This window comes from Schistocerca nitens, chromosome 2, assembly GCF_023898315.1.
Source record: "Schistocerca nitens isolate TAMUIC-IGC-003100 chromosome 2, iqSchNite1.1, whole genome shotgun sequence".
Lineage (NCBI taxonomy): Eukaryota > Metazoa > Arthropoda > Insecta > Orthoptera > Acrididae > Schistocerca > Schistocerca nitens.
The window spans coordinates 734,247,500-734,349,386 of record NC_064615.1 but is presented as its reverse complement, the minus strand read 5'-3'; the positions used below and the strand labels follow the sequence as shown (position 1 = coordinate 734,349,386).

At 40.7% G+C, this 101,887-nt stretch overlaps 1 protein-coding gene across 1 annotated transcript; it reads right to left on the bottom strand.

Annotated features, from left to right (window-relative positions):
- Positions 1–10,140: 10,140 nt before the first annotated feature.
- LOC126236938 (esterase FE4-like) lies at positions 10,141–97,227 on the bottom strand. The gene is made up of 11 exons (XM_049946628.1): positions 97,128–97,227; positions 90,473–90,610; positions 79,320–79,451; positions 79,022–79,172; positions 78,621–78,806; positions 65,415–65,614; positions 62,122–62,287; positions 51,738–51,919; positions 34,806–34,938; positions 23,692–23,815; positions 10,141–10,802 (listed from the first exon to the last, which is right to left on the bottom strand). Exons 1-11 carry the CDS (start codon positions 97,194–97,196, stop codon positions 10,646–10,648), a joined length of 1,638 nt encoding a protein of 545 aa, XP_049802585.1. The 5' UTR covers positions 97,197–97,227; the 3' UTR covers positions 10,141–10,645.
- Between the last annotated feature and the right edge of the window lie 4,660 nt (positions 97,228–101,887).

Genomic DNA, 101,887 nt, shown 5'->3' with positions numbered 1-101,887 from the left:
TTCTGAAGCCATTTTCAAATGTTTGTGGTCTTAGTTTGGTCGAAGTGTTAGGATAAAAAAAATCACACAAATTATGAAGTAACTGTAAGAAACTGGCCACGTAATCAGACTTCGGAATCAGACGTACGAAAATTTTATCTAGACTGTAGTAATTCAGCGTGACGCTACGGAACGGGAGTACTATTAGACTACATAAAACTACACTCGAAGGCTGGAAGAAAAGAAGGTGCAATACATCAAATTCAATAAGGGAGTTCCTTATAAAGAAGAGGAGAAAACTTTGAGTTCACATTGTATGGAAAACAAATAGGAGGATTAAAGGGAAATGTGGTAGGTACCATGCTGAAGTTGTAATGGAGAACGGTAATCACCTGACCAACAAGAGAGGTATTGTCCGGTCTATGAAGGAGAACTGCGCTCAAATCGCCATCACCGGCAGACAGGACCTGGATTTGGGTCCCTACCGCGTTTCTGTTGAGAGGGATAGTTGAGTCTTCGGTTTCACCAATGATGAAGTTTAAATCTAACTGTTATTTATGTGAAAGCGGGATTCAGCATTGACAGTAGCGCATGACTTGGGGCTAAGTTACGACAAAACCGATTGCAGCATGTCGCAGTGCTTTGCTGAGAATGCTAGAGAAGTCGTTCTCGAAATTTAAAACTTAATTTGGGAAACTGTACACTTACAGTCCACCATAAGGGAAGCTGGATTGGCACAGGAGCTTTAGAAAGAGCCCTGTTCCCGGGGTGTACGCCTAGGTTGGCAAGGCACGTGTTCACGTCAGGAACTACTGAAGATGCGATAGACATAAAAATATATTCCATACCCGAGAAACCTGGACACCATGCTGCTGCTTGCCCATGCGTTGCTTCATAGATGAGAAATGTGTCCGTCTTCCAGTTACCTAACTCAATCTTATTTTCTGTGTAATTATATTCTTTAATAAACCACTTCATTAACGGCAGACGGAAGAAATAGTGCAAAAAGCCACCTTTAGATGCAGTAGATACTAGAACACCGGAATAAGGATCTCAGGGTATGAAATTTCATTGTCCATGATTCAAAAACAGTTTTTTTAAATGAATATTTATTCGTACATTCATCTAAATTTGCAACTCACATATTTCATACAAAGTACTATGTAAAAGAGAGATGATCTGTCTCAAGTACTGCTAGGTATTCTTTATCAGTCGAGCATGTGAGTTGATCATTAAAGTCAGAAGCAAGCAAGCAAGATCATCATCAGGACGTTTTGGTGTAACATAGGAATATTAACAATTGTAACTCTTCAGGCTTTCCCGGCGATCTAATGACATCTTGGGTTGTCGGGTGTTCTGCCGGATATCAGCGTCGTACTTGCACGATATTTCGGTCACGTAGCTCGTAACCTTCATCAGGTGCGACCTGAGACTGTCAGGTCGCACCTGATGAAGGTTACGAGCTACGTGACCGAAATATCGTGCAAGTACGACGCTGATATCCGGCAGAACACCCGACAACCCAAGATGTCATATTAACAATTGCTTTGCGTCTCCATTTCCTGACATCCACTGCTTACATCTTAATGTTACTGTAGGTGCTGCCATCCAACACACCATTCAGGGTCTGAAATCTCTTGCCTCCCTCGCATCCTCTTTCCTTTCATATACACTTCTAAGGCTGATCTTGTAAGCTCCTCCTTCTTTCTTAACGTATGCCCAGTCCAGTTTCCTTTCCTTGTTTCGAACTTATTCTTTCCATCATCCACCATGTCCACATTTCAAAAGTATCCATCCTTGTTCTCTCTTTCTTCCTCACTGTCCACGTTTGAGCACCATACAGGACACACTACACAAAATATTTTACTAGTGTATTCCTCATATCTTTCTCCATAATGCTGCTGAAAATTCTCTTTTCTTTTAAAATGCCTCTTTCGCCATCGCCAATCTGGTTTTAATGTCTGTGTAATCTCTTCGTGTATGTTGTGGTACTGCTCCACACAGAATTATCTTTACCTTCTTGCCCCCTCCTAGTGCAATTACTTTTGTTTTCTTTGCATTCACTTTTATTCCACATATCTTTCCTTAGCATCAGTGGTATATACCACATGCTGTAGTTCTTTTTCAGCTGTTGCTATGAGGTCCACGACGTCTGAAAACTTCAAACACCATATTATTCTTTCTCCAATTTTTATCCCCATTACCAATTAGTTGACTATGGACAATCATATTTTTAAATATACAGGCTTAGTCACTAAATATTACCACCAAGAATAACACCGAAATTATGATAGTAGCTGAACAAGGAACAGAATGTGGAGATTGGTTTGCTCACCAGCTCTGAAAGAGCAATTTCAATAATTACTTTCAGTTTATATTTTTAAAGGTGCCAGAAACAAATTTTACATTAATGACTTTTGTAGCAACAATTTTACTTGGAAACAAGATGGAGGAAGACTCTCATTCTTATACAGCATAACAGCTGGCAGCTTCATTTTGAATAATTGCATTAAGTTACTATTTTGGTAAAACAAATTTAAAAGTAGGAAATATCATAAAATTGAAATTTCCAGTGACATACCAAAGTCGCCACAATTTGTCTCTTCAAAATGAAAATAAATGATTATTCTTGAAGGTTACTTTTATATGACGCTGAAAGATTGTCATAATACCAAAATTAGTTAACTGTGACCAAAAGACTGGCAGTAGAAAACCTATGGTTAATTTCCTACCTTTATGATTTCAGTTTTTTAAAATGAGTTACATGTTCTAATACCAGTAGAATGTTACAGTCATTGCATTTATAACTTACATTCCTTTCTATATTTTATTTTCCATAAAATTATTAATGTTTTCACATAATACCCTCTTTTTCCGACGAACGTTTATTACAGAAATAACAATTTTATATCTTGACATAGTTATAGAGGTTTCCTGAAAACTAAATTTTAGTGTAATATCGATAATTTTAGTCAGTTCGTTAGCTTTCAATACCGTGTAAGTAAATAATTTTCTTTAAAATTTCAGTCTGAATTTAAGTTTATCGTCACAACCTCCATGATGACCCTTCAGTATGCCCACACTAGTTTCATGAATGGGAGAGATACAACAGTGCACCACATCATTGATGGTTCTTTTGTTCTGGCCAACAAGCAAGGACAATTTCACGTCTTTTCGCCAAGTAATTAGTGCTTTGCTCTCCACAGATGAGCAGGAAATTATCTTCATCCCCATAATATGTGTGTTAACCCTGTCTGCAAAGGTCCTGTGTGTTGTGTACAATCACTTATTCAGTGTTGAAAAAAGGGTGAAGCTGCTAATAGTAAGTTAGACATTTAATTATTTTATTTCCTTTCAGCAAGATCGTTACTGAATTTTGTAAAGCTAATATTTTATGCCTGTGTCATTTATATGTTAACACTATGTACTTTAATTGTTTGAATTGTTGTTTATATGTTTCAATTGTTGTAGAGGTGGGAATCATAACTTATTACATTTTTAAATCTTTTATTTTTAAATACTAGTGTTTGAATTCACTTGTGATTTTACCTTCTTAAACAAAAAAAAAATTATTTTATGGTTTATAATGTATAGTTATTGTGCAGTTGATTATATCCCCCATTTTTTAAATTTTTTTTCAAGTAGTAGTGTTTAATTTAAATGGTAGGTTTGCATGTGTACCCTATGTCAAATCTTGCTTGCTTTGTAAAATAACACTAAGAGGGTACCACCATGTTGACAGAGAGGAGTGAACATCTCGTGTCATCAATTTTACATTCTGTCCTGAATAAAGTGTGATTGTGGTTGTTTTTTTTTTTTTTTGTTTGAAAGAGCTGAAACGATTTTGTTTTTCTGATTGTTCGAATTTTTGTAGTTATAATTATTCGAAAATTGAATTATATGTTGCATACATAAGTGCCATCTGCACGTCAGACAGCAAGTAAGTTTGAATGAGAATTGTGCCCATTAGTATGAGTGTGACAGGGAATATTATACATTCATTTACAGGTTGGCAGCGAACCCATTCCCAATAGTTGCAATCAATTTTCTTCCCCATTACCCAACTGTTCGGGAAACTCAAATTTTCTTTCAGTCTATAACACACGCAAGTTTGCCATAGACCTCACCAAACCTGAAACGCAAATGGGACAGTTTTGTCGAATTTAACACTATCCCATTTAATATGCAAATTATGTACCAAGATTTGTAAATCAAATTAATTTGATTCCCAAATAATGATTATGGGTTGGCAATTCATCCCTTCCCAGTAGTACGAATCAATTTCCTTTCCAGTTAACCAATGGGTGGGGATACTCAAATTTTCTTTCACTGTGTAACACACAGAAGTCTGTCACAGATCTCATTAAAATGGAAATGCAAGCCGGATGGTTTTTTCGACTTTCATCTTATCCACATTTGATACGCAAATTACTGAAATATGTAAATCTTACGAAGTTGAGATATGTAAATCTTATGAAGTTGATTTGTAAGTAATATACTTCTTTATTTTATTATAGATTTCTCACATGTTCACTTCACTTAATTGTTTTAACAACAGTGATTGCCAACACCTTAAGTACTACTAGCAATTCTATTTCTTTGCAAATTGCGTTTGGCTGTGCTTACAATTTCACCAACAGACAGAGAGCGAAGCGGATAGAAAGGCACTGTTAACATGGTATAGGTAGAACAGTATTCGCCATCGGCTACTGTGTGCAGTGGAGAAGTTAAGCAGGCACCTGTCGAGAGCCGAGATAATGTGAATGGCAGTAGCACAGCCCTCAGCACGATCCGACAGGATATGGAGAAATTCTCGAAGGCCTCACCCTGGAACAGATCTCCAACGCTACTGTGGATGTGCTTATGCAAGGGCACTTAATGAGTCTAGAGCGGTAATGGTGGACATTATCATTACTACGATGCAGTTAAAAATGGTCAGACCTGCAATGAACTTCAGCACGTGTAGGTCACAAGATGGTCAGTGACCATTACAGAGGGATGGGGACGTGAGTTAAAAGCAGAAGAGAATCCCAAGTCCTCCGATCGATGTTCCCATGAATTTTTGATGCTACAGATACGTATGGAAAGGCAGACTGTGGAATGATAGGCACTGTGAGAAGCAGGACACGTAAGTTCTGCTGGACATAGCGGCACATGTCTCAGCAGCAACTTGGGATCTTGGTGATTGGAACTGATTGAACCAACCCCACTATTGGTTGCGTGGGGTCGGAGACAATGAGGTGAAGTTATTAGGACAGAGATATTAACTTCTCAGGTAGGGATAGAACCCCTTAAGCAGTTTGTGTAAGTAGTGTCTCGTGTAAGCAAATGTTACTGTATGATAGTGGGGTTAGACTTTCTGTAAGAACATCATGTCTTAATTTACCTTTGGTCAGTAGAGTGGAAATTAATGGGACGACATTCGAGCTAGTTCAAACTGTCGCCATTGAAGTAATGTCACAAGGCTTGTACACTTTAGGGATAAATCAACTGAATTGTGGACAAAAACAGTACGGCTTGATTTGCATGGTATTGTGCCACGGCCCCCGTAATGTTGCTTTGTGAGAGTGCAGAATCTGAGCTGCTTGTTGACGTATTGTGTGTTGTTTTGTCACATATGAAACAAAGATGAAAAAGGTATATTAATAGCAAATATCCTAGAACTGGATGACTGGGGATGTCAGACAAGAACCATAGTCAGTTGCAGGCCACCAATAAAAGAGCATGAGCAAATTGAAAAATTAGAGATGGAGAAGCTGCTATTGGAACGGCAAGATTTCTCCGTGGTATATACAGGATTAAATACTTTTGGTAATATTTGCGGAAAAAAAGTTGTGGCTTAGCATGTAGGTGTAAAACGCTAATTAGGGTTGAACTATCCTTCTTTCACGCTCACAAGGTATGAGTTGAGGTAAACAGAATTTGGTTATGGGGTTGTGTATAAGCCAGGCAAGAAGCATGGAAACGCAGATGGATTGAGGAGGAAGGTAGCATTGACACTTGTTCATGACCTTGCTGATTGGCAAGCAGTGCAACCCACCGACACAGAATGCAAGATTTACATGCTGCAGTGACAGTGGAGCATGTGCCAGAAATTGTTGTGTAAGCAGTTTGGGATTGCAGTTAATATGTCAGTTGAGCTCAAAGAAGAAGTGATAAGGGAAACACAAGACCATATTCAGTCTGGACATGGAGGGTGGAGGGCAACGAGCTGGAGAGTAGATGAATGGTATTGATGGAATGTGACGAAGGAATACGAGGACCAATATGCACAGAATTATGTACAGTGCGCAGTCAGCAGATATGAACCATAAACAAGGACTACTACACAGTTACAGAGGCAACTGAATCATTTTAAATTATAGGTCTACTCAGCTGGCTTAAAGTGGGAAACATTTCGTTTCAACGATTATTAATCACTTCTCACTGTCTGTGGAACTAGCATTAGTTCTGAATCAGCAAGCAACTACAGCGGCACAAACCATGGTCAACAGCTGATTGCTCAGGTTTGGTATACTCGAAACCGTAATCACACACTAAGGGATAAATTCATGTAGAACATGATGAAACACCTATTTATGTCATTTTCTATGGTTTTGGAAATTAAGAAATACTCCAGTGCACACACAATTTGAAGGTTGGATGGTGCGTGTGTGACATAGATGCTGAGTTACTATGTAAATTCTCAGCGCAATGATTGGAATATATACTTTTCATTTTCAATAGCAAATTTCAACTTCAAAGTTCACGCTAATAATGGATTATCCCTTATGATGTGGAGTGTCGGAGGAATATGCCTTCACCATTCGTTAGATATGATTAGACTCAAATGGGTATGGTCAGAGAGCTGGTTAGCAGTTTTGCCATCATACTACAGGAGATATAGAGGCACAAGCAGAGAGAAAATGCCAAAGCCTTGGAATGGCAGAAATTATTCGCAGGGAAATCATCACAGTATATTGTAGGGCACTGGGTAATGAAGTAAAGCCTTTACACACCAAACCTTAAAAAAAGTTTGTGACATGGTATCAGGGACAATACCAAGTGATGGTCACTAATCCAAGTCAGGCTTGAGTAGTTAGCTAGAAAAATGATAGTTATCGATGTTAGGTGAGCCGTGCGTGGCTCGTGTTCCTGCCATCACCTATTTTACACCCTGTTTTTGACGTACTTCCATCTCACTACGTTAATTTAAATTACTACTGTCACTGAGTTGCTGCTTTGCCTGACCGTGAGCGGCATTAGCAGCACATATCGATATATACCCTCTCGTAGTATCTTTGATCTACTGCTATTACTTCCCGCTTGTTGTCTGTCATAAGCCAGTTCGGAGAGCGTGTTCGCGTCTGCCATTCAGTTGGAACGCATCTGGAGTTCAGTCCTGACCTGCCAGTCGGGGAGTTGCAATGCGGCACTAGTGCAGTCAGGTTGGAGCAGAAGTGAAGTCTGCATCGATATGGTTCGCTCGACCATTGTCGTCACGCATCACTTGAGCCGGGCCACGGTCTTCGTGGATCGTCGGTCGGTCGTCCTACCGGACGACGTGTCTTGGCTCGCCGATTGTTCATGAGTCGGTTGTATTTGTCTTCGTGCGTGTTTAGTTACTGTTGGGTATCGTTCAGGTCTTCGTGCAAGTGGTTTTCAGGTTCTGTGTGTAGTTGCTGTTAGTTCCACTGACGATTATTTTAAATGTTGTCGGCGTACTGCCTCTGAGAGTTCGGTCGTCTTATCGGGCGACATGTAACTGGTTCTCCGAGTGCTTCTGGCCCCCTTCAATTACCATCTTGTGGAACTTGGGTCGGTCCTTTCCTTGTGCAGGGATGTCTTTTAGCCAGTGGGCGTGTTTCCTCTGCATGGTTGGGTCCGAACCGGTATTTCCGCCGTCATGTTCCTGGAAGTGAGTGGGAGATGCGCCCGCAGTGCAGTCGCGAGCCGGCCGGAGTGGCCGAGCGGTTCTAGGCGCTACAGTCTGGAGCCGCGCGACCGCTACGGTCGCAGGTTCGAATCCTGCCTCGGGCATGGATGTGTGTGATGTCCGTAGGTTGGTTAGGTTTAAGTAGTTCTAAGTTTTAGTCGCGACGGAGCAGCAGTCGCGGACGGACCACCAGTGGGCAATCGGTCGGTTGTTGCGGACGAGTGAAGTTATCTCCGCGCGGTGCAGTCGGCTGGGACCGCTGGCAGCCCCTGCGCAGTGTCAGAGCGTGTGTGGAGCTGTCCGATCGCTACGAGCTTCGTGGTTCACCGACCCAGGACGCCAAAGTTGAGTAGTGGTTTCAACTACCCAAGCCACGTCCATTCACGTTGTGGTGGTTCGTTTCGGTAGTTTGCTGTTGGGGAGGTTTTCCTGTGAGCTACACCGAGCGTTTCTACTGCTGAAATTTAGCCGCCATGCGGTGCAATTAACTATTTTGGTCGACTACAATTTGAGTGCACCAGTGGAATTTTTTGTCTTGTGGCCGTTAGTGTTCTGGATACCTACTGGGCACTGACGTAATTTCAGGCAGCATCCTTTCCTCACCTGTTGTCACTGTCCAACATGGTGTGTAATTTTGACAGCAAATACATACTCCATTGTGGATTATCACGTTTGTAACCTTTCCAGTTTGAGTTCTCATGTATTGATTGACGGGAAGCAAGTCTTTGTGTCTGTCGGTCCGTGGCTGTCCCCTGGTTGGGTTCCAATGGATCAAGTATAGTTGGGCTCACCACCTGTCTTGCCTAAGTGAACGAGGGAAGACCGATCTCCCTGGAGGCTTCTGAGTGCTACCGGTGTTTAATTATCTTTTGTCAGCTACTTTAAATTCAAGTCTTGTGGTTATTTTTTAATTTTCTTAAAATTTTTTTGCAAATTGATTTTTAAATTAATCTTTCAAGCTTAAACATAGCGGCCTTCTGCCTTTGAAAGATTATGGTACTACATTTTAAAATTTTGAAACTTAATTGTGGCCTTCAGCCGTTGGTATTGCACCTTGCATATGTATGTTCTATGTGCTTAGCCTTAAGGCTTTCCACGGAGCTGTGATACATTTCTCTATTTATTTCATTTGCCTCTTTAATTGCATTTTAATCTTGTTGATTTTTAAGATTTCTTGTTGTTAAGCTTTCCGGCCTTCTGCCTTTAGAAGTCTATGGTCATATATTCCAAATTTTGAAATTTAATGTGGTCCTCAGCCATTTGTATTGCACTTTGCATATGTTTGCTGTTTTCTTTAATTATTTTATTGCTATCTTAATTGGATTTATCTTGTAGATTTGTTAAGATTTCTTGTTTGGAGGCCTTCAGCCATGAAAGAGTTGTATTCAGTAAAGGTCCAGCTTTGGATATAAGGGTTATTAAATTACAATAATTGACAATTAGGAGAAACTGACCTCAACCTTTGGCCCTTTCCACAATCCTATTACCTGTTCTTCCCAGCGGGCTCACCGGGCGGTTTCACTAGGGTTACTCAATGTTTGCATAAACTATCAATTAGTGGCAGACTTCTTCGGACCATAGAGCTAACAGGAACTTTGCTGGGGCAGTGGTTTGTGGATGTCAGTATAAACGGCATTCTTATTATGGAGCTGAAAAGTTCTGGTTTGGTGAGGTTCCTAGTCCGTATCTCTTGGAACTCATATTGTATGGCTGAAAGTTTCAAGATAGTTACAATGAGATGCGTTAGGTGAACGGGAACATTTACTGCTGTATGTTCACAGTACATTGTTAAGTCGTGGTATTTCTCTTAGAGTAAACAGATTGCTGCAAGATCAGCGGTCAACGTTATCAGAAATGTAACTTGTCAAACTTATCTCAGTAGTAAACTTATGGCAAGGGCTCCTTATAAAAAAAAAAAAAAAAAAAAAAAACAACTTTTCACTAGTTTATTCCAGTCCATCAATTACTCGTCCCTTTACCAGCAGCGGTGCTGTAATGACACGAATGTGATCTTGTTTGTCACAAAGGCCTGAAGCATGAGGAGTGATCCACAGATCGAGATTTGGCACCCTAAGTAGAGAAAAGAAAGTCGATTTTACTAAACTGGTACTGTCTTTCTTCTTATCATTGCTACTATCTCATTGGACGAAGAAAATTTATTTTCTGAACCAATAGAATAATGGTAAAATGTGAGAACTGAATGGAAATTGTGTTGAGATGCACATTTTTTATTTTGTCAAAACGTTTTTAATCGTTTTACTATTCACTAATGCATGTAGGTTGTTACATGGAAAATGATTAGACATGTTATTGTATACATTATAGAAAAATACAGGAAACATAAAAATACTTCACACTGTAAAGTTGTGTATGTTGTCACATGTAGGTTCCTAGTACTCGCCATGTCCAGGGTATATTCTCAAAGTAAGGCAGATACTACGAACAGTAACAAAAACTACAAATACTCTTCACAAGAATTAGCAGGAAGCATTTCTGCTGTCTATTGTATCATCTACATGTACCAATAGTGGAAAGATGTAAGAAGAGAGAAACATCGTTTTCCATACATTACAAACCTGATATTGGAGAAGCAGGATATACGTTTTTCATAATCAAAAGTATACCATTAGGATACACATAGTTCGCTATACTACGTTTGTGCCAAGTTTAATAACTGAACATGGTAGAGTGGGATATAAAATACCATCACCACACGTCCAATCACCATGCTCTCATGCTGATGAACTGTATTTACGACGGCAGCAGGTTTTGCCAGAAGGTCATATCTGGCTCAAACAAGTTAGTTGCCAGTCGTAGAGGTCTCGTTATCTCCAAATAATATGGGGACGATTCGTCGTACTCCTTCCACGTTTCCGTCAGCAGGGAAGTCTGTTCTGGCGTGGGATTACTGAAATTATAACAATGAGTCATAAGTTCTTATTTCACACATCATTAAGATCCATTTATATTACTTTTAAAATCAATTTATGTTCTACATTGTAACATGACAATTATTTATGTACATGTCAGATTAATGGCAACAATTCATACTTGCACCATAGCATGCACTAGTTTACAACATTTCATTGCTGTTGTGTGATTTATTCACCTTGCATATAATATTATTTCAGAGTTGTTCAACTTATAAATAATTAACAAAAGCTGGTTGGTATTTTACCAGCATCAAATGGAATTAGAAACGCAACTAGTCTGACCATATCTGCAGCTTATTAGGTTTGGGTGGTTATCTATGAAAGTAAGTTAGAAAATTTTGGACTATCACAACAAGGTCTTATTATTTACAGATGTGTAAATCAATAACATTTCTGTTTTATTTGCATTGTGTTTACTTTAGAAATATTCGTCGTTAATATCTGAAAATAGTAACTGAGATACTTGTTAAACAGTTAGGGATTTTTAATTGCACTACGTCCATACATTTACTAAACTGTTATGCACTTCAAGAACTTCAACAATTATATTTTCAGAAACAGTAGCATTCAGGATCATGGAACAAGAGGCAAACTATACTTGAATTTATTGAGAAGAAACAAACGTTTTCTGTGGTAGACTACAGAGCACAATAAATTGTCTAAGCTGCTTAAAGAAACTGTTGATATCCAAGGTATAAGCCTCAAATAATATTTATACAAAGTCAAGGATTATTTGAATAACGCAGAATAGGGAACGCCATTTTGCAGTAAACAGTCAAAGTTTAATAAATCCCGTTGTAAAATGCTTTCCCCATAATTGCTGATGGATATTTATTATATTTTTCGAGCTCAAAATAGCGTTCATTGTGGTAAGGTGTTGATGCAGCTTTCTCAGGTAGCGAAAGGGACGCCACAAAAAGCTCAACAGAATAGTGGAGGTATCATCAGAATCCTGATGCCAGTTGAAAGTTTGCGTGTGTGTGTGTGTCTGTGTACGCTAGTTTACAATGCGTTGTTGTGTAGTAGTAGTAGTAGTAGTAGTAGTAATTGTTGTTGTTGTTGTTGTGTAGTGTGTGTATGTTGTTGTTGTTGTGGTCTTCAGTCCTGAGACTGGTTTGATGCAGCTCTCCATGCTACTCTATCCTGTGCAAGCTTCTTCATCTCCCAGTACCTACTGCAACCTACATCCTTCTGAATCTGCTTAGTGTATTGATCTCTTGGTCTCCCTCTACGATTTTTACCCTCCACGCTGCCCTCCAATGCTAAATTTGTGATCCCTTGATGCCTCAAAACATGTCCTACCAACCGATCCCTTCTTCTAGTCAAGTTGTGCCACAAACTTCTCTTCCCCCCAATCCTATTCAATACCTCCTCATTAGTTACGTGATCTACCCACCTTATCTTCAGCATTCTTCTGTAGCACCACATTTCGAAAGCTTCTATTCTCTTCTTGTCCAAACTGGTTATCGTCCATGTTTCACTTCCATACATGGCTACACTCCATACAAATACTTTCAGAAACAACTTCCTGACACTTAAATCTATACTCGATGTTAACAAATTTCTCTTCTTCAGAAACGATTTCCTTGCCATTGCCAGTCTACATTTTATATCCTCTCTACTTCGACCATCATCAGTTATTTTACTCCCTAAATAGCAAAACTCCTTTACTACTTTAAGTGTCTCATTTCCTAATCTAATCCCCTCAGCATCACCCGATTTAATTTGACCACATTCCATTGTCCTCGTTTTGCTTTTGTTGATGTTCATCTTATATCCTCCTTTCAAGACAATGTCCATTCCGTTCAACTGCTCTTCCGAGTCCTTTGCTGTCTCTGACAGAATTACAATGTCATCGGCGAACCTCAAAGTTTCTACTTCTTCTCCATGAATTTTAATACCTACTCCGAATTTTTCTTTTGTTTCCTTTACTGCTTGCTCAATATACAGATTGAATAACATTGGGGAGAGGCTACAACCCTGTCTCACTCCTTTCCCAACCACTGCTTCCCTTTCATGCCCCTCGACTCTTATAACTGCCATCTGGTTTCTGTACAAATTGTAAATAGCCTTTCGCTCCCTGTATTTTACCCCTGCCACCTTCAGAATTTGAAAGAGAGTATTCCAGTTAACGTTGTCAAAAGCTTTCTCTAAGTCTACAAATGCTAGAAACGTAGGTTTGCCTTTTCTTAATCTTTCTTCTAAGATAAGTCGTAAGGTTAGTATTGCCTCACGTGTTCCAACATTTCTACGGAATCCAAACTGATCTTCCCCGAGGTCCGCTTCTACCAGTTTTTCCATTCGTCTGTAAAGAATTCGCGTTAGTATTTTGCAGCTGTGACTTATTAAACTGATAGTTCGGTAATTTTCACATCTGTCAACACCTGCTTTCTTTGGTATTGGAATTATTATATTCTTCTTGAAGTCTGTGGGTATTTCGCCTGTCTCATACATCCTGCTCACCAGATGGTAGAGTTTTGTCATGACTGGCTCTCCCAAGGCCATCAGTAGTTCTAATGGAATGTTGTCTACTCCCGGGGCCTTGTTTCGACTCAGGTCTTTCAGTGCTCTGTCAGACTCTTCACGCAGTATCTTATCTCCCATTTCATCTTCATCCTCTTCCATTTCCATAATATTGTCCTCAAGTACATCGCCCTAGTATAAACCCTCTATATACTCCTTCCACCTTTCTGCCTTCCCTTCTTCGCTTAGAATTGGGTTGCCATCTGAGCTCTTGATAATCATACAAGTGGTTTTCTTCTCTCCAAATGTCTCTTTAATTTTCCTGTAGGCAGTATCTATCTTACCCCCAGTGAGACAAGCCTCTACATCCTTACATTTGTCCTCTAGCCATCCCTGCTTAGCCATTTTGCACTTTCTGTCGATCTCATTTTTGAGACGTTTGTATTCCCTTTTGCCCGCTTCATTTACTGCATTTTTATATTTTCTCCTTTCATCAATTAACTTCAATATTTCTTCTGTTACCCAAGGATTTCTATTAGCCCTCGTCTTTTTACCCACTTGATCCTCTGCTGCCTTCACTACTTCATCCCTCAGAGCTACCATTCTTCTTCTACTGTATTTCTTTCCCCCATTCCTGTCAATTGTTCCCTTATGCTCTCCCTGAAACTCTCTACAACCTCTGGTTCTTTCAGTTTATCCAGGTCCCATCTCCTTGTGTGTGTATAGCGTGGGCATTAACCAGTGCTGTGGTGCAGGTGAATAGTGTACAAGCATTTCTGTACATTAATTATTAACTTGTTTCCCAAAATGAAAAAAAATTTGCACACCACATATCAACACAACAATACAACATGTTATTCTAGACATACTCGAGAGAATATCACAGGTTGCATTAATCAGTTAACTTTTTAAAATCTGTTTACCTCAGTAAACATGACCTATCTGCTTTGTAAACAATGTGTGTATGAATAACCAGTAACTAATCGACCAAGATTCCATTTATTATTATATATTTAAAGACAGAAGAACGTTTAGAATAGCATCCTGTCCAGATGGAGATACTGTAATTAGATGCAAATTTTCATCTCAGATAGGCTCACATATAGAAAGGATAACCTTTGTATCCTGTTGATTGCTGGCATGATTCATAAGAACTACTTCAAGAAACATCCAACAGCAGTAACTTAAATTATATCTAGATACTTTTCTTACCAAACAGCAAGTAATCAGTCCTTTCAGAAACAGCATAACTTCATAAATGTATATTTTTCAGTAAACATAAGAAACTATTTTTTGAAAGAAAGGTCAATACACATCAAAAGTAGCTTTGTCCTTTTTACAGAGTTTAGTTAAGTGAATCACTTAACAGTCAGTATAATCTCAAGATCCTAGCAGATCCAGCCAAAATGGTGATCAATGTGATTATAGTTGTATTTTTTTCCTAAAATTAACTCAAATGCTTGTGAAACTTTATCACCTTAACATGCTCTTGTAATCAACTTAATGATAACTTTAAGTTCAAAAGCTATAAAATATGTAAATGCTGACTTATGTAGCAAACTTACACAAACATGTGACATCAGTAATATATTGCCTTTAACATTAACATTAATTTGAGGCATCATACTGGTTTTTTAAATCACACAACAAAAATAATCTTACAGTGTTATGACTTTTCAATGTTAATGTGTGACTGAAATCAGTTATTTCAAATTATCAATATTTGTGCAAAATTTTTTCCGTTGTATGCACTTGTTCGTTGTAAACACACATATCGCTTCCTGGTACCCCACAGCATGAATGTATGTAAATGTGCTGTGTTGATGAATGGCGATGTAGCTCCTGTCCCTGGATGCCAAAATCAGTACTTGAACTGTGTTAATGTTGACATCGTTCGTCTCTTGAACGATGTTCGTTTTCCAGTGAATTCTTCTTATATCAACTTTTCAACAATTCTCTTAGATGACGGAGTTTACTGTCACCCTTACTACCATGAAAGCTATAAATGTCTACTGACAAACCTCCTCCATTTCATCATTGAGAGTGATGAAGTGTCTGATGAAATGTGTCAACGTTAGCAAAACATGCTTTCTTACAGTTTCGTCACTCACCTGTTTTTCTTTCTGGGATTGTTTTTTCTGCATAGTTCATGTATTCAATTCCATGAACATTGCTCTTTTAATTACCTCACCCTTGTGCTCAGCTTCATTCCTCATACACCTGTTTTATTTTATGGACATTCCATTGTCAGAGAACTTTAAAATAAAACAACTATCAACCTGCACCTCTTAATCACATAAGATAACCAAGGAAGTAATGTTATGTTCTGTCTAAAAGACAACCAACTCTTCAACAATAACAAATTTTATCACACGAATGATCAGATCACACAGCACTTCCAACAGACTCAACGGTGGTGCCACACTGAGATTAGAAACACCAGAACTGCAGGACTCGTGTTGTTTCTAAAACTAACACAAACTTACCACACACAAAGAAACATACACAGATTAACGGAAAATACGTCATTTCTGTAGAGAAGGCTGTGGCTACCCTTAAAGAATGCCTGCATGTAGATTTCATTTTGTATAAAATTTGGAGTTACATTGTTTCTAAAATGACCGATTCAAGTTTTCCCAGTTAACGTTCGCTGATTTACAAGCGGATGACCTGCAGAGTGATTCTTATTAGAGATCAGAATAGAACTGCTTATCTGACTAACCAGGATTTACGATGAAATTATCTTTCACACCTTAATCACCGATGTTTGGTTGCGAATAGGTCCAGTTATTGTTAAAATATATTTATTCCCTCATGTCGTGAATAGCCCATAATCAGAATATTAGGCAAAAGAACTTAATACAGGATATTGTGTCATGTGACATGTATCGTACCACTGATGGTTCAAATGGTTCAAATGGCTCCGAGCACTATGCGACTTAACTTCTGAGGTCATCAGTCGCCTAGAACTTAGAACTAATTAAACCTAACTAACCTAAGGACATCACACACATCCATGCCCAAGGCAGGATTCGAACCTGCGATCGGAGCGGTTGCTCGGCTCCAGACTGTAGCGCCTAGAACCGCACGACCACTCCGTACCACTGATCAGAGACAGATATCACACATATATTGTGCTATTTACTCCAATACTCCATTGATGTGGTACCTCTGGACATGTTTGGAAAAACGTTTCAACCACAAGAAGGTTGTTGTTATCAACCAGAAAGCTGTTGTCAGACATGCTCAGTATTTATATAATACCGCAAGACCCTGCGTGACTTTGTGTAGCAAGTTCAACAGTAAAATTAGCAGTAGCCATGGAGTCAAGTTTGAAATCCAGTAATATGGGAAGTAAAGTTTTTGCTACAGGTACAGAATGATCAGTTCTGTTCCTTGCATGGCATAGCGGTATCCACCAAACTTAAGTTACAACATCGTCGTGCTTGAACACTGAATTAAATGTGATCCACTCAATTTCAAATTCCTCAACGTGCGAAATTCATGCATCACGAGAACGCCAAATGGTTTTCTCGTCTTCTTTCTGATGCACCATGAAACTTATTATATTTTCCTCAAGCAATATCAGCAATTGTATTTAACCTAACTTGAATTCCACACGAAAGTTGCTGCACTCTTTTTGGGCCCACATTCCCACAACCATATGGTATATTTCAACACATATTCCCCGTAAATTTTTTTGTTGGAAAAAAGTTTCAATGCCTCCTGAAGGATAATAAATAGATGTGGCCAGATTTTGAGCCGAATACTGCGACATGTTTTTGATGTTCAGTTCATCCCACACTCATGTTTTCCGATATTGGAGATGAGTGTTTGAAGAGCCCAATACAGCAGCTTTAAGTATAACTTCAGTGATCTGGTCCATGTTCTGTGATGTACAGTTTCACAGCTCCAAATTAATGCATCTCTATTAGTGGAGTGATATATCTTATAGTCATATACCATCATTAGTGCTCGTTAAAAGCAGGAAAAAGCCTTCCCAGGACGTCTCATCAGCTCCATCAAACTTCATAGTTGGGTATGGGAAGTGTCTGTTGTGATATGGTGAAAACATCAACAATCGTATTCAGTCGACGGTCACTTGGTGTCTTCATTGCCCTTGAGGAAAAAAAAGGTCCATAATATTGCACTAAGATGCGACTGGACACAGAGTCTGTCATTATGCAGGGACATTTCACATTTCAGAGTGATATGCAGAGACATTTTGCTGCAAAGTGTATTTTCTCAATACATGTCAAATAAGCACCAAATAAATGACTGAAACAAAGTAATCGTTTCTTTCAGTAGAAACCTTTTTTTTAACACTCTCTAGGCAACGGAATATAGTTACACACAGTAATTTATGTAAATGAGATTCTCTGTAGAGTTCATTAGAGTACACAGTGTATGCAATTGTTGACAGTATAATGTATTCAGTCTGCTAAAATTCCTCGAGGACTTACTTCAAGGTAGTCCAGTGCACATGAAATGGCGGCGTCACGGGAAATTGCCCTCCAAATTGATGTACACTGCAGTGAAGTCAATAAAAGATTGAACAGCTGTTATGAGAAAGAAATAATTGAAGGTACCGTTTGTCTCAATCACAGCTGACGAACACTTCCTAGAAATTAATGTTCTTAGATATTCTGAATACGATAGAGCAGAACACTGCACAGCTTCTCAGGTCTATGATACTGCAGACTGTATGCAGCTGTCTCTAGGCAAGGAGTCTGTCGGACCATCAGATGTGTAATTTTAAACAAGGACACCGCGGTCATACATATCGTTGTAGAAGGCAGCGCTCCACCATGGCGGTGGGAGTATGTATTGTAACACTCCGTTTTTATGTATTCCGCTCGATCGGGATCTGAATAGCAGCCCAAATAAATATTGATTAATGTGACCGTGTACCTAATGCGGCTGGCAATCGGAATGGACTGCTGCGGAGTTGTTACATTCCATTTTGTCCTTCTCAAATGCTGTAAAAATGAAATGTCTGGTGACAAGAAGAACGCCAACACAGCTTCACTAATCAAGACCTATATTCGTCTCAAAAACACAAGAAAAAGGAGACAGCCACTGCCTTCGTCATACATATTTAATTGCGGCTAATCTCAGCACAGGCTTCTTCGTCATTCATAATCGTCACACGCAATCACTGTAATCCAACATCGCAATCCAACACTGCAATCCAAATGATGCCGGCGCGGTAGACGCGAAACCAAATAAATATCGTCACAAAAATATCACTGAGCACTCTCGTAATTGTACTTTTTCACTTTCCCGTATTATTCTAACACAAAGGGGTTAAACCGCGGCGATGGCCACTCCCTTCGTCGGTAAGCCTTGCATTACAGCAACCGGCCTCCGCACGGCTCGGCTCGCAAACTGGAACTGACTTCAACTCTACACTCGTTCTCGCAACCCGACACTATCGATTGTTTGCCCTGTCGACCTGTGCCGAGTGCAAACTTATAGTAAGGGCCTACGGACCCCTTACAGTATGTATTACAGTTTGTAGCACAATTTTGGAATTCTTTTTAAAAATCAACGAAAACCACAAAAATCGAAAACTTTCACATGAAATTTATTAGAAATGATTCTGTCAAAAGTTAGACTTCAACAACAGCAAAAGACAAATCGATATGAACGTAAAGCAATAGTAGTTTTTCAAACATTTTAAATTTTTTTCGAAAATTTTGAAGCATTTTCATCATTTTTCAGGCATTCTTACTATTTTTCAGAAATTTCTAATGTATATTTCGTTTGTCCAAATATTTTCCAAACATGTTTCAAAGATTTCAAGGGAAAATCGTAAAATTTCAAGCAAAACATAAAAATTATTGTTAGATTTAAAATTTTCTAATCTCCTTGTTATCTCCACCATTCTTTTCTTGAAAATGTGAATAAGAAAATGGAAAAACTCATTCAAATAAGAAATATTTTTCCATTTCTTTTATTCATTTATGTCCTTAAAATTTATACAAAAATAATTTGGCAATACAAATAGGTCTTTAAAATTTTTGGAAGATTTAGAAACTTTACTATTCGCTATTTTGAAAGGAAACATCTAAAGTTTTATTTGATAAATCGACAAAACTGTTAATTATCATATACGCATTGTACATTGAGAACTATGATAAGAGAATTTTTTGGATTTCATTGATGTTATGAATTTAAATATGATGGTTGGGAATATGGCTTGCAAAGAAATACACAAATATATTTCTCATTCAATGTTCTTACTAACCTTTCTCTTTGTCCCAGGCACAATATTATTAAGTTGTGATGTTCATCATATAATTTTTTGGGGTATTCTGAATGTACGTCAAATATATATTACAATTGTAGCCTGTCATTACGGTGTACCTGAGGTTAGCTTATAAGAGTAGAAGTTCGTCAGAGCCGGGGGGAAGTAAATGAACGAGACAAACAGTCTTTACAAGGGACAGAGCGAGCTGGGGTCACTGTTCTGATGACTCCAGAGTGATAGGTTTACGACATGGCGCTGCCAACCGCCCACAGGGTGCTGCCTAACTAACAATTGTCTTCAGAGCTCGAAAAATACAAAAACGTGCCTCTATTTTCCGTTTGGCTGCCTCCGTTGTGTTAGAAAATGGTTCCCCTCTCTTCCCGCAGGGAAGATAACTCTGTCGGCAGATTGGAATCTCCAAAATACGGACATGGGACGCAAAAATACGAGCCACCAATCAATTGTAAATAGTTTTTCTTTCTTAACCCCAAATGGTAGTGTGGAAATATTGTAGCATTCAGACAGCGTTGTTCCTACTGGTGAAAATGTTGTGAAATGAGAGAGGCGCTGCGTTGGGCACTACCAGTACTGTAAGACTGAAAATAAGCGTTTAACTGGATAAAGCTCTTTTTCTTTTTGTTGTAAACAAACTGTTGCTATGCTAAGGCCTGTGATTGGTAAAGACAAGTGGAAAAGATAGGATTATAGTGAGGGTACGAGGTTTCATAAGTGCCACTAGGAGACATACGCGAGAAATCACTTCTTCACCCTCTATACTTTGACTCCAGATGGGCATGTCACATGGTTTTCAAATTCACCAGATCAAACAGTTGTCTGATTGATCCTATGTGATTGCAGGAAAGCCTCTGCATTGGCGTGTGGTCATGGATCTTTTATTTGGTACTATGCATTTGTAGAATGACCTCTTGCCGTAGTGTTCAGCTAAGTTGATAGCTTTATGTTTAGCCTCTTGCTTTGTGAGATTAAAATTTTTCATTAGACATGGTTCAGTTTTCTGAAGGTGTTGAGTACCTAGCATTTTTCGATCGAAGTAGGAGAGCTGCATTCTATGTGTGTTGCGAAGTCCCCTTAGAAAAATTAATGAATTACTGTGCTGATAAACCTCTTACATTATTTGATTTTCAAACAGCTGAGCAGAACTGAGCGTACTCAGACATTTCGCTCTTTACCTATTCTGATCAACACTAAACTGACAAACAATATTTTTTAGCGCAACGCAATCTGACTTTCAGTAATCCCTACAAAAGAATGGCCCTGACTAACATTAACCTATACCTTTCACAAATTACTTACCTCACAAAAATCTTCATTACTCGAACTACTGCAATACAGCGAGCGCCACTACTGCCAGCTAAATAAAAGGTTCTAACTACCGAAGGCACTAACTACTGATAGGCATAGTCAGCAAATGAAAGATTTTGGTAGAGAACAAACAATGTATTTACCTTAATAGTGTTCAAAAGTCATAATATATATAGCAGTTCATGACATCCAGTCTTACAAATTTACTGTCTCTGATGGACATACGTCCAGATCATCCACTCTCAAAACTCCGCCATCTCTCTCCCCACAGCCACCACTGCTGGCGGCTCACCTCCAACTGCGCAACGCTACGCGCTGTTAACAGCCAACTGCCCAACACTAAAATAGCAAATTCCAACAATCCCACCCAGCCACAGACTGCACACAGCACAGCCAGTGATTTTCATACAGAGCGCTACGTAGCGGTGGCGTTAGCAATATAAAAACCTAAACAGCCTACTTACAGTGTGTTCGATTTGAGCATCGCTCAGGATCACTTTATTCACGCCTATAGAATATTTCTTGGAATTTTGGCTTGATTATTAAAATGTTTAACATTGCACTGGTTTTGCACTGGTATGGATGCATACCATCGTCCTCATTAACGTAAATTTGAACAGGTATTCATTTCAGTGCAGGTAAGGATTAGTCGCATTTTCGCCAATAGACACGTCTGCTCAAACAGACCCGTCATGCAGCACATGGGCCGTGCCATCGCACCAGCCAACGCAGCCACAACGACGCAGCACACATGTTCAGTACAGTAAACTGTAGCTGAGCTCCGGTAGTTTAGGGTATCTCAAATTTTACTCAGCTATGGTCATGATTCAGCTGACCCTTAGACTTCCATTCCAATTTCAATCTTATAATAAATAAACATTGCTGATTCAGCAGGGCATACTTTTTCGTGAGTGAGCAGCAGGAAAATTGTTTGGTCACTTCATTCCTTTTCCCTATCTTTATAAACAGGTGTCAAACAATTAACGTGCTCAATGTGCCTCCTTTTTTTCAGAGTAAATTGAATTCTTTAAAAATAGTATCAACTCCTTCCAGAGGCTAGTACCAGAAATCACTTATATGTGTATATGATTCTTATGGATGGCAGTGCCATTGATTGAATTTCATGCAATTATTTTGGTCTATTGTGTAATTGTACAGTTAGTTTGTAGCGTTAACGGGGGTAATACTTATGTGGTCTTTCACAAACGTGCACTCAATTCTAATAAAATACCTTTCGAATAGTTTCTCTTTCACACTATTGCTAGCTTTAATTTGGTGCTTATTTCATTCTTCACGTAAGTATTTCTTCCATTTATACAACTCACGTTCAAATTTTACCAAACCAAGCTGGTTTTGCGTACTGATTGTATATAAGCGTTTTCTTCCTTCTGCGTTCAGCTATAAAACTTACAGCCTTTTCTTTCTCACTGAAAGCTGTTACAATATATGTTTTCTTAGGACCTGGAACGTATTCTGTTTTGGTTCTGGACTTGAATTAGCATGACAATCATTGTTCGAATCACAGTTCACAGAATAGTCCAAGTTATTTCTTATCAGCTCCAATTTTTCCAAAATTTGTAACGAAATGTCGACATCGTTCGAATGAATGTCCATCAAATTAACTAATAAATAACAGAAGAAGTAGATGATTTCGTTTTCGTACCACGTTCTTCATATTGCTTCTTTGCTTAGATGAAAACGTTAATTGGATTCCACATTAATGTGAATCTCTGAAACCTGCACGAAGCAAGATGTTATTAGCAAGCATATACGAAGAAACCACATAAAAAGATTAATCCAATTTCATCTCCATTGTTAACACGCAGCAATACTGCAAAGACAACTGCTAATTACTGAATTGCAAATTCGAGTGAATAGTAACTGTAAAAGCTGTATAAGAGAAAATTCTACGGAAACTGAAATTCGCTTTACAAATTACTATCGTGATGTGACGTGTTATGTATTTACCGATGTGCCACCAACCAAGAATGTGTGCCCGCCATGTTGCGCATGCACTGTCTGCTACACCTATGCCAGGGCCAGGGGCGTACTCCAGTTACCTGGCGAGCTACGGAATAGGCAAACATGACTTTTTTTTTTTTTTACAAATTACTTTCAAAGTAGCTTAGCAGCTAAAACTTTGACGATGGTATTCTTTCAGTGTATTTGTCCTGTATAATAAATACCAGGGTAGGTTGCAACATGTGGAACTGGACAGTTCCCTTGTAAGCTGCGTAGACGTTTTTGGATAAATCTTTAAATTTCGGTGTCTTTTTTTTAATGATCCGATTTTGATAAAAATAAAAGCTGTACGTTGCCCCAAGCTATTCTGAAGCTATATGTGAAAACCCCATTAAATTTCATTTCTTTGGTTTGGAGATAAGTGTGCTCAAACAGACAAACAGACAGATACTACAGCTTTAGACATAATTTTAGATTACGATATATTTTTTCCTTGATCAGATTTTGGTAAATTAAAACCTATACGTTGTCCCAACCTACGCTCAAGTTAACTGTAAAAACCCCTAAAGATTCGTGTTGTTATTTTGGGATTAATGCGCTGAAACAGACAGACAAGACGGGTTTCTACTTATATTGCTAATATAGATTTTGCGTCCTTAATTACTGAATACACTGCCAGTGTGAAAGGTAGCTCACTGAAAATTTCACCGTCTCAGAGAAAATTTATGCCTTTCTTATAAAAGTTGTTGGATTAGCGATCACTTTAATTTATGTGACATAGCGCCATACCACCTCAGTTTGCGATTTTACAAGTAAACTTCGTAGTCAGTTATAAATAGCAAATTGATAAGAAAACTACTTACTCATATTTGGCGAAATTGGCCCACATTTCTATCATCTGCGCTCTGATAATGCCTCCATCCGAATTAGGATCGAGATTAGTGGGCGACGTGAACATGTAATGTACATCGTCGGCGTGTGCCGCCCCTGAACATAACAGAAAGAGAACATATGTAATCAGCCTGTTATAGGCCTCGTTGGACTAAAACTCTAATTACTTATTTGTTTTAGAAAGGTTACAGTAGGAGAAAAATGTCGTTTCAGCTGTAGAAGATGTTTTAATAAGCCGAGCTCTAATTTATTAAAACTTAAAGTGTAATGGAACTTTTTTTCCAATACACATCAAATTTTGAACATTTTTCTGTCATTACACCGAAGCATGAACAGGTTCTGCAGAGATACCTGCAATTTTGAACGATTTTGCTATGAAGCAAAAAAGAAGCGCACAACTGGATAACACTGAGGACAGTAATAATACAGTTAGAAATGGAGTACAAAGGAAGAATGTGCGAACTCGTTTTCGCCTTAGCATTCTGAACGATAGCTGTCTTCTGTCGATAATCTAACGTTTTTGAAAGTTGTAAAATAAAGAAAAATTAACCATAATTATTAGAAGATACCAAATTATGTAGAATATGATTTTAGGACTTAGTTCCTAAGACTGCAAAGAGATAAAATGTTCATAGATACAGCTGCACCATTTCTGGCATGATTTAAAGGTTTCTTATGTCAAAGTCGCCAAGTAAGGGCCATTAAACTCGGCAACGTGGGAAAGAAAGACTCTTTTAGTTTTCTCAACGGTAAAAACTTCAATTCAAATGGCTCTAAGCACTATAGGAATTAACATCTGTGATCAAACTGAAGCGCCTAGAACCACTCGGCCACAGAGGTCGGCAAAAGCTTCAGTATCAGCGTGAGATATCGCAGGGCATAATTATCTGACTCCAGGATATGAGTTTGTCACTTGTGGTATTTTGGACCATTCAGGGCGTATAGGTACAACATATAATAGCATGTGGAATGAATGTTAGAAGACGGTCACAAACGGTGACTGTTGGATGCTGGACCACATAACGCAACACAGACCCAAATGGCGACCATCTGGCACACGTAGCCGTAAAACACCTTAGAGCTTCTTCCAGTCTTGTGACGATGTTGGAGCACTGAAACTCGCGTGGATTGTCTGAAGTGACCGTTCTTCTCTGTCTCCTGCGTTCTGACTGGTGGCAAGATTGCTGTTGCAAGCGATACCACCGAGAAAAATCGCAAACACCTCCGACTGGGCACGTGAACTTCTTCGCCAGCGTGGTGTCAAAATTTTTGAGTTTGTAAGAAACAGACGTCTATAAACGCCACGCACTTGTCACAAGATACAACCAATGATAATTATGGTAGTTATATGCACTGATAGGAATGCCATAGTCGTAATATTGCAACACTTCAGTGATATGGAGAAGGTGTTATTTACACAGCTAATACGTAACCTTCGGCAGCCACGAGCCTAGAGTTGCGGCGAGGTCCATCAAGGACCACTCACACGCTCAATGTTTATTGTGCAGTACTGAGTATTACGCAGTAATATTAACTATCTGGCAGCGGTATTGACGGTTTGCATCGTATATTGAAGGAGACCGCAAATTCTTTTAAAATACTGATACTCGCTCAGTATATTCCGCAATATGTTGTACTCTGTATGGGTGGTATTGCGCAATATATTGTAGTTCCTGCCCAGTTCAAAAGAAATTAGTTCGCTCCGAAAGAATTTCGCAAAGAACTGAAAAAAGTAAATAGCGAAAGATTAGGTAGTATGCTGAAGGATATGTATTAAAGTTTAGCATGGTACCTTGAGAAATGATATTCCCGATTGTAAAAGAAATGCTAGAGATCTTCTTGTCCGCAGCAGAAGAGGTAACTGAAGCAGAAAGGTACATTTTACTTGCCGCAGTTTTTAGTCTTGGCAAATAAGATGTCGTCAGCTGTCCAGTGAGCATACATGCTTTTCTAATATATGCCTGACATCGTTCAGGTGTGGGGTGGTCGAGACCAGGTTTCTTCAAATTGTGATCCGACGAACACTAGATACCCGCGAGAAGTGATTAAGAGCTTTTTCCGACAATTTCAGAACACTAATTGTTTTCGAAAAATTATTTTATGATTTCTGTGTCATTAGTTACGGCTTAAAATTGAATTAATCACTGAATAAAATAAGTTTTTCTCGTTTTTTTAAATAATCTTATTAACCTTCAAAATAAACAAGGCGTTCCATCAGAATTCCAGGATTCTCAGAACGTTTCATTATAGGAAAAGTTTGGGAACCTCAGATGTATAGTAATGTGAAATGCAGAATGAAAGCTTCAACAGCGAAGATTGATAATTCAAATTTTTCTGTTTTTGTTTTCTTTATGACCGCTTTCGGCAAATCAATCTTGCCTTCATGAGACAATTTGCAAATAAATCACAATACTTCTCCATCTGCCTTCTCTATCACCAGGACTTGGCCTTTGCATAAGAGACGATCAGGAACTTGATATCGGGCTTTGATCTTAACTACATTATTTTGTTCAACGTCTGAGTGAATATGAAAATTCGATTATTTCACCGTTACTGCACTCAGACTAAATTCGGACTTGTGTAAATACAGTGCCAATCATGAAGTTTCATAAAGTATTGTAATGACCTACTTATCTCCAGAGGAAGAGTACTTTGGTTTGTGTGCTTTTCAAGCACCTGGTCTCTATTCTCTTTGCCCCTCAATTGGCAGAAGAATTAGCAAACGCATTAGTAGGAGGGCTAACAATGTGGTCCACCGGTGAAAGGAAAAGTGTACCCACTCCCGAGAGGAGTGGGCTTCAAATCTCCGTCCAACTATCCAGATTAATGTTTACTGGGGTTTCCGTAAGTAGTGTAAAGAAAAAAACTAACAGGAGGAATCGATCGGTTTCCTTAGTGTTACTTGTCGAATCCGAGCGTGTTTCCATCTTCAATGATTTCGTCGTCGACGGGATGATAAATGTAAATTTCCTTTCGTACATATTTCATAAATGAATTGTAGTTATCCAACAATCTCCCAATAAACTTTAAACAGTAGTTCGTGGTGTCCTCAACTCAGCCAAATGATCCTTTAACACCATACTTTCAAGAACTGTTCCATGCAGTAACAAAATTTTCTGACACTAGCCCGTGACTGGGTTTTCTTAACCGGAGCACTAGGCGGCAGCAGGTGGTGAGCCTAGCGCACTGGTGGCCTTCTACCGCAGGTGCTCATCTGATACAAGGCTGAGTGGACCTGGGAACACGCTGGAAGGATTGGAACGAAAGAAAATCTCAGCCTCCATATTGAACTGAACTCGGAACCTACAAACTCAATTCTAGTGCCCTACCTGTTTGACCACAACGTCCACGTTGCGTGAAGTAGTTGATTCATTGATCTGGTACTCATTATCAAATGAGTGAATTGCGATCTATAGAGACACAGATAAACTATACGCGTATTGACTCTACTGTGTACAAGTGTACTGTTTTAGAAATATACTTTCACATTCGTTACTCTTTCATGTTTTGTCTGGGAAATTTTCACCTGGAATTAAATTAAAAACAGCTTCAAAAGCATCGATTCTGGCCAAGGTTTTTCGAGGTTTGGTTTGGCCGTAGGACAAACCGTGGAACTGGAAATTCATTTGAAAATTTTCCAGACTGGGATTCCCAAGGTGCCGATACCAGCACACTTGGTATTTGACTGAAGAGTCCTTGACTCTACATGGATCATTACTCGATCAACTTGCTGTACGTATTAGTGAATTACGCAAATGTACAGTTTTCAACAAGTTGTCATTTATGATGTGTTGGCATAAGAGCCAACACCGTGTTGCTAGAGGCCGAAATGCACGCGTTTAAGCTCACGCAGACTGACGTGAGGTCTGGAACAAGGTAAAGTAGTTGAGTCTAGTAAGAAAAGAACGTAGTTGCTTGAATACTTAACTTTAATCCGTAATTGGAGAACATCGCTCTTGATGATACATTAATTACAATCTCAATATAAACTGGTAATGGCGCCTTGCTAGGTCGTAGCAAATGACGTAGCTGAAGGCTATGCTAACTATCGTCTCGGCAAATGAGAGCGTATTTGTCAGTGATCCATCTCTGGCAAAGTCTGCTGTACAACTGGGGCGAGTGCTAGGACGTCTCTCTAGACCTGCCGTGTGGCGGCGCTCGGTCTGCAATCACTGACAGTGGCGACACGCGGGTCCGACGTATACTACCGGACCGCGGCCGATTTAAAGGCTACCACCTAGCAAGTGTGGTGTCTGGCGGTGACACCACAATTTATTTATCGTTACAAAAGAAAAACTTTTGGTGAATCTTTCGATACCAGAAAATACACTACTACTATATAATGTTCCTAGTTCATTACATAAAAGTGATTTTTATATGTGAATTTTTCAGTATTAAAGAATCTATTAAGTAGATTATGTTTATGTACGTTGCTGACTCTCCTTAGACCGTTGATATGTATGCTTTATTTGTGAAGAATTTTTCAGCATAAGTCGAAATGTGGGTAGCTGTGCTATTTCAAGTAATTGCCCCAAAACGATTGATAGTGGATAACGTTATGGCACCCTCATCATCATGCTTCATTCCAGGTGGTCTGATGTTCAGTTCTTCTTATCTGGCTGTCGAGTGCCAGGACTGTAGCCTGGGTCAACGTGACGTGGTAATTACATTGATGTGTCGCAGTGTGGACTGGAATGTGTCGCAGTGTGGACTGGAAGTGATGGAACAGATGATGCCACATGACTTGCGCCTCACCATGTTGGGTATAAACAAGTGTGTTGGAGCCTACTGTCTGTTAAACCATCAAACAACATGTCATAACGAGGTGATTTGGGGTTTAGACCAATATGCTTAAGAGCCATATCCTTTTTGAAGAATCCATTATGGTATTGGACTAAATTAGGGTCGGAAACGATGCCATCTCGTTCCTCTGCTGGCCAAATTATAAACTCCGTGCGAACAGGCCTCAGAGACTGGTATCATCCAGAGCGGCCCGAGCGAGCGTGCCGTGTACTTTGCCGATGTTGTGCGCTACGCTACTGAGGCTGCGTAAGAGCTATGACGACGTGCCTGTGCTGTGGCTAAAACTACAGCAATTTTCGTGTGTCATTATAACGACAGAAAACAAATTTTAAGTGATTTTCGCACCACAGCATGGGAATAATAGGCTACAAGAAGAAAGTTACGACCGTGAAGGGGCCATCGGTCGTAGAACTCATCGAAGTTTCAGCTCGGAGGACTGAAGAAAATCGTACAACTGTCTCTGCACTTTACATCAGTTGCAGAGCTAGAGGGTGGACAGAAATACACGATTAGATCGTAGCCTGGTGCAAAGTAGAAGTTGGCATTGTATCCTTTGACTCTGACGCCAAGATCGTTCCGCAAGTAGCGAACATGGACGACCGTAGTGCCGTAAAGAGCACTTTGGCCGATCTCATCGTTCAAATTTCAGAGCAGAAGAAGGCGCTGCCAAAACAGAGCGAGAAGACAACAAAGGTTCTCGTCCGTGGGCTCCCTTGGATCTGTGATGAAGCAGCAGTCCGAGAAGGGCTGCGATGTACAAGTTACCAGGACGTGGCAGTCTAATTCCACAACCAGACGAATAGGAAGGAACAGCCACTGTTCATAGTTTCCATGCAAGCAGCAGCGGAGAGTGGCGACATATTCCAGCTACCAAAGTTCCTTGGCTTCCCAATGAAAGTGGAAGCTTTCCCTCCCTATCTGGATAACAAGCCCCAGTGCTTTAAAAGCCAGATAATGGAGCACGTAGTTAAACACAGCCGCAACGCTCCTGGGTGCGTCAAGTCGCCGCGCGGAATGACAGCCGCACCCGTGAGAGGAGAAAAAAAGAGAATCCGACACGCCTCCGCTGCGGTGGGTCGCATGTCGGAGACTGGCGCGGCTGCCCGGCCTTCTTAGGGCACACGAGGGCCGCAGATGAGAAGAGGTAGGGCCGTCAGGGTATAGAAAGGCGCCAAAAGACGCCTCAAAACAAACGGCTGCACCGAATGGAAAGAAGACACACGTGGGTACTAGCGCGTCGCGAATGCCTCCCCCCCCCCCTCCATGGGTCCCCCGCCCCCTTCACCACCCAGTGAGAGTGGGAGTGGGGGATGCCCAATGTGGTGCACTTCAGCACCGACCGCAGTGAAGATAATGTTGTTAGCTGGCGCAACGATGGCAGAGGCCGCGTTGACCGCCACACCACCACCGAGGAAGAAGCTGCCACACTGGGCATCAATGCTGAGAAAGCAGCTGCGCATGGTGCAAACCGCTCCAGCCGAGAACAGGCCAACACACGTTGAGGCAACCCCACAAAGCAGTCTGTCTCTGTCGCTGCCGCTCCTGAGACGCCGGATATCACGTAAGAGGCGAGCCAAACGGAATGCCCCAAGGAAGAGCAGGAAGTCCATGATGCAGCCACCCAGACAGGACATACAGTAGTCACCAAGATTACACAGGAGCTACAAGACATCGATGAGACGAACAAAAAACTCGAATCACAGTCCCAGCCCATCTCTACAGATGACTGGTGCCGTAACTGTGCACCTGCTGGGGCATTATGTCAAACATTCAAAGACTACAGACATCCTAAACGACACTGAGCAGTAGATTTTCCATATTTTGAGGATCAGTACAGCCGTCATTACTGGCCTTTCACCATCTAACTATCGATGTCTCTATATTCCAGATCTGTCTAACAAGTTTTGGAAAAAGTGAACTTCAGTTTACCAGAGGAAAATCCAGATCCCAAATCCTGATATCCCCAAATTCATTTTGGTAGTCAGGCAGGCAAAGCGCTGTTGTGCTTCAAAAATATGATTTATGGACTACAGTGGTAGTGGTAGGCCTCAGAAAGCCCACAGGTGCCGACTGACCCGTCCTCAGCCGATATGCGTCACTCGATGTGGACATGGAGATGCATTTGGTCAGCACACCGCTCTCCTGGCCCTCTGTCACTTTTCGTGACCAGAAACATTACTTATTTTAGGTTATCAAGCACATCGGAATTGGCCTCATAAGGCCTGAAAGGATCCCGCTTGCCAACAGTGTTGGGCAGACCAAGATGTGTCAGCCAAGCCCGAGAGCGCCTGACTTCAGTGATCTGATGAGAAACTGTGTTGCTACAGCGACAAGATCGTGGGCTCGCCAAATTATACTAATGAAAATTTCTTCCATCATGTGTATTCAATCAGTGATCTTTAGGTCGATCATTAAAGCGATGGACATGGACATAAGGCAGTTACCTTGGAACAGTGATTCTTTCTATTTACATAACTAGAAAGGTCGATCGTAAGTTGAGTTTCGAGTACATAACGTGTTTGGAATCCATGTCACTTACCTTGGGAGAAAACTATTGGGTTACAGCAAATCATTGGTTTCGTAACAAGTATTCTTCACTATTTTCCAGTAGCTATGTCGCCTAGCTAAGCTACTTACTGTTGAGTAAGGTTAACCATAAAATTTTAGTTTCATGGGCAGATATAAGGTGTTACTATAAACACAACACATAAAGTATTCTGAAACTTTTAATAGATAGATAGATGTCGTGTGACTAGGGCCTCTCGTAGGGCAGACCGTTTGCCGGGTGCAAGTCTTTCGATTTGACGCCACTTCGGCGACTTTCGTGTCGATGGGGATGAAATGATGATGATGAGGACAACACAACTCCCAGTTCCTGAACAGAGAAAATCTCCAACCCAGCCGGGAATCGAACCCATGCCCTTAGGATTGATATTCTGTCGCACTGACCACTCAGCTACCGGGTGCGGACTTTTAGTAGACGAAGCTGTATCCTAACGCCAGCAAGCGCTAAATAAGCATAGGTGCGCCAAGAACTATGAGTGGATGTGCCACATGGCGTCGGTTACCATAAGCCGAAGAAACGTTTAAGACCCAAAGGAATTCCAAACAGTGGCTGCAGGCGGCTCTCATCATTAAGCCATTCAGACGCAGTGGTCATCGTAGCTCCACGAACTGTCCTAGCAAGCTTCCCACGAGACCCGAATTATCAACTTATCTACACTATAATTACATAGTGCCCATTGCCCATTATCCTCATTACTCATGGCGTTTCACCGATTCCTTTAAGGAGCTCGAGCCTGGTGAGCATCTGCAAATAAGGAATCATTGGCCCGTCTCGCTTTAATTATATACATAGTGTCAGTTCTTTCAGACATGTCCGAATGAACGGATACCACATATATCGAAGAGAAGATATGTTTGTCTACCACTGCAAGTGATAAGTAGTGAGTCTACGGGGCCGGCCGGAGTGGCCGTGCGGTTCTGGGCGCTACAGTCTGGAATCGAGCGACCGCTACGGTCGCAGGTTCGAATCATGCCTCGGGCGTGGATGTGTGTGATGTCCTTAGGTTAGTTAGGTTTAATTAGTTCTAAGTTCTAGGCGACTGATGACCTCAGAAGTTAAGTCGCATAGTGCTCAGAGCCATTTGAACCATTTGAATTTGAGTCTACGGGCACGTTGATACGACGCAATGCAGCAACACATAGCTGTAGATAAAACTGCTGCAGAAACTGGTGTGACATTAATTCACCTGTACGGGACACAAAAGAAGAGTGGAAATCGTGTTCACACTGCTTAGAAGGGTTCTGGGATGAAAGTAAATTTTGATGATACGTCATGCATGAATCGATCGCTACAAGCATACCAACAAATAACAACGCAATTGTACTGAAGTTTATGTCACAAAGTCGGCGATTGAAGTTGATACTGAAATCGGAGAAGCTGGGTTTAAGCAAAGACAGTATAAGCGTTACAACTCACAAATGTTAGAATACGTGTAAGATTTGTACCTAATTCTACCACACTAATTAACTAATGAGTGGAGATTACTTTCAAGGTCAATAAAAATATTTTGGGTCTTCTATCTCTGTAGCTTCGTGTTACTACTCGTACTTATCTAAGGTTTTAGGAGTACCATATAACTATATAGCAAGCAAAGAATTCATTTACGTGACAAACTAAGTTAAAATATTATGTAATGGGTGACAATTATTGAACTACACACGTCAAAAAAGTTTTGCATCACCCCAGTTCCCAGAACTCCTGAAAATAGATGTTGACTGTGGATACTGTATCACAGACACAGTCCCTTTGACTGTTCAGAGATGTCACTAACCTGCCCAAAGATGTAATCAGCCACGCATGAGCAGCGCCTATTAGACGGAGGGGGTCCGACAGCCGATCAATTCCAGTCATTTCACCATGCAGGAAGTACACAGCTCCTGTTGTCGGCAGTTCAACCATACCTAGACGGTCCGTACCGCGGTTCGATCGCGTCCGCATTTTTACATTGTGCCAGGAAGGGCTCTCAACAAGGGAAGTGTCCAGACGTCTCGGAGTGAACCAAAGCAATGTTGCTCGGACATGGAGGAGATACAGAGAGACAGGAGCTGTCGATGACATGCCTCGCTCAGTCCGCCCAAGGGCTCCTACTTCAGTGGGTGACCGCTATCTACGGGTTATGGCTCGGAGGAACCCTGACAGCAACGCCACCATGTTGAATAATGCTTTACGTGCAGCTACAGGACGTCGTATTACGACTCATACTGTGCGCAATAGGCTGCATGATGTGCAACTTCACTCCTGACGTCCATGGCAAGGTCCATCTTTGCAACCACGACACCATGCAGCGCGGTAAAGTTGGGCCCGACAACATGCCGAATGGATAGCTCAGGATTGGCGTCACGCTGTCTGTCGATGGCTTATTGGCGAGACATTCGTCTTCATGGATGACAATTCGCGCCCCCATCGTGCACATCTTATGAAAGACTTCCTTCAGGAAAATGACATCGCCCGACTAGAGTGGCCAGCATGTTCTCCAAACATGAACCGTATCACACATTCCTGGGATACATTGAAAAGGGCTGTTTATGGACGACGTGACCCAACTACCACTCTGAGGGATATACGCCAAATCGCCCTTGAGGAGTGGGGCGATCTGGACCAACGGTGCCATGATGAAGTTGTGGGTAGTACGCCACGATGAATAAAGGCATGCATCAGTGCAAGAGGGCGTACTATTGGGTATAAGAGGTACCGGTGTGTACAACAGTCTAGACCACCACCTCTGAAGGTCCCGCTGTATGATGGTACAACATGCAATTTGTGGTTTTCATGAGCAATAAAAAGGGCAGAATTGATATTTATACTGATCTCTATTCCAATTTTTGTACAGGTTACGGAACTCTCGGAACCGAGGTGATGCCAAACCTTTTTTGATGTGTGTATAAGAAATATAACCGTCATATCTTCTGAACGGTTTGCGTTAGGAAGTTCGAATTGCATGGTTGGCTGCGGGGTACGATGGGAAATAGAATGCGCTGTATGGTTTGGTTTAGCGAGGAAGCCCACTTTCATTTGGATGGGTTCGTCAAGAAGCAACAACGGTGCATTTGGGGGACTGAGAATTCGCATTCCGCGATCGAGAGATCTCTTCTCTCTTAACGGGTGACTGTGTGGTGAGTAGTATCCAGTCACGGAATAATCGGTGCAATATTCCTAGATGACTCTGTGACTACCGAACGGTACAGGATGGTTTTGGAAGATGATTTCATTTCCATTATCCAAAGTGCCCCTGTTTTCGACAAGATGTGGTTCATGCAAGACGGATCTCGACCCTATCGAAGCAGGAGAGTGATGTCCTGGAGGAGTACTTTGGGGTTAACCGACTGTCTCTGCGGAACCAAGAGGCCCCTGGCATGGGCCACCATTGGCCGCCATTTAGCCGGATCTAAACACATGAGACTCCTTTTTGTTAAAGACAAGGTGTACAACAATAACCCCAAAATCACTGCTGAGCTGAAAACACCCATTCAGGAGGTCATTGTCAGCATCACATGATCGCCATTGATGGCAGGCATATCGAACGTGTCATAACCTAAATCCGAATATCTGTTGTGACATATACATGTTGATTAGAGTGTGTACATGCCATAGTTTGTAACCAATTTAAGTTTGTTTCATATAGTTCAATAATTGTGACCCTGTACATTATTGTCAATGAGCGGGTAAAGATAGATGGAGAGTTACTGAGTATGCTGTTATATTGATTATTTCTCGTACCTGGGCCACCAGGATATGCGCTGAGGGGACCGACGAACGAAAACTGGTAGTAGTAGACAGGCTGCGAGGAAAAGCGGGACATGCTCCTGACGGCGGCGTCCAGTCCCTCCACGAAGCAGAGGTGCGAGTCGAACTGCAAAACGTAATTAAAGGTTGTAAAAAATTGCAAACTGCACAGAATACATATGAATACAATCTTAGTTGCCTTAAAGTTCGTTGAACGATCTAAAGGACAAAGACATGAATGAGATACGAATTTGGAATCAGTTCTTCAAGGAGGTAATACTAAAGTAACGAATTTTGGTGATTACTCAACAGCAGAAAACGCTTTGTTAAATGTTCATACAACCGGAAATCCAGGATGGAATGTAACAATATTATGAGAAGGAAAGTTGCTACTCACCATACAGCAGAAATTCTGAGTCGCAGGTAGGCACAACAAAAAAACTCACAATTAATAGCTTTTGGCTATAAGGCCTTCCTCAACAATAGACACACATAAGCACATGGACACGCACTCACACAAAGACAACGTTTGAGTGACTGTGTGTGCGTGTGCATATGTGCGTCTATTGTTGACGAAGGCCGTAATGGACGAAAGCTGTGAGTCTTTTTGTTGTGCCTATCTACCACTCAGCATCTCCGCTATACTCGTCAGTAGCAACTTCGTTCTTTCGACGCCGGGTAAAACAGGGTGAAGAGTAAGAGATCGACAATGAATGTAAGCTTTTCATGGTGGTATATATGCTGACTCAAAAGAACTGATTCTTATAATCACACTTGCTGAATGAGTGTAGATCTTTTAAAGTAGGTTTCGTTTGCTTGCAGGATACTTTTCCGCGACTGTGATATAATTTCTCATGTTACGTACAACACAACGGCTCCTTCAGCCCTTTCAATTTACTCGTAATACACTGTCCTCATTTTGCAAACACGTGCAAAGAGTAGTGTCGATTTGTGTTACAGATGACAGGAGTTATGAAACCGGAGCTGTTCGGTAGCCCACTAGTTTTGTAAAGCGCCAAGACGGGAAGCCAGCTTAAGAATCACCTCAAACAGTGTCAAATGTCTTTACTCAACGAGTTACTGCGAAGGTGTTCTGAAATAAACTCGTGACATTGTCGCAAGATCTGATGACCAGGAGTTCTAGGTTGTCGCCTTTCCTCCGCTGCCGCCCAAATACTCGCGACAAAATGTTTACCTTCTATCAGAATTCGAAATATTACAACCAACAAAGGAACTTTGCCAAGTGCCTTTAAACGATCTTTATGAAACTCTGCGGGTGTCTAGAAGGAGCAAAATAATGCATTACGCATTTTTTGGTTTGTACACAATTTCACTTTTACGAGTAATACACATCCAGTAAGATAATCTGGCGTATTAGGTTTGAAGGGAACATCGTCGAACTGATGACACAAAAAAAAAAAAAATTCTCTGGTCAAAGTTGATATATAATTAATGTTATTGAAAACTCTTTAATCGATTACTATTATAATTTGAATTTTAACAAAATATCCCACCACCATTAAATAATTATGAAAAATGGAAACTTTTCTTAATACATAAATTAAGAATGCTTTCAAGCAATAGACTTGTTTCTGAAATACCATTTTTGGAGAACAAGCTGTACAAAATGTGCTGTCAGAGTGACATACAATGGTCCACACGTATTTTTTTTTTTCAGAATAGCCAGTCGCCTTTTTATAACTTTAATAGAAACTAATGGTGAGTTTGAACCGAGAATTTGAGAAGCTCTTTTTGAAGGCCCAAATGTCCTGGTGACGGAATTGAAATCTGATAAACAAACGTCTGACCAGGTCAAAAGGTATTTGAAAATGTTATCTTTCCCACTGAAGGGGAAAAATCACTATTATTTTGAGATTCATGAAGATGTCAATGTAAAAGAACTCTATAGAGCTTCATGCCTGAGGACAAGGAATTTATTTATTTGGTAGTCCCAAACGGCTTGATGGCACACGTGCAGTCGTGAGCTATATGTGGTTTCTGATACTGAAAGATCTATCTGAGAAGATTTTCAGATATAGTTCTGTTAAATGACTATGATATTAATCTCCGCTTGATAAACAATATAATCAAGGTGCAGTCACCAGTTCACAAACAGTTCTGTTCGCCAAGGCTTACCAATGTGCTGAAATATTCTTGATACAAATCAAGATACTTAGAGAGTCAATCTCAACGGTTTCAAAACCTGCTGAATTTTGTTATGTATTGTGTTCTCTGTCGTGTATATTACGTGAAAAAATTTCGTTGAGTTTATGTAGATGGCGTAATATTTAAGCATTTATTTACAGGTTATCATTATTCTAATGATTTTGTATCATAATAATGAGTTACTTGTTATTTTAAATTAGCAAAATGCAAGCAAACGAAATGGTAAACAAAAAAAACAAAAAATATGTATCATGTAACATAGCCGGGCGAAGTGGCCAAGCGGTTCTAGGCGCTACAGTCGCAGGTTCGAAACCGGCCTCGGGTATGGATGTGTGTGATGTCCTTAGGTTAGTTAGGTTTAAGTAGTTCTAAGTTCTAGGGGACTGATGACCACAGCAGTTAAATCCCATAGTGCTCAGAGCCATTTGAACTTTTTTTTTTTTGTAAAATAAAAATTGAAAAGCTAAAACATATATGTTAAATAAATAACTATACTAATAATGAATGTTTAGATATTTTAATTAGGTATGTTGAAAATACTCAGTCAATACAATGTGCACAGCTTATTTTCAAAAAATTGTATAGCAGAAACCAGCTTCATTACACATGGATGTATGTAGCTTGAAAGTATCCCTAATTTATGTTACAAGAAACGATATTATTTTTCAAAATTATTTAAATGTGGTGGGCTGTTCTGAAAAAATTTTAAATTATTGTAGAATTTTATTCCACATTTTCAAAGATATTGTTGCCAAAGCTAATACACCAAATTACCTTTTGGGTTTTTTCTGCTCCTTTAAAAGTGAAACTGGGTACAAACAAAAACATATGGAGGACATTTCATTTGTATTAGCCTTAACAATGTCACAGATTTCTACGATTTTGGGAAATATTTGAAGCTTGCTTGGTCTACTGAAACAGAACAGCTCTGCCTGTGTAAGTCAGATGCCTCTGCTCGAGCCAACTTCGTAGGTGGCATATAGTGATTTTTTTCTAAAGGAAATCCTGTGGTGAAAATTAGCTCCATAATTCAGCTGCGAAGGTTGTTCGTCAACACATATCTTGTGTCGTTGCTGAGACTAACGACACATATAGAAATGGAATTAAAACATGATTCATCAAAATAAACGCGATGCGGAGCAGTTTTTGAAGGATCGTGATATAGAGACAAAGATTGATAACAGTTCTTGTGAGGGCTGTGTCTATGGTAAACCTCATCGGCTGGCGTTTGGTGAAAGAGTGCGTAAATCCACTAAACCCGGATGATAAGTTTATGCAGGTTTTTGCGGACATATGAAAGAAAATGGTTTGCAGGGTCATAGATACTTCGCTGTTTTTAAGGATGATTTATCCTGTTTTAGAATAACGAAAATTTTACGTTGCAAAGATAACATTTAAGTAAAATAACCACCATTCATTAAAGTGATAAAAACTCATGTTGCTGTTGCTGTGAAAGAATTACGTTCAGAGGATGACACAGAGTTCCGTAATAGCCAGCCTCTGTGGCTGAGCGTTTCTAAGCGCTGCCATGCGGCTTTTCGCGGATGATGCTGTAGTATACAGAGAAGTTGCAGCATTAGAAAATTGTAGCGAAATGCAGGAAGATCTGCAGCGGATAGGCACTTGGTGCAGGGAGTGGCAACTGACCCTTAACATAGACAAATGTAATGTATTGCGAATACATTGTGAAACGCGTATGTGTTCAGCACCAGCGATGGCGAGGCATGACAGAATCTCTGACCAGAGAGTTATTTATCGTTGCTAGTCTGCGCTTGACCGCGCGACAGTTCAGTTGCTAGTTGCACTCAGTCAGTGCTAGTAGCGAGTTGCGAGTTGGAGTTATGTGTGAGGAGTCGGCGGGCGTCGACATGGGTCTCTGGTCAAGGTTCGGGACGAGGTATATTGTTAAATAAGGTAATGAAGCAGCATTGCGCACATCTGATAATGTAATATATGTTAATTGTAATTAATTTGTTCAAGAAATGCCCCAATAATAATTTTGTTTTCAAAGCAATCTTTTTTAAGGAAAGAATCATTCCAATTTAAACAATATTTCCTATGCTTTTCCTCCCATAATCAATTTATTAGGTTAATTATTGCACAGGGCCTAAGGTCAGCGCAGCTGGCCTTATAAAATTTATCAGGTTCATCATAACGTTAATTTTGTGGGGACTTAACATTTTTGCACATTGTTATTATCATTGTGTTTTATTACCTTGGGAAGCTAACATTTGGCAGTATTTGCAATTCTATCCAATTCTTTTTATTTTCATATTTTTTACGGGGAGGTTAATCTTGGCGACATCCGGTCCAGGATCGTATTTCGTTGAGAATCTTCTGAGAAGTAGTTAGATATCTGCTCTTATTTACTAAAATATAATTAGCATTTGGCGCAACGCTTTTACTAATTTTGTGACTTTCTTCCCTCAGATCATCGGCAATTCGTTGCTTTTTGTTGTATTTGTATTTGTTGGATTTTGCATTGTCTTTTTCTCATTATTGAATAATTGTGAATAGTGTAAAAATGCCGCGAAAGACTATCAATAGTGCATCGCGAGGTATTATGAATGAAATAACCGAATTAAATAACTTCACCGATAGTACTTGCGACACGCAATATAATGATGATAATCCACCGTTTACTGACAATCATCCTAGTGATGAACAAACGAACTCAATTGTCTCCTCTGTTAATTTGACGACAATTGAAGACGCGGGGCGTTCTGTTGGAATGAGCGCTGCCCAGATTAACACACCCGGTTTGGAAAATTTAAGTAACGTACAGACAAATTTTTCTAATGAAAATGGACAGTGTACTGAAAGTACGACGGATACATTTAATTCCGAAATAGCGACGCACAGTGCACATCCGATAAGCAAACCCTTATGTGAGTCACAGAATGACCAAATGGTCACACAAAATGTAACAATTGCAGGTACAACACTAAACAGCACGGAGAATAGAAATGATAATATTGACTTTGAACAAATTATGGCAAGGTTGCTACAACAACAATTTAGTGAAAATAACTAACAATTTAAAGAAGATTTCAAACAACTTAGTGAGCAGAACAAACAGTCTAATGAAAAATTAGACAACAATTCCAGACAGCTTTGTGAACAGATCAAACAGCTTAATGTAAAACATGACAGCCTTAATGAAAAATTAGACAACAATTCTAGACAGCTTAGCGAGCAGATTACAGCCGTTGCCGCGCAGTGTCATGATACTAAGGAACAGTTACGCGAGGAAATTGAGGCTTGTTCAAGAAAAAGTAGCGAAGAAATTAGATCTGTTACTCACGAATTAAGGGATATGCAAACAGCTACAACAGAAACACTTACAGAGGAAATTAGCGCAGTCGGTAAACAATGCTCTGAAAAGGCAACACAATTACGCGACGAGTTTAAATTAATGACAGCAGAACTTTCGCGCATAATGGACGCAAAGATAGACGTGAAATTCGAACAACAGAAAACTCAAATTGACGAGCGCTTTAATAATCACCTACAAAACAGTGATACGCGTTTCCGCAAATTTATACAGGATCAAAATAAAGTAAAACGTCAAGTCATGGAAACAATCACTGCACAGAGACAAGAAGATAAACGTAAAATGTTTGCGAAGGCAAAAACATACGTAGACAACAATATTGCTACAGTGTCCGACGAAATTAATACCATCAAACAGTTGAACATAGAATTACGTGAGGAAATTTCTGATCTTAAATCAAAAACAGATACACACACAGCAGATATTCAGACAGTGACCGACAGACTCGAACAATAAGAACTAACACAGGATTCCGATGACATCAAAGCTGACGTTAAAAAACTGAACGAAACCACACGTAAATTACAAAAACTGATTAATGCCTCTGATACTAAAACCGATGATCAGGCAAAAATACTGACTGAAAAATATGATGAATTGGCCAGTCGTATTGATGTTATTGAAAGTAATAATGACAGCAAATCAGACGATACCTCACCGGTTTCGTTTAATCAAACACCTGAATTTCAAAATCTACAGCAGACAATTAATGAGATCGATTCGTCTAATAACACGTTGCGTAGAAAATTGTCAAGTTTACAGCAAGAAGTAACAGAGATGAAAAATATTGCAGTTAATAACACATCACAGCAGACGGCACTTTTCGAACATTTGTCAGAGTCACGCAGCGCGTATAATTTGAGCAATTTACAGAGACTACGCGACTTAAAATCTGAAAAGCTACGCAACTTGAAATCCGAAATGACACATACAAACAGATTCTCACACAAACCTGAACGTGTTCTCCAATTCGGTGACGAGAACGTAGATTTCGAGCAATTTTTATCCGTAAGAAAATCTAAGGAATTTAATAATGACAGAGCACAGATACACGTTTTGCACTGTACAAGACAATTTATTTTTGTACTTTCACCGCTATTACCTGTAATGCAGAAACTAGCTTTGAACCTGATACGACAATTTGCTATTGTATATTCATCAGCGTTGCCTATAATGCAGAAATTAGAATTAACATGGATACAACAATTTGCTTTTGGATTTTTACCACCATTACCTGTAACGCAAAAGCTAGAATTTATTTGCAGCACGTAATTGACCTCAGGGGATTCATTACGCTTTAATGAATATGTGCCGTAGCGTGCTTAGGGCCCCGAGCTGTAGTAGTGCTGTTTCATCTTTAGTTTTCTGCACTGCTGCCTTATCTTCTACTATCCTTTATATCTATCAAAACAGCTCTTTAGATATTGCTCTACCTAGTGTTAAGAATGACTAAGAAAACCCGATAAGACAACTTTTACCGAAAGTGACAATTTTCATTAGACACTCCAGAACTACCAGCGTAATTTTGATATCAGATAAAATTTTAATCATCAGTATGTGCAAAATTTTCAGCAGTCGCAAACACATTTTGGTAACAATAGACGTTTTTCACCACAATAGCATGAAAGTCAGCCGGTTAGCATAGCTAACCAACAATGTAATGCACAAGGTCAGCCAAGCTTTAATGTTTCGCCGCGTGCACGTATAGTCCCAGCTACAAGAAATAGTAACGCACGCCAGCAAAGAAATAACTACGTATAGAAACACACTATTTTAATTCCTATCGCAAATGCACCGTATAGAAATGACTATCACGACAGACGTAAAATTAATGAGCACAATTCTCAGCGTACATTTAATAACAGTCGATCTTTTCAGCAGCAAGAACTTCAGCAACAACATATTATCAAGAATGAACCAGACATTAGGTGTCATCCATAGCGTAATAAGTCAGCACGAGATAATAGAACAGTACAATTAGTCGAAATGCAACAGCATCCTCCCGAAAATAATAACACGCCAGATAGAATTTAATTAAATACCAGTAACGCAAACAATGCTTTTGACACGCAGAATCTTGTTCACGAAAATGTTATTAATTTTGACGCCATCCGACACACGTTTGCATGAAAGACATTATCACAACGTACGTAGACGACATTCTTATTGCAGAAGCTAACTGGACTGAATACAATCTGATTCTAGAACAACTGTTGCAAACTTTTCATGAACAAGGACTCACAGTTAATCTCAGTAAATCGCACTTTGGTAAAACTTCTATAAAATTTCTTGGACACGTAATTTCAGCAGAAGGCATTGCGCCTGATCCGGAAAAACTTCAAGCTCTATGTGACATTACTGTTCCTACGACGAAGAAACAATTACGCAGTTTTTTTTGGGCTTAATTAACGTTTTTCGTAAATTTATTCATCACTCTGCTTTAGACACACCTAGATTATGCCAATTGACAGGTAAAAACACTATTTGGTCCTGGGATAAGCAAGCACATTCTGAATTCATGAACCTGAAACATGCTTTGTTGAATGCTCCACTTTTATCGCATCCAGATCTTACCAGAAATTTTTCCATCGCCACCGACAGTTCTAACACCGCTTTAGGCGTACATATTTTCCAGGAAATTGAAGAAGATGGCTCTACAATAATTAAAAACATCGCATTTGCAAGCCGCATTCTGTCACCTGCTGAACGAAATTATTCTGTTACAGAACTGGAAACATTATGTGTTGTACGGGCTTTTACGAGATTTCGGCATTTTCTTTATGGCAGACATACCACCGTATACACAGATCACAGAGCGATACAACTTTTACTTTCAACTAAATTTACTCACGACAGATTAAGCAGATGGAAGCTTTATCTACAGGAATTTAATTTTACAATAGTTCACATTCCCGGCACACAAAATATTGTAGCAGACGCACTATCTCGTTCTCTCAGCAACAATCAGCAAGACGTCGCAACCAACTTCTGCAAAGCAAATTTCAGCGTGATGTACATCCAACAAGCTGCATTTGAAAATTTCATTTCATAGTCATTACAGGACATAGCACAAGAGCAAAGTAAAGAGAACGTGTGGAAAGAAATTAAACACCTCTGGCAAGATAGGAATAATGTTACCATTAGAAACCATTACACTATACGCAATGACATTCTGTTTCGCCGCTCTCATCCTGACAGCAACAATTGGTTATTATGCATTCCTGATGAGCTTGTTAACAAATTAATATGGTATACTCATTTAAGTTACGCACATTACGGAGCTGGAAAATGTTTTCTTATACTGAGACAGAACTGTTACTTTACCAACATGGAGAAACGTATACGACGAGTTTTAGCGTCATGTAAAATCTGCCAGAAAGCTAAGTCAGACACAACTTCACATATTCCTCCATTATATCCCATTGTACCTGTGAAATTAAGACATATGGCCGCTGCAGACATTTTTGGTCCAATTCCGAGAACTAATAGAGGTTTTTGCTACATCTTTGTCGCTGTTGAACTCACTTCAAAATTTGTTACTTTCACTCCGTTACGCAAAGCTACTGCTAAAACCGTTTCGAAAGCATTTGTAAAACATTCTCTATTTCATGTAGGGCATGTGTTGAAAGTAATTTCTGACAATGGATCACAACTTCGTTCTGCTATATGGACACGTATGTTACGAGCTAGAAACATTTCTCCCATCTATATATCCAAGTATCATGCTTCTTCGAACCCTTGTGAACGATTAATGAAAGAAATTGGTAAACTGTGTAGAATATACTGCCACAAAAGTCATATTGATTGGGACACACACATATTCTCATTCCAAGATGTAATTAATTCCATACCAAATGAATCCACTATGCTATCTCCGTCTGTTATACTGAAAAATGTTGGACCACCAAACAAAATTACAGAATTAGTAAACTTTCCTACATCTCGTCGATTACGACACCAAGAAATAATCGACATTGCGCTGAACAACATCAAACGTGCGGCAGAGCGCCGGAGAAGACAGCAAAAACAGGTTTGTACACGCCGAGACTTTCACATTGGACAGAAGATATTAGTACGCACACACTATTTATCCAACAAAATAAAAGTTAGGTGCAGTAAATTTGAACTTCTATACGCAGGTCCATATCGGATTCGCAGCATTCCTCACCCCAATGTTGTACACGTCGAAACTTTGAGAACCAGAAAAAGTAAAGGCAATCACCATGTCTCCAACATTAAACCCTTTATTGAATGAACATACTTTATGATTTATCACACTGTAATGCCATTTACCTATTTTTATGATCATTTCTGCAATTATATTCACATGAATAATTACTGATGATTATCGTATTTTTTCTTGGCAAGTGCCCGGCAAGGTAAGGTTAGCAGGTCGCTCTTCTTGTCGTTACACATCAGACCGTGCATATTTTTCCAGATGAACTTACACATTTTATGACCACGTATGCAATTATATTTATGTGACTACTTACTGATGATTATCGCATTTTTTCTTGGCAAGTGCCCGGCAAGGTAAGGTTAGCAGGTCGCTCTTCTTGTCGTTACACATCAGACCGTGCATATTTTTTCAGATAAACTTATGTATCTTATGAATAATTATGCAATTTTGCCTAGTGACATATTAATTTTATTAAATTCTCTCCCCATTAAAGTCTTTAATTCTCGCCTCTATTAACTACACAACATACAAGCTGAACACAAAGAAGGTCACATTTCTTGTCATCATTTTTATGTATGTACGATTGTTTTCATGTTTTGTTTGTATGCACTGTGAAATAGTTAAGATATAACACACACCAGTTGAATTTGACATTTTTTGCCCTATGATATCTCAACATCGTGACTGTTTTACAATTTTTTTTTTTTTTTTTTGCTGCTGCATTGTGATATTCCGTGTACATTTTTGATCTGAACACTGTCAATGTCTTTGACATATTACGTTTTCTATCATGGTATGCTGTATGCTCAAATTATGTTACTATAAACCAGTTTTTATATAATGAGTATATGAATTAAATGCAAGACATTAATCTCTGTTCATCATTTTCAGAAGGAAATAACGTGTAAAGGAAATAAATTAAACAGAAATGGCAATTTCACCTACGAAATAAACGAAAGAAGATGCAAAAACCTTATAAGGAAGAGTAAATGGATCAGAATTAACAAGCATTAACAAGAATATACTATACACATCGTAGAATAGCAGTCTTAACTATTTTTTTCTTTCAGAATACGAAGCGATGATGCAGGCTGTCAGACAGAACTGCACATCTTAGTTTTCGTGATGAAATATGCTAGAGATAAGGAATAGTTATGTAATGAATAATGAAGTGATTTTTTTTTTGCAGATGATTATGAATGCTGATGAATAATGATGAAGAATATGCTACTATGGATAATGAAGTTTTTCTTTGCAGGTGATGATAATAATGGAGTTATGATAATATAAGTAATGAAGTGATGGATAATGAAGTTTTTCTTTACAGATGAGGATATTGTTGAAGTTATGTATTTATGCTATATAGTTATTTAAGTATTTGTTGCAGTTCGTTTTGACAGCAGGTGTTATATTGCATAGTATAATGACGGAAGGTTTTGGAAAGGACAGCTATGGAACACATTTTTATATACATTTCACTACCTGTTAATTCGAAGTTCACTACTTTTCAGCATAAAATGCGCTTCTTCTTTCAGCTTAATAATCCATTTTTTTATATATTTTTGCAGGAGAAATTATTTATGAAATTAATGTGCTATAAGCAGTTGTTCATTAAATCTATGTCATCTATGAATGTGATTATATATACTCTACTTGTTTCATAATCTTGCCACAGCTGACTTATGACGAATGACGTTACACATTTTCATTTACACCAACAACCCAGAAGCAAATTTTTCTCTCTTGCTTTCCCCTATAATTTCCCAACGCAATGCATTGCTAACAAAAAAAAATGTATTACCAGTCCCAAATAATGATACCAGTTTAAAAGAGTTCTGAGTAATGCTGATCAGCTATGAATAATATGTCACTTGAAAAATGAATACTACTAATTACTGTATTTAAATGACCAATGATTATCTAATGATGCTTTGTAACTAGGAAAAGAATGCTACTAATTATGCTTTGTAACTAGAAAATGAATGCTATTCATTATGCTTTGTAACTGGGAAAAGAACGCGATTATTTAATAATGCTTTGTAACTAGGAAAAGAAGGCTACTGATTATTACTATATTGAAATGACAAATGATTAATTAATAATGTTTTGTAACTGGAAAATGAATGCTACTAATTAATAATGCTTTGTAACTGAGAAATGATGACTGTATTGGGATGACCAATGATTGAGTATCAACATTATTATTGACTACCTCCTGTTTTAAGTAATGACTTCTGATGATTTGTAATTAGAGAATGGGTGCAAATATTCTATGTAAAACAATTAATGAACATTTTTCTGTAATACTACATACATGGTACAGAAATGTTCAATAACTGGGCTATGAATGCCGCAAACTACTAATGTAATTCCTAATGAAGACTAGTATGTGACTTAATGTCCTTCACCTTCTGACCTCACTACCCTGAATTACTGCAATATCCATTTGTCCTGTACATCCTCCTGATCATGGAGCACTATATTTGGTTTTTGCACTAATTCTACGTTGGTGTGCCTTGTAAGAGCGTGGTGTTGACACGACATGCTGTCCACCGCCGTGAGCGATGGAGACGTTATTATGGTCCCACTGTTTGGTGTACCTAATGTACTGCCAAAATGATAACATGTAATATTACTACGACATTTCAGTGTCTTGGGTACGCTGATAAACACTTCTGGGAAAAGAACTTCAGATTGTCTCACTTGGTGTTGTACTTCTGTGGAAAGATATGGACTTTCAGTGCAGCTGCGTGCAACCTAAAGTGCTACAACCATGATGCAACCCTTCCCTTTCTTATCCTAATTCTTGTAACATAGTGAAAATCATTTCTTTTGCTAACATGATTTCTAATCATTGTATGTACATTTTTTTTTATTTGCTAATATATTCTGAGTTCAGTGCGTGTGCACTTTTGTCGTTTTTCTAACATGATTTCTACTTATTGTATATACAGTTTGTGATTTGCTTATATATTCTGAATTTCAGTGCGAGTGCACTTTTGTCATTTTCTAACATGATTACTACTCATTGTATGTACTTTTTGATTTGCTGATATGTTCTGAACTGCAGTGCATGTGCACTTATGTCACTTGTCAACATGATTTTTGCCATTATGTTTATTTGTTGTGAAAATGCTAAAGACATTTTTTTCCGATTTGTTGATATATTCTGAAGTTCAGTGCGTGTGCACTTTTGTCATTTTTCTAACATGATTTCTACTTATTGTATATACATTTTGTGATTTGCTGATATATTCTGAATTTCAGTGCGTGTGCACTTTTGTCAATTTTCTCACATGATTTCTACTCATTATATGTGCATTTTGATTTGCTGATATGTTCTGTACTACTGTGCGTATGCACTTACGCCAATTGTGAATATGTTCTGTACTCATTGTATATATTTTTTGTCATTGTCTGAAATGTTTTGTACTCGGTGCATGTGCACCACATTTAATTCATGTTCTACATATGAAAATTCTGTGATTGTAAAGTTAATTAGTTAAGAAAAAATTTGTTGCTCATGGCAAGTCCAAATGACTCACCATCGCTGCCAAATTTTTGCCCCCCCCCCCCCCCCCCCCAGTGGAGGGTTATGAAACGCGTATGTATTCAGCACCAGCGATGGCGAGGTATGACAGAATCTCTGACCAGAGAGTTATTTATCGTTGCTAGTCTGCGCTTGACCGCGCGACAGTTCAGTTGCTAGTTGCACTCAGTCAGTGCTAGTAGCGAGTTGCGAGTTGGAGTTATGTGTGAGGAGTCGGCGGGCGTCGACATGGGTCTCTGGTCAAGGTTCGGGACGAGGTATATTGTTAAATAAGGTAATGAAGCAGCATTGCGCACATCTGATAATGTAATATATGTTAATTGTAATTAATTTGTTCAAGAAATGCCCCAATAATAATTTTGTTTTCAAAGCAATCTTTTTTAAGAAAAGAATCATTCCAATTTAAACAATATTTCCTATGCTTTTCCTCCCAGAATCAATTTATCAGGATAATTATTGCAGAGGGCCTAAGGTCAGCGCAGCTAGCCTTATAAAATTTATCAGGTTCATCATAACGTTAATTTTGTGGGGACTTAACATTTTTGTACATTGTTATTATCATTGTGTTTTATTACCTTGGGAAGCTAACATTTGGCAGTATTTGCAATTCTATCCAATTCTTTTTATTTTCATATTTTTTACGGGGAGGTTACAATTGAAAGAAGGATCCTTTATTGTATGATTATATGATAGCGGAACAAACACTGGTAGCAGTTACTTCTGTAAAAATATCTGGGAGTATGCGTGCGGAACGATTTGAAGTGGAATGATCATATAAAATTAATTGTTGGTAAGGCGGGTACTAGGTTGAGATTCATTGGGAGAGTCCTTAGAAAATGTAGTCCATCAACAAAGGAGGTGGTTTACAAAACACTCATTCGACCTATACTTGAGTATTGCTAATCAGTGTGGGATCCGTACCAGATCGGGTTGACAGAGGAGATAGAGAAGATCCAAAGAAGAGCGGCGCGTTTCGTCACAGGGTTACTTGGTAACCGTGATAGCGTTACGCAGATGTTTAGCAAACTCAAGTGGCAGACTCTGCAAGAGAGGCGCTCTGCATCGCGGTGTAGCTTGCTCGCCAGGTTTCGAGAGGGTGCGTTTCTGGATGAGGTATCGAATACATTTATTCCCCCTACTTATACCTCCCAAAGAGATCACGAATGTAAAATTAGAGAGATTCGAGCGAGCACGGAGGCTTTCAGCCAGTCGTTCTTCCCGCGAACCATACGCGACTGTAACAGAAAAGGGAGGTAATGACAGTGGCACGTAAAGTGCCCTCCGCCACACACCGCTGGGTGGCTTGCGGAGTATAAATGTAGATGTAGATGTAGTTCGGAACCACGCGCCTGCTACGGTCGCAGGTTCGAATCCTGCCCTGAGAATGGATATGCGCGATGTCCTTAGGTTAGTTATGTTTAAGTAGTTCTAAGTCTAGGGAACTGATGACCTCAGATGTTAAGTCCCATAGTGCTTAGAGCCATTTCAACCATTTGAAGTTCCGTAATAAAGATGTACGTAAGTCTGGAGCGAAAAATTCGCTTATTGCCCAATATACTCCTCAGCAGAATGGAGTTGCTGAACGGCAAAACTGAATAGTTAATGAGATGGAAGTTCTTGACTCTGCTCTGCTGAATACCAAACAAAAGCATCGAGCAATAAAGCTGTTGTGGCCGCCACAAACTCTGAATCGAAGCGGTCCCACGAAAGTTTAACGAAAAACTACGTTTGAAGAAATAAGGTCGTTTTGAAAATTTGGTGATGATTGGAAAAGAATGGCATATTTAGATTACCAGGTGCACCCAAAAATGGAAAAGTCTGATGCTAAATCTCCAAAAGGCATGTGTTTTGTTCTGATGACTGCAGATATATCCTTTTGGAGATTTAGCATCAGACTTTTCCATTTTTGGGTACGCCTGGTAATCTAAGTATGCCACTCTATTCCAAATATCACCAAATTTTCAAAAAGACCTCATTTCTTCAAACGTAGTTTTACGTTTAATTTTCGTGGGACTGGGCATGTATATATATACAGAGATGTAAAATTCAGCTGCAAACAATTACAGAAACCATGTTCTCAAGGCTGTTGATGTACCAGATGTAGATGAGAATGTTACAAGAATGATTGTGAAAATGTTGATAGGAAAGTCGATAGTGTAGTACGAACCAAGATTTGCAATAGTTCGCTGTGTTACTGTGGTGCCAGCTGGTGCTCAAATTGCAGGTGCAGATTCAGCCGATGCACCACAGCCATACACCGAACACCATGGTCTTCCCTTCCTGTAGTACCTAGTGGCCGAGCGGAGCCCGGTCCGTTTGCGGGTGTACATTCCCGTGACCACAGTTGCCAGCAATCATGAACAGTGGCTAGCTACATTCCTGCCAAGTCGTTCCGCAACATCGCAGAAGGAACATCCAACTTCTCGTAGCCCTATTACTCGTCCTCGTTCAAACTCAGTGAAGTGTTGATAATGTCGTCTTTCTTGCTTTAAAGGCATTACTAACGTCCAATCTCAAAGTTAACTGACGCTCACGAGGATTACAGCGTGATTTTAAAGCAAACCTGATTTGCATCTTCATAGTGGAGGAATGCGACTGGCGCGAAATCGGAATAGATGTAGAAATACGCCTACGAACTTCTTGGTGATGGGATTTATTATTCCGCCAGTGTGTATTGAGAAAATGACCCTACCAAGTGTAAAGGCATTACTTCAATGTCAGGCTCATATGATGATCAAGGAGGAAACTGAGTATGTCTCACGTTACTTATGATGATCTGCGTTTCAAAGGCGATTGGTACCATATTTACCTTCCACTGCATACCAGTAGGTGGCTTTCCGAGTACAGATAAGAACGTAGATGCAGATGGATTGCAGATAGTCATCAATTCCCATAGTCAGAAGGGTCATTAGATATATCTGCATGTAGCATTTATAGCAGATGAAGATTCAACAATTGTTTTGCTCGTCATTACGAGCAAAATTCCTTAACGAAATGTGGCAACAGGTAGATATAGCGAGGAATATTAATTTTAAGAGCAGATCTTTGATTTTATCACAGTTTATCAGAGCTGCAGTCAACAGTCTTGCCGCAGTGGCAATACCGGTTCCCGTCAGATCACCGAAGTTAAGCGCTGTCGGACTTTGCTAGCACTAGAATGGGGGACTGTCAGGGTCTGCAGAGGGCTGTTGGCTAGGTGGGTGTACTCAGCACTTCAGAGAGCAACTAAAATGATAGTTGACTGTGAAGTAGAGACTCCGGTCACGAAAACTGAAAACGGCCGGGAGAGCGGCGTGCTGATCACTTGCTAACCATATACGCATCCAGTGACGTCTCTCTTTTGAGGATGATACGGCAGTCGGTCGGTACCGTTGGGCCTTCCGAGGCCTGTTCGGACGGGGCTTAGTTTATCATTGCTGCAAGGTAACATAGATTTCCACATTATATCCCTGGAGGTGTTCATTTTCCGACTAATGTAGAGTTTACAACCCTATTATCTGAAAAGACCACTATTTAGTATACAGAAATCATTATGAGTTGCAAAGCAGCCATTTTACAGAATGTGAAAACAGTGTCCATCGCACCCGGTAGATCCCTCAGCCCAAAGTTCAATATTCAACGGAATCGAACATGAAGCTCGACAGAGTAGAGAAGTCAGAGCAGTTTTCTTTTCATGTACACGTGCCTGTGACTCACCAGAGCAGTGGTGTAGTTGTCCTTCAGCGTGATGTCGTTGCCGTTGTAGTAGAATTGCTTGACAGACTCAGCGCCTTGTAGCCGTTCTTCCTTCGTCGGTAGACGTAAGTCACAGCCTACTATTTCGTCGAAATAATTATTCAGGTACTCTATTTTGTCCTCTGTTGAAAATCCACCGCCAGCTGTCGTCAGAAAATAGAAAATTTCTTACATTTATTATCCAAATACATTAGAAACAATTAAATGACATTCTCCAGTTCTACCTTCCAGAATGAATTTTCACTCTCTAGAGGAACGTGCACCGATATGAAACTTCCTGGCAGATTAAAACCGCGTGCTTGACGGGGACTCGATCCAGGAACCTTTGTCTTTCCAAGTCAAGTGCTACATATTGAACTACCCGAGATTGATTAACGATCCGTTCTCACAGATTTACTTGTGCTAGTACCTTATCTCCTACCTTCTACACTTCACAGAAGTTCTCCTGTGTAGCGTGCGGGGGTAACACTACTGGAAGAAAGGATATTGTGGAGATACGGCTAGCGACAGTCGGGGTTGGTTGCGTCTACATCTACTAGATACTCCGCATGTCACCGTATGGTGCTTGGCGAAGAGTATCTTGTACCACTATTTGTCATTTCTCCTCCTGTTCCAGTCGCAAATAGAGCTAGAGAAAACAGGCTATCTGTACGCTTCCGTAAGAACTTTAATGTCTCGCATCTTACCTTCGTGGTCCTTACGAGCGGTGTATGTTGGCGGCAATAGAATATTTCGGCAGTCACCTTTAAATGCCGTTTCTCTAAATTTTCTCACTAGTATTACACGAAAAGAGCGTCGCGTTCCCTCCAAGAGTTCCCATTTGAGTTCCGAAACATCCCCGTAAAACTTACGTGTTGTTCGAATCTACCAGTAACAAATCTAGCAGCCCGCCTCTTAACTGCTTCGATGTCTTCCTTCAATCCGACCTGGTAGGGATCCCAAACACTCGAGCAGTGCTCAAGAATAGATAGCACCAGCATACTGTATGCGGTCTCCTTTACATGTTAACTATTCTTTGCTAAAATTCTCCCAATAAACCAGAATCCACCATCTGCCTTCCCTACCGCAGTTTTCACATGCTCGTACCACGGCGTATCACTTTGCAACGTTACGCCCAGATATTTGAACGTCTTGACTGTGTCAAGCAGGACACTAGTAATACTATGTCCGAACATTACAGGTCTGATATTTCTACTCATATATGTTAATTTACATTTTTCTACATTTAGGGCTAGCTGCCATTCATCACACCAACTGCAAATTTTGTCTAAGTCGTGTTGTATCTTCCTACAGTCACTCTACTTCGACAACTTATCGCACACCACGGCATCATGAGCAAATAACTGTGAATTACAGCCCACCCTGTCCACTACGGTTATGTATATAGAAAACAACAGCGGTCCCACCACACTTCGCTGGGGCACTTCTAAGGATACCCTTGTCTCTGATGAACACTCGCCGTCGAGGACAACATACTGGGCTCTATTATTTAAGGAGTCTTCGAGCCACTCACATATCTGAACGTATTCCGTATGCTCATACCTTCGTTAACATCCTGCAATGTTCATACACATATGTTCTCTGCTCAGCATTAAAGTCTGATGTCATCTCCGCTACAGTTCGCCGCCTATCGTGTTTTACCAGTCTGCCCAGCCCACGACGTCCGACTTCTGTAATGAGGGGTGGCCACCCAACCCTACGACTTATGGTCATGATTTCACCTTGGTTTCGCCACATCGTGAGGACACTCGCCACAGCAGTCCTCAAATAGCCGACAACTCATGCAGTTTCCGAAATGCTCCAACGGACCCTACGGGTCCTCACTACGTGCCCTCCGTCAAACTAAGATACATCACGCGTCTTCCCCATTCAAGACACGGACAGCACGCTCACTGGTAGTACATGCACCGTGCGTGTGTCTGACTAGCAGTCGTTTCTCACCAGGTGACTCGGCTATCGCCTTGACCGGTTTATATCGATAGTAGGTAGGTGCTCATAACGTCCTGGCTGATCAGTGTATGCTGAATATTTCCAGCGTTATGACGATGAGTGTTGCCACCTTGGACTCCGCTTCTCCATGCTACACCAATGACAGACCAAACAGAACTGTTTGTCTGACCCATACCAACTAATGCTCCAGTTGCAGTAACCGCATGTCTATTTAGAAATAAGATATTATCATCCAAAGTAGTAGAACACCGCCATCTTGCTTCATAATTAGAGAAATATACTGCCACCGTCATAAACATACTGGCAGCACAGGGCACCTGCTGAACGTTGTGATACTAGAGGAAAACAAAATTTTTGTGGATGAACAGTTGAGTTTGATAGTATATTTCGATAACAAATTGCTAATAACAGGTTTTTCACATTATTTGACCAATCCTAGTATAAGAAAAAATACATTAAAACCCACTGAAAGCGTCCTAACTTCATTATAACTATTATTAACAAGACCTATCAAATTTTTTTTCTACATTTCCATATTACTTGTATGGTGGAATTACAAAATTATTGTAGTAGCGGAATATTGGGTAAGGTGGTCACGGCGGGAAAAGTGGCCAATGCATAATTTTTCCCCTGGACAATGCTGCTGCCTGTTGAGAAGAGGTCAAACTAGTTGCCAGTCAGTTTTCCAGAGGAGGCCTAGTCCGTTGTTTTTTAATAAAAGCTTTTCTTAATAGCAACTTTCAGCTGCCTAATGTAAGGTAACTTACATAAATATTTATCTTATTACGTCACTTAAACATAGGGTAATACACTTTTACAATATAAATAGCATCTTTTTGCTTATGAATGTGGTTGCGTGTTGTTTCTTTCGGTTTGATAATTTCACTGTGAAATAGCGTCCAGTCGGCAAAAGTAGCAACACTACTGATCGGAAAAAGCGGTCGAGCGAACTGTTTTTATTTTTCAGGTCATTTTTGATCTATTTTCACCACAGACAGTTACTTCCATATACCAGGATTAGAAGAATGAAACCGGAATTTCCCTGTACATGGTGCTAGGCGTCAGTGTAGGGCCCGTGAGACTGCGTCCGCAGCTCCATGTGCTTTCTGCAACGGCTGACGAAGAATGTCAACACACGTTAACCCAAGTTCCATACGCTGATATTTGTTTGAAACCTGTAAACATGTCGAGTTTTATGCCTACGAACTACGATTTGCGGACAGCATTGGTTTTCTGTGATCATTTGAAGAAAACTGCTGCAGAACCGCATCGAATGTTTGTCGAAACTTTCGGCGAACATCCTCTTGCGAAAACAGTGTTTCGAGTGATTCAAAAAAATTAAAATGTGGTGATTTTGACCTGAGAAATGACGAGCGCGGGACACCACAGAAGAAGTTCGCAGGCAACGAATTACAGGCCTTATTGGATGAAGATTATACTCAAACTCAACATGAACTCGAGGAACAACTGAATGTGAAGTAGAAAGCCGTTTGTCTTCGGTTGAAAGCTATGGGAAAGTCGCAGAAAGTGGGAAAATGAGTTCCGCATGTACTGAATGAAAGGCAGCAAGCAACTCGAAAGGCCACTCGAGAAATGCTGCTCGCCAGATACAAAAGAAAGTCATTTCTCCATCGAATACTGACAGGTGATGAAAAAAGGATCTTAAGCATCGTAAATCATGTGTGAATCTAGGCAAACCATCGACGTGAACTTCAAGGCCAAATCGCTTTGGAAAGAAGTCAATGCTCTGTGTATGGTGTGATCAGTAGGGTGTCATCTGTTATGAGCTGCTAGAACCTGGTGAAACCGTTAACACTGATCAGTACCAACAGCAAATAATCAATTTAAATCGAGCATTAGGCGAAAAATGACGGGAATATGGAAAAAGGCAACACAAAGTCATAGTTCTCCATGATAACGCCCCATTTCCCACAGCAACACGGGTCAGGTTCAAATGGCTCTCAGCACTATGGGACTTAACGTCTGAAGTCATTAGTCCCCTAGAACTTAAACTACTTAAACCTAACTAACCTAAAGACATCACACACATCCATGCCCGAGGCAGGATTCGAACCTGCGACCGTAGCGGTCGCGCGGTTCCAGACTGTAGCGCCTAGAACCGCTCGGCCACTACGGCCGGCTACGGGTCAGGGAAACGATCGAGACGTTCAGTTGGGAAATGGTAGGGCATGCGGCTTATTCTATATACTTGGTTCGATTATCATCTGTTTACAACAATGGGACACGCTCTCGTTGAAAAACGCTTTATTCCCATGAAAGTGTACCAAAATGGTTTGCTGACGGGTTCGCTTCAAAAGAAGTGTTTTTGGCATGGCATTCATAGCCTGCCGGAGAGATGGATAAATGTATAAAAAGCAATGGAGATCATTTTGAATAAAATATTTTTTATCAGTTTCAGACAACAGACGTGTAATTATTGCGACCAAATTCCTGTTTCATACTTCGATACCTGGTATCACACATAATTCTACAAATGGACTTGTAAATCCATTTAAATACAAAGCTGTCATCCACCATTCTATCCATTTGTGGTGGTTCGGAATTAATTAACCAATGTAATGTAACCCCATCTCTTCTTTCAGATACTGGGACATCAAGGTGCCTAGAAAGTTAGAGAATATGTTCATAAATTAGAGCAACAAACAACAGATCCTGATGCGATGGAAAATGCGATTGAAGCGATAAAGAATAACACAGTTCGTTATTCTACCGCCAACACAGCCTGGCAGAAAGATTTGTTTAGCTGAACGCAAACATAATAAAAGACTTAGTAATCACTAATAATAGCCCGCCCAGCTAGGCGTGCGGTCTTACGCGCTGCTTCCCGTGGGGGACGGCGTGCCGGTTCTTGGCACGAATCCGCCCGGCGGATTTTTGTCAGGTCCGGTGTGCCGGCCAGCCTGTGGATGGTTTTGAAGGCGGTTTTCCATCTGCCTCGGCGAATGCAGGTGGTTTTCCTTATTCCGCCTCAGTTACACTATGTCGGCGATTGCTGCGCAAACGCTGTCTCCAAGTACGTCTACTCCACAATTACTCTACCAGGCAATCATTTGGGGTTACACTCGTCCGGTATGAGACATTCCCGGAGGAGAGTAGGATGGGGTGGGGGGGGGGAGGGGAGGGGTCCACTGGGGGCCGAACCCCACAATAAACCTGGATTCGGTGTGGGGTGGCGGGGGGGTTGGGGGGCATGAAAGAGCTTTGTGATGTCTTGCGGGAAGGTGAAACCGACGTGCTCCAGAGAGTCCCTGAGTGGCACTTTTGTTCCATCTTCCCGCAAGCAATCACAAAAATCTTTCATGTATGTCTCACCAGGAGCTACTTCACGTTGAATGGCAACTTCTACAGACAACTGGGAGGCGTCATCATGGGCAGTCCTCTTATTCCAGTGGTGACCAACTTCTTCATGGAGCACTTCAAAGCAGAGGCACTGGATTTAGCACCTTGTAAACCTAATGAGTGGTACAGATACGTCGATGATACCTTCGTTGTGTGGAACCATGGTGGAGAACAGCTCGGTGACTTCCTAAGATACCTGAACAGTCTCCATGCCAACATAAAATTTGCTATGGAAGTAGAGAAGGACAAAAAACTTCCATTTCTAGATGTGCTGCTCACAAGGGATGGTGAAAACCTGGGACACAGCGTATATCGCAAACCGACACAGACGGACCGATACCTGCACAAACTATCAAATCACCACCCGACCCAGAAAAGAGGCATGATTAAGACGCTCGTAACGCAGGCAAGACGAATAAGTGAGACACAGCACGTCAGACGCGAAATACAACACTTGGAGAGTGTTCTGAGGAGCAACGGGTGCTCCACAACTAATATTAGAAGCATGAAAGAGCCAAAACCTCGGCGAAGTGAGAAATCAGAAAAAGAAATGTCGGGTACGGCCTCTCTGCCACACATTCCCAGATTGACGCACAGAATCGGCCGTATATTGTGCAAACACGGCGTAAAGACTATTTACAAATCGACAAAGAAAGTCAGAGTGTGTCTCGGATGGGCAAAGGAGAAAAGGGACCCACTTGCCATGGAAAGAATATACCGCATACCATGCTCATGCGGAAAAGTTTATGTTGGAATGACTGGACGATCGATCAGCACCAGGATCACAGAACATAGGCGACATTGCAGGTTGTGGCAGGTGGAGAAATTGGCTGCGGCAGACAACGCGCTGTGTGAGACCGCCCACGTAGTAAAATTCGCCGACACGGAAGTAATGGCTGTTGAGAAGAACTATCGCACCCACTTGTTCAGAGAATCTGTAGAAATACAAAAACACGCGAACAGATTCGACAGTTCAATCCCGCGTCCGGCCATCCTGATTTAGGTTTTCCGTGATTTCCCTAAATCGCTCCAGGCGAATGCGGGGATGGTTCCTTTGAAAGGGCACGGCAGACTTCCTTCCCTAATCCGATGAGACCGATGACCTCGCAGTTTGGTCTCTTGCCCCAAACAACCCAACCCAGATTCGACAAGAAAGAGGAAAGCCTCAAGGTAAACGGATCCTGGCTTCCCGTGCTGCAGCGAACGACCGTCGCAGGTAGCAAGAGGAGAACCGCACCGAAAATGACCGCAGGGAAGCCCTCGGACGTTGGCGTGCCAGCTACATACAGTCTGCGGCCCCGAGCTCAGCTCAAGTCCAGCAGCAGCAATGGAGGGTGAAAGTTCGTTACAAGGCCAGCAACTCGTGCTGGCGCATCGTCAGGAAAATCATCAGACGAACGTCGGACGAAGAACCCGAGACAGGAGCCAACAGGCAGTTTGTCAACAAGCGGCCACGAAAACCTTATCAATATTGTACTGAAAACGGTCCTGAAATCTCCAACCTTACTACCCTTGGAAGCCAAAAGGCTATACGCCACCACATTGTAGCATACTGGTAAATGTTTGCATGGCTGTCACCGTGCAAAATTAATTTAATTGTAGATGAAGTGCCGGTAAGCGTATTAGTAATGCTCACTTTCTCCTTCCCTAGCAATAATAACTCATCTCTTTACCAGTACTATGAACTACTATCTCTGTTATACAAAAATCTGTAAATCTCGAAAGCACTTTTAGCTGACAGTATAGATTAACGATGTACTTTTTGTTCCACGAATTACCAAGCAGGTTCTTTCTCTGTTTTAAGAAAAAAATATGTTTCTTATATGTTATCGTAACGAGAGTAAGTGCTCCGAATTTTGTAACAGATGTTGTCCTTCTGTTTGATTAGCCTACCAAACACTTTTCTCCAAAGAGTTTTCTAGACGCCAAATGAAAACAAATACGTTACAGTAGAAATTATTCATTCGTAGCGTGACCTTACTTTGCAATTTAACAATTGTAAAATTATAAAAATAAAATTGACCAAACTGATCATGAAACGATTACGGTACCGTTGATTTGTTTGTGTCGAATTGGCTACATAAGAAGAACTGCTAACTGAGCCTTGGTGCCATTGAATTAGCAGACTGCTCTGTCTGGCACCACTGCCTCAGGTGTAGTATCGACTATCCCTCTTGCGGCACCATTGCCAATATCTATGAGGAAGAGTTGGTATCTGTGGGTTGTATCCTTAAAAGGTCTTTCCTTTGCCTATATATATACGGCGTTCGCTGGCCCGAAGAGGGAGGCACCAAGTTTGGGGATTGGCGGTAGCGTCGCGAACTGAGGCGGCCACGAGGTCCGAGCGGCCGAAACCACGAGCTGCACAAGGAGGGCGTGCGCAGAGTGAAGATACCGGAGTACTTCACCGGGGTCAGCGTTGCCTACAAGCAGTAGGCCGACCGTCCGTCGGTTGGTTGGCAACATTCGTGTCGGACGACCGCTCGTGTCCTGGCTGCCCTCTAATAGTTCAAATGGCTCTGAGCACTATGGGACTTAACATCTATGGTCATCAGTCCCCTAGAACTACTTAAACCTAACTAACCTAAGGACAGCACACAACACCCAGTCATCACGAGGCAGAGAAAATCCCTGATCCCGCCGGGAATCGAACCCGGGAAACCGGGCGTGGGAAGCGAGGGCTGCCCTCTTCTACCTGCCTTTATCGGCAGCACTCTGAAACCGCTGCGACGCACCGTGGATCCACGGAACTGCTTGGTGATAAAGGGGAGTAACATTCTGTAATCCTCGTGGTGATTTGTTTCATTGTCTACCTGCCCTTCTTATTATTTTCTGGTTTGTACCCGCCCCTCAGAGTTTTACTCGGTCGGCTCTTTGGTCCTAGATATAGGCAGTAGTGTTTTACTAAGACACTAATGGTTTGAAAATTTGTCCCGCTATTATATGGCCTTTCCTTTCTGGTTTGTACCTGATCATTAATGTTCTAATTAATCAGCTCTTTGTCGTAAATACAACCGGAACAATTGTACTAAGACACAGGTTGTCGTTAAACAATTGAGGGACCTTGTGGTTAGATTTAGCTGTTAACCGGTTCAGTTCTTTGATTGTAATTGCATTTCTGAGTCATTAGTTATAATCTGAACAACCTGTTGTATTACGCCGTTCGTTTCCTTGTTTGAAAGACCTGGTCATTATTGGTGTATTTTAGCTTGATCTTGTGATTCCGTCGAGTGAGTTCTCTTGTAGTAAATGTTCACAAGTGATGTTTTAAGACGACCCTTCAGAGCGGTCTTAATAACTGACAATCAGTTTAACCTTGAAAATATTAACAGCCAATTGTCACCAGGGCTTTAGTCAATTGTCAGAAGGGACGGGTTGGGAAGAAGTCGCACCTTGGTTGCCGATTGGAGTTATGTGGTTGGTTGTTTTGAAGTAAGCCTTACCATTATCATATTGTTTGCAAATCTGTTTAACCTTTAAGCACAGGTGCGCACATTAACCCCAAACCTTTCGACATACAGATTTCAAATTAAATGCTTAATCATTTGTTTTGAGTAATTGAATACTAATGACATCAATGGTGCTTATATCGTTTTCATGTGTTGCAGAAGGGAATTTAATAAGACAGACAGTGTCCAGCGCGGTAGCAACCACTGCGTTTCACCCGATAACGGGCGGGCTGCAGGTCCAGCCGTCTTGTAATTATTGTCATATTGTGCTATACAGCACTTCAGATTTCTTTTGCAAGATAAAACCTCTTGCAACTTAAGGTTTAATATCAAAAGAATTTTGCAAATTTGTTCATTTTGTTAAAGAAAATTTTATCGTTAAATGCTTCGATTATCTGATAACACAGTTTCTATGTTGTTAAATAAACAGGTCCTGTGGAAAGACAGTTATGTTGATGGATCCTCCCTTCCACGTTTTCTGTAATTCCAGTAAGTACCACGTTTGAGTAACAATATTAATTTGATTATTACAGAGCTAAGATCGGATGTAAATACTACTTTCATTGTTGGTTACTGGGAAGGAGACATACAGCCCGTACCGATAGTGAACTAAAATTTCACATTAATCACTCTAACAGTCTCTGAGGGAACTATCATACACCGTTAAAATTCCTTGAATGCTCTCCATAGTCTCATTCTGAGACAAATCGCGACCGTGTTGTCCACAGGTGAGGCTGTACGTTCACAGCACAAATACATAACCTTGTAAGGTCTGTAGAGTGAAATGTTCAGAAAATTTTGGAGACGATATGTACAAGGGCAAAATGTTTATGAACTTAATAGAATGCATACTGTGCAGTAGGACATTAATGGTGATTAGCAAGGATATAATAAACGATTGTTTCCACTTAATGTTTATCGCAAATGGAGGTATATATAAGTGAATCAAATTTACTGAAAATTCATAATTATTCGCTTCTCTAACTTGGAGGCCTCGCAGATAGGAAATACCTTGTCACTACTGAAAACTCAGCCCAGATCCTATATGTGGCAGAGGGACAGTTGCTCGTTGAACCGCTCAGGCTTAATGTTCTTCAGTATATGTAAACTAGATGCCTCATTTTCTCTTATATCAGGTATTGTAAAAGAAACTAGTAGCACTCGTTATTACAACAATAATATTCACGTTGCACTGTTTATCATGACCTTGTCGATGTGATGTTAAACCCTACATAGGGGTAACTTTCTCTCGTCTTTAGAATATGTCAGCTTTGCGGTATATAACGAGTCCTCGCAATAACAATAATCCCCGTAATACTTACACATTCAGTTAGATCGACGTAATTATTGCGTCTCCATATGTGTTGTTAAATGCTTTCAAAGTTACTAGACCAACATACAAGGTACATACTGAACCACAGCTAACATGCAAATAAAATTTTTTTCATATTATCTGTATATTAATAAAACGTCCAGTTATTGAATTCTAAGAGACCAGAGAAACAATTGTTAGCGCAGACGATTACTTTAGAAATGTTAGTATACCGTAATTGCTAAACAATAGTGAAAACATTTATTTTACGTACGCTGTGTGTAGCTAACTAATTCGAGGTCAGTATTGCCAGCCATGAAAGGAACCAGATTGAAGCGGCCTTCAGACAAAAGAGTCCACGGCTCTTCTGCCAAGAACGCTCCGTCGAGCGCCGGTTCAGCGCTGGGCACCCAGATACACGTGAACGACGTCATGCTGTCCTGCAACAGAAGATTTTTGTACATACTTACTACAGTCTGTTTCTGTCAAGGACAGCTTATTCAGTGTCGAAGTTCACTTCAACTACAGAGTGTATAAAGGAAGGTTAACTGCTTTTTCTTTAAATTGTATCGAACGCTTTTCCTTCGTACAGTAAAATCATCAGCAGCTGACGAGCTCTTACAGTTATCCAACCAGTAATGAAGCTTACTAAGTTACGTTACACTACTTTATTTCGTTTAAATTCTATCGTAGCTTCTCATCAACAGCAGATAGCGTTTATGCGAATGATGATCGTGAGTCATGGCATAACCACTTTTGTGTTGAGTTTACAGTGTTTTGCCTACTTTTATTTTTATGTTAGTGATACATGCAGCGCTACTTACATTAGAATCTATTACCCTGTACTTATCTTCCATTGTCATCGACACAGATAAATGTTTCTTTAAACCGTCAGATAGTTCTGCTGACTTGGAAATGCTTTTCATCATTTTCAGCTTAATATCTGTTAGTCAGCCACTGTTGATTGGTTTCAGTGCTTCTCCGAAGATTCCTTTTCACAGTATATAGCCAATACTACACTAGTGGCCATTAAAATTGCTACACCACGAAGATGACGTGCTACAGACACGAAATTTAACCGACAGGGAGAAGATGCTGTGATATGCAAATGATTAGCTTTTCAGAGAATTCACACAAGGTTGGCGCAGGTGGCGACACCTACAACGTGCTGACATGAGGAAAGTTTCCAAGCGATTTCTCATACACAAGCAGCAGTTGACCGGCGTTGCCTGGTGAAACGTTGTTGTGATGCCTCGTGTAATGAGGAGAAATGCGTACCATCACGTTTCCGACTTTGATAAAGGTCAGATTGTAGTCTATCGAGATTGCGGTTTATCGTATCGCGGCATTGCTGCTCGCGTTGATTGAGATCCAATGACTGTTAGCATAATATGGAATCGGTGGATTCAGGAGGGTAACGCCGTGCTGGATCCCAACGGACTCGTATCACTAGCAGCCGAGATGACAGGCATCTTATCCGCATGGCTGTAACGCATAGTGCAGCCACGTCTCGATACCTGAATCAACAGATGGGGACGTTTGCAAGACAACAACCATCTGCACGAACAGTTCGACGACGTTTGCTGCAGCATGGACTAGCAGCTCGGAGATCATGGCTGCGGTTACCCTTGACGCAGCATCACAGACAGGAGCGCCTGCGATGGTGTACTCAACGACGAACCTGGGTGCACGAATGGCAAAAGTCATTTTTTCGGATGAATCCAGGTTCTGTTTACAGCATCATGATGGTAGCATCCGTGTTTGGCGACATCGCGGTGAACGCACATTGGAAGCGTGTATTCGTCATAGCCATGCTGGCGTACCACCCGGCGTGATGGTATGGGGTGCCACTGGTTATACGTCTCGTTCACCTCTTTTTCGTATAGACGGCACCTTGAACGGTGGACTTTACATTTCAGATGTGTTACGACCCGTGGCTCTACCCTTCATTCGATCCCTGCGAAACCCTACATTTCAGCAGAATAATGCACGACCGCATGTTGCAGGTCCTGTACGGGCCTTTCTGGATACAAAAAATGTTCGACTTCTGCCCTGTCCAGCACATTCTCCAGATCTCTCACCAATTGGAAACGTCTGGTCAATGATGGCCGAGCAACTGGCTCGTTACAATACGCCAGTCACTACTCTTGATGAACTGTGGTATCGTGTTGAAGCTGCATGGGCAGCTGTACCTGTACACGCTATCCAAGCTCTGTTTGACTCGATGCCCAGACGTATCAAGGCCGCTTTACGGTCAGAGGTGGTTGTTCTGGGTATTGATTTCTGAGGATCTATGCACCCAACTTGCGTGAAATGTAATCACATGTATTTGTCCAATGAATACCCGTTTATCATCTGCATTTCTTCTTGGTGTAGCAATTTTAATGACCAGTAGTGTAATAGTGCATAAGTAAACTCACGTGAAAACATTCAGGCAGCGAGCTCGACAGTTTGAGTTCCTTCATTCGTGCCAAGTCTCTCATTTCTCTCGGTTGAGTCATTGAGAGGGTAAGCACAATACGAAGTTGTGTCAGCACAAGTATGGTCTGGGATACATGCCATGTCACTGAGTACAGGGCACTCAGTGGACAGGATGGATACGTTTACCCATGTTGTGTGCCATGGTCTCCCATCTCAACGCATCATGAGTGTGTGATCTGTACATACCCAATGTTATCTCCCTTCTCACTATCACCAATATCAAAAATCACATTAGCGACATAATACCTAGTCTTTCGAAGTTATGACTGTATGGTTTTCGTCATGTCTGCGTCCCACCAGCGCCAGAGGTAGCTAACGTAGTGACAATTGGAAATAAAACCTGGCAACTGCTGTTTTCACGTCAAACGCCGGGTTTGTTAATTAAATCGCAGACGGAAGTAACTCTGCGGGCAGCGCTTTGGTCACTCGTAGAGGAAACTTGGTATGACTCAGACAGATGATTGTGTGTTATGAAGTTTATGAAAATTGCAGTATATTAACTGAGAAACTTATATGCCATTCCGATAACAACATAACGGGTGAAAGTTTTCTCCTCTGAAACATAACGTAAGTGCTAAGGAACATGTAAGCCTGTTGATTAAAGAAATCTGCGGGATGCAATGGATAAAGAAGCGTGGGGTTCAAAAATTAAATCACTACTTCTCTAGGAATGTACATATCACTGACATAAATTTTAACACCCCTGCAAAACCCAGTGTCTATTAAAGTCTATTTACTAGTGTATTCAGAATATTATTTCTATTTTAATCTGTAGAACTCTTGGTTCAATCACAAAAACAAGCTTTTTATTGGATATGCGATGTAGGACAATTAGGCGAGAGTATGACAGTAGTAAGGCAGACAACTATACCTAATGGATACATCACAGGTAACTGACGTGAAAGTAAGTTACAGCACTATATTTTCCATGAAAATTATTAAATGGATATTATGGCATTCTGTGTCTTACAATTATTGTCATTTGCTTTTGGTTTGTCAAGACATTTTTCATGTGTTGTAAAACGCAGCGATGTAACTAAAAGTTTTTCATTGAATTAAAGAAAATAATGAGTGACATATACATACCTCTTCCGATAGAGCAACATACGGGTCCATCACTAGCGTAGACGGATCTATATTTTTCAGAAAATTTACGAGATCGTTTGAAGTTTTCCCTGTGTATCCCAAGTGTTGGGAAAACCTTATCGCCCTGTCTGTTGCATTTCTAGAGAATGCCCAAGGGTTTAATGTCGATCCGCTCATTGCTATGGCGTTCTTGAATAGACCTGACGAGGAACGAAGTTTTCTGATAAGTAGATGCATTTATGTAGTAGGCAGACATGAAAACAACACTTTTCCATTTAATAAAGTTTGTATATAAAGTGTTTCAAACCGCATTTCTATTTTCATAACGTACGTGCATAGCTAATGTCAGCTGTAAGACGCCAGGATCAATATTTAATACTGTTTGGCGCGTAATAGCAATGCTGGTAGGATATAGGCATAGACATAATATTATGTGTATAAAATAAATACTAGTTTAATACACGCTTTCCAGGTATTGTCTAGAGCAGACTCCTCTCTCTGAGAAGTAATGCTGTCAAAGCAGGTAAAAGAGCAGGTATGACCTTTAAATGTCGATGTCTCACTGCCATAAGCCGAAACTGATAATACACACTGAGTGTGAGCTTCCTTTTTCAGACGAATCGGAAGTTTGCTTCAGTTTAACCAGCAATGCACTCGACATTTTAAGTTCTCTATTTATTCATTTCACTTTCCATTGCGTTATAGTCGTCACCTTCGCTAAACAGAAAAACGCATCAACAGTTTGTATGACTTCACTGTTAATTTGTAGTTCTCGCTTTTCAGTTTTGGTTACATTGTTACCGGTTTATTGTAAAAGCCTACTTTCAAAACTGCTCCAATTAATGTTTCTATTCCTGGTAGCATTTTTATCTGTATTAGAAGCAAAAAATACATTGTCATAAGGAAAATAAGGTTGGTTGAGATTTGATTTTCCGCTTTCGTTTCCCCGGTTGCGTGATAAAAAGAGGCCTCGAGGGCGGTTGCAAGGTTTTTGAAGACACAGAAAGTTCTTTCTGACTCCTGTTTCAGTCCTTCATTTCTCGTAATCCTGATGAGGTCTGACTTGTGTTGTAAGAGAGACTTTCATATTCTCTAGTATAATAACACAGACTGCTTCTTGAAGCTCATCTGGATGTACGAGTATCGTTTTTAATTTCACACTAGATGTGCGAAGGGCGAACAAGAGGCTTCAACTGATGAGGCAATGCGGAAGTGATGGAGTTCACCTGAAAAGATAATTAGTTACACTACTGTTTTTTACTAGTTTTCTGTAGGAGCGAGGATAGTGTACCTACGAACACAGGAAATCTTTTGGTCGGTACTTCAGACTGGAGACTGATTTTAGAATCACATGCAATGCGCACTAGATACCGACATAAACAGTTTACTCCTTTTTCAACCGTTTTTGTTCTTGTTAGACATGAGGTTTTACTATGCGCAGTATTTGTAAATATTTCGCATTCTATAAATTTAAGTGCTGTCTAATACACACATCAAAAAAAGTTTTGCATCACTCGGTTCCGAGAGTTCCGGAACTTGTACAGAAAATTGGAATAGAGATCAACATAAACATCGTTTACGCCCTTTTTATTGCTCACGAAAACCACACAAACTGAGATGTAATAAATTTTATGACCATCCTGTAACATTAAAAGAAACCATATTCATTAATTGTTCTTGAATTATATTAACAACATACATTTTAAAGAGGTGCTGAAGTGTAATTTGGTCAACTATCTGAAAATAACTTTTACTACACTCCTAGCAGCGTCAACGGTTGTCCAATAACGCGTTCTATCGTCTTTATGAAAACCACAAAATTATTCATTGTTTTTCACATTTACTCTCAACATATTTTTGAAGAAGTTCGTGATGCATAAGGACGGCCATGAACCTGCTAATATTGAATTCAACATTCATTGGGGAACTCTGTATGTCCATCATTTTAGAGATGCTTGCGGGACTCGGCTGTTCGATAGAGGATGTCAAATTAAACACCTTTCAACCGTCAAATTTCCAACTTTATTTTATTTGTGCAACAAGTTTCAGCGTTTTACCAAGCCATCTTCAGGCCCCTGGCCGACGTATAGGAAGAATTTTCCTCGGTTGTGATCAAGTCGGCAGGTGATGTTTGAAGTGATAACAATAGCAAAAAATCTACTAATACCAGTATTGCTGGCTCCTGTTTTGATCACAACCGAGGTAGATTCTTTCTACACATCGGCCAGGAGCCTGAAGATGGAGTAGTAAAACGCTGAAACTGGTTGCCAAATAAAATAAGGGTGGAAATTTGACAGATGAGAGGTATTTAATTTGACATCCTCCTTCACTGGGGAAAGTGACAACTCCAAGGTTACATTTTACTTAGAAATTTAAAACATGCATGGAACCTACTAGAAGAATTCACTCAATTTATATTTATATATTAAAGTATAAAATAACTGAGTAGATTATAATACTTTCAGATGTGGGCATAAAGTACCGTCCCCCCTTCCCATTGGTGTTGCAGGGGTTAAAGGAAATATGAAATTTCAATACTTTCGATTTTTTGTCGTAAAATATGCAGAACGTCAAAGACATAGAACCGAAGAGACCCAACAAAATTCTCGGTTAATTCCGAGGTGCAGAAGAAATATCGATATGGAACTCATTATGGAGACTGGACAGTACTGAAAAATATCCCTACAAGTACTAGAAATACACGAGACGAGATCATAAGGTGTCAAAATAAGAAATAAATGAACGAGTAAGAAATATTATAGGAGTCAAAGAAAATGCTACTAAAACATTAGAACATAGGCAGATACAATGGTACAGACATGTTGCAAGAATAAACGAAGGTTGTTGATCAAATTAAACTCAAATGTATGTCCCAACATGAATAAATATAAAAAGGATCAGTGCCATTTTGATAAAGTGGAATAAATACTACCATACAGAAGAGAAGTATAAAGGATGTTGAAATGCAGGAAACATCATAGAATCCTCGCTATACATTCAGTACCACGGAGCGTGTATCTGATATATCTCTTTCCTGGCTGTTAAAGTCACCTTTCAGAATTTGGTGCCACCACGTCACCAAGTAGCTCCCTGTATTGTCTCACGAGCCTGTGCTTTCCTAGTTCTCTTCTTAGGGGACATGTCATGATCATTTCATGGATTGGCCTTAGACCTTCCACGTGGCAGAAAGATATAGGCCTACTAACCTACAGAAGTGGATTATATTTGAAAAAAGTAAATTCCTGTTAGTCAATTTGTTTCATTAGTTATTGTTGCTCACCATTTCTTCATTCTCATTGTTGCCTGTAGACACATAATAATTATCTTTTAAATCACAAAGGAAACGATGTTATGTTGTTACTGGTGATGAAAAGATACGTTAGGAAACAAAAGCCAGGAAAACGGTCAAAATGGATAGAATACATTAACGGAATAGTGAAGAAAGATTGCTTCACTAAAATATAAACCTGAAGAGGACAAAAGTCAACGAAGGCTGTGGAATAATCGATATCGTAAACAGAAAATGCCTATGGTTTGATTGTTGAAGTTCTTTGTAAATGCTCCGAAATTTTAAAAGAAAAGGATTCAATGGTAGAAAAATGATCTCAACATGAATTTTACTGCATATATGCATACAGATGTTACTTATAGGTAAAATGTCTTAGTCTAAATTCATGTAGAACTGTCGTGTTCGTTTGTTCTGCTACTGGAGTGGCTACTAGTTCGTTTGAGGGGAGTACAAGGGCAGTGGGTGGCCAGAAATCTTTACCCAATCTTCTGCTGATGTGAAGCTGTGCCTCTTTGTTGTGATCTATACCACAGCTATTAGCTCCGCCAGTGCACCAGCGATGGAGATGAAGCCTTGGGTTCTCAGAATCGCTGTTGTATCTATCACAACAACGAGCCATAGCTCCATTCTAGCAGAAGACAAAAGTAGACATTGATATCTTGCCATATGCCCCCCCCCCCTCCCTCATATACTGCACCAAGTTATTTTAGGTTACTTTCAGCACCAACTAAACGCAAAATACGTCAGTGTTACAATATGCTATAACTCTTGTGAGATGTATTTACTGTTGGTGTTGTTTTACCAAAGTGAGATCATTTTAAAAGTGCTCAGTGCCATTATAACAGGCCACGAGTGGCCTACCGGGACCATCCGACCGCCGTGTCATCCTCCGAGGAGGATGCGGATAGGAGGGGCGTGGGGTCAGCACACCGCTCTTTGGAACATATAAGGTGTCAACAAATTTATAAGTTAATATAGTTCTCTATTTTTCTCTGATATAAAGTACAACAAGCAACAGTGCTCAAAACTTGGACAATGATAGTTCGTATAAACTAGAAAAATAAAGTCGTACTTCAATTTACAGGCTATCCAAAATTTCTTTTCACTCTTTGATCTAAGAACTGAATAATACTTTTTTGTCCTTTAAAAAATCTTCAGATTTTGTACAGATAGGTTATGATAGGCTGAGAACTTTTAAGAAACACGCTTCTATTTGAGAGCATAGCGTCATTTATGGATGACATTTACCTCCTGCACAGAAAATGATTGATTCTGAATGGCTCTTACATAGACGGAGACAAACTCGATATCCGGAGGAGTTTGTGTATTTGCATAAACAGGTGGAGGTAGAACATCAAAGTAATAAAGAAGCAGATATATGTTTACTTGAAGAAACGCCGTTCTGAATGAATTGCTGCAGTTACTGCACGCCCAGGTTGCCAAAGGAAATGTAGACACAATCTGAATTATATATGAAGATGGTATCTGTTCATTCGGACATGTTCGAAAGAGCGGATACCATCTTCATATAGATAAGGCTTACCGGCCAATGATCTTCTTCAGTGCGGATGGAACTCACATTGCTCAAACTCGTACGGCCATCGATAGAATGACTGCTGCGAGTGATGAGTATAGTAGGCAGGGGCACTACAAATGTAGTGTGTGGACAGTAAGTAGGAAGTGTGGGTCTCACGGTTAGCGTACCAGAGATAAGTCCCTGCAGTCGCATTATCTTCTGTGTCCGCCATACTCAGTCGGATAGAGTGTCTGCCATGTAAGCAGAAGGTCCTGGGTTCGAGTCCCGGTCAGGGCACTTATTTTCAAGTTTTCCTGTTGATATTTATAAACGCCTGTAAGCAGCTAATGGTCTGGATATCACTGTACTTTCCATCTGAATTGTGGTTACAAGTAGTGGCAACCAAGGGCAAATTTTTTATTTCCAGGTTTTAAAACTTTAACCGTATAAATGTCCAGTATAGTACAAGCTGAAAGACAGATACAAGAAGGCACGTAAATTTAGGATATTTGGTATGATTTTCGAAGAAAACAAAAGTGTATTTTCAACTTTTCCGGCGTTTGGCATTTCTAGGCTTAATTAAAACTAGGGTTAATTTAAAATAAGATATTTTATCTTTGAGAACATCTGTATGTATAAACGTGCGACGATGACCAAATCATGCTCGAAATGCTTTGCAGTTAATGTTAAGATTAACATTAAATAAATACGTGTGACTGGTAGTCGGAAAACATAAATAATTAGTGGAGAAGAGTTTTAGGAAAGAGAACTAAGTTCATGGAGAAGAAACAGAAACTTGAAACTTCCTGGCAGATTAAAACTGTGTGCCCGACCGATACTCGAAGTCGGGACCTTTGCCTTTCGCGGGCAAGTGCTCTACCATCTGAGCCACCGAAGCACGACTCACGGCCGGTCCTCACAGCTTTACTTCTGCCAGTATCTCGTCTCCTACCTTCCAAACTTTACAGAAGCTCTCCTGCGAACCTTGCAGAAGTTCTGCTTCTGTAAAGTTTAGAAGGTAGGAGACGAGATACTGGCAGAAGTAAAGCTGTGAGGACCGGCCGTGAGTTGTGCTTCGGTGGCTCAGATGGTAGAGCACTTTCCTGCGAAAGGCAAAGGTCCCGAGTTCGAGTCTCGGTCGGGCACACAGTTTTAATCTGCCAGGAAGTTTCATATCAGCGCACACTCCGCTGCAGAGTGAAAATCTCATTCTGGAAACATCCCCCAGGCTGTGGCTAAGCCATGTCTCCACAAAATCCTTTCTTTCAGGAGTGCTAGTTCTGCAAGGTTCGCAGGAGAGCTTCTGTAAAGTTTGGAAGGTAGGAGACGAGATACTGGCAGAAGTAAAGCTGTGAGGACCGGCCGTGAGTCGTGCTTCGGTGGCTCAGATGGTAGAGCACTTGCCCGCGAAAGGCAAAGGTCCCGAGTTCGAGTCTTGGTCGGGCACACAGTTTTAATCTGCCAGGAAGTTTCATATCAGCGCACACCCCGCTGCAGAGTGAAAATCTCATTCTGGAAACAGAAACTTGTTTGCCGACGACATTGTAATTCAGTCAGGGACCACAAAGGAAATGGAAGAGCAGTTGAACGAAATGGACAGTTCTTTGAAAAGAGATTATAAGATGAAAATCAACAAAAGTTATGGAATTATAATAGAATGTAGCCGAATTAAATCAGATTATGCAGAAGGAATCAGATTAGTAAATGAGACACTAAAAGTAGTAGATGAGTTTCGCTGTTTGGGCAGCAAAATAACTCAAAATACCCAAAGTAAAGAGGATGCAAATTGCAGACTCGCTATAGAAAGGGAAGCTTTTCTGAAGAAGAGGGATTTGTTAACATATAACATAAATACGTTACTAATTCTCTTCTGAAGATTAACGATGAATCCATAGTACCAATTGAGGTACGTTTATATTTACAGCAGTTGAAGACCCAGGTGTGGATCAGGATACAGGCTATAACGTTTCTTCAAGTAAACAGAATGGCAGTAATGGTGATGATACGAATACAGGGTGATTGCTTCTTGTAGAGGCACCTCGGTCTATGAATGATTAGGAGAAAAGAAAAACAGTGTTGGTATTGGAACTCTGATGAAGATCATGTGATACAAGTGAAAAGGGAGGTGTGATATAGGTTTCATAGAAGTTGGTTTTTAAAGACGTGGATAACGGCGCATTGAATAACGGAAGTAATAGGAAAGGAAAGAAGTACATTTGATAAGAAAAGTATAGATTCTCGCAATAATTGTTGACGGGGAACGGAAGTCCGTCAAAACCATCATAAGACAAGATGTGGTGTGAGTTGATGTGAAAAAAAGAAATAATACTGTATGTACTGTATAGTTCATGTACTGTGTAGTGTATACTGAGGTGACAAAATTCATGGGTTAGCGACAGGTACATACACAGATGGCGGTGTATCGCGTAGACAAGGTATTAAAGCGGAGTGCATTGGCGGAACTGTCATTTGTTCTCAGGTGATTCATGTAGAAAGGTTTCCAACCCGATTATGGCCGCACGACGGGAATTATCAGACTTTGAACGCGAAATGGTTGTTGGAGCTGGACACATGGGACATTCCATTTCGAAAATCGTTAGGGAATTCAGTTTTTCGAGATCCACAATGTCAAGAGTGTGCCGAGAATAGCAAATTTCAGGCATTACCTCTCACCATGGCCAACGCAGTGCGCGACGGCCCAGAATTAATGACTAAAAGTAGAGGCATTTACGCAGAGTTTTCAGTGCTGACAGACAAGAAACGCTGCGTGAAATCACCGCAGAAATCAACGTAAAACGTATGATGAACCTATCTATTGGGACAGTACGGCGAAATATGGCGTAATAGGGCTATAGACAATCGGTGCGAGTGGCTTTGCTAACAGAATATCGCCTGCAGCGCCTCTCCTTTGGTCGTGACCATATCGGTTGGATCCTAGACGACTGCAACACCGTAGCCTGGTCATATGAGTCCAGAATTCTGTTTGTAGGAGCTGATGGTAGTGTTAGTGTGTGGGGCAGATCCCACGAAGCTATGGACCCAAGCTGTCAAGAAGGCAATCTGCAAGCTCGTGGTGGCTCCGTAATAGTGTAGGATGTGTTTACGTGGAATGGGCTGGGTCCCCTAGTCCATCTGCACCGATCATTGACTGCAAATGGTTATGTTGTGCTACTTGGAGACCACTCACAGCCATTCGCTGATTTCATGTTCCCAAACAACAATGGAATTTGTGGATGAAAATGCGCCATGTCACCGGATCACCGCTGTTTGCTATTGATTTCAAGAACCTTCTGGTAAATTCAACCGAATAATTTGTCCACCGAGCTCATCCGACATAAATCCCACCGAAAATGTATGGGATATAGTCATAAGGTCAGTTCGTGCACAAAATCCTGCAATGGCAGTGGTTTCGCAGTTACGGACGACTACAGAGGCAGCATGGCTCAATATTTCTGCAGGGGACTTTCAGCGAGTTGTTGCATTATGTCGGGCAAAAGGAGGTCCGACACGATATTAGGGGGTATCACATGACTTTTGGCACTTCAGGGTTTGTTGGTAGAGATGTCGTAGTGGTTCAGGTTCAGTGAGGATTAGGGACGCCTTACGATTCTCTAAAGTAAGTTTCGTGAATGCTAATTGTTTCGGGCGGTGCGCTAGCAAGTTGAAAAGAATGGAGGATGGGTAGGTGAGGAGTAGGCAACGACGTTCGAAACCTTGTAGGGGTTGGGAACTAATGAAATTTATGCTTTATTAGTGAAGGGGATTTTAGGCAGTTAGTAATCAAAGTATAATAACACATACAGGATTCTTCTCTGGAGCACTCTGCAGCGGACAGAATTTACTACCATGTGCATGGTCGACTACAACATTAAAGGAGTTGAGCTAAATAAAAAGAAGCTCGGAAGTGGCTGGAAGTGATTCGAAGTGCGTAGGTTTGCAGTTCAAACAACTGACCAGAACTCCGACGGCGATTGTAAGCGTCATCTATGTCTACTGAAACCAAACTGGTAGAGCTCAGATTTTTCAGTTGCTGACGTAAGTGGAGAATTTGTAATCACACTGAAATTTAGTTATGTATGAATTACATTACTACCATATACGGTCGTAATGTTTTGGCTCATCAGTGTATGTATGCATTTGTAGACGATTATTACACAAAACGGACAGGAACGGGATCACCAAAAATGTGATGTGTAGGTCTGTGCGCTTCACTTAAACAAACTCTAGTTAACTGTTGCAAACCACGTTAATGAAAGGGGACGTATATAGGAATCATTGCTATTACACATACCATTCAGCGTACTCAACTGAAATCGTTTAAATTAAATATCTTGAAGTTCTCTAAAATATGAAGCAAACTAAAACTACAAATTAATTATACTACTCACAAAATTTAAAAAATCGGTTCAGACAAACCTTCTGAATTTCATCGAGAGTTTCTTAAACCAATATCACACAGTTGAACCAGATCAGAATCTGAATTTAATTAATAAACACATTTCCCGTTCCTGCATATCTCACTGTAAATTACAAAAATGACAAAACTTCATGAAAGATAATGATTACATTCGTAGCTAAATAAGCTCCATGCAATACATTGTCGTAAGCATTGCGTGAAAACTGTTGTTGTTGTCGCCTTCAGTCCAGAGACTGGCTAGATGCTCTATCGTGCATGCTTCTTTATTTCCAAGTAACTACTGCAACCAACATCCTTCTAAATCCGCATAGTGTATTCATCTCTTGGTCTCCCTCTACGATTTTTACCCCCCATGTTGCCCTCCAATACTAAATTGGTGATCCCTTGATGCCTCAGAATGTGTCCTACCAACCGATTTCTTCTTCTAGTGAAGTTGTGCTACAAATTCCTCTTCTTCCAAATTCTATTCAGTACCACCTCATTAGTCACGTGATCTATCCACCTAACCTTCAGCATTCTTCTGTAGCACCACGATTAGAAAGCTTCTATTATCTTCTTGTCTAAACTATTTATCGTTCATGTTACACTTCCACGCATGGCTACAGTCCATACAAATACCTTCTGAAAAGACTTCCTGACACTTAAATCTATACTCGATGTTAACAAATTTCTCTTCTTCAGAAACTCTTTCCTTGCCGTTGCCAGACCACATTTTCTGTCCCTTCTACTTCGACCATCATCAGTTATTTTTCTCCCCAAATAGTAAATCTCATTTACTAATGTAAATGTCTCATATTCTAATGTAATGCCCTCAGAATCACTTGATTTAATTCGAGTACATTCCATTATCCTCGTTTTGCTTTTGTTGATGTTCATCTTATATTCTCCTTTCAAGACACTGTCCATTCCGTTCAACTGATCTTCCAGGTCCTTTGCTGTCTCTGACAGAATTACAATGTCAACAACAAACCTCAAAATACTTATTTCTTCACCATGGATTTTAATTCCTACTCCGAATTTTTTTTTTGTTTCCTTTACTGCTTGCTTAATATACAGATTGAATAACATCGGGGATAGGCCACAACCCTGTATCACTCCATTCCTAACCACTGCTTCCCTTTCATGGCCCTCGACTCTTATAACTGCAATCTGGATTCTGTCAAAATTGTAAATGGCCTTTCGCTCCCTGTATTATTCCCTTGCTACCTTCAGAATTTGAAAGAGAGTATTCCAGTCAGCACTGTCAAAAGATTTCTCTAAGTCTACAAATGCTAGAACGTAGGTTTGCCTTTCCTTAATCTATCTTCTAAGATAAGTCGTAGGGTAAGTATTGCCTCACGTGTTCCACCATTTCTATAGAATCCAAACTGATCTTGCCCGTGGTCGTCTTCTACCAATTTTGCCATTCTAATGTAAAGAAGTTGTGTTAGAATTTTTCAGCCGTGACTTATTAAACTAACAGTTCGCTAATTATCACATCTTTCAACATGTGCTTTCTTTGGGATTCGAATTACTATATTCTTCTTGAAGTCTGAGGGTATTTCGCCTGTCTTATACATCTTGCTTACCAGATGGTAGAGTTTTGTCAAGGCTGGCTCTCCCATGGCTATCAGTAGTTCTAATGGAATGTTGTCTACTCCCGGGGCCTTGTTTCGACTTAGGCCTTTCAGTGCTCTATCAAATTCTTCACGCAGTATCATAACTCACATTTCACATTCATCTACGTCCTCTTCGATTTCCGTACTATTGCCCTCAAGTGCATCGCCCTTGTATAGACCCTCTATATACTCCTTCCACCTTTCTGCTTTCATTTCTTTGCTTAGAACTGGGTTTCCATCTGAGCTCTTGATGTTCATACAAGTGGTTCTCTTTTCTCCAATGGTATCTATGATTTTCCTGTAGGCGGTATCTATCTTGCCCTTAGTGATACATGCCTCTACTCCCACACATTTCTCCAGTAGCCATCCCTGCTAAGCCATTTTGTACTTCCTGTCGATCTCATTTTTGAGATGTTTATATTACTTTTTGCCTGCATCATTTACTGCATTTTTATATTTTCTCATTTCATCAATTAAATTCAATGTCTCTTCTGTTACCCAAGGATTTCTACTAGCCCTCGTCTTTTTAACCCCCCCCCCCCCTTTATCCTCTGCTGCCTTCGCTATTTCATTTCTAAAAGCTACCCATTCTTCTTCTACTGTATTTCTTTTCCACGTTCTTGTCAATCGTTCCCTAATGCTCATTCAGAAACTCTCTACAACGTCTGGTTCTTCAGTTCATCCAGGTCCCATCTCCTTAAATTCACACCTTATTGTCGTTTCTTCATAACCAATAGATTGTGGTTGGAGTCCTTATCTGCCCCTGGAAATGTCTTACAATTTAAAAACTAGTTCCTAAATATCTGTCTTACCATTATATAATCTATCTGAAACCTGCCAGTGTCTCCAGGCCTCTTCCACGTATACAACCTTCTTTCCTGATTGTTAAACCAAGTGTTATCTATGGTTAAGTTATGCTCTGTGGAAAATTCTACCAGGCGGCTTCCTCTTTCATTCCTTACCCTCATTCCATATTCATCTATTAGTTTTCCTTCGTTTCCTTTTCCTGCTATTGAATTCCAGTCCCCCATGACTATTAAATTTTCATCTCCCTTCACTATCTGAATAATTTCTTTTATCTCATCGTACATTTCTTCAATTTCTTCGGCATCTGTTGAGCTAGTTGGCATATAAACTTGTACTGCTGTGGTAGGTGTGGGCTTCGTGTCTGTCGTGGCTACAATAATGCGTTCACTATGCTGTTCGTAGTAGCTTAGCTCCGCTCCTAGTTTTTATTCATTATTAAACCTACTTCTGCATTACCCCTATTTTATTTTGTATTTACAACCCTGTAATCAACTGACCAGAAGTCTTGTTCCCACTATATCTAACTTTAACCTATCCATTTCCCTTTGTTAATTTTCTAACCTACCTACTTGATAAAGGGGTCTGACATTCCACTCTCCTGTCTGTAGAACGCCAGTTTTCTTTCACCTGATAACGACGTCCTCTTGATTAGTCACCGCTCGGTTATCCGAAAGGGGGACTATTATAGCTCCGGAATAATTTACGCAAGAGAACGCCATGTTCATTTCACCATACAGTAAAACTGCCCTCGGGAAAAATTATGGCTGTAGTTTCCCCTTGCTTTCTGTCATTCGCAGTAGCAGCACAGCAAAGCCGTTTTGGTTAATGTTACAAGGCCAGATCAGTCAATCATCCGGACTGTTGCCCCTGCAACTACTGAAAAGGCCGCTGCCCTTCTTCAGCAACCTCTCAACATATGCCTCTCTGTTGTGGTTGCACCTACGGTACAGCTATCTGTGTAGCTGAGGCATGCAAGTCCCCTGCCACCCCCCCACCCCCCGCCCCTCCTCCTCTAACGGCAAGGTCAACGATTAATGAAGGGGGGGGGGGGAACTTGTGTATTGTTAAATTCCTGCTGTAGATTCTTTTTCTTATAATGTGGTAAACATCATCTGAGGTCTGTTCTCGTTTCACTATATGTTACATTCTAGAACAATGTTAAATTTGGCACTATTAAGTGTGTGTTGATAGGGCTATGATTCAAATGCAGAGGTAGGATGCCGAGATAATATACAGATTAAATGGAACAAATCAGCACACATGTATGCTACTATCCCTTTAAATGTTACAAATTTCTATGAGAGGTAAATGTTATTCTATGCCACTACACGAGAATTTTCACATTTTTTGAACATCGAACTGTGTTCTGCTCCTGAGAACTATTTTGAAAAGTTTATGTTCAAGTTTGTCGCCTAGGGATGAGCCTGAGACTGAGAAACATGCTGTGACTAATAAATACAAATTGTACTGGTTAATTACCATGTGTTCTTAATTATTGCAAAATACTTAATAGTGCGTTCGATAACTCCGTGGTTAACTGGTTTTATCTCTTCATAGTACTTGAAAATACTTCACTTGCCTGTGCTCAGTGGCGATATGACGTGATAATGAATGGATGCACCGCCAGCACTTTGTCCAAAGATGGTCACTTTTTGTGGATCTCCACCAAATGCTGCAATGTTCCTCTGCACCCAGTGAAGAGCCTCGGTTTGGTCTTTGAGACCCATATTTCCGGGGACGACTTCATCACCAGTGCTTAGGAAACCTAAGAGATGTTCATTTCTTTTGTATTAGCTGAATCGAGTCTGAAGAACAAGTGAACGTACCACCATTATACTAGAGCAACATTTACATGCATACTACGTAAAGGTAATTATTGCATTTTCAGTTGTATGACGCAGACACAGATTTCAGCACATGATTATTGTATATAGGATACGTTGTATAACGAGTATCTTCGTTGATAACCCAATTTGTTACCTAGGAGTCCTAGACGATAGTTTATGCTGACGAGTATGACATCTTCGTCCACGAAGTAGTTTGGTGTCGCGCCCTGACCATAGCCTGATGTGAAACATCCACCATGGATAAATACCATAACAGCTTTCTGTGCTCCCTGCTGTAAGGCCGTCTGTAAAACCACATAAACCCACTTCAGTGTGTCACACGAAAAGGCAAATAGAATATTACAAATATTTATTCAGTCCCATTTAGAGATTGTTCTTAAGGATTCAATTTGTTTCTGAGGAGATTTGTTATTTATGCTGAGTTTGTCTACCTGTGGACCAAAAACATTGAGGAAGAGGCAGTCCTCATTCCCAGCCGTTCCACTGCCGCTGATCTGAGGACACTGCGAGCCGACCGCCAGGGCGTCTCTAACACCGGACCAAGCTGCTTTGGTTACTGGAGGCTGAGAAGAAACTAAGTTTTCACAAGGCGCCAAAATTAAAAGCCGTACAAACAGCTTCTAAATAAGAACAGTGAAAATGAAAATAAGTGAACAGAACACAAAAACTTGGAATGAAATTTTGGAATGCAGAAGAGTACGTTTATATCGTCACTTGGAAGATCGAGGCAGCAAAGTCCTTGAGAGACGATCGTATGTATGACCATTCACGACACCGAAGCGGTGTTCATCTTTATAATTTAATCCACAAAAAGTGACAATGTGGCAAGATTTTTTTGTTGGTCTTAAGTACGAAATTATCGGGCAAGCTCTCTAAAAAATGTTCTTTGAACTGCTACACATTTACGCCTTACGAAACGGCAGTCAGAGTTTTGGTTTGGAATTATAGTTACTCTGTGCTAAATCGCTATAAGGTTAACCTATTATGATCTTTTTTGAATAACTGTAAGCGTGCGGTGAGATTTCGACTCCTACACTCGGTGCGGAACACTCCTTCTCAAGGCGAAAGGTGTTATATTTGCCCAGTTATTAGATTGGTGCGTACGTTCGTAGCCTTTATGTTTTATATGTCGGTATTCCTGTTGCTTTGGGTTTACTTACAGATCGTAATTTTTTATTTGTTGTTCACTGTTGCTACTTGAGTTCATGTGTTGTCATTTTGTCATTTGGAGATAAAGGGTGGAGCTGTGGACGCGAGAAAATAGAGTGGCAAATGGAGAAATCTGAATATTCCTGACATATTCTTCTGCTAAGGTTCAGCAGAGGCATGAAAGCACAGTGAGAAACATTTGCGCCATGTATGGGAATAATAGTAATGGATAGCCGACCGTAGACTATGTTTTCCTCGTTTTAAGAAGGATTGTTTTGGTGTTAGCACCTCTGCACGTGCAGCAGGAAGACCTTCACATTTTCATGTTGGTCGTTTAAGCTCATTAATCCACAACGATCCTCGCCAGTGTATTCTAGAATAGGCAAATGTGATGATCTGTGACAGTTCCACCATCATGTGACATTTACGTGCAACAGGGAAGGTCCATAATTCGGGAGTGTGGGTAACGCACCCTTTAAGACAAAATCAAAAAAATCAGCGGCGGGACATATGAGCGCTTTCTCGTCATCAATTGGCTCGTGAACAATAACCGACCATTCCTTATCGTCATTGGTGCGAGAAATGGTGTTTTTATGCTAACGTAAGGAAAAGAAAGGAATGGCTGAGCCCAAATAAAACAGAATCTTCCCGTACAAAAACCTGCGCACATTACAAAAGGTAATGTTATGCATCTGGTGGAACAGCGACGGTTGTGGTGTGCTACGAATTGCTTCCCCGAGGTGTAACTATCATTCGTCATACTTATTGTCAATAATGGAGACTTCTTGTAGACGCAGTCTACGAACAAAGACCAGGAAGACTGCATGAAGTGATGCTACTCCAGGATATCGCCTCCCTAGATTCTTCTAGACTGACAAAAAACACTGTACTGGAGTTGCGTTGGGAGGCGGTTGCGCAACCACGTTAATCAACTGATATTGCGGCCTCTATTGAACAACGTTCAAGGAACTTCCTTTCTGTATGAAAATGCGCTCGAAACATGACTCACGAGTACTTCGCCTGAAAATCACATGATTTCTACTGTCGCGAACTCTAACTGTTACGCCAGAGTTGATATAATGTTCTAATTGGTGAAGAAGAACATATTATTGATTATTAAAGTTCTGTTATGTGTATTTGTCACGTTAATTAAATTTATGAAAAAACGCTGCAAACCTATGCACCAACATAATATTAGGTATAAAGTAAGTACACGGAAGGCATTCAAGGTTATTTAAACCAGATAATACGAGTTTTAAGACAAATATTAAAAAAAATGATCTCTGAATTACAAATATGAATCTTCCAGGTCAGTCTTCAGCATTCTAATACGTGTGGATGCTAGAACTAACACTTATGTGAATCTCGCAAGTAGCAGTATGTATTTCCTAGTATGTGACAGGATAGCTGAAGAAAAAGCGACTGCTAATGCTCACAACATGATGAGCTTCTCAGTGCTTACTCACATCAGTGATTTTCCACATAATTCATAGCGCCAGAGAAACTGCGAAGTACAGTTGGGTAAATTAGTATCTAGTCGTGCAAGAGTTTGTCCCCACAAGGCATTATATAGAGTATGTATAATCCAAAAGACAAGACAGATCCCTATGTGGGGTCAGTTCATAATATACAACGGGGTCAGGATCACAACACTTTTAGCAAAATTAATACAGCTGGAGGTCAACAACCCAGTGGGGCGTGTCGACATTGGACCACCAGGGGAAACACGTTAGGCAGGACGGGCGGCCAGAGAAGGGGCGAAGTCAGTGCCTCGTCGAGCGCAAAGCTGTCTGAGGCCTACAGACATCAGGAACGCACTAACAGCGATCTCCGGTGCAGGCCGGCCACGCTATCAGGCGCAAATGCAGCGACCGACTAGCCGTGCAGGACGCCGCCAAGTGCTGACTGGGAACCAAGGACGCATGGACAGTACTCTGGAGTCGGCTGATAGCCAGCAGTAGGCCCCCAGCTGGAAGGCACCAGTCCAGCTCCTGGCAGCATCAAGGCCAGGTGCGATCCGTAGACCCGCGGCTAGCAGAGGCACTGAAATTTGGAGATGATGCCCGCCTGCGTGTCGACTGCTGTCATGGTAAACTTCTCGGTAAAGGCTGCAGTCGGGGACAGATACTGCATGGCTGGGGTTGTCGGTATTTGTGGCCCCTTGACCAGCTCTCTTCTGGCAAGAGGTCACTTTTGGTCACACTGACCACGGAAACAGCACAGCGCCAGACCATGTCAGGGTGTAATACAAGTCACCACTGCGGAAACCCCTCCCTCGCAACATGCTGCGTGGACAATATTCCAGCCAGTGTAGCAGGCGGTAGGGGTCCGCATGTGAAAACCAAGCTTGGTCCGGTGGCGGACCGGAGGTTTCCGTTACGTCAGCTTATCACCTCTCCATCTTTTGCAGTGGAATGTGGCAGCCATTCCTTTGGTTCGCCTGCCTTCAGGTTACGGTCACCGATTTCGAGAGGTAGCGCGGTAACACACAAAAGCTTTTCTTTAAATGAACTTCATAGAGCATCAAAATAGCGGTAGAGATAGATACTATTGGATTACGACAGGTAAGCTGGGAAACGTTTGTAAATAAATACTTGTCATTTCATGAGCGGAGTACACGATATGAAGAAGTAAATGAAAGGATTAAGTTCCTACAGTTCCCTCTTAACTCACAACTGAATGGAAAACTAAGCGCAGACTTGTAGAGAGAGAGTGAGAGAGAGAGAGAGAGAGTGAGAGAGAGAGAAAGTGAGAGAGAGACAAGGGGCGGGGGGGGGGGAGAGGACATCTTACTTAGAGACTTATACCATAATATTCTTCTCGGGTGTGCAGCCGGTTCATAACGTCATCTTGACACAATTTTCAGCGTTCCATCTGGCCACCATCTTCAGGTGAGTGTGCTGGTACACGATCTCGCCGGAACTGACTTCTCAGCGCAAGCAGAGGCCCCTATACAGGGTGTTACAAAAAGGTACGGCCAAACTTTCACGAAACATTCCTCACACACATTTCGTCAGTATGTACTGTACTTCCTCGATTCACCGCCAGTTGGCCCAATTGAAGTAAGGTAATGTTGACTTCCGTGCTTGTGTTGACATGCGACTCATTGCTCTACAGTACTAGCATCAAGCACATCAGTACGTAGCATCAACAAGTTAGTGTTCATCACGAACGTGATTTTGCAGTCAGTGCAATGTTTACCAATGCGGAGTTGGCAGATGCCCATTTTGTGTGGATTAGCACGGGGCAATAGCCGTGGCGCGGTACTTTGTATCGAGACAGATTTCCAGAACGAAGGTGTCCCGACAGGAAGACGTTCGAAGCAATTGATCGGCGTCTTAGGGAGCACGGAACATTCCAGCCTATGACTCGCGACTGGGGAAGGCCTAGAACGACGAGGACACCTGCAATGGACGAGGCAATTCTTCGTGCAGTTGACGATAACCCTAATGTCAGCGTCAGAGAAGTTGCTGCTGTACAAGGTAACGTTGACCACGTCACTGTATGGAGAGTGCTACGGGAGAACCAGTTGATCCGTACCATGTACAGCGTGTGCAGGCACTATCAGCAGCTGATTGGCCTCCACGTGTACACATCTGCGAATGGTCCATCCAACAATGTGTCAATCCTCATTTCAGTGCAAATTTTCTCTTTACGGATGAGGCTTCATTCTATCAAATTGTAAATTTTCACAATCAACGTGTGTGGGCTGACGAGAATCCGCACGCAATTGTGCTATCACGTCATCAACACAGATTTTCTGTGAACGTTTGGACAGGCATTGTTGGTGATGTCTTGATTGGGCCCCATGTTCTTCCACCCACGCTTAATGGATTTCATACGGGATACACTACCTGTGCTGCTAGAACATGTGCCTTTACAAGTACGACACAACATGTGGTTCATGCACGATGGAGCTGCTGCACATTTCAGTCGAAGTGTTCGTACGCTTCTCAACAACAGATTCGGTGACCGATGGATTGGTAGAGGCGGACCAAATCCATGGCCTCCACGCTCTCCTGCCCTCAACCATCTTGACTTTCATTTATGGGGGCATTTGAAAGCTCTGGTCTACGCAACCCCGGTACCAAATGTAGAGACTCTTCGTGCTCATATTGTGGACGGCTGTGATACAACACGCCATTCTCCAGGGCTGCATCAGGGATTCCATGCGATGGATGGTGGATGCATGTATCCTCACTAACGGAGGACATTTTGAACATTTCCTGTAACAAAGTGTTTGAAGTCACGCTGGTACGTTCTATTGCTGTGTGTTTCCATTCCATGATTAATGTGATTTGAAGAGAAGTAATAAAATGAGCTCTAACATGGAAAGTAGGCGTTTCGGGACACATGTCCACATAACATATTTTCTTTCTTTGTGTGTGAGGAATGTTTCCTGAAAGTTTGGGCGTCCCTATTTGTAACACCCTGTATAGACCGCAGAAGGCCCACAACGCGTGCGCGAGAAGGTGCCGCAACTGCCCCAGTGGTGGAAACAGAGGAGAAATCGAGATATCGCTATCAAAAAATCACGGCACCTTTTCGCGCACGTGTCGTGGGCCTTCTGCGGCCTATATTGGGGCCGCCGCTGCGCTGCGAAGTCAGTTCCGGCAAGATCGCGTTCCGGCACTCTCACCTGAAGACGGCGGCCAGATGGACCGCTGAAATATTGTGTCAAGATGACGTTATGACCTGGTTGCACACCCGAGAAGAATATTATCAATTATTACGCTGGGAAAGCCTTTGTAGTCAGACTTATACCATGATAACGGACATTCTGTTGCTCAAATGGGAAACATAGTATACCCTGTTTGTACCTAGTGCAAACTGCGGTGGCTCTACTTACAGAGGAAATTGTCCACCTTGTATATTTATTAACAAAAGGTGAGCAAAATTGCTCGTACCACTAGCGAATATTTTATGGCGGTGTATTATTGTGCGACTGTTACCTGATCTTAAACTGTATTCTAGCTTTGTCACACGTAATGTGAAACAAAAATTAAGTAGCAACACACGCATAGCTTGCTAAAGATGTCTTTTCTCAGCCTCAAGACAAGAAATTGTAGAGACACTATGGAACTTCACGAAAAACGAAATGCAAAAATGTAATGAGATGTGGGGAAAAAAATTGTGAGGCGTGTGCGCGCTTAAAGGGATGATGCTTTGCAGGTGGCCACCAAAAGCAATGTCTTTGGCAAGGAAACAAAACTGAAGAATTAGTGTCTCACTTATACGTATATATCCAATCACGCAGAGAAGTTTCTTGACGAAACGCAGGAAATTGTCTGTAGAGAACTGATAGTGCACTACTTCCAGTTAATCGATGTTGCTGAATCAGCGGAAGGACCAGTACAAAATCAAGATCAACATATAGAAGCGCCAATATAAGCAACGACAAAGAGTATTTTTTAAAAAAACAAGAAATTACTCATATCTGTTCCCTGTAGCAAAGATGCCCCTCGTGAAATACAACTCATGAAGAGTTAATATCTCTTAACCAAAAGCAATCCTAGAAGAACTAATTTCAAAGATAATGCCCAAATTTTTGCCTGTACGGAGACAAGTATACAAGTTAGGCCTAGCCCACAGCGTGTTCGCCAAACTATGGGAACGCGTAGATTTCGATGTTCTAAGAATATTATACTGAAGAATGGAACAGAAAACTGAGGAACTGTTAAATGAGATCAATGTCGTCTAAGGTAAAGTAAAGGCATGGGAGATGGAATTCTGACGCTGCGTTTGATGAGGGAAGAAAGACTGAGGGAAAGGAAAAATACACTTATTGGACTTGCCTACCTGGAAAAAGCTTTTGGCTTTGTAGAATGACATAAATGTTATAAATTCTGAGAAAAATAGGAATAAGTTGTAAGTATATATATTAAATGTACAGTATTTACAAGAACCGAGAAGGAAAAATAAGTTTGGATTACCAAGAAGGAAGAACTCAAGAAGGCTATAAGACAGGTGTGCATCCATTCACCCCTACTGTTCAGTATGTACATAGAAGAAACAATAACGAAAATAGAAGAATAGATCAAGGGCGGGATTAAAATTCAGGGTGAAATGATACCAATGATAAGATTCGCTGATGGTCTTGCTATCCTCAGTGAAAGTGAAGGAGATTACAGGCTCTGTCGAATGGAATGAGCAATCTAATGAGTATAGAATATCAGGTGAGAGTAAACTGTAAAACGACCAGTGTAATCTGAAGCAGTAGCCATGGGAGTAGCGAGAAATTTATCATCAAAATTGGTGATAAAGAAGAACATAAAATTAAGGAATTCTGCTGATTTGGAAGCAAAGTTACCCACAGATAGATAACATTCAATTACAATTTCTAAAATCATTCTGGGAAGTTATAACAGAACGACTATTCACTTTCGTTTGTAGAAGGCACAAGTCTGGCGATATACAATCTGACATTTGGAAAAACGTCATCCACACAATTCAGAAAATTGCAAAAATAACTAAGTGCGAGATTTATAGCGGAATCAGCTTAAAAGCTCTTGCATCGAAGTTGGTGACAAGAATAATTTGTAGAAGACTGAAAGGTAAACTTGAGGACACCACAGATGACGACTAGCTTGGCTTTAGGAAAGGTAAAGACAACGGAGGAGGCAACTTTTACGTTTCGGTTGATAATGGAACTAAGACTAAAGGAAATTCAAGACACATTCATAGGAGTTGTCGACCTGGAAAAACCGTTCTCCAATGTCAAATGGTGCGATATTTTCTAAATTTGGAAAAAAATACGAATAAGTTCTGGGAAAAGCGAGTAGTATACAATATGTACAAGAACGAAGACTGATCAGTAAGAGTGGAAGATGAAGAACGAAGTGCTTAAATTAAAGAGGGTGCCAGAGATGGATGTAGTCTTTCGCCCCTTCTGCTCTTTCTATATATAGAAGAAGCAATCACAGAAATAAAATAAAAGTTCGAGAGTGGAATTGAAATTCAGGGTGAAAGATATCGATGATAAGATTCCCTGATGACATTGGCATTCTCAGGGAAAATGAAGAAGAACAGCAGGATCTTCTGAATGTAGTGGACAATCTAATGAGTACAGAAAATGGAAGGAGCAAGGAGAACATAAAAAACAGACTATCATTGGCAAAAAGGGCATTCTTGCCCAGAGAATTATACTACTATCTAACTTAGGCGTTAATTTGAGGAAGAAATTAATCAGAATGTAGTTTGGAGCACACCACAGTATGTTGGTGAAACATGGACTGTGGGAAAACCGGAAAGAAGGGAACAGAATCATCTGTGGTGTGGTGCTACAGAAGAATATTCAAAATTAGGTGGACTGATAAGGTAAGGAATCAGGAGGTTCTCCGGAGAATGGGCGAGGGAAAGAATATATGGATGACAGCGACAAGAGGAAGGGGAAGGATGGTAGGACAACTGTTATGACATCACGGAATAGCTTCCATTTTACTAGATGGCGTTCTAGAGGGTAGAAGTGTAGAGGAAAACGGAGATTAAAATATATCTAGGAAATAAATGAAAACTATGTTCCAAGTTCTACTCTGAGATGTTGGCACAGAAGAGGAGTTCGTGGCGGACCGCATCGAACCAGTCATAAGACTGATAACTCAAAATACAAATCGATAATAAAATAAAATGAAGACTGTACAGTTTCGTCAAGTCAAGTTTTATGACTGGCAGCAGTCGTCAGTGTCATTCTTCGGAGTAGCACTCCAGGCAAATGTTAAGTCGAAAATTCTTTATAATGAAATAGTGTCTATTTATTTCAGATCCTGATATAATCTTCTCTTTACAAGTCTTTCCAAAATATTTTGTTGTAATATTACACACTTTATTTGCCTGGGATGCTAGGTCCTTCCTGCTGATTGATCACTACGACGCCAGTAACAGGCAGACTGCCGTTTCAGATACCTTCCAATATGATAGTTTACAAGATGGATGGATGGCTCTGAGAACTATGAGACTTAACAAAAAAATGGTTCAAATGGCTCTGAGCACTATGGGACTCAACTGCTGAGGTCATTAGTCCCCTAGAACTTAGAACTAGTTAAACCTAACTAACCTAAGGACATCACAAACATCCATGCCCGAGGCAGGATTCGAACCTGCGACCGTAGCGGTCTTGCGGTTCCAGACTGCAGCGCCTTTAACCGCACGGCCACTTCGGCCGGCTATGAGACTTAACATCTGAGCTCATCAGTCCCCTAGAACTTAGAACTACTTAAACCTAACTAACCTAAGGACATCACACACATCCATGCCCGAGGCAGGATTCGAACCTGCGACCGTAGCAGCAGCGCGGTTCCTGACTGAAGCGCCTAGAACCGCTCGGCCACACGGGCCGGCTAGTCTACAAGAGTTAACTCAAATATATGATAACCTGTTGCAGATAAGGCTCTCTGAAATCTCACAGAACCTGTGCTTTCGCTGTCTTCGCATGGGATGGTGCGATGTGAATAGGGAGGTGCAGTGTGAGAGGTTTATAGACGTCCATCGTAATGTGGAATTTCACATGAACGACAGAAAAAGGCACGTCTATATTTCTCAGCATGCTGATAAATGCGAACCAATGAGATGCAAGACTGCTTCCTGCGTCATATGCCGAAGCCATCAGAGGCCACTTTAAAATACAACTTTCAGAAGCCAAAGTACGGTAGTCAGCGATTTTTGTATTTGAACATGCATTTAATAAAAATATGCTAGTTGTATAGGTTAATTGGCGTCTTTAGCAACTCTAACAGAAGTCTTATCAAGAACAGATTTGTTCCGCTTTATTTTAAAGCACCTTCCAGTATTCTGTAACAATATGGTTTGTTCTCGTACAATTCTGTTTATTATGATCATTATCACTTGGCATCCTTTACTTACTGCTATAAACAGTTTTTATTCTCTAAGTTATTCACGGTTTTGTTGTTGTTTATTGTATTCTTCTTCGTCTTCCACATGTATGTGTTGACGTTTTACACACAGCACTTTCCATGCTCTTAACACATTCGAATTTCTGTGTTGGGAATTATTGCTGTCCTCTCGCCTTTTCGAGTGTTTTGTTTCGCTATTGCGTGATGTGTTCGTCTTTTATGTTCTGATAGCGGTGGAAGCATCTCCTATTGTTCTGTGGGTGTTTATATTTTCCGACTGGGAGAGAGAGAGAGTATATCTACCGTCTATTTTTCACGAAGGCTATACTGGCCGACAGCTATTTTGTGACAATCTTTTTGTTGTGTCTGTTGCGTCTCACTGTCTCCGCCATATGGTGAGTAGCAACTTTTCTTTTCATAATATTAATACAGTATATTGTATTTTGCTGGTTCTATTTTCTAGAAGTTCTTTCTTCGGTTTTGTTCATGAAGATATTTGCCAACTTCCGCGACATTAGGGATCCCACTGGCAATCCTTCTTTTCGAAAGAATTCTTTGTTGAATTCAAGGTAATTTTGGTCAATATTGATGTGTAGGAGTTTTCTTCTCACTGTTATGTGTTCTTGTGGTAACTAATTGCAAGTATCTTGTTCTTGTTATATAATATTGATTGTTTCGTTGACGGGGATCGTGGAGTACACATTTACTACATAAATTAAGACCAAAATAGCTTTATCTGGAATGTCTAAGTCATTTATGAGGTTTATTAGTTCTTCTGTGCTTTTAACTGCTCTGTTATATTTTGTTGTGTACTGTTGTGTGAGCCTGTTTAGCACATGTCTAATGAGGGAATATATGGGTACTTTCCTGTGGTTAATAACAGGTCTCACTGGAGTATTTGCTGTATGACCCTTTGGGTGGCCTCGTCCTGGTTTTGTGAGTACAAGAATCAACTGTTACAATTCTCCTTTTCACCTCTGTCACCGGATCTCAGTATCATTGAGCCTTTGTGGTATACTTCGGAGAGAACAGTGCTCGATCGCTATTCATCCCCAACATCGTTACCTGCATGAGAATATTTTGCAGGAAGAATGATACAACATTGCTTTGAAAACAATACAGGACTTGTGTATTTATCCATTGCGAGACGACTGAAAGGGGTTTTGGACGCCAGAGGGTTTTTTACACCGTAGGCATGGTAAAGTGTTTTTGACTCTTAAAGATTGTATACATTAAAATCCATCCTTCTGTATACTGTGTCTTGTAGTGCTTAATCCACAAATATTCAACAGCCTCGTTTACAAACCAAACATCTTCATACGGGCCAAAATAATCACTTAGTGAGGTGAGTGGTTAAATAAAATTAGCTAGTGAAATGTGGTATCTCACTTATTTAAACGCAATGTGACAATACTCTGCAATAGACACAAGCAGACTTGAAAAATTTATCTTTCCAGGAAAACAACTAACAAAATACGGTATCTCATTTCTTTAAACGTCAAGTGAATACATTCCACAAGAGAGATGCAGACTGTTACTTCTATCTTGGTACATTTTTTATGCAGGAGAACTGATAATTAACTTGCCTGAAAACGGAGATCTCCAACTGGTGGCTCCGCATACGGAATGCCTTGGAACATGTACATAGGAATGTTTGTGTACGTTTTAGATAACTGGCCCCTCAGGGTGCCTTCTTGCGTTTCCACAGTTACATACTCTTGGGCCTGCAAGAAACGGAAAGAACATTAAAATCCGCTCCAAGGAAGAGTGGAAGAGTGAACGTGGCAAAAACTAGAACTAATAAATATATTTGAAGACATGAATGTATCATGTTAATACTACACTTGCAGATATAAATGTATTGTGCAACACAATTAAAAGATCACTGTCTTGACAGCCCACAATTGCTTTCCACTACGAAAGTTTGCTCAAAGGTGCCTACAACATTCCTCTGTAAATGTGCAAAAGTGTGACGCACTGCTACGTCACCTCCGCGTTCGAAAAGCAAAGTGTCGACGCCGGAGGAAAAATGGCCAGAGATCAGAAGTTCAGGTGATGTGTAAGGTTGATAAATGATGTGTCATACCCGTCAAATTTCACCACAATTCGGCCCAGTAACACGGTGGACCTGTTACACAATAGGAAGGTCGTCACACACCCTCCCTCCCAAATTTCACCCCTTTTTTTGACGCTTCTGTCACGGGGGTCAGAACCGCGACGTGCAACATAGAAATCAAGCGGTTTTCTTATGAGTGGCTGAGGAAAGCATTTCAGACTCACCGTCGCTCAGAATCAACACGAAAAGGCCTCAAGGGCTGGCAAAAAGGGCGTAAATGGAACCACTCTCTTCCCCTGGGCGGTCGTAAACGACAGTTGACATTCCGAAGAGCAACTGGATGAATTTCTCGACAACCTTTGACACTGATCGCCCCTCCAGACGTTTATAAAACCATTCTTCGAATTTTGACAGCAAAAGGGTGCTTAAGTATTTTCAGCCCTCCTATTTTGCGCCCTCCCAAGGCGGTATTACAGGAGCGGTGGAGAGGGGGGGGGGGTCGAGTGTGTCTTCTTAAGACTCCTCTCCGCCCCCCGCCCCCCGCCCCTCCCTGTCCGCAGTTCGGCAACAACTTCTGTGGCAACTGCCCACATATACTGATAATTTTAAAAAAATGTGGTTTTAGAGAGAAAACATGAGAAATAGCCCCATCCACCTGCAGTCAGGCAACCACTGAACTGCCTTACGATTCTGCTGGCCAGGTTGCAGGCACCTAAGACTGTTTCACCGTTTTTATCTAAGGGCACATCATCTAATAAATTCTCAATAAACGTGGGCCAGTGCCAAGAGAGTGTTACCGAACTGGGGTTGGCGGTTGCCTGGCCTTAGAAGAATGTTTTGCTGTTATATTAATGCATGTGTCAGTATTGCAACCCCCCGTAATCACGCCACAGGAGGGCGCGAAACTGGAAGGCTGAAAAATTGTCAGCCCACTTTGCTGCTTTCGACCACGTTCAAATTTTGGCAAGAGGTTCTGAACAGTCCGTAGTGTTACCAACATGTACACGAGAGCAAATTTCGCGATCGCTCCACTCCACGGGGGTGCGATGACGCTGAGTGGCGATACAGCCCCAAAGTGTCCTTAGAAAAAGAACTGAAACATTCGGGGGTGTCAACAGTGATAAAGTTTGCCTGGAACGTCGTGCTGTCGCTCATCGGAATGCCAGCTGCCGTTTCCGAGCGCGAAATGGGTGGGAATCAACGGCCCAGGAAGGGGGTGGTTTCATTGACAACCTTTGTGCCACCCCCTGAGACTTTTTTGTGTCAATTCTGAGCGGCGGTGTGTCTGAAATGTTTTCCTCGGCCACCCGTAAGGAAGCCGAGTTATTTCAACGCTGGGCGTCGCGGGTCTGGTTGGCTCTGAGCACTATGTGACTTAACTTCTGAGGTCATCAGTCGCCTAGAACTTAGAACCAATTAAACCTAACTAACCTAAGGACATCACACACATCCATGCCCGAGGCAGGATTCGAACCTGCGACCTTAGCGGTCGCTCGATTCCAAACTGTAGCGCCTAGAACCGCACGGCCACTACGGCCGGCGTCGCGGGTCTGACCTTGGTGGCAGAGAAGTCAAAAGAAGGGATGAAATGTGAGTAAGACGGACTGTGACAACCTTGTCATCGCGAGACAGATCCACGGTGGCAGGGGCAGAAAGGTGATGAAATTTAGTGCCAATTTGACATCAGTAACCCGCCTTACACCTCACCAGGACTTCTGAGCTCTGGTCGTTTCTTCGCACGTGTCGACACCTTGCTGTTTGAGGCATCGTCGAGACCGACGATGACGTCACAAGGCGTAGCGCTTCTGCGCAGTTACCGAGGAACGTTGAAGACAGCTTTGAGGCAAGTTTCAAACTTTTGCGCCACAGTGGCGGACAATTGCGCGGTTTCAAAAAGTGAGCCTTTAATTGTGTAGCACAGCATATTGAGGTGTGTCATAAAGCAAAATAGTAAGTTAAACATCCAATGCGTCACAAAAATTCATAGGTCACGCACTGTACATTCAATATCTATGTACACTGAAAGCTAGTGCCTTGAGCCAATAAAATACAGAAGTATTTACAATAATGTTCAACAGTTTTATACAGATGAGACAATATTTTCAAGCACTATATCCCTAGTCACTTGATGCTGAGCGTACATGAGTCCCTGAGTATAATAAAAACAGTTACGAAGGCTGACGAGTCTGAAGAAAAAGAGTTATTTTTTCATTTAAAAATGTTAATACTTTCATTTGACTGAATATACAACATGCTGCCTTGGCTTGTAATTATATTTGGCAACATAAAGTTCCAGTCAATAAGTGAAATAGTGAAAGATAAGGAGTATCTCTGGGAAAGATTCGATATGATTTAGAAACATTTGACAAACACAAGAACAAAATTGTCAATGAGCAGGCTGCAGTAATTATGAAAGTAACTTAACTGTTACCCAAAATTATGAATTTGTCAACACAAAGCAAATGGTACGCTTGTAAGAAGCGTCCCACTTGGCCTGGACGGAACCCCGATATCCAGTGCAGCAGACAGGAAGATCGCCTTCAGAACAGTTCATATAATTAGAAACAATGACGCCACTGATGATTTTTTTTAAATTAAAAAGTTAGTCTAGGTAATGATGGTACAGATAAGATGTTGTCAATAATAGGGTACTGAGGAAGGTAGCAGAGACATGTCGGCGTACCTCTTGAACTTTATGTCGTGCCATGAAATAATTTAGAAGGCAAATTCAGCGATCTATGTACATAATTTGTACGGAAAATTTAGCGAACATCGTCAGAGTAATGAAACAATAAGTGGAAACGTAGTTTTACTATGTGAGGGGCGAAAATTTAGTAACCGATAAACATTTTTCCATCCATCATTTTGTGGAGGTAGTCAGCGAGAAAAATTACGTAAAGGTTTGTAATTCTGCGTAAAGTTTGGTGGAGGTCGCTAAGTGCTCTCATTTTTAAATACTGGACGAATAAAAAGCAGTATTGTGTGTGTCACGAAGTACGCTGCTTCAAGACGAAAACACAATTTCTGAATCAATTACGAGTATTATTGTGTTAAACTTTTAAGAGAAGATTAAATCTCATAATTAGAAAATTGGGACACCATTTACGTTATTAAATTCGATCAGGAGTTAGGTGAAGTATTGAAAATCCCTTTTTTGTTGCCCCTGCAACCGTTTGATAGGAAACCTGCAAGTGGTTCTTGCTTCTGTGTTCTGCAACAGTCGATTCGTTAATAACACAGATGCTTTACACATGTTGGAATTTAATGCATCTCTCCTATGCATTTGCATTTTGGTGACTGTCAAGGGGTGAACCAAACTGGAGATAAGCTCCCATAGACCCACTTATTTATTTCACAATATTCCATTACAGCACAAAGAAAACGGACAAAGGCTGATGAAAGAGCACTGAAGCAGTCAAAGATCATTTTGTCAGTTGGTATCATGATGGCCGTTGCTCCTTTGGATTCCCAAGAAATAATCAACACAGATTATTTGGAAGAAAAGTAGTACCACAAAAGGACCCTATTATGTTCCATTATTGGATCGTTTGAAACTTGTGTTGGCTGAAAAATGACAAGGGTTTGCACGTAAAAAACTTCTCGTTAACCAGGCTAATGCACCACTCCCACAGATCAGGGATCACAATGGCGAAAGTGCATGAACTGGGTTTGTAATTTGTTCCTCATCCAACCCATGCGTCAGACTATCCCCTAGTGACTTTTTCCTGCCCGTAACTTGATACTTTGGTTTTCTGGGAAGAAATTTTCATCAAATAAGGAAGTGACAGTTCCAGTCAACGAGTATTTTGTAGAGCCTGAGGGAATCTGTTTTTCCGATGGGACGAAAAAGCTGAAGTACAGCTCGACCAAGTGTATATCCTTCAAAGTAGATATATCGAGCAGAAAGGTCGTTTATTAAGGAAACAAACATTTTTAATTAATTTTTTACCAGACTTATCACATTACCCTCGTAGTGACTTGAAAGTAACAACAAATAATGTCCACACTCTTGACTGGTAATACCGATTGTTCTCCGTGAGCTCTTCGAACCACACGCCGTGGTCACAAGTTTCAATCCTACGCCTCCAAATGTCGCTGCAGTCGCTCGTCATGCGCGAACAGTCTGTGAACGCAGTAACAATGGAGACGTGTGGAACGTGTTGCTAGTGGTACCAAGAAAGCAATCACCAGTTACTGTAAGAAGACGTTTCAGAACGGAGTACCACATAGCTCTCCGTCGGGCAAAGACTATAAAAGCATGGTACGGAAATAGGTTGTGTGGCATGTCGAGGGAAAGATCAAGGTCCCTCACGGCTACAGCGACTGAAGACTGACATCTGATGGGATACATACCGTCGGACAAGAGGAAGCTACAGCGAACATTGTAGAAAGGATTTTTATGTTCTTTGAGATTAAGAAATAAGAATACATTATTGCAGGTAAGTAAATCTACTGCGTTATTTCATATTACTTTCAGGTAACTAAATTAGAATCACCATGTACTATGGTCCCTTAAAAGCCCCGAAAAGATATTTATGAAACTGATACAATGGATCAGCAAGACCACCTCTCGGAAGAAATGTGGGATAAGATGTTCGAAACTGATGAAGAAAGTGAACCAGTAGATTGTCTCACAATCGATCACATAGATATGATCACCAGATAGCGCGATATGGCGGCATGGTTAGATACTGCTGAACATAACACAACAAAACCTCAAGTTATGCATGAATCTGTTGGCGTCCAAACGCGAATACTATTGAAAAGCATCTTTAATCATCAATTGAATATGAAAGTGCTAATACTTTTTAATCACATATATAATGAAACTCTAATTGACACAAAGCAACCTGACTTATACCCAAACCGTGTTCCAAGGGATGTCATACTGACACATCGGAGGCTGCAGGCAAAGTGTGACGGGGGGAGGCACAGCTCGGCTAGCCATCACACAGGAAATGGCTCAGTATATGCGACGTGCTGTTTTATTGGCCAACTGTGGAGCGCAAACTGGTATGTTTGAGTGTAAATTGGGAGGTTAGTATTGCTACGTTCTGACGGAAATGAACTGTTCTGATCTACCCTCAGGCATTCGAAAATACATAAAAACCCTTCCGTGTCATGCAACGAGAGTATCAAGACCTAGTAATGGGAAAGGAAGATGCCCCTGATATTAAGAGCAGTAAAAGAAAAGCATCGCCCAAAGTTCCCAAGCATCGCCATGTGTTCAAATTTTGACATCGAGACTAACAAAGCTATGACGTAGGTAGTTCATAAAAAAAAAACAATTATGAAAGAGGAACCACGTACTGTGCAATATGGCATAGTCTGTACAGAAGGCTCACTTTCAGATGTCAAAGAAGCGGTAAATAAAAGTTTAGTAAAAACTGGGGAGTGGTCACTGAACCTTTAGATTTGTAGCCTAGCCACCGAGCCACCCACACATTTCTCCATGCAGTAAGATGTCAGTCAGTTTGGTCAGTCTCCTGTAGTAGAAACCGAACCGACTGCAGCCTTCAATCCTTTGTCTCAATGCTGTATTGTTTTGAGTGCGTGTGGACAGCACCAACCAATACTCTTATCAATACACGGCGATGTGTGGTCTTCAAGACTAACTCACGTGATTTCCAGTTTTGACCTGACTTGTATTACAACAATAAACATAAAGAATTTCTCTAAAAAGAGTAATAGTGATCCTGATGCGTTTGTATAGATGTTCCTAAAATCCATAAAAAGTCTTGAATCATCAACCAAAAAAGAAACTTTACAAGCATCACAAAATTGAAACGTGAACTAAATAATATGCAGCCTCGTGATGATCGCATGATCCACGGCAGATCGATGATACAACGCTTTAATCACTGGCCAACTTACAGTATGTTCCTGATGTAGGCTGAAATGCTGAGAGAAGGTACACTTGTTCACTCTCTTACAAAAGTTTAAGTAATGAGGCTATTTTCAGAGTCTGTTGTACAAACGTTATCTTCTCAGTACATACAGAGACAAAATTCCTCAAATATAATTTATTCCCTAACAGTATTTTACCTCATACTATTAGCTAACATCCCAGCTATTTCTGTGGCACTTAAACTGCGGTGCAAGACACATAGGTTCCCTAAATTAACACACAAAATGTATTACAAAACAAAATATGCGCCATGCTTTGCGTGACATTATTGACTTACAAATATGAAGACCGGTAACAAAGATAGTTGAACTATGGTTGGTAAGTGAAGAGCTGTGAGAACACCCATGTTGTTCAAGAGTTGCTGTCGCTCTACGCTAACTATGGACAGCTGTGCTTAACATTAGCGCTTACAGATAAATACTCTTATCATGAATCAAATACTCAACAGCGCAATCAACAATATCTTCAGCCTTATCGAACTGCTGTACAAAGTAACAAGAATTGTGAATTAAAGATTTACTCATCCGTTTCGCAGTATGCAGAACCTGCAAAAGCTAAGACTCTTTCATTCACATGGGAGTAACTATCAACCATTATGTAACAAAGAGGAACTGAGTAAATATTATGGAAAAATACATATAAACAATCATCAAAGTTATTCATATGTAACAAATTTTTGTTCTGTTTATAGACTGAAATAATGAGTTTGTGAAGTACGTTCAAATGAATAGTGACTAAACACAAGTTTAAGAAATTACGGATATTACTGTCCCTCGTCAATCAGTTTTTCCCATACAAAATGCCATTTGTTGTATTTCAGTCTTATTTTGTAGTGTGCCTGACGATTTCTCTCTACACGAAGTCTAGCAGCTCAGAGGAATCAAAATATTCGTGCAACTGAACAAACTTCTGCTCACCTAATTTAGTGGAGTATGTTAGCGAACGTGAAGGCAACGCTTTCGAGAAGAAACTCTAGTAGAAGTTGTTGTGGTTCTTCTTTTCCAACTTAGCTTCACATTCGAGGTATATAATTGTGTCCTTTGGATACATGTGTTGATATCTCGTTTCATGTAACCCTATACATTTGTTGATATCGGGAATATGAAAGTGAGACGTTTCTAGTCGTCTCAGTACACCGACGGATAACCTAGCAGCCAGACGTAGACTGTCAGCATTCCGCCTTTCGTTTCATTACCAAATCCGTGAAACAAAAGTTATTTCCACCACAGTGTAACCCGATGATTTAGGAAACGATTTCGCCGCCTGGAAAACGTGAAACACTGTAAACTGCGAGCAGCTATTATAAAACGATCTTAGTGAAATTTTATGGTGCGTATTCAAATGAATAAAGTTGATTCAAGTTTTAAAAAAATTAACACTGAGTGGAATAATTATTTACTGCAATAAGCATGTGTAGGCTGATCTCGTCCTTTGAGCGATCGTGGAACCAAGGAATGTTGTATGGTCAGGAACAGTGGGTGGCAGAAACATAGGCGCATAAACTTTGTCGGACTAATTAACAGGTGCTGTTTATCACCAACTTTTGTGCGATAAATTGTCCCCTCTCTCGGAAAATGTTTCGCTCCCATAAAGGCAAAAAAGATGAATGATGGTTCACTGCCCCATTTTCTGCCGCGACACCATATACAGACTTTCAAGCAGCGCTGGATTTGTTGCTGAATACAGGAGGATGGCCTTTACTTTCTCCTGACCTTAATCCATTACTTCATGCGGCCAAATCGGATGTTCAGCACCTCCTCTATTCCTCAAGACAGACAGCTATCGTAGAATAGAAAAGCTCACGTGTCAATTAGAATTTGTTTCCCGACACGTTTATGGAATTTTTTATGGTTTTCAGAATTACTACCTCATTTATCAATATGAGCAACGTTTTATTAAACATGCTGTGTGTATAAGATGAAAAACAGCTCCGTTAAAAGACACAGAGCACATTATGTTTCTCTTGTTCAACTAGACTACTACTTCCCATGTACTGCCTCATAATAAACATTTACGCTACTGGCCATTAAAATTGCTACACGACGAAGATGAGGTGCTACAGACGCGAAATTTAACCGACAAGAAGAGGATGCTGTGATATTCAAATGATTAGCTTTTCAGAGCATTCACACAAAGTTGGCGCCGGTGGCGACACCTACAACGTGCTGACATGAGGAAAGTTTCAAACCGATTTCTGATACACAAACAGCAGTTGACCGGCGTTGCCTGGTGAAACGTTGTTGTGATGCCACGTGTAAGGAGGAGAAATGCGTACCATCACGTTTCCGACTTTGATAAAGATCTGATTGTAGCCTATCGCGATTGCGGTTTATCGTATCGCGACATTGCTGCTCGCGTTGGTCTAGATCCAATGACTGTTAGCAGAATATGGAATCGGTGGGTTCAGGAGGGTAATACGGAACGCTGTGCTGGATCCCAACGGCCTCGTATCACTAGCAGTCGAGATGACAGACACCTTATCCGCATGGCTGTAACGGATCGTGCAGCCACGTCTCGATCCCTGAGTCAACGGATGGAGACGTTAGCAAGACAACAACCATCTGCACGATCAGTTCGACGACGTTTGCAGCAGCATGGACTATCAGCTCGGAGACCATGGTTGCGGTTACACTCGACGCTGCATCACAGACAGGAGCGCCTGCGATAGTATACTGAACGACGAACCTGGGTGCACGAATGGCAAAACGTCATTTTTTCGGATGAATCCAGGTTCTGTTTACAGCATCATGATGGTCGTATCCGTGTTTGGCGACATCACGGTGAACGCACATTGGAAGCGTGTATTCGTCATCGCCATACTGGCGTATCACCCGGCGTGACGGTGTGGGGTGCCATTGGTTACACGTCTCGGTCACCTCTTGTTCGCATTGTCGGCACTTTGAACAGTGGACGTTACATTTCAGATGTGTTACGACCCGTGGCTCCACTCATCAGTCGATCCCTGCGAAACCTTACATTTCAACAGGATAATGCACAACTGCATGATGCAGGTCCTGTACGGGCCATTCTGGATACAGAAAATGTTCGACTGCTGCCCTGGCCAGCACATTCTCCAGATCTCTCACCAACTGAAAACGTCTGGTCTATGGTGGCCGAGCAAATGGCTCGTCACAATACGCCAGTCACTACACTTGATGAACTGTGGTATTATGTTGAAGCTGCATGGGCAGCTGTACCTGTACACGCCATCCAAGCTCTGTTTGACTCAATGCCCAGGCGTATCAAGGCCGTTATTACGGCCAGAGGTGGTTGTTCTGGGCACTGATTTCTCAGGATCTATGCACCCAAATTGCGTGAAATTGTAACCACATGTCAGTTCTAGTATAATATATGTCCTAGGAATACCCGTTTATCATTTGCATTTCTTCTTGGTGTAGCAATTTTAATGGCCAGTACTGTATTTAACTTCACTGATTTCACATAACGCTATCAGCTATCTAGATACTGGAAAAGATAAAAATCTAATGTAATGAAAGTGGCTAATTACTTTTTGTTGTAATATACAGTTACATTTACTGGTATTTTGTCTTTTCGGTAAGGTGAAGTTGAACTCGTGATTACAGACACAGTTAAGCTCGTATTTAAGTTCATGAAAAATCTCATAATTCTTGAAAAGTGGCCAGCAGTGCAAAAGTTAATCAGAAATGCATCATTAAACTGTGTACTGCAACGCTCGTGGTCGGAGTACAGTCTGTTCTTGAAAAGTGATCAGCAATGCTAAAGTTAATCGGAAATGCAACATTAAACAGTTTACTGCAACGCTCGTGGCAAGAGTACAGTCTGTTCTTTCAAATTTATGAGAACTGTCCTGTTAGCAATTATACAAACAATGGGTTACTGCGAGAAAAACGTGAAATATAAATAACTACCAAAAATGCCCTGTCTGAAAAGTATTTCAGTGTTAAAATGTTAATTTTGTCACAGGTAAATTACACATTGCCTACCTGTTTGCGCAATGAATAAATGCTGTGCTGATGCTATCTCCAAACTACTGCGGCTGCTGCTGCTACGCAGGTTAAAAAATAAAAATTCAAACTACTAGCAACACGACCTGCAATTCATGCTTTAAATTACAGAAACATTCACGAAGCTTCTGTGCTAATAAAACTCGTTACTGCAATGATCATTGTCAATTAAAGTTCTGTTACTTAAAAGTTCGCCAAAGTGAAAGTATATATGTGAAACTTGAAATAAAGAGACGAATGCTGACTGATGGAAAAAGAATAAGGTAACCGTATTAACAAAACCTAGCATCACTAACATATAGTAATTTAACACTTGAAATATTAAAAATTCACATTACATCAATAGTGGAAAAACCTGAACAATAATTATTTTTTTTTTACTTTCATACAAAGACCTATGCTACCCATCTTTGAAGAAAAGTTAGTAAATCAGATTTTGTTATGCTATCGTAAAATTCTCAAGAATCTCCGTTTCTAAATCCCTGACCAAATTAATTACTACTCTTGCTTGTCTCGATAAATGCGCTATTACAGTACTTTTTGAAGTCTTCTGAATGAATTTACAAAATATCTGTCCATAAATAATATAAGAAAGTTATTGCCAGCGCGCAGCACGGCCTAAATACATCTTACTCCATTATAAGAAACAAATCGACTCTTTCTCTCTCTCTCTCTCCAAGACTGCATTCCACTCACAAAGCAAACGTTCTACTAACAGCCTCACGCAGGGCAACATTTTTGACAGTGATGTTGCCCACTTTTACTCAGATCCTATTGAAGCTTTACTTTGTCGCGTGACATACAAAATACAACCAAACCTACAATTTTCTGTACGAAACAAAACCCTTACAGTACTACAAGATTTTTAAGTCGACCGAACAGGCTCGAAATCATAAACATATGCAAGGAACATACAAAAACCGGAATAAAAACGCAGAATATGAATCTGGTATCAATCTAATCATAGAATGACGCAGTGTTACTAATACTGACATTCGGTACCTCAGGTTTCATGTCCTTCAGATATCTTGTTTGCATAATGAGATGTATT

Coding starts and splice junctions, on each gene's coding strand:
- LOC126236938 (XM_049946628.1), bottom strand. CDS start 97,196: ATGGGTGTTCTCACAGCTCTTCACTTACCAACCATAGTTCAACTATCT. Junction 62,288..65,414: donor ATGTTGCTCTATCGGAAGAG/GTATGTATATGT, acceptor CTTCTGTTGCAG/GACAGCATGACGTCGTTCAC. Junction 23,816..34,805: donor CGCATATCCTGGTGGCCCAG/GTACGAGAAATA, acceptor TGTTATGTTCAG/GGGCGGCACACGCCGACGAT.